This window comes from Schistocerca nitens, chromosome 5 (assembly GCF_023898315.1).
Source record: "Schistocerca nitens isolate TAMUIC-IGC-003100 chromosome 5, iqSchNite1.1, whole genome shotgun sequence".
Classification (NCBI taxonomy): domain Eukaryota; kingdom Metazoa; phylum Arthropoda; class Insecta; order Orthoptera; family Acrididae; genus Schistocerca; species Schistocerca nitens.
In genome coordinates this window covers 505618270-505762448 of record NC_064618.1, presented here as the reverse complement: position 1 = coordinate 505762448, position 144179 = coordinate 505618270, and the positions used below count along the sequence as shown (strand labels likewise).

The 144179-nt window shown below is 43.5% G+C and overlaps 1 protein-coding gene and 1 pseudogene across 1 annotated transcript; one reads left to right on the top strand and one right to left on the bottom strand.

Annotated features, from left to right (window-relative positions):
* Positions 1–46718: 46718 nt before the first annotated feature.
* On the bottom strand, positions 46719–117386 carry LOC126259925 (bromodomain-containing protein 4-like). Its single transcript, XM_049957017.1, has 5 exons — positions 117254–117386; positions 93464–93651; positions 84879–85088; positions 62467–62655; positions 46719–48663 (listed from the first exon to the last, which is right to left on the bottom strand). Exons 2-5 carry the CDS (start codon positions 93641–93643, stop codon positions 48214–48216), a joined length of 1029 nt encoding a protein of 342 aa, XP_049812974.1. The 5' UTR covers positions 93644–93651; positions 117254–117386; the 3' UTR covers positions 46719–48213.
* LOC126261310 (5S ribosomal RNA) lies at positions 85777–85894 on the top strand (annotated as a pseudogene).
* Positions 117387–144179: the final 26793 nt, after the last annotated feature.

Below are 144179 nucleotides of genomic sequence, written 5' to 3'. Positions count from 1 at the left end.
CCATCGTTCTACCATTCCTAGACCGGCAAGGGAACTTGCTGTTCCAACAGGACAATGCACGTCCGCATGTATCCCGTGCCACCCAACGTGCTCTAGAAGGTGTAAGTCAACTACCCTGGCCAGCAACATCTCCGGATCTGTCCCCCATTGAGCATGTTTGGGACTGGATGAAGCGTCGTCTCACGCGGTCTGCACGTCCAGCACGAACGCTGGTCCAACTGAGGCGCCAGGTGGAAATGGCATGGCAAGCCGTTCCACAGGACTACATCCAGCATCTCTACGATCGTCTCCATGGGATAATAGCAGCCTGCATTGCTGCGAAAGGTGGATATACACTGTACTAGTGCCGACATTGTGCATGCTCTGTTGCCTGTGTCTATGTGCCTGTGGTTCTGTCAGTGTGATCATGTGATGTATCTGACCCCAGGAATGTGTCAATAAAGTTTCCCCTTCCTGGGACAATGAATTCACGGTGTTCTTATTTCAATTTCCAGGAGTGTATATACATATTTAAGTTTGGACGGAACCACCAGAGCGCGATTTCTACTTATTTTTATCTGGTTTCTGTTCTAATGGTATAATTGCCGGCCGGCCGGAATGGCCGTGCGGTTCTAGGCGCTACAATCTGGACCAGAGCGACCGCTATGGTCGCAGGTTGGGATGCTGCCTCGGACATGGATGTGTGTGATGTCCTTAGGTTGGTTAGGTTTAAGTAGTTCTAAGTTATAGGTGACTGATGACCTCAGCAGTAAAGTCACATAGTGCTCAGAGCCATTTGAACCATTTTTTTTTATAATTGCCGTCATTCCTTTTCAACTCTACTGGATTGTTTACAACAAATTTCATGAGAGAAAATACGTTCTATAATGCAGTTGTTAAGATTCCTAACTCCTTGTCTACAAGACTACCGAGGGTGAGCGCCACACATCGATATATTATTGTTGTGGCTTGCTTTTGACGACGAAGTCGCTTTTCTTACCCCGTAAGAGAAGTCCACACACACCAAATGGGACAAAGCATAATATGTTGCCGGCCGAAGTGGCCGTGCGGTTAAAGGCGCTGCAGTCTGGAACCGCAGGACCGCTACGGTCGCAGGTTCGAATCCTGCCTCGGGCATGGATGTTTGTGATGTCCTTAGGTTAGTTAGGTTTAACTAGTTCTAAGTTCTAGGGGACTAATGACCTCAGCAGTTGAGTCCCATAGTGCTCAGAGCCATTTGAACCATTTGAACCATAATATGTTAACTGAATGATTTGTCTCTCTACAAGGCTTGCAATAAGACAAAGCGTAAAAATGACTGAACTGAGTGGTTTAGGAAAATATAAAACGTCGTTTTCGCTGTTTAAATACTCATCAGTTGTTACCTCAAAAATTTTGATGATTGTACGTTGCTTGCTAATTCCTGTGCACGTTTTAAATTTATTTAATACACTGAAGAACCAAAGGAACTGGTACACCTGCCTAATATCGTCTAGGGCCCCGCGAGCACGCAGAAGTGCTGGAGGGAATTGATTCCATGACTCCCACATAGCTGTCCATAAATCCTTAAGAGTACGACGGGGTGGAGATCTCTTCTGAACAGCACGTTGCAAGGCATCCCATATATGCTCAATAATGTTCGTGTCTGGGGAGTTTCGTGGTCAGCGGAAGTGTTTAAACTCAGAAGAGTGTTCCTGGAGCCACACTGTAGCAATTCTGGACGTGTTGGGTTGCTGGAATTACCCAAGTCCGTCGGAATGCACAACTGACCTGAATGGATGCATGTGATCAGACAGGATGCTTACGAACGTGTCACCTGTCAAAGTCGTATCTAGATTTATGAGGGTCCCGTACCACTCCAACTCCACACACCCCACATCATTACAGTGTGTCCATCAGCTTGAACAGTTCCGAGCTGACATGCAGCGCCCATGGATTCATGCGGTTGTCTGCATACCCGTAAACGTCCATCCGCTCGATACAACTTGAAACGAGACTCGACCGACCAGGCAACATGTTCCTAGTCAGTGTCGGTGTTGATGGGCCCAGGCGAGGCGTAAAGCTTCGTGCCGTGCAGTCGTCGGGCTTTTGGCTCCGAAGGCCCATATCGGCGATGTTTCGTTGAATAGTTCGCACGCTCACACTTGATGACCCAGCACTGACATCTCCAGCAATTTGTGGAAGGGTTGCATTTCTATCACGTTGAACGGTTCTCTTCAGTCGTCGTTGGTCCCGTTCCTGCAGGATTTTTTGCCGGTCGCAACCGGCCTCTGTGGCCGAACGGTTCTAGGCGCTTCAGTCCGGAACCGCGCTGCTGCTACGGTTGCAGGTTCGAATCCTGCTTCAGGCATGGATTTGTGTTGTGTCCTTAGGTTAGTTAGGTTTAAGTAGTTCTAAGTCTAGGGGACAGATGACCTCAGGTGTTAAGTCCCATAGTGCTTAGAGCCATTTGAATCATTTTCCGGCCGTAGTGATGTCGAGATTTTATGTTTTACCGGATTCCTGATATTCACAGTACATTCGTAAAATAGTTGTACGGGAAAATCCCCACTTTCTCGCTACCTCGGAGATGCTGTGTCCCATCGCTCGTGCGCCGACTACGACACTACGTTAAAACTCACTTAAAACTTGATAACCTGCCGTTGTAGCAGCAGTAACTGATCTAACAATTGCGCTAGACACTTGTTGTCTTATGTAGGCGTTGCCGACCGCAGCGCCGTATTCTGCCTGATTATATATCTCTATATTAAAATACGCGTACCTATACTAATTTCTTTGGCGCTTCAGTGTACATCGTTTGGCGGCTGCCATCCATGTTATAGGTCATGCTACAAGTTCATAATATTCCTCGCTTTTTAAAAATTTCCTTATTTATAGACGCAATCACATTCTTATGACACAGTCATAACCGGTTTCGGCCATGCAATGACCATCTTCAGATTCTAAAGCCGGCATACACTGAACAGAGGTTCATGCGTTGTCAACGCATGGCCAAAACCGGTTATGACTGTGTCATAAGAATGTGATTGCGTCTATAAATAAACAAAAAAAAATTTTACAAAATAATCAATCACTTACTCCATGACAAAATGTCTTTTTTTCCAAACTTTCTCGCTTTCACGGCTACTATAATCGATCATTTATGTTCGCACCTGGAAACTGCAACAAATGGAATCTGTATTCTTAATGCATTGTACTACAATAGCGGATACTCGCTACAAACTAAGGCTGCTCTATTAAATATTAGAGTAGCTTGTACAGAAATGGAGATAATAGAAGTTACTTCAGTAAATAATTCTGAGTCGTCACCAAATGGTAATCAAACCTTTTAAATTTTCTCTCTCAGAAAGTTTCATTGTAATCCCAGGGGGGAATTACTCCCAAGCTGAGTTTCCCTGCTGTAGAACCGTACTCAGCTTAACACTAAGGTGTTTAAATTACCTTATGGGTTATGGACAGATTACAGAAGTGTACTAAATAACGCGCAGAAAGGAGTTGCATCGTCACGAGCAACATCTGTTTTCTCTGGAGGCTACTGTGCTGGAAATATGGCACAGAGGATCTGCTCAGTCGTGGCTGCTGGCGTGTTCTCGTCCGCCCGTGGCAGCGGCTGGCTCGTTTTCTAGCCTCCAGGCCAGGAAACTACGCGACTCTCTACCACTGCGCAGCTCCGTGAAATCGGGGCAGCCCGACTGCTCATTTCGGAGGGAGACGGCAAGCAGCTGACACTGCACCCGCTGCGGAAACTGGGCTATCGCACACAGCGGGAAGACCCGGTCTCGTTTAGAGCTCACGAGGTTATTGCGGGCGCACACCAAGGGCAGCACGAAGGGAAGGAAATGGAGGAGAAGACGGAAGCGTAATAGCAGGGAGGCAGGCGTTCTGTGTAGTGCTGCTGCACGAGGCTTCACGGAGCATTCTCTTCCTCCTGTTTGTCTTTTCACTCCGGCGTTCTCTGTTACACATTCTATTTCTCCTCTTTCTCTTTTCACTCCAGCGACGCCATAAATTGTATTACAATATAAACGTCGTATGGCATTGTTGGCTGTTATAGACAACTCGGTGAATTTCGCCTGACGGAAAAGGTGTCCTTCTTCCGTGCTCATTGGTCCCTTTCCTTGCGGGTGTATGCGAGTCGTGTTGTTTGTGTATTTGTACACGGTGTCCAGGAAATTCTAATAAATAATAGTGAAGCACATTTTAATCACTTTAATGTTAATAAATAATATTTTCAACATGGTCTCCGTGCTGTTCAACGCGCCTTGCAAGATTACGGTGAACGCAATGAAATAGGTGTGAAATGCCGACGATTTTAGCACACTGACTGGTAATTCGTTCTTCCAGGTAGTTTAAGTTTCTAATTTTTGTCGAGTAAACTTTCTCTTTCAGCCTACCCCAGAAAAAGAAATCAAGGGTAGAAAGGTATGGCGAACGTGGGGACCAATCCACATGACCTCTTCTCCCAAACCAGCGAAGAATATTGTCGTTCAACCAATCTCTAACAGCTGCAGCGAAATGGGCAGGGGCTCCATCCTGTTGAAATCAGTCTGGAAGGCCCTCACCCAAACGCTCAATTTGAAGCATCAATTTGTCTCTCAGCATGTTCAGATAAGCCTCACCCATTACACGTTCATCAAAGAAGAAAAGTCCTCGCACATAAGCGTTCCACAAACCACACCACACCATCACCTTCTGGCAGCTATGTGTGGACAGGTTTATATCGGTAGCACAAAGAGAAGTGTGAACCCCCGGCTTGTTGAACATAAGAGAAATTGCCGCCTGGGTCACACGCATAAATCGGCCGTAGTGGAACATGTTTACCAGGAAGGTGATCATGAAATAAAATTCGGCGAGACGAACGTCCTATCAAAAACCTAGCATTATTATGCACGCATGTATAGAGAGGCTATCGATATTGATAAACACCGTAATAATTTTAATAGGAAAGACGAAGGTGTTAAACTGGATAAAATTTGGATGTCAGCGTTGCACCGCAAGCGTGACGATCTATTACTTTCAATCGAGAATGGTGGCATTACCAGAGACAATCTCATAGCCAACGTCACGGGATCGACAGTGGCGCCCTCTGTACTGTCTATATAATCAGCGCTTCCTCGAATTCTCTTCGCAGTTCGCCGCTGTACCTCCGAGGATGTCTCCCGCAGTCGGAGACGAAACGTCAGGGGAGAGTTTTATACTTCGACCACGGCCTACCAGCCCGGAAGTTTTAAGTGAAGATTATTTATTTAATTATTAATATTTATAGATTATGGAATATTAATTAGCATTTATTAGAAATCCCTATGTACATGTAGGTGAGAGTAATGGATGCTTGTACAATGTAGTGTTATGTTCGTGTTGTATGATATCATAGTAGGGAGGGAGTGAATCCCGGTGCCGGCCCATAGCCGATTTCTCTCGAATAGCATCAAGGAGGCCACCGAACTTAACTCCCCCATCCGATAGACGGATCGAGGGAGGGAGGAGGGTGATTATAGTTTAACGTTCCATCGACGGCAAGGACATTAGAGAGGGAACAGAAGCCTAGATTAAGGAAGGATGGCGAAGGACATCGGCCATTCCCTTTTCAAAGGAAGCATCCCGGCATTTACCTGCAGCTATTTGAGGAAATGACGGAAAACCTAAATCTGGATGGTCGGACGGGGATTTGAACCGTCGTCCTCCCGAATGCGAGTCCATTGTGTTAACCAGTGAGCAATCTCGGTCTTTACGGATGGATCAGCATCAAAAGTATCGCATGCCCTCTTTTCATGAGACACTGTCTAAAAGTTACGATTTTGACACAGGACGAAGGCAAAAATATTGGTCATCAGGAACTTGCGTTATCAACCTGTTTTTCCGCTCTTCATTTTCATCGTTACTGTTCTCGGCATTTTGTCTGAGCGTTGATCGTTGAACACTGCACTCAATTTTTTTATTACGGAGGGCAGCCAGCCAGCCCTCTGGACGAACACTCTGAGCTTCGTGCCCACCCCCGGCTACGAAGGTAGGTATAAACTGTGTTAATGCAGGAACAAAATAAAAAAATGGCGAAAAATACGTATTTGAAATGGCTGAGATCATAGAGCTTGACTGACGCAAGTACCCAAATGCAAAACAAAATGTAGAGTAATCTCAGTATTGATCGCAAGGATTTATTAAAAACTAAAAATCATAGGTCAAAATGGTAACCGGTTTAAATTTTGAAAAAATCATCTTCAGACCACGGACACTTACCAGTGGTGTCCTCCGACACTTACCAATTCTCCGCCCTTGTCTCTGCTCACCATCTTGTGAGACATGGTCTGAAGATGATGTTTCATAAAATCGAAACCATTTACCATTTTGACGTGTGATTTTAGTTTTTAATAAATCATTGCGGCAAGGACTGATCAGTAGTTTAATTATATATCGGATCACTGTTAATTTCCAGTAATGTTTTCAAAAGTTATTAAAACGCAGGTTGTCTGACGCACGACCCAAGCACTGTTTTCGGCGTCGAGCGGAAACTGGTAACCCTTTAGGCAGTACGGACGGGCTCAAGTATTAATCAGGGCAATAGTTTACAACGATCCAATTCGAAACAACTACTAGATTCCAGGAGTGTATTAATCATTTAACAGTCTCCACTTAGACCGTGCGGTACACTGAAAATGGCCAAGTACACTATCTGATTAAAAGAATGCTGACAAATATTAGTGCACATTAAATATGGGATGGGTTCAACCTCCAACTTTATGACGGTTTGAACACTGCAGGGGACACTTTCAGTGATGTGTCTAAGTGCTAATGGAGGAATGACAGCCTATTCTCCCTCAATAGCCGAAACCAGAGAAAGTAGTGATGCTGGAAGCTGGAGTCTGCTGCGAAGTGGACGCTCAAACTCATCCCATTTTTGTTCCCTTGGGATTAGTCCATTTCAGGAGTGTTATTGCTTGCAGATATTTGTCTCAAAGATGCTGCTTTGTGAAAACGTGCATTGCCATGCTGATACGAACAATCATCGTTTCCAAACTTGTTCTCTACTGTACGCAGAACACAATGCTGGAAATCTTTTCATATCCTTCCACATATAGAGTTTTCCTAAGCGCAATAAGGGGACAACATCCTATCCACGATAAACACCCCAATAGTGTAACTCAACCTCTTCTGTACTTCACTGCTGGCACTACACATGATGGCTGGTAACGTTCTTCAAGTATTTGCCAAACCAAAACACTTCTATTGGATTGCCATAGGGTGAAGCCTGATTAATCACTCCATTCACTCGTTTCTGTCATCCACTGTCCAGTGGCGTCTATCTTTATACTATCTCAAGCGTCACTAAATTTCGGTTACAAAAGTGGGTAATTTATGAACTGCTGCTCGACCGTTTTACCCCATTCTTTTTAACTCCATACGCAGAGTCATTGTGCTAGCTGGACTGCTGTTAGCATTTTGGGACTCACGAGTGATTCCTTCCGCTGATTTCATACTATTTTTTACAACTACTCTCCACAGTACTCGGCGGTCGCTGTTCTTCAGTACATCTTGGTTTAACTGTGGTTGTTCTTTCCAGTTTCCACTTCACAGTCACATCTTCAGCAGCCGATCTGGACAGCTGTTGAAACGCTGAAATGTCCCTGATGGATTTGTTACCCAGGTGACGTTCAGTGAGTAGTCCACAATGGAAGTCACTAAGCTGTTCTGGTCACCCCTTTCATGTACATCTACATCTTCATGCATACTGCGCAAAACACAGTATGGTGCATGGCGGAGGGTACCTTGCACCACTATTAGTCATTTCCTCTCCTATGCCACTCGCAAATAGGGCGAGGGAAAAAGAACTGTCCAAAAGCCTCTTAAGAGGCCTAATTTTTCGCATCTTATTTTCGTTGTCCTTACGCGAAATGTGCGTTGGCGGCAGTAGAATCGTTCTGCAGCCCATATTCGCTTTCTGGCTTAGTTCCAAACTGGATTTCTTTCTATGTTGAATAGTATAGCAATGGAAAGATAATGTTTTCTGTTGGTGCTCTTGTGGAATTTTCTGAGTTATTTTGGTCTTGGTTCGCATGCTAAGTCCGTGACGCTTCAGAAATCTGTAGCACCAATCAACTCCACCCATAAAATCTGTTAAGTTCCACTGTAGCGCTAGCTTACGAGCGTGTATTTCTATCATGTTGTATTAACTGCAATACCATTTTGACGGTTCCCTTGACTCGATTTCAATATGCCATCTTCTTGTTTTGGCCATTTTGCACTCAGTCCTCTATTTGCACCTTTAGTCCTCCTCATATTTTATTTACTAGCCCGCCACTCGAGAATGGTTTTTACTGTTGGTGGAGGGCCGAAATGCCTCTCGGCTGCTCTGTTTCCACGCTAATCTGCATATGATTATTACTTTCAGTTTGTAGCCCGCATCATATAAATACCTTTTGCTTTTCCCTATTACGAATCTAGCTACTAACAAATATGTTGTACTGTTACCGATAAGATAAATCACTTTCGATTCTAGTTCACTGGCACCATAGACTGCAATGACGCGTCATAGACTAGACAGTGTTATGGGTTTGTGTTGGCGCGTTGGAAGGGAGACAGCGTCAGCAAGCTTGTGAATCCCAGCAACTCATTTTCGTCGCTTCGGTGCACTGCTGCTCTCAGTTGAATCCAATGTTGCCAGATAGAGATGGGTTTCTCGCGGCATCGAACATATGGCCATTTTTAAGGCTGGTGAGAATTTTAAATCAAACACTGGACATTTTTATATTAATTTCAAGTATATAGTTCTTCTCCAGTTGTTTCTTGCACACCTAGCTGAGTTAGGAAGGTTACATCCACAACTGGCTATTGCATCAGAGTTAATATGCACCTTTTACTACAGAAAGGCAACATGTCCACATTTCCTATTTAAAAAAAACTGAAAACAGCCTTTAACGCAATTTATCTCGTGAGAAGTACTTTTAGTTTCTTGATGTATATATACAAGCTTATTATAACCATGTAAAAGTCAAATATGCCGTAATGGAAAGGAGGTGGATAGCTTTGTTGGTTTTAGAGAGGTTCCCCTTTACAGTACACTGGATTTTGAAACTAATTATAAGATTAAGTTACTTGTTTTAAAATAGAACTGAGCAAGTAGACGACCTTTATTGTAACAAACATTGTTCGTTACATATTTCTGAATAATATTCGACATTTTGCATGCTTGCATTACTGAGTTATCTTCATCACGAGATGCTGTTGTTGTCGGCAATGATGTGACTTGAGTTCCAAAATCGCATCGTCTTGAGTGATATAGACCAAACATTTCTTAATGTCATTCACTTTGTTGTTATTTGTGGTCAGTGGAGATATGTAGGCTATCTTTGGAGAGAATTCTAAAGTTTATACAGTTTTTCTCAGCCTAATAAACGTGTCTGTCGTCAAGTCAGCAATATTCATGTTGCACGTACCACTATGCTGATTTTCAGCTGTAAAGGTCATCTCGTGGTGTTCTGAAATGAGGCGACCACTTCCAAAGGGTTCCTTGTCCACCAATTTGACAGTTTGATGTTTTGGTAGCAATGGCTTCGTTTGTGCGCTCTCTACGAAATGTATTATGTCTTACACTTCCACAACGCTCCAAAACCCATCTAAAACGCATTGAAATACTGCATGCAGTTCCAAGTGGCCCTTGTCCAATGTCACGAATCCAATATGGCGAACGTAATAGTGTACAGCAACAACTGGATCCTTGTCCCATTGCAAGGATAAGCATGATACAATAATGAGTTTCAAAGTGACATTGTCCATCAAGGGCGGTATCTTTCATGGGATTTTACTCAGAGGTGAATTCTTTGCCCTTTGCTTTATTGCAATACAGTAATACATATTGTCATGTTGGTAGCATTGCTTTCACAAAAATTTACGACCAAAACATTGGAATTCCAGCGCTCAGGAAGCACGTAATACTTATGTGAGTTATTGGCTCGAGCATGGCCGTGGTACGAGGCAAGTTAGTTATCATAGCAGTGTTTCATGGTGATTTAGTATTCTTTAACATTTAGTTTTTGTGATCTATAATATACACTCCTGGAAATGGAAAAAAGAACACATTGACACCGGTGTGTCAGACCCACCATACTTGCTCCGGACACTGCGAGAGGGCTGTACAAGCAATGATCACACGCACGGCACAGCGGACACACCAGGACCCGCGGTGTTGGCCGTCGAATGGCGCTAGCTGCGCAGCATTTGTGCACCGCCGCCGTCAGTGTCAGCCAGTTTGCCGTGGCATACGGAGCTCCATCGCAGTCTTTAACACTGGTAGCATGCCGCGACAGCGTGGACGTGAACCGTCTGTGCAGTTGACGGACTTTGAGCGAGGGCGTATAGTGGGCATGCGGGAGGCCGGGTGGACGTACCGCCGAATTGCTCAACACGTGGGGCGTGAGGTCTCCACAGTACATCGATGTTGTCGCCAGTGGTCGGCGGAAGGTGCACGTGCCCGTCGACCTGGGACCGGACCGCAGCGACGCACGGATGCACGCCAAGACCGTAGGATCCTACGCAGTGCCGTAGGGGACCGCACCGCCACTTCCCAGCAAATTAGGGACACTGTTGCTCCTGGGGTATCGGCGAGGACCATTCGCAACCGTCTCCATGAAGCTGGGCTACGGTCCCGCACAGCGTTAGGCCGTCTTCCGCTCACGCCCCAACATCGTGCAGCCCGCCTCCAGTGGTGTCGCGACAGGCGTGAATGGAGGGACGAATGGAGACGTGTCGTCTTCAGCGATGAGAGTCGCTTCTGCCTTGGTGCCAATGATGGTCGTATGCGTGTTTGGCGCCGTGCAGGTGAGCGCCACAATCAGGACTGCATACGACCGAGGCACACAGGGCCAACACCCGGCATCATGGTGTGGGGAGCGATCTCCTACACTGGCCGTACACCACTGGTGATCGTCGAGGGGACACTGAATAGTGCACGGTACATCCAAACCGTCATCGAACCCATCGTTCTACCATTCCTAGACCGGCAAGGGAACTTGCTGTTCCAACAGGACAATGCACGTCCGCATGTATCCCGTGCCACCCAACGTACTCTAGAAGGTGTAAGTCAACTACCCTGGCCAGCAAGATCTCCGGATCTGTCCCCCATTGAGCATGTTTGGGACTGGATGAAGCGTCGTCTCACGCGGTCTGCACGTCCAGCACGAACGCTGGTCCAACTGAGGCGCCAGGTGGAAATGGCATGGCAAGCCGTTCCACAGGACTACATCCAGCATCTCTACGATCGTCTCCATGGGAGAATAGCAGCCTGCATTGCTGCGAAAGGTGGATATATACTGTACTAGTGCCGACATTGTGCATGCTCTGTTGCCTGTGTCTATGTGCCTGTGGTTCTGTCAGTGTGATCATGTAATGTATCTGACCCCAGGAATGTGTCAATAAAGTTTCCCCTTCCTGGGACAATGAATTCACGGTGTTCTTATTTCAATTTCCAGGAGTGTACATTAATACTCACAGGTCATCATGGAAGAAACAACACGCAGTGAAATTGAGGTTGGGCGAGAAGGAACCGTGACACCGATTGTTAAAGCAAAGTGCAGAAAGAAACAATGAAATCCAGCGCTGTGGAAGAAAAATGTGCAGAAAAGAACTCTTTACACCTCCAAGTGCCTCCCAAAACCACCAGACTGCCAGCACAAGGATCGGAAGGATCTCCATTGTTCGAAGGTCACTCTTCAAGATGTCCGTAAGTTCCACAACATTTTGTATCCGAGAAAAGTAGATTATAGTTCAATAAAAATAGAGCAGGATAATATCATTTTGAAATATACATTAACCGAGTCTCCTAAACGTCAGAGGAGAACGTAAACAAGTAACAAAAACCTGGCATAAATATTATACTCCCGTAAAAAACATGGTGAAACAAAACAATACCAAATCTGTCAGAAGGCATTTTTTTTTAAAAAAAAAAAACTTTATTTATTAAAATCCAATATGATAAATAATTAACCCACCACCTAAACCATTAGTGGGTCGAACTTAGCTACAATTTTCATTTCAGCAGCATTTACTTTGTTATATTTTACTACTAGTATTGACTACAGAAGGTTAGTTTAATCTACAGGTATCTACATTATCTATAGGTATCTATGTGGAATACTATTAGGCAATCATGCTATCTACTCTACTCTACTTTTCTACTAATATCTACCTCCTGCAGCGTTACAGGTGTGCCAGAATGTATTATAAACCTACTATTTGTGGCCATGCCCACCGAGCTAATCCCAGTGGGCGTGCCCCTGGCACTGGGCTGGCCTTTCAACAATCGCTGCAGGTCTAAGAAAATATTTCCTGTAAAATCTTCTACAATTATGTGATAATTGGTATGAGTCATAATAGGTGTGCTTTAGTCCTAGCCGGTATGGTCACACCCTCCCCCTAATCCTGGATGCGTCGGATCCCGATCGTCATTGACGGTCGGCCAGTACGCACCCTGGCGGAATGGGATGATGCGTTATGTCGGGAAAATTAGGATCCTCTCTACTCAATCTCCCTTCTGTATTCTCTTAGGATCTTGGCGGATACCTCGCTAGCCAGTTTATTAATAATAGTGAAGGTGGTAACGTCCCTAATGAGATGATAGGTGTCTGTATTAGGTAATGAATTTCGTAAGTCCATTGCAACGTCGTCGAAAAGCGGGCACTCGTATACTACATGATCCGGTGTGCCCAGTTCGGCACCACAGTCACACGACGGTGTCGCTCTTTTCCCGAACCGGCAAAGATATGCCGGGTACGGGCCATGCCCAGTGAGGAAGTGCAGCAGTCCCTTACTTGGTTGAAAATGTTTCATTTGTAGTCTTTCCTGAACGTTTGGTAGTAATTGGTGCGTTCTTCTTCCGGTCTCTGCCTCATCCCAAATTTCCTGCCAAAGTTCCATTCCCCTTCTTTTAATTGTAATTTTGTCCCCCACTCTAACCCCCATTATATCCATAGTTTTTTCAATTTTCCCCTTTTTAACCCAATACCATGCAGCCTGCTCCCTGATTTTTACATCAAGGGGGCATAGACCCATGAGTATTAGTAATGCTCCCCCCGGTGTCGTTCTGTATGCCCCCACTGATCGAAGTATCATGTTCCGCTGCACCCTCCGCACAGCCACGGCAGGAACGACCCGCGTGAGCCTGTGGGCCCAGACCCCGGACCCGTAGCCCACGATGGAAACTAAAATGGTATTATGATACAGCTTAATGAGATGAGGTGGAAGATGAAATCGTCTATGGCCAATGTTGATGAGGTTATTTAACACTTCTAATGCCCTATGTGTAGTTGCCTCGATATGTCTGGCAAAACTCCATCTTTCATCTAGTATTACTCCTAAGTATCTAGCTTCCCGACGACGTATGACTGGCGTGCCATCCATCCTAACAGTTGGGTTCCTGACCAATTGGCCCTTTAAGAGTAGATAAGTAGATTTGTTAGGTGCTATTTTTTGTTTAGTTCTTTGGCACCATTGTGAGAGTAGTGTCATAGTTCTCTCTATCTTCGGTTCCAGTTCCTCTCGGCTCCGACCGCCAACCAGCAGGAGGAGGTCATCAGCGTAGGCTATCACCTCTAGCACATCTGCACAACTCTCCAAGGTCTCAAGGAGAGGCTCCATATTGACATCCCAAAAGAGTGGCCCCAGGACAGAGCCCTGTGGACACCCCTTTGTTATCTTCTTGCCCACTCTACCGCTAGGGGATGATAGCCAAACCTCCCTGTCCACGCAATAGCTCCTGAGACACCCATATAGCAGCCCTGGGCACTCTTTCTCTCGCAAGCGAGAGAAAAGCGAAGGCCACCACAGGTTGTCAAAGGCGCCACTGATGTCCACCATGATGCCAACTATGTACTTATGTGTGGACGACCCGCAGACCTCAGCCGCCATGGCGATTGCGTCAGACGCAGAACGCCCCGGCCTAAAGCCAAACTGCCTGCTGCTCATCCCACAAAGCACTCGGTGTGCCATCAGCCTGTCAGCCAGCAGCCTCTCCAGCAGTTTTCCCAGCAGATCCAACAGACAAATAGGTCTGTAGGACTTTACCTCTTTTGGATCCTTATCCTGTCCCTTTTTAATTATTACTACGTTTGCTTGTTTCCAGATGGTAGGAAACTTTTTGAGGCTTAGGGCCTCATTGTAGATTCTGGCTAGAGGTGCTACTAGTTGAGGAGCAAGGTATTGCACCACCTCCGCGATAATGCCGTCTGGTCCTGGGGCCTTTCCTCTCTTAAGTGCTTTAATGTGCTCCGCCACCTCGTTCTCAGAAAAAGGGTACACCAAGGTGTTGTTTTGGTACTCTTCTAGCTGAGCTTGCCTAATTAGGCCTTGTTCTTCTGTGTCCTCATTTTCCATGTCATCCGGAAGTAGGGACCGGAGAAGGACTTCAGCAGTTTCCTGCCACGTCCCTGTCATCCGATTCCCATCCCGGATGGTTGATAGTACCATAGGTGACCTAATTTTTTCTCTGACTATTTTATATGGAATACCCCACGGATCTATAGCCAATTGGCTTTGAACATACTTTTCCCAACTTACAAGCCTAACCCTTTTGAGCTCCTTCTGAAACTCCTCCTTGGCATTCCTATAAATTTCCAGCCATCTCTGTTTTTCTTCCCAGACGACACTACGCTGGTAGTACCTCCTGGCCCTCCTGACCGACTGACGCATCTGCCCTAGTTCAGCTGACCATGGCGCGGGAGAGGCCGCGACAGCCCTCCTCCTGGTTGGCACTGCGGCCTTTACCGCTTTCGTGATGGCACCAACCAACTCTACAGCATGCCTGTCGACGTCTTCGTCACCCTCTGGCCACGTCGGGAGAACAAACTCTCTTGCAAGGCGCTCCCAATCAGTTTTATTATAGTTTAATTGAAATTCCCACCCTATGTCCCAGTGGCATTCCCTATCTGTAATCTCAAATGTTATTAGATTATGGTCACTTGTTGTTACCTGGTCTCTTACTTTCCAGTTATTCAAATGACCAGCAAAATTAGGTGATATTAATGTTACATCTATATTGGTTCCTTCTCCTCCTCCGCCTGTGTAGGTGGGGGGATTCCCGGCTCTGTTTGCGACCAAGTACTGTAAGGACATTATTGTTTCCTCCATCTTCTCCCCTCTGCCATCCCGGGTGCCACTGTACCACAGGGGGGATTTCGCATTGGCATCTGCCACCACCACTATCTTTCTACCTCTTAGTGCTATTGTAATTCTTGATAGTTGATCTAAATATGCCTCGATGTCCTCGCCATATTGATAGTACATATTGACTAAGTGTATGACCCCGACTGGAGTCTGGAGTTCAGTTACGATGCAGTGCTCATTTGAAAAGTGGGCGAGCACTGTGACTCGTATAGCTTTATTTAGTACTATAGTGGTGGCTTTAGGGTCGTTTCCGAATGATATTATTTGCCAATTAACACTGGCGAAAGCTATGTTCCCCGCAAGAGAGTATGGCTCCTGTAGACAGATTACATCGAGACTCATCTCCTCCACTACCCTTCGTAGCTCCTGCATGACTAATCGACTATTATGTGCGTTAAGTTGTCCTATTTCTATCTTAACCGTCATGGGAAATACGTATGTGTGTATTGTTCTGGAAAGGTCTTCCTCCAGTCATAAGCTATCCTTCCATTGGCTATGACAGCCTGTTCGTAGATTTCATCTAGTTTAAATGTCTCATTTCTTCTTTGAAAGACCTTTATAACAAGGTCACGCAGGGCGCCGAAGTCAGTGGGGAGATTCATCGTCTTTAAATGTATCCTATCGACAGCCTCCATGGTCGAGAAGGTGACCTTACGTCCGTACTTGTGTCCCACCCGCACTATATGCCTTAATGCTGTGGTCAGGACAGCCGGCTCCTCCAGACGCGAAAGCTGCAAAGCAAGTTCTAGATTAGGGTAGATCCTGATGGGATCCACCTGTAAACGTTTAACTAACGGTTGGTCCTGGGTAGAGGTAACTACTGTACTACTGATTGTGTTCACTTGTGTGTTTACTAACGGTTGGTCCTGGGTAGAAGTAACTACTGTAGTACTGATTGTGTTGTCTTGAACTGGTATGGCTGTCATTTGGCCTGCTGTTGCAGGACGCCTGACTACAGGTGCCCGATCTTGTGGCAGTTTCGAGTTCCGGGGAAAGGGGAGAGCAGTAGCTTCTCGTTCAAACAAATCCGTCTGGACGGACACATCTACCATGCTTGTTCGTTCTACTTTACTTCCTTTAACGAAGGTTAAGAATTGCTTGAATTTGGCAGCCCTGGCTGCGTCCCTACGCCTCTTCCCCGGAGACTTCCTTTTTGGCATCCTGCTCACGGATACAATTTCAGCCATAATCGATTCTTGAAATAAGTCTCTGCTCCAACATCCTATAAGTTGGGCAATTTCTACCTGAGGCAGTGCAAGTCTTCTTGCCTCTTTTTGTACATGGAATGCAGATACCTGATTTAGTACAATTTTTCCTTATATGATCTTCCGCTCCGCATCTGGAGCAAGCCGGCTTCCTGTCACAGTACTTGTGGATATGATCTAGATCTCCACAATTGTGGCAGCGAGGCACCACCAAGTAATCCCTAACGTTAATAGCGTGAAACCCAACATATATCCTTCCCATAGACGTTAGCTTCTTCCACATAGATCCTGTTACTTCAGCTACATGATGTACAGTTTGCTTGTCCCTAGGTCCTGTCTTGAATTTTAATTTGAAATCATTCTTAAATTGTTCGTCAGTCATTTCATCGAAATTTTGATTCTTAATGGTGTTACACAACTCATTATTATCCATCGTAACCGGCACATCATACAGGATCACGAGTGGATTCCTCTTCTTTGGAGGTTCGCACCTAACCGCCTTACACAAGTTTTGATTATTTAAGATCTTATTTCTATCATCCTCTGTCGCCACGTCCACAATTACTAAATTTTTTGTTGCCTTTACTTTATTTACTTTTATTTTATCCTTAACTGGGTTGACTAAAGTTGTGAAAATTTCTTGGACCTTTTTTGTATCTTGGCCGGGCAGGGGTCTTAAAAAGACCGCCGTGTCCGGCTTTTGTGTCACTTTGGCAATGGTATCTCTAGTTGTCTGAGACTTGGGGGCAGCCTGAGCTACTACACCTGCCCAAGTCCTAGCTGGTTGTCTTCTGAGGGTAAAATTTTCTCGTTGCAACTCCGTCACTCGCCCCTCAAGCCTTGCATGAGCAATGGCCCAGGAGGCAAGTTCATTTTTTATGGCCAAGATGGCAGTCTGACTAATCTTTCCATTCTTAACATTAGACTCCAACAGCTGTGTGATTCTGTTGTGTCTCTCGGTCACACTCTCGTCAATATCCTCCGTTTGCCCCGATGGGTCGGGAGCAGATCAGAAGGCATTTCTGAGCATTTTGAACATATCAAAGAAGAGAGTTCAAAGAGTGTGCCGGATGCATTTTGAAACTGGTGCAAATCCGAAAGAAACTCGCGGTGGTGATCGTCGTTCACAAGCCCATGCTGAGCAAAGGAAATCAGTCAAAAGTTTTATTGAGGCCCTCGTACCTATAGAATCCCATTACTGTCGTAATACCCAGACAAATAAGCAGTATTTGGATAGCACCTTAACAGTAGCAGAACTGCATAAATTGTACAATAGTTCATGTTCTGAAGAAGGCTTGAAAGCTAATTATGAAATTTTCAGGAATATTTTCGTAAAAGAGTATAACATAAGTTTTGAATCACCTGCTGTAGATGACTGTTCGAAATGTTTGCAATATGAGGAAAGATGCAAATCTGATAGAAAGACCAAAGAACTTGAAACTGAGTTTGAGTGTCATAAAAGACGTCCTAACGCGGTTTTTAAACTGCTGAAAAGAGATGAAGAGAATACTATAACGTTTTCCATCGATTGCCAGAAGAACTTGGTACTTACTAAAACACCAGACCGAACTACTTAATATTAGCGAAAATTGTCCTTGTACAATTTTGCAATTTGTGAGGGCACATCAAATGCACTCCTAGACTTTGGAAAACACGTTTATCTATACCTGGACGGAAGCAGATAGCTATAAAGGTCCATGCGAAATAGCCTCAGCTGTTTATCACCGGCTAACTAATACAGAGGTAGGAGGCACTTAAGTAATACGCCTGTTCGCTGATAGTTGCGGCGGGCAAAATAAAAACACAATTATGACTTGTATGCTGATGAAACTGTTGCACGACTCCCTCACCAACATTAGTGAGATACAACTCGTTTTCCCTGTTCCTGGACATTCGTTTATTCCACCGGACAGAGTCTTTGGGCGCATCGAAAAGGAAGTTAAGAAAAAGAGTATGATATCCAGCCCAGAACAGTACTAAAATTTTTTTGAGGAGTATGGGACTGTCCTAAAGATAGGTGGGGACTTCAATGTGTGCAATTTGAAAGCAGCAACGGGAGAAATTCTGAGGAAACCTAACAACTGGCACTTTCAATTCTCCGTAAGCAAGAGATTTATTATCACACGAGGAAAAACACCGAGAGCAGTCATTCTTGTTAGTGGAAAGCCAGGATACAATACAGACGTGGGCATTGCAAGAAAGGTTCTCAAACCAAAGAGAAAGGTAGCAGCGAATAATTCAGAGCAGATAGTAGATGGCATTCCCGTGAAGCAGACAAAAAGAGAAGACATCAAGAAATTACTGCGACTTCATTACCTGCCTTGCTGTTCTACAAAAATGTCAGCTTTGCAGATTGTGAAAAAGATAATGAAGATGCATCAGAGGACGAAAACGAGGGTGGTCGAATGCGAGATGTTGATGGTTCAAATGGCTCTGAGCACTATGGGACTTAACATCTATGGTCATCAGTCCCCTAGAACTTAGAACTACTTAAACCTAACTAACCTAAGGACATCACACAACACCCAGCCATCACGAGGCAGAGAAAATCCCTGACCCCGCCGGGAATCGAACCCGGGAACCCGGGCGTGGGAAGCGAGAACGCTACCGCACGACCACGAGATGCGGGCAGATGTTGATGACTGAGGTGTGTAATGGCGGATATATTTGTTCCTAAACATTAATGTATAACTTTGTTCAGTTTTCTATGAATAAATCAGTTGATATGACATCAAAACAGCGGTTCTATTAAGCCTTAAAATATCTTTTGAATCTCTCAGAACCACAGCCTCCCTTGTCCATTTAATTGTGTTCCAAAATGACCCTTGTCCATTTAATTGTGTTCCAAAATGACCCTTGTCCATAATGCACTACCAGTTCAAGTTATTTTGTTTATTTTACAAATATCCTTTGGGGTCCATGAGCTGTAACTCCACCAAAAAGACTTTAACAGTTAATACTAATCAGTGTACAGAATATTACGTGCACACAATGAACGGTTTGTGATCAGAACGTTTTTTGCTTTTCCCAAAAATTTTCACATCTTGGACAAAAAACCTTTTGGAAATAGACACCAAAAATAATGAGAACACTTTCCAGGCGTCTAGGAACGACTTCACCATAAGAATCATTTGTCAGGCAGATTCTTTTATAGAATGTAGGCCACCAGGAACTGTAGTTGATAAAATAATTCGCCTTCATTTGAACAATGTAAAACTTGTTATGGTTTTTTGAGGAATTGTATATGCGTTCATCAACGTCATCCGCTGTGTGGTATCTTCCTTCCTTCTTCGGCTTTCTTATTATTATCCCGTGGCCCCAACTACGTGTCCCGACCTCGTTCCCTACTTGCAGTAAACGCAAAATTGACGGCGTTTCCAGATCCGTGTTATTGTGCAAACAGGTTTCCTTTTGGCGGTAAACAATACATTGGTCCGCTCAGCCGGCCGGTGTGGCCGAGCGGTTCTAGGTGCCTCAGTGTGGAACCGCGCGACCGCTAAGGTCGCAGGTTCGAATCCTGCCTCGGGCATGGATGTGTGTGATGTCCTTAGGTTAATTAGGTTTAAGTAGTTCTAAGTTGTAGGGAACTGATGACCTCAGATGTTAAGTCCCATAGTGCTCAGAGCCATTTTTGGTCCGCTCAGAACCACAACCACCAAAAAACGGAAATGTACAAATTTCGGACTAGTTGACTTTCTGTAGTAAGCGACTCATATATTCTCCAATTCTCCAACGTGCTCTCTGTTAATACATTTACTGCTATTCCTTCCTGTCTTCCTCGGTATCTACAGGGTGTAAGTAGTCACAGTGCTACATACTCTGATGACCAAAATATTATGACCAACTGCTTAACAGTGTCTTTGAATGCAGTACAGCAGCCATTTTGCGTTGTGTGGGGTCTACGAGTCCTTGGTAGGTGGCACCAGACGTCTGTGCAATTTCCATAAATTACCGGCACGTTTTTTATGGACACGGATCTGGCGCTCGATAGTGTTCCAGGTGTGTTCTTTCAGGTTCGTATCAGGCATATTTGGTGACCAAGACACCAATGTGGGTTCACTGTCTTGCTCCTGAAAACACTATAGTACGATTCTGGCATCGTGGCACAGACAGTTATCCTGGTGGAATATGCCTTTTCCATCGTGGAAGACATCAAGCATGAAGGGGTACAGGTGGTCCGCAGTTAAGTTCATTTAGTTCGCAGCTGTCATGGTAATTTAGATTACTGCAGGTCCTGCGGAATTCCAAGTGGATGTGCCCCCTATCATAATACTGCCACCACATGGCTGCGTTCGTGGCGCGGTGCATGTTTCGAACATACGTTCGCCTTGATAAAGGCATTTCCGGACACGACGATCGATCTGGTGTTACAATAAACGTGATTCATCTGACCAAGCGACACGTTTCCATTGAGATACTGCCCAGTCTTGACGATCCCGCATCATAACTGACGATGTCGTTGCGTCAACATTGGAACACGCAGAAATCTTCTGCTGTGGAGCCCCGTGTTGAACAAAGAGCGCTGAACGGCGTGCTTCAAACACTTTGGCATGCTCCAGCATGCCGTCAGATGTCACAGATTGCTGTCTCTCCTAGTTTACAGAGCGGGCAATCCTGCAATCTCCTCGCTCTGTGACGAAGCATGGACGTTCAACAGCTTGTCGCCTACGCATGGTTTCACCATCCTTCAGCCACTTTCCAAAGATGTTCACTAAAACAGGACACGCCGTTTACGAGATACCCGTCTGCAGCTCGCATCATCGCCAGAATGGTTCCCCATTAATCTCTGCTCCGCTTATATACTTTCTTTACGACGCAATGTCACGTTCCAGTAAGGCCACCAGATGGCATTCAATCTCGCGGTGGTCAGGGATCGTACTGTACTGGCTCATGAGTATATGTCCGAGAAAATCGCTGACCAACTTCAGATGTGTCAATAGCATCTGGTCACAGAACTATATGCAAACAAAATAAGATCTATTTTATCATCAAAACTCTTCGTAATACTATGATACAAGCATTGGTGGTGTGTGCTCTTGTGTGATCTCACATGAAATATACGTAGCCCTTTTCGTCAATTTTTCTCTCAGGAAAAGGTTGCAGTATGTCGTTCACGTACGTATCAGAACCTTTGGATTAGTTGAAGAAGCTCGGTCTGACAATTCAAGTTGCACTAACTGCACATCACACTTCACACTGGGGGGGGGGGGGGCTTTAATGTAACTAATAAGGATTATCAGAACTCCAACGTAGATTGTTCTGCGGGTTCACACTCACTGTTAAATGTAGCCACACATCAGCAGAAAGAAAAAGTAGAATTTCAGTGCCAACCTCTTCTAACACATTATTTTACCATGTTCAAAAATGATTCAAATGGCTCTGAGCACTATGCGACTTAACTTCTGAGGTCATTAGTCCCCTAGAACATAGAACTACTTAAACCTAACTAACCTAAGGACATCACACACATCCATGCCCGAGGCAGGATTCGAACCTGCGACCGTAGCGGTCACACGGCTCCAAACTGAAGCGCCGAGAACTGCACGGCCACACCGGTCGGCGTTACCATGTTACGAGTCTGTGAACTGCTTGTAGTGTATACTTATCTTGTTGATTTCGTACTTCTTTCCACCAATTCAGTGTTAATGGGGTCGCATAATATTAATTGTTACACTGCAGAAGTCCCAGAAGTCAATGTGAAAAACCGATGATATTAGATAATTTCCACCGGCTCATAGTTTCCTTTTCGTGTTCATGTTTATATTGTTCCAGACCATTTGTTCTATGTACAGCTCAAAGAAACTGACTTTACAGATCAAGTACTCGAACTAACTGAAAACCATTGCCGCTCTGCTGCCAACCCCGAGCTCTTAGGCTCACTGCTTATGTAATTTCTTAACAATACAAGTTCTTTGAGAGTACTGTTAAACAAAGTCACATTAACTGAGTTACTTAAACCAGTTGTTTCATGAGAAATTACAGTTACAATTTTGACCATATAAAATGACTGATTATAGCAAATGTGTGTCCTCAGAGTCTTTCGCGACGGCATACATGAATAAAACGTTCTCGGTTTTCCAGCCGCGTCAATTCGAATAAAATCCTCGAGCTTTCGATGAGCACCTCCGCCATCGTCGTCAAGAGTTCACGGACAGTCAGTGAACTCCTGACGACGATGGTGAAGATAGTCATCGAAAGCTCGAGGATTTTATTCGAATTGGCGCGGCTGGAAAACCGAGAACGTTTTATTGTTATAACAAATGTGATTTTTAAAATTGTGTTGCAAATGTAGTGTCGGAATTCTGCTCGATGAACGTGGCTAACAATACTTGATACAAAATAATTAATATTTCGTTAATTACAACAGGAATATTAATGCTAACATATTTTGGAGTACTTTACATAATGCAGAAATAGTTTGAGGTTCAAATTTTACATAATAATCTCGTTTTGACGAAATGATCGAAATAATAGTTTATGACAGAAAGTTCTAGAACTCGTAATTACAGAATTAATTGCAATGAATCTGATTTGAGTTTTTGTGGAAACATAATCGCTTGAGAGTGGACGTAACTTTCAGTGCATCAGTTAGCCTGATATCTACCCAAAACATTAACGTTTTCTGAAATTATCGATTTGATAGTTAATTTCGCATTTAACGACTGAACTGATTTTAACACTACCATTTCTATGTGATTATTGTCTGACAGTTACGCAAAAGAAATGATTAGTTTTTGTGTAAATTTCGTAAAACTGACGATTACAGTAAGATACTTTTCCACTAATTAAAGATTCCTGTTAACTGTATTTAAAGGAGCTGTAGTAGATTAAATGGGTGTGGTTCATTTTATATAGCCCGTGTACAATGTTACTTGATACAATAAAGAGCACGAAAAGTTGTATTTTAACATTTGCTATACTATGAAATGTGTATTGTGTGATACGTAAATGCGTGGTACCGAATACTTCATATAAGGGTCCCCATAGCATGTTCTATCACACTCTCCATCATGCACAGACTGCAGTAGCCAGCTGCAGTACTGACGTCGAGAAATAGTGTTTGAGTTGGCTGATGCGCTACCGTTACTTTGTGATGTTTCAGTTTGAGGTTGTTCACAGCTCTGTGAGAATATGCTATAGGCACACGAGTCTGAGGTCCTAAATGCTGCAGAAGCCAAAGAAAGCGCTTACGTCTTGCGTGACACACTCTGCAGTTACTCCTACTGTCCGGTTAAGATTGCTTGATAGTTGACACTTCACATGTTGGAGCAGATTTCCTCCAATCAGAGCGCTCAACGACTTGCCCGAATCGTTCGCCGTTTCTAGATGCCACACCAGTTGGTCAGTTGACTTGCAATTCCTTACCCAGCTTTCTTTCTTATTGTGTTTAGATCCAGAATCCTGGGTCTGGTCCGTTTAATTCGTATATCATAATAAACACGCTAAAAACACACACACACAAACGATGCTAACTGAAAAGAAATACACACGTTTCATACACAGCACTAAGCAAACACTACTGGATCCTCCGGACCAAGACGCGATTCAGCGCCACATATATAGTTATTATAATCAAAGAGGTCGGATTACATACTGATACGTGATTCCTTATTCGTACCACACTCACACACCATATCTTAAATACCAGCGGGATGGAATCATGGATGGTAGTCACAATTTGTAATTAAGACAGTTTATTGACATTACCACTTTAAAAATATTGACAATTACAAATTACAGACGAGCCACTAGATAAAACTTTGCAAATACGATTAGAAACCCAATGTACTCAGTCTCTAACAAACAATTCGAAATTAAGAGAATAGGCTTACTGACAAACTTGAGAACTTCAAACTCCCATATGGGACTTCCCTCAAAATAGATATAATGAGAACAATTACAGGTAAAGGGTGACTTAATAACACTTGAACACTAGTGCCAAGCTAATATGCCATTACATAACATGACAGAACCACTTAAATAAAAATCTACAACAGAAACACTGATCTTTAAAAAATAAATGTTCACGTGTTAAAGAAATTACTAGAAAAAGCTGCACAAAGAACTCAGCAGATGCTATGCAGTTCATGGTTTAGCCAGTTGCCAGTTCCTAATAATTATGAAAACTAGTTCATATACAAGCAGATTACATACAATATATGCATCTACCAGGTTAACCCGTCTTGACGGAAGGAAGGTAAATACCAAACTTTGGAAGGCGATATGTGAACAGCTCCGGTAGTGTCCAGGTTCTTAAGCACTGCCAGGCCTAGACCTCGGATGACATTTCACTCCCCGCCAAGGCGCTGGCACAATCAAACGTTTCTGTGCGAATCACAAAGACATTCCAATAACTCTGAAACATAGAAACACTCGGCAGAACCTTTGACACACTTACACATGGACAACTGTATTAATAGAGTGCAAGCTTTAAAAAACGGCAACATAAAATCATTTGATTGCAAGAGACACAAAGCACTAGTATAACTTCTGAGAAAATTTTCAAATAACGGCCACCATTTAACTAGGCCAACTGAACTCTTCCACACCGTCTTAAGGTTCGACTATGAAAGTCTCACCATAATAATAATAAAGTTTAATTTCTCTGATTGCGTCGGTGAACAAACACAATCAAGACGACTTTTTCCATATCAGGTACACGATACGAGGGAGCGGGTTCCACAGCTTCACCGCTTTCCTTCAAATTTTGTTCCCAGTGAAGTCACAGAACTTGTATCTCCAAGCTGCCCATGTCAGCAAAACGCCCAACCGATTTCACACCACAACCTGTAACGGTCATCACACTTGTTCGGCAGCCGTTGACACTCGTCTCCCCGCGAATGTCACCAGATCTCGAGGGTTACCCGTCGAAGGCTAACAACCAACCACCTCGCTTCGCCCGCCAACCCGGAAGTAAGACACGCGAAAGCAAAGATAACTTAGCTCAACCACAATCGATCTCAACGATACATGAACAAAATAACATTGGCGCCAGCTCGCCACGGCTCACAGACATAAGCTTCGTATGACGTTGAGTGAAGCCGAATTTTTGGAGGCTGCAATTCGTTGTTGCGATTCGGTTATCAGAGTGATAAATATGACAACCTCACGCCGGATACTGGCGTAGCACAGGGAATAGCGTATAAACCTGCAGTGAAGAAAGCTGTAGTTTAATTTCTAAATGTAATCAAAAGAGTCTGATAATTATTTTTATTTAATTAATAGGTTTAAATGTAATTTTTTTTATTTTTTATTCTTTGCTGCGTCATTTTCATCATCGTTTTGATTGACTTCTTTATTTTCTCTTATTTTTGGTGCTATCCTTCTTTTTTCGAGTTGAATCGCCTGTGTCGTCTGCAATCTGCAAGCAAGCGCCGACCAGGACTGGTTGTCGGTTGGTAACGCACCGGCTTGTGTAAGCAGTGTGAGGATCGTTTCAGGTGACCAATGATTGCGAGAAATTACAGTTTGCTTTTAGCGCTGAAACTGAAAGTCTTGTGTCTTGAGTTTACTCGTAGAGGTTAGCTTTAATGGTCGTGCATAAAGCGATTTATATTTTAGTTCTGTGGGTGATTGTTGACTGCCATTTCGTGGGACACTTCGCACATCAAGGGGTTGTGATTAGATTAGGACGTGAGTTCAAATTCAGGGCTTCAAAACGCGTCGTCTTCTGCAGTTCAGTCTTTGGTCACTTAAAATTAACTGCCAACAGAGCTTCTCGCATTCCCGTCACACCTCGTAGCGGCCAACATTGCCCGACGTTAGACATTAACAGCATTTGTGAAGTGACCCACCTATAACCGAGTGGTAGCTGGCAGCCGATGTGGCAACACTGTAGGGGCAAGTGACAAAAGTCAATTACCAAGTAATTATTTTTGTTATTATATGCTCACCGCCAAACATTCTTGTATACAACAGTTTACCTTATACTTCGCAGTCGAACACATGCCGCTAGTGATAAGATCCAAGTTAAGCTACAAGGATCGCTTCCGGAATGTTTCTACAATGTGATACTACCCACTGCTTAATTTGACACGCGCATGCCGACTAAGTTTCGTTGCAAACGGTTGTGGGAAATGCTACACGTATTAAGAGAAATAAGTTTGTGTTTCAGATCACCATTGCTTTTGAACAGTTCTACATTTATCAGCTTTAACCGTGGTATGGAATCCTGGGAAATCAGAAGTCCCATTTTAAATTGCTAAATATACACTCCTGGAAATGGAAAAAAGAACACATTGACACCGGTGTGTCAGACCCACCATACTTGCTCCGGACACTGCGAGAGGGCTGTACAAGCAATGATCACACGCACGGCACAGCGGACACACCAGGAACCGCGGTGTTGGCCGTCGAATGGCGCTAGTTGCGCAGCATTTGTGCACCGCCGCCGTCAGTGTCAGCCAGTTTGCCGTGGCATACGGAGCTCCATCGCAGTCTTTAACACTGGTAGCATGCCGCGACAGCGTGGACGTGAACCGTATGTGCAGTTGACGGACTTTGAGCGAGGGCTTATAGTGGGCATGCGGGAGGCCGGGTGGACGTACCGCCGAATTGCTCAACACGTGGGGCGTGAGGTCTCCACAGTACATCGATGTTGTCGTCAGTGGTCGGCGGAAGGTGCACGTGCCCGTCGACCTGGGACCGGACCGCAGCGACGCACGGATGCACGCCAAGACCGTAGGATCCTACGCAGTGCCGTAGGGGACCGCACCGCCACTTCCCAGCAAATTAGGGACACTGTTGCTCCTGGGGTATCGGCGAGGACCATTCGCAACCGTCTCCATGAAGCTGGGCTACGATCCCGCACACCGTTAGGCCGTCTTCCGCTCACGCCCAAACATCGTGCAGCCCGCCTCCAGTGGTGTCGCGACAGGCGTGAATGGAGGGACGAATGGAGACGTGTCGTCTTCAGCGATGAGAGTCGCTTCTGCCTTGGTGCCAATGATGGTCGTATGCGTGTTTGGCGCCGTGCAGGTGAGCGCCACAATCAGGACTGCATACGACCGAGGCACACAGGGCCAACACCCGGCATCATGGTGTGGGGAGCGATCTCCTACACTGGCCGTACACCACTGGTGATCGTCGAGGGGACACTGAATAGTGCACGGTACATCCAAACCGTCATCGAACCCATCGTTCTACCATTCCTAGACCGGCAAGGGAACTTGCTGTTCCAACAGGACAATGCACGTCCGCATGTATCCCGTGCCACCCAACGTGCTCTAGAAGGTGTAAGTCAACTACCCTGGCCAGCAAGATCTCCGGATCTGTCCCTCATTGAGCATGTTTGGGACTGGATGAAGCGTCGTCTCACGCGGTCTGCACGTCCAGCACGAACGCTGTTCCAACTGAGGCGCCAGGTGGAAATGGCATGGCAAGCCGTTCCACAGGACTACATCCAGCATCTCTACGATCGTCTCCATGGGAGAATAGCAGCCTGCATTGCTGCGAAAGGTGGATATACACTGTACTAGTGCCGACATTGTGCATGCTCTGTTGCCAGTGTCTATGTGCCTGTGGTTCTGTCAGTGTGATCATGTAATGTATCTGACCCCAGGAATGTGTCAATAAAGTTTCCCCTTCCTGGGACAATGAATTCACGGTGTTCTTATTTCAATTTCCAGGAGTGTATAATGGAGAAAGACAGAAAAAGCAGATTTGGGTTGCATCTGGAGGGACTTTACAGCCTCGTAGCAGTTTTAGTTACCTCAGGAAGATTATTTCACTTCAGTTTCGCGAAGGGAACCAATTTTGAAAGCCATTGCATTTCAGCATGTGGAAGACCACCTATCAGATTTGGGTTTAATTCGTCGGAGAAAGGTTGCCAACGAATCTTCATTTTGAAGTAATGGATAGGCTAGAAATGAGTAGAATGTTTGAGAATACGAGTTTTTATCGTCCCATATAAGTGATAGAGCCACTGTGCCGTCAGGTGTCAGCTGCTCGTTATCTTGTGGTTAGCGTTGCTGAATCTCGATTACGGGGCCTCGGGTTCGAGTCCCAGGCGGGTAGGGGACGTGTGTGTGTGTGTGTGACTATTTCATCATCATCGACGCGCCAGTCACTAAATTTGCCTCAAATAAAAAGACTTGCTCAAGACGGCCGAAGGCACTAGGAGGGGACTTCCGGCCAAGTATGCCAAGCGCACTTGTTTTTGTTTGAATAGGTGTTGGACCAAATAATTTGAACATTGTGTGGATCCCTTTTTTGTTCTCAAGGCAGAGTGAACCCTCTGGAGGATCACCATATACAAGCTCTGATTCGTCTTCAACAGGAACGCGATCTGATTGCACTGTTGAGAAAATACGACCTAGAACAGGAGAAACTCATTAAGCGCAACATACATTGACTAGCCAGAACATTATGACCACCTACCTAATAGCCGGCATATCCACCTTTGGCACGGACAACAGCTGCGACGCGTCGTGGGATGGAAGCAGTGAGGCCTTGGTGGGTCACTGGTGGGAGTTGGCACCACATCTGCACACACAAGTCACCTAATACCCGCAAATTCCGGGGAGGGGGGCGATTATCTCTGACGTCACCGTCTATCACGTCCCAGATATGTTCGATTGTGTTCAGATCTGGCGAGATGGTGGGGCAGCACATCAGTTGGACCTCACCACTGTGTTCTCGAACCACTCCATCACACTCCTGGCCTTGTGGCATTACGCGTTATCTTGTTGAAAAATGCCACTGCCGTCGGGAAACATGATCGAGATAGAGGGATGTATGTGGTGTGCAACCAGTGAAAGGTGGCTACACTGAGCCACAGCGCCAGAGATCGCTAGAGAGCATTGTTCCGCCGCCTCCACTGGCAGTGATTATTGAGATGTCGTAGTGGCAGTGCTTGTCGAGGACTCGTAGTAGTCAGTTCGTGTTCAGATGTGCTAGTAGAGAGTGCTTGCTGAGATGTGATACTGAAAAGTTCTTGTTGAGATGTGGTAATAACGAGTCGGTGTGGAGATATATTGTAATGATTAGAGTGATTTTGGTCAATATATGAAGGTAACGAAACTTGATTTATTTTTCATTATTTCCATGTTTTAAATCATGCGTCATTACAGGTTCAGTCAACAAAGCATCTGGCTTGTGTTCTTGTATTAGAGTGTAATTCTGGTTTTCTTGAGTAATTATGGTATTTCTATTTTCTTTAATTAATTCAGTATAAATGATATTTAAAATTTCTTGTGTTGTTGAAGAAGAACCGTGCCAGATGCGTACGTTGAGTCATACTTCCACACACAGAACAGTTACACTTGTGCTTTGATTTCGTAGGTTTTATAGTTGCTGGGGACTTAATTAATTAATTGTGTTAATGAAAATTTCCATTTCATTCTTTGTTGTTGTTCTAGCAGTCAGATTGCGTAATAATACTAGTCAGGGCCAACCGTTACGAGACTTCGTAACCGAACAGACAGTTACTGAAACAAAAAATTAAAATTATTTGCATTCTATTTTAATTAAGCCCCCATGCACGTGGCGACCGCTGCTTCGGATCGTCCCTTGGAATTCTTCTGATTGTAAAAATAGTAGACAGTAGTATTGTTGTAGTAATTTGTAGTTTAGCAATTGTAGTCTATTTTGCATGTGTAGATTTGGTAATTGTCATTCTTCTAATGGTATTTTTTTTTTGCAAAATTTGATTTCTGTTGTCTTGTCTACGGGTTTGACAATTAGTGCAATTATTTCAATTGTTCGATTAATCGTGTTTGAGGGAAACATTTCGTGTGAATGGTATTGTTGGAGATAAAGTGTCATTGTGTGTAATTTCATATAGTGACGAGTTTTGTATGTTTTGTAAATGATTACGCGGTCGATGAAAAAGGCAAAAATGAAGGACAGTGAGAATGACGAAATTGTTGACATGGCGAACTCGCCAACACAGGACAACAGTATGATGAATAATGGAGTGGAAAACAATTTAATAAGTCGGGAAAATAGTCCGGAACCATTTCAAAATTTTTCTCAATCAGGAAATTCACAGAATACGAGATTAACGATAGAAGAGTCTGAAATAGTATCGAACACAGATAGCTTTACAGCTATGACGAAGGAAACTGGTTTTGCGGGAAATGTTAGGGGCGAAAGGAGTTTCGAATCAGTTACTATGGAGCAGTTGATGAGTGCTATATTAAAAATGGAAACACGGTTTGGATCTGAATTAAAAACACAGAGGGGAACAATGGAATCACTGGGATCACAAATAGGAACAATTAAAACAGAGATGGGAACTTTACGATCTGAATTAAAAACTGATATGGGAACAATGGAAACACAGTTTAGATCTGAATTAAAAAGACAGATGGGGACAATGGAAACACGGTTAGACTCACGAATAGGGACATGTTTCAAAAATATGAAAGATGAATTAAAGAAAGAGATCAGAGAAGAAGTACAACCGATTTTGAATTCTCACAATAATAGATTAATTGCAGTAGAGATTAGACAAAGGGAACAGGATAGAGAACAGGAGGAGAGAGATCGCGTGATAGTACAGAAATTTTCAGAGTTAAATTTACAATGTGCACACGATAAGGAAGAAATATTTGAGAGAATCGAGGAATCCGTACCAAATGACAGAATAAATAATCTAACACATTAATATGAACAGTTAACTACCAAATGTGTCAACACTGAAACCCGAGTCGCGACACTTACGGAAGACGTAAATAAACAGAGAGAAAAAATAGGTGACTTATCGGAAAGAGTTGAGGAAATTTCAGATAAATTGACAAATCTTAGTTTACATGGGGACAGAGATTCGGATGATATAGCTCCATTGCCATTTGCGGAAACTGAAGAGTACCAGAACATAAATAAGCATGTTGAAAATCCGGCAAAATTTAATGAACGCGTTAAAAAGGAATTTGAGGCATTACGAATGCAAGTCAAACAAATCGAAGGCGAAATTGTAGGAAAGGACAGTAGAAGAAATTTAGAATCACAGATAGCAGAGGGGTTTGAAGAAAATAATTTGTTTCATTTACGGGACGCAACAAGAGAGCGCCAGGCGCGCGAACTTGACAATAATCGACATTCAAACTGGGACAGACGCGGTAGGTCTTTGTCGCCACGAGGCGAAAACTTTGACTATAAACACTTCTTGACTGTTCGGAAGATCAAGATATTTCGCAATTCTAAGAATGACATACATACATGTGCATGGTTAGATCAATTTACGTACGCACTTCCGCCAAGTTTGCCACTAAGTCACAAACTGAAATTTATGTGCAGCTATTAAAGTCCTCAGGGGATTCACTATACTAAGTGAATATGTGCCGTAGCGTTCACAGGGCCCCGAGCTGTAGTGGTGCTATTTCTATTTTAGTTTTCTGCACCGCTGCCTACTCTTTCACTATTCTTTGCATCTATAAAAACAATTCTTCTACTATCCATCTACCTAGACAGTAGGTAAAGAATAACCGGATTTGACTGTTTTACCCAAAAGTGGCTTTGGAAATTACCGTTTGGACTTACTGTATCTTCAGCAGCATTCATTCGTAGCTTAAATGAAATTTTACCTGTTTATCTTCGTGACAATATTACTTCATATGTTGACGATATTCTTATTGCTAAACGTTCTTGGAGTGAGCATAACAAAATTTTGGATTCATTATTACGTATTTTTGCACGAGTTGGCATTACAGTGAACTTAGAAAAATCTGAATTTGGTCGATCTCAGGTGAAATTTCTCGGTCACATTATTTCTACACACGGTATTCTTCCTGATCCAGAGAAACTAGACGCTATTCGTAATTATGCTGTTCCTACCACAAAACGTGATGTTTGTAGTTTCCTTTGTGTCTGTAATTTTCTTAGACGCTTTGTTAGATTGGATGATTTGGCCACACCTCGTTTACACATTTCAGTGCATATGCACATTTTGGTCCCAGAAAATGCTTTCATAAATTACGGGAAAATTGCCACTTCAGTAATATGGAAAAACGTATTCGATCTGTTCTTGCCAAATGCAAATTATGTCAAAAGGCTAAGCCGCCAACAATTTCTCACAGAGCACCGTTGTTTCCTATCATTCCAGCGAAATTAAAGGAGATGGCTGCAGTTGATTTGTTCGGTCCAGTGGTTCGATCTACTAATGGTTTTGCGTACATTTTTGTAGCAGTGGAATTGACATCGAAATATGTGTGTTTTACATTTTTACGCAAAGCAACAGCTCGTTCAGTATCTAACGCTTTCATCAAACATTTTCTTAAAGAAGTTGGTCATGTTGATAAGGTTATATCAGATAATGGATCACAGTTTCGCTCTAAAATTTGGCTTCGTACTCTACGGCGTCGTAAGATTAAACCAATTTTTATTTCACTTTTTCACCCTCAATCTAACGCTTCAGAGAGATGGATGAAGGAAATCAATAAATTGTGCCGTCTTTATTGTCATCAGAATCACAGAACGTGGGATCAGTATCTTCATATTTTTCAAAACATTCTGAATGAACTTCCTAATGACTCAACTTCTTTACCGCCTCTATTGATATTAAAAAATAAAGTACCAACAAATCGCATTTCTGAAATCGTTCCTTTTCCGCCCACACGGAAACTGCGGCATTCTGAAGTTGTCAACCTGGCTCTACGAAATATTGCATCTGCGGCTGCTAGAAGAGAGAAATCAGCGAAACGTCCTGGTCGTTTAAAAATCTTGTCAGTTGGTCAAAAGGTATTAATTAAGTCTCACCGTTTGTCTCACAGAGGAAAAGGCTTGTGTCGCAAATTTTTCCTGCTTTATAACGGTCCATATAGAGTTCGCAAAATTATTCATGATAACACTGTTGAAGTAGAAACTCTTAAATCTCGGCGCTCTAAGGGAATACATCATATATCGAACGTAAAAATTTTTGTGGAATGACATATTTTAGAGAAACTAACAGCTACATGTAAACATGCGGAGAGTACAAGGATATCGCGCCGTGTTCCGGCGGCGGCAGATACTCAAAGCAACAGTGAAGTCTGCGCGCCACAAAAGGCAGTCGTTGACCGCAAACAATTACTTCATACGTCACGCGCCTACAGCTGATCGAGCGCACAGTGTGAATGCACTGACAGCCGTAAACAAATACACAGTCTAATTTTTCCGACTAAATTCTGTATAAAGCTATGGTGACTTTATAAATTATGTTATTAACGTTCAGTATTTTTCAGGATACGGTTGTGTAAAATATTTAAGACCTTTAGATAAATTCTGTGCGTGTCCGACGTTAAGACGACTTGCTATTGAGAAAATTTCAGGAAGAATGTAATCTCGAAGAAGAAACTAATAAACTAAAAAGGGTAACTATTAATTGAGTTTATTTTTCAGGTAACATATTTCCACTTAGGTACGTACTTTAGACGTAATTTGCTGCTCCCGATTACGTGATTCATACTTTGTGCTAAATTTCATGTTTTATGAATTTACTTGTGAAGCGACGTGCTTGCGCACATTAACTGATTTTGACGATGATTGATTAATGACCAGGCTTGTTATTTGTATATATTATGCATCGCTTGGCTGCACTGCTTTTTCACTGATGTCATATTTTTCTATTATGTGCCTGCTGTGCTTATTTATTTAAATTATAATTGTCACCTGATTAATTGTGCTGACTGTAGTTAGGTATGTAGGTTACACTTTGTGATTTATCTGCTTGCGCCTTCATGTTTACTTATTAAGATTACATATGAACATTTATTTGCTTATGCTGAATGATGCTAATGACTTGTTTATTACGTAAGATATATGTTTGCTGCTGTGCGTATGGATTGCATATTTACACACTTCTGTTTTGTTGTCATAACTACTCTTTAATTTAGAATATAGAAATGCTGATATAGTGTGTACGAACATAGAGTTTAGGTTACACTGTGGTATTAATTATAGATTGTTCGCTTGGCAGAGCCTCGTTGTAAGAATTGTGCTGCATCCACTTGTTGACATTCTGTTCTCTACTGGTATATTTACTCGCTATTGCATGTTTTGCTTATGCTCAGTGCCTTATATTTTAAGATAAGAAAATGAACTGCTATAATTCGACGAACGACATTAGTACAAGAAACTTCACAGAAGCCACATGAGCTGGAGGTTTTATGGAAGGTGTATAAATTTATGCTAATAGGAAGGAAGCTAACGACATGACATACCAACGCTAGGTTAGACCATTAACAGTTATTACACTGCATTTTTCGTGAGTAATTGAAATAAGAAGTGACACTTGACACAAAAAATACTCCACATGTTTGTTTCTGCCATGATTCTTGAAGTGGTGTACACACTGTGAAATATTATGATCATTAACACTTCGTAATCGTACTTACTTACTGAAAGTTATTCAAACTAAAGGCTGTTAGAGGTCAGGTACGCATTTCTTTTATTTAATGATGAACAAGGAAACCAAAATATATTTTATGATTCATAATGAGTAGAAGATACGGGTCAGGTGGATTACACAGAGGTTGTGTGTGGACACTGTGTCTTCGGATTGCATGAGATGATGAATTGAGGTTTGCACTAGGATTTTGTCTGTACTTGTTCGAGGAGACTGACTAGAGGAAAGAGTTGTTATGGAAGTGAAATGATATTGGTGCTGAGGTTTATATGGATCGACGTATTGAAGAGGTATTATTGAAGTATTAAGATTAAGTGATGATTATTGGAGTTTTCGTGGACAAGAGGTAAGGTAAATGATATTGATGATAAGGTTTATATGTATCGACGTATTGAAGAGGTATTAGTGAAGTATTGAGATTATGCTGATGATTATTGGAGTTTTGGTGGATAAGAGGTAAAGTAAGTGAGGAGCATATTTTTTTTTGTTGGTCCATATGGAACAAGGAGGATGAAGATGGCAGACTAGAACACTCAAGTGGAAGGAAGATTGTCTACACACACACTTTGTCAAATCACAAAGCAGTACATACTTTTTTTTGAGAGAGGAAGGATTTGCATATCTTGGCACACTGACAGTTGTTCAGCAACCGTACATTTTGATCTGGCTTGGCAAACATTGGTCTTGACATGATGACTATGACATTGACTAACTATTATTGACTGTTATACATTGCTGCCACTACTACTTGATACACATGATGAACATAAAATTTTGACAGAATTGCATTTACACAGTTAACACTATTCAATTACACAGTTAACACTATTCAATTACACAGTAGCACTAATGTGGATGAAAGATGAGTGAGTGTTTTTTGTGTATTTTCCTTTCCTATCCCAAATTTGGTACCGACCTATCTCCTAAATATTATTTTACTTGTTTGTTGTGGCTTGCACTGACACCCATAAATATTATAGGTTTACTGGTATTTGTGTATTGTAATAGTTAATAGGACAATTATCTGATATCATTTGTGTGTTTGTTATGATTTGTATGTTTAGTGTAAAAGCATTGTATGTGTATTCAAACTATTGTTCATGCCTGAACTGTCTGATTAGTGATGGTGCTGCACTTTTCAACATGATGTGTGACATTTAGTCATGTTTAATTTCTGCTGATGAACTGTGTGATTAGTGATAGGGAATATTATGAACTGTTATTTGCACTTTTTCTACATGATTGGTGCCACTAGGACATGTTTAATTTCTGCTGATGAACAGTGTGATTAGTGATAGTGAATTTTATGGACTGCGGTCAGCACCTGGTCAACATTACTGGGTGCCACTGATGGACTGCTTCTACCGAAATGGTGTTACTTGTTGATGTCTGCACCTGCTCAACATTGCTGGGTGCCACTGATGGACTGCTTCTACTGAAAAGATGTCACCTGTTGATATCTGCACCTGTTCAACATTGCTGGTGCCACTGATGGAACTGCTTATACTGAAACGGTGTTACTTGTTGATGTCTGCATCTGCTCAACATTGCTGGTGCCACTAATGGAACTGCTTATACTGAAATGGTGTTACTTGTTGGTGTCGGCACCTGCTCAACATTGGTGGGTGCCACTGATGGACTGCTTCTACTGAAAAGATGTCACCTGTTGCTGTGTGCATCTGCTCAACATTGCTGGTGCCACTAATGGAACTGCTTATACTGAAATGGTGTTACTTGTTGGTGTCGGCACCTGCTCAACATTGCTGGGTGCCACTGATGGATTGCTTCTACTGAAAAGATGTCACCTGTTGATGTCTGCAGCTGCTCAACATTGCTGGTGCCACTAATGGAACTGCTTATACTGAAATGGTGTTACTTGTTGGTGTCTGCACCTGCTCAACATTGCTGGGTGCCACTGATGGACTGCTTCTACTGAAAAGATGTCACCTGTTGCTGTGTGCACCTGCTCAACATTACTGGTGCCACTAATGGAACTGCTTATACTGAAATGGTGCTACTTGTTGGTGTCTGCACCTATTGAACATTACTGGGTGCGACTGATGGACTGTTTCTACTAAAAAAAATGTCATTTGTTGGTTTTGCACCTGTTGACCTTTGCTGGGTGCTACTGCTGGAACTGTCAACTGCTTATTCTTGAGCTATGGAAAGCGTTTATGTGAATATCTGTATAAACTGATTTTTTGTGTATTACTGGTTGTGAAAAGTTATGAGACTCTTACCTGCACATATTCGTCATTGCTGACGCTATTGATTGAATTGTTTAACCACATAATACTTGTGTAAACTATTATGTAAAGTCACATGTATGAAAGAATTTGTATTGCTTAATGTATTCTATATAATAGGTTATTGAAAGGTCAGTGCAAAGCCAAAATTTTATCTAGTTATATGATATTTACGTATTAATATTATCTTTTATTTTTGTCTGTATTTTTTTGACGAATTTGCTGGTATTTTCACCACCAATGCTGGCAAAAATACCATCAAATTCTAGCCGTGGAGGAAGGGCATGTGAAAGGTGGCTACACTGAGCCACAGCGCCAGAGATCGCTAGAGAGCATTGTTCCGCCGCCTCCACTGGCAGTGATTATTGAGATGTCGTAGTGGCAGTGCTTGTCGAGGACTCGTAGTAGTCAGTTCGTGTTCAGATGTGCTAGTAGAGAGTGCTTGCTGAGATGTGATACTGAAAAGTTCTTGTTGAGATGTGGTAATAGCGAGTCGGTGTGGAGATATATTGTAATGATTAGAGTGATTTTGGTCAATATATGAAGGTAACGAAACTTGATTTATTTTTCATTATTTCCATGTTTTAAATAATGCGTCATTACAGGTTCAGTCAACAAAGCATCTGGCTTGTGTTCTTGTATTAGAGTGTAATTCTGGTTTTCTTGAGTAATTATGGTATTTCTATTTTCTTTAATTAATTCAGTATAAATGATATTTATAAATTCTTGTGTTGTTGAAGAAGAACCGTGCCAGATGCGTACGTTGAGTCATACTTCCACACACAGAACAGTTACACTTGTGCTTTGATTTCGTAGGTTTTATAGTTGCTGGGGACTTAATTAATTAATTGTGTTAATGAAAATTTCCATTTCATTCTTTGTTGTTGTTCTAGCAGTCAGATTGCGTAATAATACTAGTCAGGGCCAACCGTTACGAGACTTCGTAACCGAACAGACAGTTACTGAAACAAAAAATTAAAATTATTTGCATTCTATATTAATTAAGCCCCCATGCACCAGCATATGATGCTTCTTGGCTGTCATGGTGCCTTGCATGAGCTCCACTCTCCACTGGACCCATAGATGAGCTTGTGAATGTTATCCGGAGCATAATGGAGCCGCCACCAGCTTGCCTCCGTCCCGCAGTACAGGTGTCAAGGAGCCGTTCTCCTGCAAGACGACGGATTCGCGCCTTCCCATCGGCATGATGAAGAAGTTATCGGCATTCATCAAATCATACAACGCTCTGCGACTGAGTGAACGTCTAATGCCGACGGTCACGTGCCCATTTCAGTCATCGTTGCCGGTGTTGTAGTATTAACATTGGCACATGCAAGGGTCGTCGGTTGCGGATGCCCATCGTTAAGAGCGTTCGGTATAGCGAGGAAAGTAATTTAACTTCCCACAGCTAACGAGTGAAGGTCTAGAAATGACAAGCATCTCGTAAATATCTTCAGCGTTGCCATGCATGTTATATTGTTTGTTCTGTTTCGAACAGGTTTCCTCTGCAAGGAAAAAAAACTTGTTAAAGCAATGGATCACTGCCACGAAACGTAAAGGCTTTACACTTACAAGAGGCAATTTTTGTGTGGAAATCATTTCATGGAAGTAGACTGTTTAGTAAGACCTGTTACTTCGAGGGGACATCTCAGACCAGAAGCAGTGGCATCACAGTTTGCGTTTCCAACGCATTTAATGTCCAAGAAAAAACTTCTAGGGCGACAGATCAGAATAAAAACTCACCATTGTAGTGTAGAAACTTGTGGTCATGTTGAACAAGTTAATCACTTGAACTTCTCGACACATAATTCTTGTATTTCTTTTCAGATAAGCGCATTTTCTCATTAGTACTGTGCACGTTTAGTTTCATGTTTGTGCTGCTAGGATTCTATTCTTGTTTCACTTCTCTCAGAGTTGCAAGACATCTAAGGAGTTTGAAAGTCAGTCACAATTAGAACTGGCTGATTAAGCCGTTGAACCGTTCATTTTTAAACCACATGTTGTTCATTGAGAAGAAAAGTCAAGAGTTTACAGGAGATGGGAGGAGAGAAATTATTCGATGAATGACTTTCTAAGTGCTCTTAAACAACAGATGTAACACTGAAGCATGAACGGCAATGAAAAAATAAAGTTCATATTTGATTTTTACAGTGTATTTTTTTGTTATGTAGTTTCAGTATCCTTGTTCATGCTAAATGTTTGCATTAGTCATCATTGTACACAGATAAATTATGGTTTCTCTTGGAACAATACTGTTGATATCTGTTAACTTCCATTAAAAAACCGCTTTAAACTTACTGATTTCATTACAGTTCCACTTTAGTGTACGGGAATTATGTACAGTGAAAGAAGAGAATACAATTTTCATGTCAGGCAATTTTGGCAATTTAATACCGTGTCTATAAACAAAAATCTTAATAAGTTTCCTTTAATTTACGTCTATGGTCACAAACTTTTTTTTAATAGATTACCGGTTTGGGTCTACAATGACCGTCATCAGATCTGTTTTATAAAAACAAAGTCCTAACGTACTGCAGCCATAGTGACATCACCAAATGTTAAATGCAAAATCAGCAACAGCATTCCACTTTAGCGCCCTACTTTAGTTCGCTTGTTGCAGTTTGTAGTGCCTTTGGATTAAGATTACTATTGATTTTACTTACTGAAAACCTAGCATCTATTTTTTTTTAATTGGCTGAAATTTAGCTATTGGTTGTATTTTATTCTTACATTGTTATTTTTGTTTCTTGACTCTAGGCACATTTTTTATGATAAGATAATTTTGGTTTATATTTGTAATAAAATTGTGTTGTTTAGGATAATGTATTTGCTCTCCAAAAACACCCAGCCACTTCTACGCCCAGTGCTGCTGCAAAATTTGCCTTATCACTTCTTCTGTCTGAGGTTGTGTTCGGCCTCCAATGACCTAGTCGTCAACGAGATGTCAGACCGTGTCCTTCCTTTTTCTTACCTTTATTTTCTTTCTGGAGGTGGGAACTGATTCTTAACTAAATCAGATCATAGTGGTTCGGTAATATTTAGTAGTTGACGAGGCCAGGGCCTACCCGTTATTTCATCCCCACGGTCAGCAGACAAATATAGTGTAACGCCGGGAGGAGGAATATTAGCATTACCAAAAATACACTATAAACCACGATGTTGTTGTTGTGGTCTTCAGTCCGAAGACTATTTTGATGCGGCTCTCCATGCTACTCTATCCTGTGCAAGCCTCTATGTTTCCGTGTAACTACTGATGCCTGCAGCCTTCTGAATAGGCTTACTGTATTCATCTCTTGGTCTCCCTCTACGATTTTTATCCCCCACGCTTCCCTCCAGTACTAAATTGGTGATCCCTTGACGCCTCAGAATGTGTCCTACCAAACGATCCTTCCCTCTAGTCAGGTTGTACCACAAATTTCTCTTCTCCACAATGCTATTCAGTACCTCCTCATTAGTTATGTAATCTACCAATCTAATCTTCATCATTCTTCAGTAGCACCACGTTTCGTAAGCTTCTATTCTCTTCTTGTCTAAACTGTTTGTCGTCCATATTTCAGTTCCATACATGGCTACACTCTTTACAAATACTTTCAGGAAGGACTTCCTGATACTTAAATCTATACTCGATGTTAACAAACTTCTCTTCTTCAGAAACGCGTTTCTTTCCATTGCCAGTCTACATTTTATATCCTCTCTCCCTCTTCCATCATCAGTTATTTTGCTTCCCAAATAGCAAAACTCGTTTACTACTTCAATTGTCTAATTTCCTGATCTAATTCCCCCAGCATCACCTGATTTAATTCGACTACATTCCATTATCCTTATTTTGCCTTTGTTGACGTTCGTCTTGTTTTCCTTTCAAGACACTGTTCACTCCGTTCACTGCTCTTACAAGTCCTTTGCTGTGATAGATTTACAATATCATGAGCAAATCTCAAAGTTTTTATTTCTTCTCCATGGACTTTAATTCCTACTCCAAATTTTTCTTTCGTTACCTTTACTGCTTGCTTAATATACAGATCCAATAACATCGGGGATTGGCTACAACCCTGTCTCATCCTCTTCTCAACCAATGCTTCCCTTTTGTGCCCCTCGACACTTATAATTGCCGTCAGGTTCCTGTACAAATTGTAAATAGCCTTTCACTCCCTGTATTTTACCCATTTAGACCTTAAGAATTTGAAAGAGAGTGTTCCAATCAGCATTGTCGAAAGCTTTCTCTAAGTCTATCTTATGCAACAAGTCGCAGGGTCAGTATTGCCTCGCGTGTTCCTACATTTCTCTTGAATCCAAACTGATCTTCCCGGAGGTCGGCTTCTATCAATTTTTCCATCCTTCTATAAGGGATTCGTATTAGTATTTTGCAGCCGTGACTTCATAAACTGATAGTTCGGTAATTTTCACACCTGTCAGCACCTCCTTTCTTTGGAATCGGGATTATTATATTGTTCTTGAAGTCTGAGGGTATTTCGCCTTTCTCATACATCTTGCTACGCTTATTTTCATTCAGTATCGTCAGATGGAATTCATTTACGGATACCTCATCTTTAAGGCAGAAAGACTTCAATCCACAAAAGCGTGCCATGAGAATAATAAATGGGTATGCGGTGCTCACCCTCGATGATCTTGTAGACAACTTCTTAAGAAGTTGGGTATTTTAAGTGCAGCATCATAGTATATCTTACCCTCTCATGAAATTTGTTGTAAGTAGTCCAGCAGAGTTTAGAACGAATGACGACATCGGTAGTTACAACACTACAGAAAAAAGACCTCCATTATTCTTAATTAAAATTCACTGTACCTCCGAACGCGATGAGTAATGGTGCTACCAAGTTCTTTGATCATTTATACAATGATGTTCAATGTTTGACAAACAGCAGAGCTAGGTTTAGAAAGAATCTGAAAGTCCTGTTCTACAGAATAATACTTATTTAGAAACTTTTAACTTATTTAGTGCGAAGGTATTAAATATTTACTTGTGTTATTAAACTAAACTTGTTTGCTGTTATACGATCTCATCTGCAATGGGTCGGCGTATAGCCATATTGAAACACCAATTAAGTTAATATTCTGTAAAATGATTCGTTTTGCGTTATCTTGATATATCATACAAAGTGATCCATGAAATGAATAACTGACTAATTAACTCGGACTAAATTACAGGTGATCAATGATTATTAGTCCATGTTTTAAGATCCTTTAGCACTGAGCTATATCAACATAGCCCCCCCCCCCCCCCGATGAACCATGGACCTTGCCGTTAGTGGGGAGGGGAGGCTAGCGTGCCTCAGCGATACAGATGGCCGCACCGTAGGTGCAACCATAACGGAGGGGTATCTGTTGAGAGGCCAGACAAACGTGTGGTTCCTGAAGAGGGGCAGCAGCCTTTTCAGTAGTTGCAGGGGCAACAGTCTGGATGATTGACTGATCTGGCCTTGTAACACTAACCAAAACAGCCTTGCTGTGCTGGTACTGCGAACGGCTGAAAGCAAGGGGAAACTACAGCCGTAATTTTTCCCGAGGGCATGCAGCTTTACTGTATGGTTAAATGATAATGGCGTCCTCTTGGGTAAAATATTCCGGAGGTAAAATAGTCCTCCATTCGGATCCCCGGGCGGGGACTACTCAAGAGGACGTCGTTATCAGGAGAAAGAAAACTGGCGTTCTACGGATCGAAGCGTGGAATGTCAGATCCCTTAATCGGGCAGGTAGGTTAGAAAATTTAAAAAGGGAAATGGATAGGTTAAAGTTAGATATAGTGGGAATTAGTGAAGTTCGGTGGCAGGAAGAACAAGACTTTTGGTCAGATGAATACAGGGTTATAAATACAAAATCGAATAGAGGTAATGCAGGAGTAGGTTTAATAATGAATAAAAAAATAGGAGTGCGGGTAAGCTACTACAAACAGCATAGTGAATGCATTTTTGTGGCTAAGATAGACACGAAGCCCATGCCTACTACAGTAGTATAAGTTTATATGCCAACTAACTCCGCAGAGGATGAAGAAATTGATGAAATGTATGATGAGATAAAATAAATTATGCAGATCGTGAAGGGAGACCAAAAATTTAATAGCCATGGGTGACTGGAATTCGATAGTAGGAAAAGGAAGAGAAGGAAACATAGTAGGTAATTATGGATTGGGGTTAAGAAATGAAAGAGGAGGCCGTCTGGTAGAATTTTGCACACAGCATAACTTAATCATAGCTAACACTTGGTTCAAGAATCATAAAAGAAGGTTGTATACATGGAAGAATCCTGGAGATACTAGTAGGTATCAGATAGGTTATATAATGGTAAGACAGAGATTTAGGAACCAGGTTTTAAATTGTAAGACATTTCCAGGGGCAGATGTGGACTCTGACCACAATCTATTGGTTATGAACTGTAGATTAAAACTGAAGAAACTGCAAAAAGATGGGAATTTAAGGAGATGGGACCTGGATAAACTGATTAAACCAGAGGTTGTAGAGAGTTTCAGGGAGAGCATAAGGGAATAATTGACAGGAATGGGGGAAAGGAATACAGTAGAAGAAGAATGGGTAGCTCTGAGGGATGAAGTAGTGAAGGCAGCAGAGGATCAAGTACGTAAAAAGACGAGGGCTAGTAGAAATCCTTGGGTAACAGAAGAAATATTGAATTTAATTGATGAAAGGAGAAAATATAAAAATGCAGTAAATGAAACAGGCATAAAGGAATACAAACGTCTCAAAAATAAGATCGACAGGAAGTGCAAAATGGCTAAGCAGGGATGGCTAGAGGACAAATGTAAGGATGTAGAGGCTTATCTCACTAGGGGCAAGATAGACACTGCCTACAGGAAAATTAAAGAGACCTTTGGAGAAAAGAGAGTCACTTGTATGAATATCAAGAGCTCAGATGGAAACCCAGTTCTAAGCAAAGAAGGGAAAGCAGAAACGTGGAAGGAGTATATAGAAGGTCTATACAAGGGCGATGCACTTGGGGACAATATTATAGAAATGGAAGAGGATGTAGATGAAGATGGAATGGGAGGTACGATACTGCGTGAAGAGTTTGACAGAGCACTGAAAGACCTGAGTCGAAACAAGGCTCCGGGAGTAGACAACATTCCATTAGAACTACTAACGGCCTTGGGAGAGCCAGTCCTGACAAAACTCTACCATCTGGTGAGGAAGGTGTATGAGACAGGCGAAATTCCCTCAGACTTCAAGAAGAATATAATAATTCCAATCCCAAAGAAAGCAGGTGTTGACAGATGTGAAACTTACCGAACTATCAGTTTAATAAGTCACAGCTGCAAAATACTAACGCGAATTCTTTACAGACGAATGGAAAAACTGGTAGAAGCCGTCCTCGGGGAAGATCAGTTTGGATTCCGTAGAAATGTTGGAACATGCGAGGCCATACTGACCTTACGACTTACCTTAGAAGAAAGATTAAGGAAAGGCAAACCTACGTTTCTAGCATTTGTAGACTTAGAGAAACCTTTTGACAATGTTGACTGGAATACTCTCTTTCAAATTCTAAAGGTGGCAGGGGTAAAATACTGGGAGCGAAAGGCTATTTATAATTTGTACAGAAACCAGATGGCAGTTATAAGAGCCGAGGGACATGAAAGGGAAGCAGTGGTTGAGAAGGGAGTGAGACAGGGTTGTAGCCTCTCCCCGATGTTATTAAATCTGTATATTGAGCAAGCAGTAATGGAAACAAAAGAAAAATTCGGAGTAGGTATTAAAATCCATGGAGAAGAAATAAAAACTTCGAGGTTCGCCGATGACATTGTAATTCTGTCAGAGACAGCAAAGGACTTGGAAGAGCAGTTGAACGGAATGGATGGTGTCTTGAAGAGAGGATATAAGATGAATATCAACAAAAGCAAAACGAGGATAATGGAATATAGTCGAATTAAGTCGGGTGATGTTGAGGGTATTAGATTAGGAAATGAGACACTTAAAGTAGTAAAGGAATTTTGCTATTTGGGGAGCAAAATAACTGATGATGGTCGAAGTAGAGAGGATATAAAATGTAGACTGGCAGTGGCAAGGAAAGCGTTTCTGAAGAAGAGAAATTTGTTAACATCGAGTATAGATTTAAGTGTCAGGAAGTCATTTCTGAAAGTATTTGTATGGAGTGTAGCCATGTATGGAAGTGAAACAAGGACGGTAAATAGTTTGGACAAGAAGAGAATAGAAGCTTTCGAAATGTGGTGCTACAGAAGAATGCTGAAGATTAGATGGGTAGATCACATAACTAATGAGGAGGTACTGAATAGGATTGGGGAGAAGAGGAGTTTGTGGCACAACTTGACCAGAAGAAGGAATCGGTTGGTAGGACATGTTCTGAGGCATCAAGGGATCACCAATTTAGTATTGGAGGGCAGCGTGGAGGGTAAAAATCGTAGGGGGAGACCAAGAGATGAATACACTAAGCAGATTCAGAAGGATGTAGGTTTCAGTAGGCACTGGGAGATGAAGAAGCTTGCACAGGATAGAGTAGCATGGGGAGATGCATCAAACCAGTCTCAGGATTGAAGACCACAACAACAACAACATGTCAACATTAGCTTCACAAGGGAGTTTCCCTTATGCATTTCCTGTACGACGGTTTTCGTGGGTTATTGAATCCACATAGATCTATGCAGATTAAGTTCAACAATCACTTTGTTGACGGGTAAAAACCTGCTTAATTGTCTACGACCATGTGTTTCAGTAATTTTAAATTTTCTCCCATTACTGTGTCTGGTAGACGAAATTTTGCTTATGACATTGGATAGTGTAATTACAGCTATATCTGTTAGATTTGTGACTGTTGTCACAGACGCGTCGACTTAGCAAACAATCTGCCGTTTATGGAAGTCTGAATTTAGAAATGATGGTGAATCAACACAGAAGCATAACGATCGCATATGTACAGACGTCTCGGAAAACACCCAATGGTGTCAATCACTAGCTTTATAATGAATCAGAAAATGAACTAGGGAAATAATGTGTCGACAGCAGATTGTTCATATCTTTTCTCCAACATATGTTTATTTCCGCTTACATTCGATTCTCTTCCTGTGTACCACACTGTTCTTAAATATTCGTTACCTGTATCTCTCATTCTTTCTTTCTCTTTTGGTAGAATTACAGTTCACTTCCGGATAGTTGCTTAGTATTACTCATGGTCATCGTAATCGTCCTTCTTACCTTATTCTTTTTATACAACTTAATTCAATCTTCTTATTTAACTTACAATGTCCATTCCCTCTCGAAAAGCGGTGTATCCAAAGAAACTTGAACGGTTTAATCTTTTCTGTTTGTTTGTATGAAACTATTGTTTAAGACCTAACAGGTTCTCGTCCTTTAAATGGAATAGATTGCTTCTTGTTGTTTGAAATGGTGGGAGTGTTCCTTGCAGCTACGAAATTCTCCTATGGATATATGGAGTACATGTGCTGTTGTTTGTTAATAGTGCTAAATGTCAGTAACTACGATATCTAATTTTGTAAATTATTTGTCTAGTTCTAATCTTCGTGTCGATTACTGTAACAGTTCAGCTGTGTAATGTAAAAGATACAGTGAACATATTGCACCCTTATCACGCTCCACAATCTGCAATCTTCTAAGAAGCATCATTCCCAAGAATGCCAGTTTCTGTCTAAGCTCACAGGGTAAGTAGGTAGCTCCTCTTCTCTAGAATTTTTCACAATTTTTTACGTTTGTATAGAGTTTTTGGTGAGTTTATCTTGATATTCTGGAAGTTTTTTAGGGCGTTAGGTTAAAGGTATAAATACTATGACTACTTCATCTTCCTCAGGTAAAACAGTTTCTAGTAATCTCCTTTCAAAACTTATAGGCACCATGCTTTTATTTAACTAAAGCACGAGTACATACGTGAACATTCTTAAGAGTAAAATCACAGGGGATAAATTAATGGGGATCACGATGATACAGGTAAGGATTAACGATGAAGTTCTGAGAAATACAAGGGCACACATACATACACACATAGCTTAACTCTAAGTACCAATAAATTAATTTGTACAGTAGATGTTAAACAGCTGTTAACGTTGAAAATGGTGTACCGGAGCGCCCAGGCGACATAATGGGCGGGACTCAGCAGAGCAGAGTAACTTCCTCCAAAACTCATAATGAGAATGGTATGCTGCGTTTTAGTATCTGATGGACTATGTTTCCACCTATTTGTTAACGATTAAAAACAATTGTAGGTGACCTAAGTGAAATTTGCTGGAGAAATGATGGATACCTAAAAATATTTTGCACCAACTATAGATTATTTGGAGGTACTTCTGAAGTGAACCCTTTCCCAAACTGTCGACGTACTGTAATGTACAGTAGATAAGGAAAGAAATACTGAGTTCTTGATTTTGACGCAAACTGTTTGCTTGAAAGTGGTAAACTGAATCATCTATCTATTTTGTTACGAGTGAAAAGTTTTGTTTTGTGAAAAGGGATCGCTAACGTAAATAAATTTCAGTAGGATATCCAAACAAACTTTTTTTTTCAATTCTTAAACACATTTTTTCGGGTAAAGAGTAACGGAAGAGCTCGCATATTCATCCAGTTGGGTCATTGACGAAGGACATCCAGTATGTTCAAAGAAGGGCAGATCGTTTTGTATAATCGCCAAATAGTGGCGAGAGTGTCACGGATATATTAAGCACGTCGGGATGGCAGTCATTAAAGCACAAACATTTTTAGTTCCGACGAAATTTTTTTACGAAGCTACAATCGACAAATTTCTCCTCTGAATGACAAAATATTTTGTTGACTCCCATCTACGTCGTGACAAAATGAAATAAACTGTAGTCCATACAAAAAGGTTTAGGCATGCATTTTCACCCACGTGCTATTCGCGAGTGGAGAAGTAGAGAAATAATATGAAAGCGGCTCCACGCACCCTCTGGGTAACACTTAAGAGGGAGTTGCAGAATAATCGTGCAGATGTAGATATGGCAATTAGAGTATACATAACGAAAATGATAATATTTCCAGGAATGGGTCGTCAGTATTGTTACGTTTAAGGAGGAAGCTGCTCTGCGACTGCATATAAGAGAATCAGTCAAGAGCGAGGGGGGAAGTTTGTAAATTACATAACAAGAGCTGATTGAATGAGTCGACTTGGTATGTGAGATTCGCGAGAACTGCCGCGGTATCTCGGGGGAGAATCGATTGGTTTGGAGAGTTCCGCATGTAACTACATACACGCACAAAGGCATTCCACAGTGTCCGTCGATGCCGACTGCACGGGAAACAGTCTGCCTGCCTTCTCAAGTCCAGTTCGGGACGCGAAGTCGCATCCTGGCTGTGACAGCAGGGCGCTTCTAGCCCTGGCGGAAGGGCAGATCGTCGTATTCGTACTCGTCATCGTGCTGGGGGCCGAAGCCGCCCCTGACGGGTGCTGGGGGCGGGCCCGAGGGCCTGCGCTGCTGCAGCGGGATGTTGACCTCCTCGGGCGAGTGGAAGACCTGGTGAGGGGCCGGCTGGGGGCGGAACTGCGGCACCTGGGGGCGGCCGCGCAGCACGGGGGCGGCGGCCGGGGGTGGCGGGGGCGGCGCGGCAGACCCGCGGATGGGCGCCGGCTGCTGGTGCAGACTCTCCTCCTCGTAGAAATTGTCCGGGTAGTAGCGGTCAGAGTAGCGCAGAGTCACGTTCGGCTTGTTCTGCACCTCCTCCGCGTTGATGGGCCGGTACAGGTAGTCGTTGACGAAGTGGAACTGCGACGACTGCTTGCAGATGGTCTCGCTGCTCGGCGGCATGCAGATCAGGTGCACCTGGGGGCAACGAGAATGCCGTTCAGAGCTGCTATCCAGATTCTACGTGAGAAGTAACAGAGCGTCACAAGCTCTAGTAAGAGATGTAGTGACTTTGAGTGTACGCGATCGACACCTATGATCTGTTTCTTGAACTAATAATTTGCACGACTGTGAGCTAATGCAGAGCCACCTGGCCAAACTTTAGAGTAGTTATTCTTGAGCTATCGTGAAAATCCGTTAGATGAAACTGTAATAGTCTTTAAAGCTAAGTAATCTAATAGGAATCAGAGATAGGGTCACAATACGTCTGTATTTATGCGCACGTATCCGCATTTTCGACGTTTAGTGTAGCGTCTGTATATATTTTTATGATTTCTGCTTATGTCCGCATTTTTTTAGTTTTGGGAATTAAGATATTTTGATTTTTACTTTCATCTCGTCTCGTCAACAATTTATATACTTTTTCTTTCGGTTACTGAATTAAATCATTTGTTATTTGCTTACAGTTCACATGTAACCAGTTTGTTAGTGAAACGGCAAGTATCGATTTATATTGGTTAAAGTCGATATTTCGATCTTTTTAGCTTACAGTTAGCTGTAATATCTACGCTTCTTGGTTGTGTTTGTCTCCCTGCTTCCTGTTTTCACTTAATAATTTATTTTTGTGCGATACATTAATTTTTAGCGAACTAGTGCACTCATCCAGCTGTGTTTGTATAATAATATAGCCATTTCACAACATAAAACTGAGCTAATCATGTTCCAATCGGCAGTACTAAAGGGATTAGTCTGGATCTTGAAAGGAACATGATAGTCAGTGTTTTACAGCAGTCGTACTTTCTTATTCAAAACCAAAAATCATCCCAATCCAGTGCTGATTACCTGGGCTGCGTTACAGACAAGAGAACGGAAATAATACATTTTACAATTTAAAACAAAGAAATATATTCTAGCACACCTATATACATCCGGACTAGAATCGTCCTCATCCTCGTCGAGGATGTCCTCATTTTGCGGTTTTAGAGTATGGTAATCCTACTCCAAGACGAAAGTATTTTTGTTGTATAATTTTGTAAGAACTCATTATAAATGTTACTGTGGCCACGAATTAACAATAAAAAGGACAGGTCCATGGAAATGAACCATTGAGTAAACAAAGCCGCCTGAAATGCTACGGAACTGGCGGTATGCATGGTGCAGTTATTTTTAGACTGGGTATCCATCAGATTGTGTCGATTGCTAAAAAGGAATCAGTATTGTTTTATGATTTATATGTCCACTGTGATCGCTTTCTAAATCTATATCAAGAAGTTAAATAATAACCGTTCAGCCGGCCGGGGTGGTCGAGCGGTTCTAGGCGCTACTGTCTGGAAGCGCGCGACTGCTACGGTTGCAGATTCGAATCCTGCCTCAGGCATGGATGTATCTGATGTCCTTAGGTTAGGTAGGTTTAAGTAGTTCTTCCAGTAACGATCAATTTCTATTAATTTTTGCCACACAGAATTCTTCATATAAAAATCTGTTTTTCCAATTCTTCTTGATTAAACATTGTCCTGTAGCACAAATAAACGGCCGCTCGTAAATTCACAATGCGTTGCTACATTCTGGATGCCACGTCAACAAAGCGCTTACGTCTGTCTTTAATCACTGTCAGCTTGCAACTCTTTCTCTCTGTCTGCACACAAGTGCTTCTCAATCATGCTAGTGCTGAACTCTTAACCAGTCCACATTAGGTATTACTCATTAGGTATTACTTTGTCCCCAACTGGATCAGAATTAACTAGTTCAGTAATTGAATTTTTAACAGGCAATAGGTTTACAACATAGTGAATAGTTGACACGGTGTAAAAAACCATGAACTAATAAAACATTATCGAATCACATATTCCGTAAGTCTACGAAGTCTAAGTCGAATGGGACTGTGTTTGGTCAATAAGGACCAGGCAGGATTCTTTAATTTGTGTTTATTAATGACCAGAATTTCGAGTAATTTTATTTTCTACCTTTAGTTCCTCTATGGAGAACATCACGTTTAGTATAAAATGAAACCGTACTAGACTGGCTGAGCGTGAAAGGAGGTGGAGGCTGAAAGAGAAAGCTTCCACCTTTGCTGAATATGTACTGAAGGAATGTCGTTCATATGATATTAAATGTGAGTCCTCCATAGAGGAACTAAACGCAGAAAATCAACATTACTCGAAATTCTGGTCATTAATAAGCACCAATCCTGATATAGTCCTTATTGACCAAACACAGTTCCATTACTAAACCTTATTAAAATAGCAGCAGGCAGTTCTTATTTCTCTCACCGTTAGATATTAAGCTTGTTATAACTGTTCCACACTCACATTCCACACTCCCTTTCTCCCCTCGCCCCTTCCCTCCTTTTCTCGGCCTTTTCCTCACTTCCATCCATTTGTCCGTATAACATAGTAGTCTGTGCTATTACCCACTTGTACAAAATATTAGGCTTAAACATTCATATTCTTTTAACATTTGAATGCAGCGTAAGAATTATTTACTCAAAGTCTCTTTGGGTACAATATAGTGTAATATAAGATTTATTTGTTCAGAGTCTCCTTGGGTACTACGTAATGCTTCTGTTTTATACCGACATGGACATAAAGTCACATATCTCTGTAGAACGATCTGACGATGGGATAGGAAGTCGAAATCCTGTTCATAACTGACTATTAAATAAATATTATTGTGGAACATTCAAGCTGCGTATTCATGTTTTAATAAATAACTGCTATATTAACAAAACATCATTTCTCTGCAAAATGAAAATTCTGTACAGTAAAAGTGTATCTTGTTTCATATCAGATCGGCACTTCTATGAAATAAAGGCCTCCTTAGACAGTACCACAATAAGCAATTCTCTCGGGTAACCAAACCAACTTGTTAACAATTTGGAAAGCTAGTGTTTCGAATGTAACTGTTTTCAAGGCACTAATACCATCGAATATTCCACATTTACATATAAGATATCCTAACTATTTCAACTTCAAAAACTCTCTGGATCCTTCCAACACAGTTGCTTTCCCTATTATCTCACATACCTTCTGACTGAATAATTTACGAATTTTTTTATTTTCACATATAAGGCGTATCAATCGTCACACAAGCTGGAAATATTGAAATATTCTGTATTATTTCGTGACAATAAAAGAACATAAAATCTGAATTCAAGGATGAACGGTTATAATGGTTCAAATGGCTCTGAGCACCATGGGACGTAACTTCTGAGGTCATCAGTTCCCTAGAACTTTATGCTCAGTGACTGGAGGTGGAGATCCTCACACTCGGCAGTTCTGCGTGTTCACCTCACCGTCAGAAAAAAATGAGCTTCGTCTGTCCATAGGATGGTCAAGGGCCAGCCCTCGCCAACTTCAATCCTTGCGAGAAAGTGGAGAGCGAAGTCAACACGACGTTGTGCGCCCTGTGGTGCAAGCTGCTGTGCGATATGGTACTTGTACGGATATCGTTTGAGAATGGTTCGAAGCACCTTGCGTACCGTGGACCACGGGATGTTCAACTGTCGCGACACAGAACGCACACTACCTGACGATTGGGAATCGGGCGCAGCATTGTCTGCCACAGCAACAGCAATTTCATCAATCACGTGTGGTGCAACCGGTCGTCGACCTCTTCCCGGAACGACGCCCAGTTCTCTAGTTGATTCGAACTTCTTCATCATGCTCCGCACAACAGGTGGAGAGAGAGGACCCTTCCGTAATCTTTTCAGCCGGTGATATTCTCGAAATGCAGCTGCAGCCTTAGTGTTGTTTTGATAATAGAGCTTCATCAATAATGCCCTGCTCATGTTGACACGTCAACAAGCGCACTGTGTCAGTTCAGGTGTGTGAGATTATGACTCACGATGACTGAACACACCACGTGTTGGCCATAGTTGGAACTGGACGGTACCACTGTGACGAATATGCTCTCCAAACTCTGGACATTATTGCTACCAAGTTTGGTACTCGTACGGTAATTAGTTTCCATGTTATAACATGTTAAATAGGGAAAGTTTAATTAGAACCACCCTGTACCGGAGGTTGCTGATTGTGTTACAAGGTGAAATGCTGATGGTACCACAAACACCCTCTGGCACGCGCCAGAAGTTGGCTTGCTGAGTGTAGATGTGGAAGCTGAAGTTGATGTAGATATGAAAAAGTACTGGCGATACTGGGCGCCCCTGTTTTCATAATTCGGTAGTTATTTCGAGAGAGAGGATTGTTGTATTTCTTGCAGCGCTCCTGTGTGCACGCCAGCTTCATACGCCGACAGATCTCCGTAGCGAGTTTCTGGGAAAACCTAAACGAGGTCGGAAGTGGAGTTGGCGGCAACGCGTCAGAGCGGTGCGCCTGCGAAATATGCACACGACAGCGCGCGGCTCGGCCGGCTTATCTGCCAAAGCCAAGGGCTGCCTGCCCCTGCACAGGATGGCCGCTTCCGGCCAGGGAAATGTCGCGTCCCGCCCCGCGCCGCATCGCATTCTCTGCGCCGGCGATTATGGAAATCGCCACGTCAGGACGCAGGTAGCTCGTTTCGCAAGAGCCGCCCTCGATACCGGCTGTTGGAACAGTAGTGACGGGAGAACTGTAAGACTGCCCGCTACTTAATTTCCATACAGGTTACGGCTTCGCTTGCAGGGCCATATTATTTTGCAGAGGCTACACGGTTTAAAATGGGGAAGTAATTGATATCTTTCCTCTGTACTGCGTAAAAGTCCTAAACGTACACTGATCAGCCAGGACGTTACGAACACCCACCTAATAGCTGGTATGTCCATCTTTGGTACGGGTAACAGCAGCGACGCTTCATTGCACGGAAGCAGTGTCCTTGATAGGTTTCGGGAGGGTGTTGCATCACATCTACACACACAGGTGACCTAAGCCCCATAAATTCCGGGGAGGGAGCGATGAGCGCTGACGCCAAATTGAAGCACATTCCATATGCTTTCAGTTGGGTTCAGATCTGGCAAGTTGGGGAGTCAGCACATCAATTGGAATTCGCCACTGTGTTCCTCGAATCACTCCATCCCATTCCTGGCCTTGTGGCACGGTTCATTATCCTGTTGGAAAACGACACTGCCGTCGGGAAAATGCTCGTCATGATGTGCTGTACATGGTCTGCAACCAGTGTACGATACTCCTTGGCGTCAGAGTGCCCTGCACGAAATTCATTGGACCCATCGATGGCCATGTGAATGTTCCCCAGTGTGTAATGGAGCTGCTGCTAGCATGTCTCCATCCCATAGTACAGATATCAAGGAGTTGTTCTCCTGGAAGACGACATATTCCCACACTTCCATCAGTGTCATAAAGAAGGTATCAGGACTCTCTGCCATTGCATCAACGTCTAGTGCTGATGGTCACGTGCCCATTTCCGTCGTAGTTGCCAATGTCGTAGTATTCACATTGGCACACGCATTGATTGTCGGCTGTGGAGACCCATCGTCAGTAGGGTTCGGTGCACTTTGTGTTCAGATACATTTGTACTCTGCTCAGCATTAAAGCCTGATGTTAGTTCCGCCACAGTTCGCTGCCTGTCCTGTTTTACCAGTCTACCCAGCCTACAACATCCAACATCTGAAATAAGGGGTGGCCGCCCAAGCCTAAGACGTCTGGACGTGGTTTCACCTTAGTTTTGCCACGTGTCGAAGACACTCACCACAGCACTCCACGAACACCCGACAAGTAGTGCAGTTTCCAAAATGCTCGTGCCGAGCCTCTGCGCCATCACAATCTGCCCTCGGTCGAACGCAGATAGATCGCGCGCCTTCCCCATCCCACACACGGACAGCACGCTCACTGATACAACATGCACCGTGTTTGTGCCTGAGCAGCAGTAATTCCTCGCCAGGTGACGCTGCTATTGCCTGTAGGGGCTTATATCGATAGTACTTCGGTGATAATAATTTTCTGGCTGATCAGCGTACATCTGTACTTTGACGGATACTAGCGTCCAAACCTCGATTCAGAGAATGTTTTCCGTGATTGGAGTCTCGTGTGAACTATTCAGGAGCTATGCGAAGGCGAAATAGCGCTAGTATTTTCTTAAATTGACAAAGTTGCTACAGAGGTATTCTAACTAGAAATTCCTCCAGTATTTTCGTACCGTTAGGTCCAGATAGCACAGTACGATCATCTCCACGGACGTCTGCAAGGAGGGAAAAGTGGTGGTGTGGGGGGGGGGGGGGGGTCAGGATAGCGTACTTGCTCTGTCCATCCCTCTCCTACCCCCTCCCCCAGCCCTCCGGCCACCACGCCCATCGACTCTGGGGTACAGAGCGTGACATTACTGCCACATATGCTAAGCTATATTGTTTCATTTTTTGTCACTGTTTCGTGGTTATTTTATTGAGAGTATTGGATACGTGGCGCTGCGAGGACGGCTTTGCGTTTTCTGAATCACACTCCTGGTGTGGTCTCAGAATTCTATTGTTGGCAGAAGGCAGTCACTGAACTTCATTACAAAAGGCAAGCCACCCCAGGGAGAAGGGCAGTTTTCATGGATATGAGGGTGTGGCTTCCTTCCTGCTTTTGTGGGGAGAGCTGTTGCCTGGCCTAGGTCAGTGCGACGGATGCCTTGCCACCACTGCCATCCCCAAAGAACAATTGAATTGGACATCTTTTCGTTTTCTGCGTGAACATGGAAGCTCGAGACGCTGTGGCACCGTCCGGCCAGCGTGAGAAACACACTTGCTTTCGCTCCTGACTTTAAGCCACCCAATCGAATTAAGTCGGGCCACGTCTGTGCTTGGCGCGAAGAGGCCGACCAATCAAGGAGACACTGCTCTAGGTCAGTACCAAACTTGTGTGTGTTAATATGCGTTTTGTACTTCAAGAGTGAGAATTTTCTGTTTCGTTCCCCTGTACTTTGAAGAAATAAGCAATATACTGGTTTGACACATTGGCAACAGCACTAACCTGTCGCCCATGTACAGTTTTTTGAAGATGGACAACGACGTTTCGTGGTAGTTGGTATCCCAGCCAGTGTCTGGTGCTGATGGGCACACACTTTGCTGATTTTAGGGAAGTGTAAGTTTCACAGTCTGCAGTAGCGCGATCTGTACTCCAAGCAGCTCACTTCTTACTTGTTCTGGCACCAACTTGCCCATTTCATTATAATTTGTGGTTTTGACTCGTTAACATTGAAATCGTGACCTGGCCTAATAAAGATAACTTGTTATGTTTTCTCCACACAGTCTTCCATAAAATTTGGTACCTTCCCACAGTGTTAGTGTCATTTTTGCGTGAACTCAATTCAAATTTTTAGAAAACTTGCTCTCTGTTAGCTACTTGTGTATTGGTCCAACATTTAGAGGAAATAATGTCCGTTATACTCAAACTGAATTTCAATTACAAGTTCCTTTAAGTGTCCTACAACTTTTCCATTGTTAGGTGGCCCATTAATAATAAATGTAACTTGTTGCACACCTAAGCTCTTGGTATTCAGTGGAGGTAACGAGTATTACTCATCTTGTTTCATTATAAGTCTGTTTATTGATTGGGAACAGAGCTGTGTCGACTTCCCCCTAGGATAATAAGTTTGCTCTATGTTGTTTTATGATTATTTGATTAATAACCTTGCAGTATTCATACGAAAGAACCAATCCCATGAACCATGGATCTTGCCGTTGGTGGGGAGGCTTGCGTGCCTCAGCGATACAGATAGCCGTACCGTAGGTGCAACCACAACGGAAGGGTATCTGTTGAGAGGTCAGACAAATGTGCGGTTCCTGAAGATGGGCAGCAGCCTTTTCAGCAGTTGCAGGGGCAACAATCTGTATGACTGACTGATCTGGCCTTGTAACACTAACCAAAACGGAGTTGCTGTACTGGTACTGCGAACGGCTGAAAGCAGGGGGAAACTACAGCTTTACTGTATGGTTAAATGATGATGGCGTCCTCTTGGGTAAAATATTCCGGAGGTAAAATAGTCCCCCATTCGGATCTCCGGGTGGGGATTACTCAGGAGGACGTCGTTATCAGGAGAAAGAAAACTGGTGTTCTATGGATCGGAGCGTGGAATGTCAGATCCCTTAATCGGGCAGGTAGGCCAGAAAATTTAAAAAGGGAAATGGATAGGTTAAAGTTAGATATAGTGGGAATTAATGAAGTTCGGTGGCAGGAGGAACAAGACTTCTGGTCAGGTGAATATAGGGTTATAAATACAAAATCAAATAGGGGTAATGCAGGAGTAGGTTTAACAATGAATAAAAATAGGAGTGCGGGTAAGCTACTACAAACAGCATAATTAACGCATTATTATGGCCAAGATAGATACGAAGCCCACGCCTACCACAGTAGTACAAGTTTATATGCCAACTATCTCCGCTAATGACGAAGAGATCGATGAAATGTATGATGAGATAAAAGAAATTCTTCAGATAGTGAAGGGAGATGAAAATTTAATAGTCATGGGTGACTGGAATTCGAGAGTAGGAAAAGGAAGAGAAGGAAACATAGTAGGTGAATATCGAATGGGGGTAAGAAATGAAAGAAGAAGCCGCCTGGTAGAATTTTGTACAGAGCATAATTTAATCATAGCTAACACTTGGTTCAAGAATCATGAAAGAAGGTTGTATGCATGGACGAGGCCTGGAGATACTGGAAGGTTTCAGACAGATTATATAATGGTAAGACAGAGATTTAGGAACAAGGTTTTAAATTGTAAGACATTTCCAGGGGCAGATGTGGACTCTGACCACAATCTGTTGGTTATGAATTGTAGATTAAAACTGAAGAAACTGCAAAAAGGTGGGAATTTAAGGAGATGGGACCTGGATAAACCGACAGAACCAGGGGTTGTAGAGAGTTTCAGGGAGAGCATTGGGGAACGATTGACAAGATTCGGGGAAAGAAATACAGTAGAAGAAGAATGGGTAGCTCTGAGGGATGAAGTAGTGAAGGCAGCAGAGGATCAAGTAGGTTAAAAGACGAGGGCTAGTAGAAATGCTTGGGTGACAGAAGATATATTGATCGACAAACTGTCTCCCAGAGAACCGTGCATCTTGAATCACGACAAATAGCGTGATAAAACAAAGGTACTCCGCACAAGAATATGCAAGAGCGAGCTGCACACCCCGTGCTGCGTTCTAAGGGCTCTGTTTGGAGTGGCTCAATCAGTAGCCGGGCCTACTGCCGCTTGTTGGATAAACTTTCTAACAAACTTTCTACCGTCTGATCGAAAAACTTGTGCGGCATAAAACGGAAACGAAAGCAGGGGACAGTCATGCAGCAACTTTCGTTCGGAATTAACCGGACGGTCCCCGCGGTGTCGCCTCGCACTCACTTTCACGGGAACCAGAGCGTGCAGTCCCACCTGTCGCGACTCGGGACTCGATTGCGTAAGGGCCTCTCGTCGACCACAGACGTGACCCAAGTTAGGCTTCCACAATTTGTTCGCAGTGACAAGCTATTTAAATTACGAACAAGTCCGACAGTATCATTTGAGAAAGACGTGGTGTAAAACGATATATCAGCGTTTCGACCAGTGTCGTAAGTTTCTTTCGTCAGAGGCTATGTATAAGCGAAACGTTGGTACTTCATTTTATACCATGACGTGGTCTACAAACCAGAAGTATTTTTATGGAAATTGAGGAATACTATCAATTAGATATATTGCAAATACCGGGTGATCAAAAAGTCAGTATAATTTTGAAAACTTAATAAACCACGGAATAATGTAAATAGGTAAAAATTGACCCATATGCTTTGCATGACATGGAGTTTTATTAGAACAAAAAAAAAAAAAACAATGTTCACAAAATGTCCGACAGATGGCGCTGGACAGCAAAACTACTACTGTGACGGGTGAGAGATACGCCGATATGTTACAGAATCGCATCATCTCCAGCCTGGCTGATAAACACCCGCTGGAACGTACGATGTTTATGCAGGATGGCGCTCCACTCCGTATTGCTAGATAGGTGAAAGATCTCTTGCGCGCGTCGTTTGGTGATGATCGTGTGCTCAGCCGCCACTTTCGTCATGCTTGGCCTCCCAGGTCCCCAGACCTCTGTCCGTGCGATTATTGGCTTTGAGGTTACCTGAAGTCGCAAGTGTATCGTGATCGACCGACATCTCTAGGGATGCTGAAAGACAACATACGACGCCAATGCCTCACCATAACTCCGGACATGCTTTACAGTGCTGTTCACGTTATTCCTCGACTACAGCTATTGTTGAGGAATGATGGTGGACATATTGAGCACTTCCTGTAAAGAACATCATCTTTGTTTTGTCTCACTTTGTTATGCTAATTATTGCTATTCTGATCAGATGAAGCGCCATCTGTCCGACATTTTTTGAACGTTTGTATTTTTTGGTTCTAATAAAACCCCATGTCATTCCAAGAATGTGTGTCGGTTTGTATCTCTCTATCTACATTATTCCGTGATTTATTCAGTTTTCAAATTTATACTGACTTTTTGATCACCCGGTATATGGAATATATGGTGAACGCTAAAAGAATGAACAAAATACCATGCCATGTGTTAAGATACAGGAAATGATTTCCGTGATGTAGAGGCAGCCGTAGAAACCAAAACGATTCACATACGTTCAACAAATAATTGAGGGCGCTGGTTGTCCTACTCTGAGATGAAGACGTCGCACAAACTGAAGAAGTTTGTTTTTGGCGTGTGCTTATCTGTGGCAAGCTGTAAAGATTAGCTGTCGTCCTTTGTGAACACAGCTGACATCTTTACAGTAACTATTTTGCTTAAAAACGCAAAATATGTAGAAAATCTTCACCTTTAGATTTCAATGTGCAGAAAATTAAAGGCCACTGTCTGCGAAGGAATATAGCTCCTTGTTTTTAAGCTCTCAGTGGTGGTTGCAGTTCTTATGGAGCTACATGTTAAATTCGGTGACAGTATTGCATATAAATCAGAAAAATTTCTTGTTCACTACCGTGCAGCAGCAGAATGTACCGACAGCAACAAATTCAATCCCAAATTGAACAGGTGAAGTTTTGGCTTCAGAAGAGCAGATCCCACCAACCTAAAGGCCTTTCTTCCTTTTCCTTTCCTTGGAAAATTATCGATATTACTGTTTACCAAGCGTAATTGAGCAGAAGAAAATACTTGTGTCAATTCGGTATCAACCGTAGGGGGTTACTATAATGTATTTCTGCCATTGAAAAGTTTATGAGATTTCTTTTAGCTGTAATAGCATATGCAGGGGTGGCCAAAAATGTGGAAACAGTACAAACACAACACGTTACCATGCCTGATACGGTGTTAGAAAAACGTTGGCCTTCAAAGCAGCTTCCAGTTGTCTCGGAATGGGTACATATAGGTCTCGTGTGATTTTCAACGGAATCTCAATCATTTCTTCCGGCAAAAGAAGCGCGAGTTCAGGTAACGACGATGGAGATGAATACTTATGTCGCAGCCTTCTCTCAAAAATAGACCATAAAGACTCAATAACACTGAGATCTGGTGAATAACGTGGCCAGGGGCGATGCGACAATTCATCCCCATGTTGACAAGACTGGGCATCGATAACGTGACCTGCGTGAACAGAGGCCCCGTCGTCTTGGAACACAACATCACAATTGGGGAACAAATATTGTAACATGGGATGGACTTGATTAGCCAAATCGGTCACGTAGTCCTTGGCAGTTATGCGACGCTGCAGGGTAAGCATGGGGCCCATGAAATACCGCCATATGGCTGTCGAAATAATCACCGAACCTCGCCATGTTTCACTCTTGGGACGTAAACTCGGCCAGAAGTTGGAAACATTGTGAAACAAGACTCATCCGACCAAGCGACATTCTTCCATTACTGCACAGTGTAGGTTTTATGACTTCGGCACAACGTTTTCTTCTTACGTTCATTTACTTGACTGGAATTTCGACTCGTCCTGTAGTTCCCAGCTTAAGGAGCTCCCCTCGTGTTGTTTTGGTGTTGACAGGGTCCCTGAATGAGACACGCAGTTCTACAGTGAGTTTTGCAGCTGTCGTCCTCTTTATTTTTGGTCAGGTTCCTCTTCAGTAACCGCCTATCACAACAGCTCAGCACACACTTTTGCCCGTGTGAAATGTGTGTGAAATATTATGGGACTTAACTGCTAAGGTCATCAGTCCCTAAGCTTACACACTACTTAACCTAAATTATCCTAAGGATAAACACACACACCCATTCCCGAGGGAGGACTCGAACCTCCGCCGGGAGCAGCCGCACAGCCCATGACTGCAGCGCCTTGCCGGCCGAAGTGGCCGTGCGGTTAAAGGCGCTGCAGTCTGGAACCGCAAGACCGCTACGGTCGCAGGTTCGAATCCTGCCTCGGGCATGGATGTTTGTGATGTCCTTAGGTTAGTTAGGTTTAACTAGTTCTAAGTTCTAGGGGACTAATGACCTCAGCAGTTGAGTCCCATAGTGCTCAGAGCCATTTTTTGCAGCGCCTTAGACCGCTCGGCTAATCCCGCGCGGCTACTTTTGCCCGTGTTGTGACTTAGCGAAAGATGGTCTTCCACTCACCCTATATGTGGAATAAATCTTCGATATGTTGCCTGTTGAAACACCAAATACTTCGGCTCCTTTGGTTACGGAACACCCACCATAAGAGCACCGACAATTCGCCCACGTTCGAATTCATTTTTGCGGCGACGTAATGCACCCTAGCTACACGAAAGACTGTTCTGACCACAACTGATATGTTGACTGAATTGTACAGGTGACGTTCGTGGTCAAATACAGCAGCGCCGTTTGCAGGCTTAGCTAGCATCTACATTTGTGTTCAACCATGTATTTCTCGCTGTTTTATATTATTTTATTTACACGTCAAGTTCCGTATGACCAAATTGAGGAGCAAATCTCCAAGGTCATGGAACATGTCAGTACCTGAAATTACAACATTGAAATAATAACAGATAATAATAAAATGTTTATGAACCCGAAAAATATCAATCCATAAGTTTCAGTAAACGCATTCAACAATATAACTTACGAATCAGTTTAATTTTTCAAGGAATTCGTCAACAGAATAGAAGGAGTGACCCATGAGGAAATTATTCAGTTTCGATTTGAACGCACTAAGATTTTTGAATTCTTGAAAATGGATGCAACAGTATACTCCATACCTTTCTGCACAAGAGTTAAGGAAGTCCGATCCAAATGCAGGTTGGATTTCTGCCGAGTATTATCTAAGTAAAAGCTGCTTATTCTCGGGAATAAGCAAATATTGTTAACAAGAAACAACAGCTTCCACATTTTTATCTAACCTCTGTATATATGTACATAGGAAGGCAACTTTGCAAAAAAAAGTTCAATGAAAGCGGAGGAAGTCGTGACAGAGAAACTGGGAGACCTATATACAGTTTCATACACGTTACGGATCAAACAAATGGGTCGAAATTTTATGCTCTACCATTAATAAAAGTTCGATAAATTATAGACTAGGGGATAATTTTGACAGAAAATGCGAATAACGATCTACATGGAATTTTCAAGCCTAGTATCCAAACACAACTGTGCACTCCAGATAGACATAACCAGAAAAAAGTTCTGGGTAAACAGATAATAAACTTTACAGCTTTTATGAACAAGTTTTTGAGAACTGATTTCCCAGTTAAAGATGCCTATACCGGATGCAGATGAAACGTTTGGTGAGAGAGGAGAGTCTTATCAGTAATGATGTCCGAGATCGGCCACACATTTGAAAGCGCTGTCGTTTTCGATAAAAAAAGGATCTGTTACCAAACTGTACACTCTCTTATAAAACTAATTAACTGAAGAAACCCGTTCGCTTTCCTTGAAAGCACATGATGGGGCAGAGACGAAGCCTTGTAGTGCGTTACCTGGTGGAAGAGGAAGCCCTCGGGGCAGATCCAGGAGTGTCGCGCGTTGTCCTGGCAGTAGTGGAAGACCTCGCAGTTGAGCCCCTCGTCGGCGTAGTAGCCGGTCTTCTTGTTGTTGCAGTCGAACTTGGACTGCGGCAGCAGCAGGCTCAGTCTGTCGGGCTTCTCCTCCTCCAGCTCCTCCTCATCCTGCGAACAACCCGACAGTAAGCGTACACTCTATATTGTAGACAAGCAAGGGAACATACCGAAAGAGTGGGCAGCGTGGCGTGTACACCTAGTGTGATAGCAGTCAAAATGACATCGTCTTAGGGTGCTAGTGTTTTAACAAAAATAATCTACAAAACCACTGACGTAACTAAACTACTTATCTTAGAGGATAGATCAATGAAAGGCAAACCTACGTTCATAACGTTTGTAGACTTAGAGAAAGCTTTTTACAGTGTTAACTGGAATACTCTCTTCGAAATTCTGAAGGTAGCAAGGGTAAAATATAGGGAGAAAAAGACTATTTAAAACTGGTACAGAAAGAAGACGGCAGTTGTAAGAGTCGAGGGGCATGAAAGGGAAGCAGTGACTGAGAAGGGAATGAGACAAGGTTGCAGATTATCCCCGAAGTTATTCAATCTGTACATTGAGCATGCAGAAACGGAATCCAAAGGAAATTTGAAGTGGGAGTTAAAGTTCAGGGAGAAGAAATAAAAACTTTGAAGTTTGCGCATGATATTGTAATTCTGTCAGGGATAGCAAAGGAGTTGGAAGACCAGTTGAATGGAATGGACAGTGTCTTGGAAGGAGGACGTAACATGAACACCAACAAATGTAAAATAGGTATAATGAAAAGTAGTCGAGTTCACTCAGGTGGTGCTGAGGGAATTAGATTAGGATACGAGGCTCTTAAATCAGCAAATGAGTTTTGCTATTTGGGCAGCAAAAAGCTGATAATGACCGAAATAGAGAGGATATAAAATGGAGACTCGCAATGACAAGAAAAGAGTTTCCGAAGAAGAGAAGTTTTTTGACATTTAATGCAGACTTAAATGTTAGGAAGTCGTTTCTGAAAGTATTTGTATGGGGGGGTGGGGGGGTGGGGGGTGGAGGGGGAGGTGGCCATGTACGGAAGTGAAACATGGACGATAAACAGTTTAGACAAGAAGAGAATAGAAACTTGTGAAATGTGGTGGGTAGATGACGTCACTAATGAGGAGGTAGTGAACAGAACTGGGGAGGCAAGAAATTTATGGCGCAATCAGACTAGGAGAAGAGACTGGTTGATAGGACACATTTTGAGACATCCAGGGACTACCAATTTTCTACTGGAGGGAAATGTGGGGGTGGGGGGGGCGGTAAAAATCGTAGAGGGAGATCAAGATATGAATATATTAATCAAATTCAGATGGAACTGAGTTGTAGTAGTTATTCGGAGATGAAAACGCTTGCATATGATAGAGTAGCATGGAGAACAGCATCAAACCAGTCTTCGGTCTGAAGCCCACAACAACTACTAAACTAGGTACTGACTAAACAATATAGGCTGGTTCATAAAGTGTCACATATTCCTACAGGAAGTTGTGTTGGTCAACAGTAGAAGAAAAGTTACTGTAATGATATGTCCGGTTACCAATACATGCCGAGATATGAGCCAATCTATCATTTCTTCCCCATCTATGTGTTACTTAGAGCAGACAGTATAGGTAGTGCTGCATGAGACTTCTACGCATACCGAAACATCTTTCAGCTCTTCTTCGCAGTGAATCACGCACTTTTTTCAAACACACCTGGCTCCAAATTGATTGCATCACACGCTCCTGCAATGTCTGCACATTGGCCACGGGTTTGGAATACACCTTTGCTTCTAAATGTCCTCATAGCAAGAAATCCAACGGATTCGGGTCCGGTGAATGGAGAGGCATGCTACCAGACCTTCTCGAGCAATCTATCTCCAGTGAAACGTTGCGGTGAGGTACTGTCGCAGGATCGGTACGAAATGTGCCGCTGCCCCGTCGTGCATGAAGCACAGTCGCTATCTTTCTGCGAGGTTAACGTTCTCCAGTAGCGCTGGTTACTCATCGCGCAGAAATGGCTGATACACAGCACCTATTAATCTGTTTGATAAAGTGTATGATCCTATGAGTCTGTCACCGGCAATTGCTCCCCATCCATTGACACTAAAGCGAGCTTGATGCCTCACCTCCATTATAGCTCGAGGATTTGTATCTGGACATACATGCGTATTGTGGTTATTTACTACGCTGTATCTTGTGAATCCTGTCTCACCTGAAGGTATACATCAGTCAGCACTAGTAGAACGGCTCTTATCTTAACAGGAATTGGTTTCTGGACATACAGTGTGATTCACTAAGATTTGCAAATATTTTAATATGTTATTCTACAAGTAAAGCTAAAGGAAAAAGTTCATATAAACATAGGTCCGCAAATATCTGGTTACAGAGTTACAGCTAATAAAGCTACTAAAAGTTTTTGCCTGAAATTTACCAACTTCACTAATATGAAGCCATCGCAAAACTGTACGAGGTTAAAGTAAGATTTCCATTATTTTGTTGTTATTGATCTGGTGAATCTAATAAAACATGTCCCAGACGTGTATCTACAGTAGTTTTCCAGAACATCCAGAGAAGCAAAAACGTAATTTCGTAAAATTTTTAATTTATTAACTAATTGGCCTTATTTGTTTTTTAAATTCCAGACAACTGCACAAAGTTTTCAACATACATGTTGAAAATACTTTTTCAATCGCGTAGTAAGTGGAACTCTTCGAGCAAGCGTGGCATTTCTTCTTGAAGGAATTGTAAGAAGAATGACAACTGATAAATAAACGATAATGATAGACACGCTTAATACGAGGGAGAGTTGATAAATTGTACTGCGATAGAGACATCAGAGCCGCACTTAACAATCTGAAATTTATTTTCCTTTTCAAGATACTCCCCTTGTGAGCTTAAACACATATCTCATTGTTGGAAAGGCGATAAAAGCCACAGTGTGGAATTATTCTGGCTGCGTTCGCATCTAACGATTGACCTCTCAGCACAAGTTCGTTTGGTTCCTTACATTGCTGCAACCCACAAGACCGATGTGTTCTGCGGGTAGCTAAATATCCATAGATGAGGGAAACTATCAGTATAACCAGGGCGGCCAGGACCTTCCTTGTTTATGACTTTTTCGTGTTCTTTACTGAATTCTTGTATCCAGTTGAACAATAATTTCCGTAAAATACACTTCTAACAATATACAGGACGTATTTCGCTATGGACGTGATCTGCGGACAATCCCTCGGCTCACAAAAATAACGTTGTTCTAGTCGGGTACAAATTCATAGCACACCTGCCATCTTGGTCTGGGTGCAAGTCATCAAGCGTTTGCAGTGTGATACTTGTATCGGCTCTCTCCCACGCTACATGTGCTGTCACCTTCTAGATACGCACAGGCAGGACATTTAAAACAATGTGTGGTATCCTGACCTTTGCGACTTATTTATCCTCGTAACTGGAGTACCAACATGTGAAATGAAAACTATCTCCACTTAAAAGTCAAACATGCTCGTTAGCTACATAGGTCCAGGACATCTCCCTAGCGCCACTACAAACAAAAATTGTATTTTCGTATTTTATAGGCGGATAGTACCGCATTTCATCTTCTAGACACCGTTAGTTTCGTCTGCAGAACATTCAGAACAATGGAAGGAAATTATTTGGCTAATAATATCGCTAGATGAGACACCACTGGAACATTCATGAGATAAAATCGGAAACTCAAAATCTACTCCCTACAGTCAATCATGAACCAATGGACATGTATGGCACGACATGGAACATTACGTCCTGAGACTTGCGCCGACCGATTAAGTGCATCACATGCCAAGATGCTTCATATCCATGAGAAACAGGTGACGTTACACGTTATTATTCTGTAAATTTTGGATCTCCAGTGAACAAGTTATACGACTGAACCTCCGCTGCACATTTTAAAATTACCTATACGAAATTTTTTTTGTGTGTGACTTGAGATGACAACAGACATCTACTTGACTGAGGGTAATTGAACAGAAAGAGGCTGAGTGTTCGAAATACAACAATTATCGCAGCACAACAGTAAAAACGTTTGGTTTAATCGTCAGTTCAACGTCAGTAAAATGCGAGGATTAATAATGCAACAATTCGTTCGATGCTAAGTTAAGGTCCCGGGGAGTTCACTGACTACATGTAGACTAGAAACATCAAAAATACTGTAAATCAGTCCATCAGTGGGTGACAAGATGGTAAGATATTAAAAACAATTAATTATGACAAGAGACTGATTCATCGGTTGAAAATCGTAATATAGATCAGCATAGATATATCACAAATCAAATAAAACAAGAAACTACGAAGATATCGTCAGCAGCCAGTAACAACTGGGCGCATGTTGTATGGAATGTTCTCTACGAATCAGTTTACAGTACCACCTCCTAAAATGTTTACTATTCCTCCTGAAGCAGCCTGGGTCAGTAACAAGATCGAAGTTCAAAAAACCGCCTGACTATACGAAGGGGGCCTTGGTTGGTATTCGAGGGAAACAATGTAATGTGTTCTGGTGCAGTGAGTGAGTATGGATGTCGTTCCGAAAGGAAGAGGGCTTCGCGACTTTTATCAAGAGGCAAAGGGAAAGGATAGAGCCGGAGATCGTGCCGGTACTCGCTGAATGGCTTCTGTGGGGCAAGGAGCAAGAAAGGCCCGGAAGACGTGCTTTCAAGAGCAGCGCTTTTAGAGTGTCTCTCATTGTGCTGGCGGGAAAAAAGCCTCAGAGCTGTTACTTGTACGGAGGCCTTTGTTCCTGGCACAAACAAAGCGGCAGAGCGGCCGTGCCTCGAGTCTTGCGCCTGACCGAGGGCAAGGCTATCTGCGCTAACCCGTATCACACCGGAGAACAATGCCTGAGTCAGTCGCGCTCACTTCTCGGAAAGTGCGACGCGAACTGTTACATACCGACACGTGCTTTACCTGCGAAAGCGTAAAACAGTAGCGTCCTCTCGCTTATACTGCGTATTTCACGCACGACGCGACTTCAGCATATGCTGCGGTCCGCTCCTCCGACTCGATTTTAGCCGAACTACTCGTAGATGAGTCAGCGGTGGCCTTCGAGAGAAGTCCAAGAAAACTGTTGGGACCATTTAACGCTTCAGACTCTTGTTTCAGTAACAGCTGTTCGTGTGACCATCTCGGCTATTTCCACTTAGAGCGATAAGGAAGGACTTCACCATCATGAACAGACATTCGACCAGGAAAAGTAGAAAGCTACACTTGGAGCGGTGTCGCACGATAGTCTAAGGACGTTTCAGTGCCAGACTCGATATCATATTTGGTACTGATGCGAGTAACTAGAGTTATATCGATATCATGATAATAATGGAACAAAACTATCGATTCAAGCTGCATGGCTAGATACTGATTCCTTATACGAGGCCGGGCGGAGTGGCCGAGTGGTTCTAGGCGCTACAGTTTGGAACCGCGCGACCGCTACGGTCGCAGGTTCGAATCCTGCCTCGGGCATGGATGTGTGTGATGTCCTTAGGTTAGTTAGGTTTAAGTAGTTCTAAATTCTAGGGAACTGATGACCTCAGAAGTTAAGTCTCATTGTGCTCAGAGCCATTTGAACCATTTTAACCTTATACGAGGGGCATCGATAAGTAATGCACCCCAGTTATTTTCCTCCACAAACGTCCGTTGAAAAAAAGTGGAACTTGTTATAAGACATCGTGGAATATACCCGCTATAGCCTCTATAGTTTCATGAAGTTCCGACAGGCGACGGCGCTTCACAAAGCGTTCAAAATTGCTTATGTAATGGAGATGCGTTCCAGGCAGACAACAGTCATCGCAGCGCAACAGTAAAAACTTTTGGTTTAATCGCCGGTTCAAATTTGAATGATTTCGACAGTAAAAAACCACTACATTGGCTAACTACCTTCCTTCGTTGACTATTGCAAGAGTTAAAAGTATCAATGCAGTGAATGAATTAATAATGCAACAATTAGCTCGATACTAAGCTAAGATAAGGTCCCTGGGAGCTGACTGTCCATAATCAGACTAAAAACATAAAAAGTGCTGTAAATCAGTCCATCGATGGGTGACAGTGTGGTGTGATATTGAAAAGTCACAGTGAAGAACAGAGTGATTCATTAGTTGAAAATTGTAAAATAGATCAATACAGATACACAGCAAATCAGATAAAACAAGGAATGTTCTGAGACATAGACAACCACTTCTTGGCTGAGATATGTTTCCAAAAAGGATGGTCGAAAGAAATTAACATGAATTAGAACAATTGAAAACCACGAAGGAAATGGCTTACAACTATTTAAGAGCATCGCACACACTTTCCAAATGTGACCAAATAATGTAAGGCCCAAAACTACCAAGAGATCGCCAATAGAGGTTGAGTCTTCACGTAATATACTAAAAAAAAAGACAGATACATGTGGCATAACGACAGAGACTTTACTCTGTGAGGTGTTTCGTAACAGCGGAAACGAGCACTTTAGTAATCTTCCTCGGACGCTAAGGTAATCATTAAAGTGGGGTCGTAACAATTCAAGCCTGTAGCAACACAGCGGAAGTCGCAACCGTAATCTGAAAGTCACAGCGTGATAACAGAGTCACAAAAAAGAACTGACAGATAAATGTTGATTAGCACTACCGCATAAAACACGTTTTACGTCACTGTCTAGGGAGGGAGCCTCTGCCTTGAGTCGCCGTAAATGATGTTCCAGACCGCACCGCCACATGGACAGCTCATCGCAGCGAGAATTTTACGCCTTAGGTTTGTGTAATCGCAGCTTGAAAATACCTCTTCTGGCTTCGTATAATCGTTAGGCTAAATGTATGTATGATCCTGACAGCACACATAGCAAAAGATAGAGTAAACTGCGAATAGTTCATCACTATATTGCATGCTATAAAGGGGTCTGGGGAGTAGATAAGAACAGTGGACTAATATTATACCGTGCCTTAATAGGTCCAGCTACGGAATAAACACGTCGTTTTCTTTTCTTTTCTTTAGAGAGAGAGAGAGAGAGAGAGAGAGAGAGAGAGAGAGAGAGTGCAAGCAGTATTGAAATGTCAGCTGTAATACAGAACTTGGGAGCGACATGAATAATAAAACATGCTGTTGAGGTAGATATTTCTGTTAAAACTCTTTATAAGCATGAAGACCGCCGGCCGAAGTGGCCGTGCGGTTAAAGGCGCTGCAGTCTGGAACCGCAAGACCGCTACGGTCGCAGGTTCGAATCCTGCCTCGGGCATGGATGGTTGTGATGTCCTTAGGTTAGTTAGGTTTAACTAGTTCTAAGTTCTAGGGGACTAATGACCTCAGCAGTTGAGTCCCATAGTGCTCAGAGCCATTTGAACCATTTGACCCATGAAGACCACAACTCCAGCTTAAATGGTTTCCCATCCAATATTTACTCATCATGATAATCATCATCATCCCGTTCCAAGGATTAGGTGCTGTAGTCACCTGTTCTGGTTGCCATCATCCATCTACCTCTTGGAAGGTTTCCTTGTTCCCTCTTTCCAGTCGGCAGATAGTTCATTAATATTTTTGGCAATCTCTTCTCTATCATTCTATCAATATGATTCTTCCATTTCATTCTGTAGTCTTCTCTCTTGTCATTAACTGTAAAGTCTGATCTTATTATTTCATTCCTTATCTCATCCATTTTATTACAGCCCTTTAAACATGTAATGAACTTGATTTCTGCTGGCTGCACAGTTTTTTTGTTATTCCTTGATTTGGAGCCACATGCAAGAGTAGGTACACCCATAAATTTATAGAATTTCGTTTGTGTTATTCCAGTTGTTCTACATACAGCTTGAAATTTATTAACCTTCTTCTCCCTACGCTCCTCGGAGTATGCCACCTCATCATCATCATTTAGTATTTGGCAGTGAAATGAATAGAAAGTCGCTAATGATTATCTAATCCGAAAGAAGCACGCGTGGGAGAAAAGAGGAAAAAGTAATAAATTCTTTGAACTTAAAAAACTAAACAGTCATTCAGTAACAAAATGCCCCCCCCCCCCCACACACACACATAAAAGCTTGTACCACTTCTGCCCCCCCCTCTCCTTTTTCCTATACAACCACCTCCCCCCCCCCCCACCGCCAACTCCTTTTCCACACCCTTACAAGTTCCAGCATTACTTATTATTTCAAGTTAACCATCAACCTCTCATCCCAGACATCATATGCCAAGATCAAGGAGCAAGAAATTAGCTGTCATAATACTCTCAATACCAATAATCTTAAATGTAACTGAAATATAATGTATAAAATCTAGTTTTATATACCTGTTAAATTGCACAGCTAATTTATAAGTAAACATTTTACTAGTTTAAGCTAATTTACATTTATTTTCTATGTAATAAAGACAAATCTCTTGTCAGTGTGTGTGATGACAAATAATGCCTCTGGTCAACTTGAAATCTTTGATACTGTAGTTATATTGCAATCTTTGGCTTGTTTATAATGTGTAAAACCTGTATTCGTATCTGTGGCTAAGTGTGTTCAGCGATGTTTACGAAAAACGAGATATATGTTTCCAACAGTGCCTCATAAAAGTAATATACATCTAGTGAAAGTTTTAACTTGTGAAATTGTGAAAAACAAGACACAATGGTTTCAAAAATACGTCCTAAAAGAGATATATATACCTGCAAAAAGATTTATTTGTAAGTAACACCTCAAAACGTAAATTAAACTGTAAATATTTCATGTAACTGTACCACATGTAGTGTTTATTTGCTCTTATACGTTAAACATAAATTATGCTGTAAATATTTCGTGTTACTGTACCACATGTAGCGATTATTTGTTCTCGTTTCTGTCTAGCCACAGATACTCAACCACCCACACAATGGGTACAAAAAAGCACTAAATGTATACACCATCTGATGATGAGTTGCTAGGCAGCTCGAAACCGGTCATGGTTAAATAAAATACATCTACATGAATGGCGACTGGTTGCAGTAATTTCCGAAAACCTGTTCACACCACAGTCGCAGTGCTCCACATCCACAATGGATAAAAGTCTTAGTAATAAATTGTGTTTTGCTGAAGGGAGAAACTCGTGAAATATTTACTGCTCAAACAAGGACGGACACAAGTAGTGAGTTCCCCTAAGATCGAAATCCAATTCAAGAACGTGTAAATAGTTACCATCGTATATCAGGAGCATTGTATTCCATTTCGGCAGTGACTACGCCAGCAATGTCATGATTCTCTCTGGAGCTGTATTTGACGGGTAAACATAGCGCTATTGCGTAGTTGGCACTTACAACGCTTCGCTCACCAGGGCAGTCGAAAGCGTATTCAAACAGGGCAGCGGGCAAAGTGGCACAGCGCGCGCATGCGCACTGCGGCTGTCGGCCTGCGTAAACGACAGCGAAGGGCAAACAGAAGACTCGCGTGTTTACCCTGGCCGGTGCACTCTCGTGAGCGAACGCTGCTGTACCGCGGAGCCGCGCCGAAACCTGACTACCTGGCACGAACAGGAACAAGAGACAGGCTTTATTCGGGACTGCCAAGGTCTAGGGCACACACTGTGACATGCCGAGAGAGAAATACAGAAGCACTTTTACTTTTGGAATATTTAAACGATTCTGACAGACGTAGTGGCGTCCGTCTCGCCTTTATTGCACAGGAACTATCTCCGTGGAGATCCGCTTAAGAAAAACAAATCGTCAACCATTCACCTGAAATTGATTTGTTACGCATATTCTCTTAAACCATTAATTAGAAATACATGTCACTGCATTCTAGCTGAAAATCTTCTAGCTGTGGAAAGATAATGTAGGCATTGTCTCCAACGTAACGTTGGTATCGCTAATATTACATAACGATTTGAGACAATGATAAGAGGTTTCCGTTAAATGATGGAACGCGAAGGAGAAAGTAACTTGCTACATTTTTAATCATCGTAATGTCTGTCGGGTAACGAGACTGAAGTAATTGTGTGTTTTTTCTTTTTTCAAGAGTAAAATCGAAGGGAATATCTGATGCACTCTCTTAAGCAGAGAGAGAAGTATGCAGTTAGGATATGGAGAAAGATTATTACCTCTAGAGGGAAATATTCTTAATGACAGGCACTGCTTTACTTCTACCACTACCTTCATCCTACTTTCCAAATATCACAGAAGTTCCCCTGCATACCTTGCGGAACTAGTGATCTTGGCAGAAACGATATTGCGGATAAATGGCTTAGCCACAGCCTTAGAGATTGTTTCCAGAATGAATTTTCCATTATGCAGATAAATGTGCGCTCTGCTGAAACTTCACTGAGAAAGTATGATACCCCTCCTCCCGAAACATGGGGGAGTGCTGTCCGTACTACATGGAAGAATCAGCTACAAAATATTTATTACTAGGAATCAATATTGTGCTCTTTATTTGATTTAGGCCAGAGTGTATTAGCGGCTGCATGTCCTCTTGTCTTTGTTTCCTTACGTTGCTGTCCAACTATTATTTGAATAAATTGGCTGTAATGTCCTTTAATTTTAGAATGTATTGTTTACTGAAGATTCTTCTTCTTTTTTATTTCTGATACTTTTCGATCATTGTAGTTTACTAGGAACTCCATGTCAGGACTCCGGAACGCACAAGCAGCAACGCCAAAATGCAGGCGACACACAAGACTCTTAAACATCGCAAGTTGCGTAACTTACAGGGGTTTGTAACAAATACATCGCTGATTTTATGTATTCTCCGCGAATACGTGATATAATTCTACTACAGTCATGCCTCTCAACATGTAAAACTATTGACAAGATAGCGTTAGCATATAACATCCGTCAATAGCAAGGTAATAAAGACGGCGCTCAAGAACGCGCTGGAGAAGAATAAAAACGGAAACGGACCGTGTCCATTTCAAGGGTACTACCCCACACTTTCCTTCAGCGGCTTAGGGACACCGCGGGATACCTTAAATTGGTTGTTCAGTTTGAAACACCAGCGTGCCGAATGGGAGTCCAGAGTCAAGCTCTGCGCCACATCGCTCGGTCTCTCAAACGAAGTACTGCCTCTCATTTATCTTTAGCGAGTGAAACTGTACTGATGTTACAGTAGGGCAGTGTCTGTATTTTACTGTGTCTATGTAGATCGATGCAACGTTCTTTCGGACATGCATGCAAGCAATCTGACGAGCATAACAATGTCTCTTCCTTTTCGGGAATCGTACCATCTGTATGCCAGCACTAAGGGACGTCGACACACAGACATATGGAAGTTTTGTCTGGCCATGAGTAGAGTACTGGTAGCAAAAGCGGGTAAGGCGACCTCTCCTGTAAATCAGGATATCCAGGTTCGAGTCCCGACCCGGCACAAATTTTCATATGTTACTAGTAAATCGTATAGCCGTTGTACAATCGTATTTCCAGTGTGCGAGTGTATTTCATAATAAACTGATGGTCATCACTAATTTGACCACAACGTCTTTGGCGACAGACTCGTGGATCAGAATGTTCTTTATGTAAATCTCTTTGAAGCCGAATAAAAATTTCGATTTTTTTACTGTTATCTTAAGGTTAGTAGTCAAGGAGCGAATGATTAAGGCGAATGCAGGTTAAACTACCCCGAAAGTCCGAAGTCCGCTTCCAATTGGTCAGTACATGTCATCAAAACGTGACTCGGAAGGCAGGAACCCCAGAAACGGGAGCTACAATGGCATTTCGAATTACATAAGATTACATCACACATGTTTGGATGAGAAGAATGGAGCACACTTCTCTGTAGTGTTTCTGAATCAAGAATATTCATCTATGCACTATTGAGTTCGTAGCACACATTACTGTTAAACTTCCTAACTCAGAGTCTAGATTCCATTGGTAGCTTGATGAATCTGCCTAATATGAAGTGTGGTCCAAGATCCACTTCTGCTTAAACAAAATATTTTTATTGATGATTCAGTGTTCGTCCATACACGTCAGGCAGTTATAAAGTTTTAGTTTTCACCTCAGCAAACAGCTTTACGTGACTGATTGTATGTATGTTTGCAGATACATATCTACAGTCCTGGTACGCATTGAAACAACTGGACCGTAACACGCCACCAGAGTAACCAAAGCAAACTGGCGCAGCTCACTGGTAAAGTGGAATACCCTGCGGTAATTAACTTTCTGACTCTTAAGGGTACAGCGCTGCAACAGTCTATATTGTGTTGCTAGAAGCGTGTGATAACAATGCACTATAATACGAGATAGTGCTTTGGTGGTGCAGAGGGTGCCTGTGTGGACAAACAAGTCTGAAGAGGAAGAAAAAAGTGGCGGACCATCACTCTGTGAAGAACAGGAAATCTCAAGGGAAGTGGAACCCATGGTGCTCGAAGACCAGGGTATCATAATCGATGCGATTGTGGGAAAAGTGAAAATCAGACATGGATCAGTTTTCAGAATCTGATATCAGATAGCTTTTGGATAGGAAAAAATTTCACTTGCCAACTTTCTCGTGCGAATACGAAAATATTTTCATAACTCCCTCCTTCAAAGGGGGAAATGGCCATCGTAACATGATGGGTGTTCAGAAGAAAGGTTCGAAACAAACTGTGGGTATAACTGAGGTCTTTATTCAGAAGTAATCACCAGAGGCCCGAGCGCAGCTATCCCAATTTTCGCGAGCCGAAGGATTCCATCTTTCAAGAATTCCTTGGCTATGACGGGAACCAGTCCTTCACTGTGTCCCTCAGTTCGTCGTCCCAGTTGAAGCGCTTCCCTTTGAAGTTTTTTTTAGCGGACTGCACACACGGAAGTCGTAGGGCGACATGCCTGGGATGTAGGGCGGATGCTCAAGATGCCCACACTTGCACTTGGCCATCACACTTTGTGTGACCTTCGAGGCATGTGGAGGCATGTTGTTATGGAGAAGAATCACTCCGTCCGTGAGGAACTCAGGCCATTTGCTCCTGATAGAGTTGCGTAGGCTACGGTATGTCTCTCAGTGCACGTCACTGTTAATGGTTTTCCGTGATGGTTGTCGAGATAAAGCATAGCGGGAAGCTGCCCAAGGGGGCATTGAAAGGTGAATTGTCGACGAGTCCTATCGCTATCACCAGGTTTCCTGGTCCCAACTTTACTTGTTCGAAGCGATAGGCAAAACTTCATTGTTGTCGAGGTAGCACAGATATGAGGAGGATTGTGATTTAAATACATGTACGGGAAGTAGAATCCGCATCCGTAGCGGTGTGGTCATCGTAGCTGTCTGACATGTGCAGGACTTCCCGGTGCTGCCAGGGGTTTTTCCTTGGTGGGACGACTGTAATGGGATGCACTTTGATTCGTAATGCCAGTTGAAGAGCTACTTGAGTGAGGACGAGCGGCTCCAAGGTGCGCTAAATCGACAACGGCTGGAAGAGCGGTGTGCTCACCAGACGCTGACTCCATACCGCACCAGCTTGATGCCATGTGGCAAAGAACGGCACGGCGGTCGGTCGGACCGACTGACCCGGCCAGAGCATAGGAGCTTACGGGAAGTAGAAAGGCAACAATATAAATGAATTAATAAATATAGATCACAGTGAGGTGGGAAAATGATCTTACCGGGATTACAAGAACAGCCACTCAGTTCAGCATATCCTCTGGGATAATTAAAACATTTAGAGGTAAGTATAGTGCAGTCTTCATTGCACCGGCGGCTTGTTGGGAAACGCTGTCAAGTTTCGCAACGAGCCAGCTGTTAATGCTAGTCTGCGAGGCCCAATGCATTTTCACGCGCTGTTAGCAACGGCCTCCGCTCTGTGCAGCTTTCACGCGAGCCGCTGTACACACTGCTGTCAATCTAACTGTGAGAGAAACCAGTGTAAATACCGGCGAGGGCAGTCACCCTTCTCTTCACGTTGAGTTTCTCGACTGTTATTCACCAGGAAATAAGGTAAATAAGCATGTAGTGTATGTTCGAAAGAACAGTGCAGATGCACATGAAGCTCGAATTCTTAAGGGGGACCGGCGAGATGCCGCGAGTAATGAGGTTTATGAGCAGGGGCACCAAGTCAGTAGTGTGTGGTGTAAGTTGAGGACTTGGGTCTGACGGGAGGCGTGCTGATGGCAGTCTGTGCGGGGGTGGTCACCACTGTGCCTGAACGGCGAAGTGGTCAACACAACTGCTGAGTAAACAGAAGACCTGTATTAGAAACCTGGTCTGGCACAAATTTTCAACTTGCGCCATTGACATAAATCAGTGCCCACTGACAGCTAATGTCTTTAATTCCTTCATGTCTTGAATATTAGAGTAGCTGTATAGATATTATAATTAGATTTTCCTCCAGACATTTGAGGCATCTTTATCTACGATAATGGTGGAATCTGAGGAAAAGGGGAGGGCATTGGACTTGGGGAGACCGTGAAGCAATGTTAGCCATAGTCTTGTGGTCGTGTAATGGTTAGCAGTCCTGCCTCGTAAGCAAGGAGGCCCACGTTCCAGTTCCAGCCGTGGCACAAATTTTAACTCATTTCTTCGGATTCCATCATTATCGCAGAATGACTTTGTTTAGCGCTGGAGAAAGATCCATTCACTGCGTAATTTATCACTCGTGAAACATCTGTTTTCATTTGCTAGTTTCGCCAAAGGTGCGTTCTAACCTTTCTAGGACAGGTGGATAAAATTTCGAATAGATGTCAATGCGCCCTCTGGCAAATCAATTCGTCGCAAACGTCCAGTATTTCCGGCACCGCATTCCTGCAGAATGTTGTAGTATCTGGCATCTTTTGTGGCAGATTTTCGAACGGAAATGTCTGGATGTGATGTATTGTACGTCCAAACATACTATGAAACGAATATTCATTGCTATTTACACATATTACATAAATGCTAATGTAGCTAAACAACGTGAAATAGTAAAATGTAACATACCACATTTTTGTGTCATTTCAACTACTTGTTTCTTAGAAAGGAATTGTACCTTTATCAACGTGAGTTCCATTAAAAATGGCAAGTAATAAGTCAATATGTGTATTGGGAAACATTCTTTATGGCTGGAGCACTGCATTTTACTTGAATGAAATACACGGGAATGACTTACGTAGTGGCGCAGAATGATACAAAAATTAAGGCAACAGATAAATCACGAAATGAAGAGATACGTAAACAATAGTGGATAAAGCAGGTCCTACCAGAAGGACTAACAGATTATACGGACATTTACTCAGTCATCCAGGTATAGGTAACTTAGTAGTGGAATGGGCAGCAAGAGAGAAAACTCTGTAGGTGGAGGAAAAACCAGAACGAGTTATGGAGGGTTTCGAGCGGGATTGCTACCACACTTTGCGTACTTTCACTTAATACCGCCCCATTGCATAATCTCCTTGAGCAATACTGCTGAGATCAAAAGATTATTTGCGCTTCATAAGCGACCAGTAAGAATATTACAAAAGTTGCTAAACAAACATTTTGCACAAGCCTGTTCAGAGATCTTAGGTTTCTTAGACGTATGTATCATTACATACACTTCGTATGGGCGTTTATGGATAATAATGGGAATGCGTTTAGGGTGAATTTTGAAGCTGACAAGCGCCATACTAGAAAGTTTCAATGAGGTTAATCGTTCCTCTCTACGTCTATGAATAAAGTTCCGTATTCTCTTGCAAACGTCTTTAACAGACTGTCAGCGCACACTATGAAATTTTGCAGGTTACCTACAACTTGTACAGAAACTAGTCTGGAGCTGTAAGTGTCGAAGGACATGAAAGGGAGGCAGGAACTGAGAAAGCAATTAGACAGGGTATAGCCTACTTTCCTGTATTATTCAAACTGTTGAGAAAGCAATGAAGGACATTACGAGGAAATTTGGAAAGGGGAATGCAGTTCAGGGAGACGAAATACCAATGTTGAAGTTCACCGAAGGCATTGTATCTCTCTTGGAGACAGCAACGGAGTTGGACAATGATTGGAATGGATAGTGTACTAGGTCCTATGGTGAACATAAATTAAAACAAAGTAAGGGTAATGTTTTGAAGTCGAAGTAACAGGTGATGTTGAGGGAATAGGATTAGGAAACGAGACACTGAAAGTAGCAGACATGTTTTGCATTTTAGACAGCAAAATAACTGACGACGGCAGTTGTAAAGAAGATATAAATGGCAAGAAAAGCTTTCCTGAGATCGAGATATACACTACTGTGCAAGACATAAGGACGATGTAGATAAAGTAACATAACATGTTAACAAAGAGGAAATGAATGAAAATGGGGAGTGCGTTGCCACAGGTCTCCCAATCGTGAGCAGAAAGACACGTCTCATGGTGTGAGGTCACGTGACTATAGCACCAAATGGGGCTGGACGTGCAACACGAGGTAGTCGAAGGAACAGGAAAAGCGATGTGCGTCATCAGTGACCATTTACGGTGTACTGTAGTGGTATTTTTCTTTACTACATGTCCAGGAGACAGCATCTGGATGACTTAAGACTGGAAAGAATAATCGGGAAACTGGAAGAAGGACGAAGTGTGCCGAATGTTGCGAGTTTGGTGTTGCTCACAACACTGTTTCACGTGCATGGGGAGAGTAGCGAACTACGGTCACTGCGGCCGGAAACACAGGAGCTATTCGATCACGGTCAGTTTCAGCAACAATGATCGCTACATTGTGCAGTAGGGAACAGGAGAGGCATGCCAAACAGCGGTTTGCAGTTACATTCAACAGGACCGCAAGACGCGGAATATCACGCTCCACTGTAGCACGGCGACTGCATGGGGTGGCGTCTTTGCCCGACGTCTGGTACTTGTGTTCCGTTGACGCCTGCTCATCAGCGACACCGTTTGTGATGGTGCCAATAACATAGGGACTGGACGAACGAGAAGCCGGATCGCGTGCTCTTCTCGGATGAGACTATATTAAGTCTGAATAATGATTCTGGAGATACCGCCTTATGGAGAGAGGCGGGAACACATAACGAATCCAGTAACATTGTGGAACACGATCGTTTTGCTGGCGCAGGTGTTGTGGTGTGGGGAGGCATAACGTTGCATGAGCGTACTGATCAACATATCTGTGAACACGGTACACTGAGCGGGCAACGTTATTGTACTCTACCCCTTTGTGCATTCGGCTCTGATTTGATTTTTATGGATGACAGTACGCAACCGTATCGACTTGCGCAGCTGGAGGAGCTCCCAGAACGTGAGATTATTCGCGGATGGTGTCATCTGCCCGTTTCACAAACTTAAATTCTGCCTAGCACGTTTGGAATGCTTGCGAAGACATTTTGAAGCACGCCCACATACACCAGCGACCGTCCAGCAGTAGTCAACTGCGCTCGAGGAGGAATGGAACTCCTTACCACAAGAACTCCTTACCAACCTTCTGAACAGGACGGAAACACGCTGGAGAGCGTGCATTGCCGTCCGTGGTGACCACATACTCTATTAAGAACCACGTCCCGCCTTTTGTAACGTCCAGGAGATCATCGTAAATTGTGCATGACTGCAGTGTAATTTGGGAAATATGGTTCAAATGGCTCTGAGCACTATGGGACTCAACTGCTGAGGTCATTAGCACCCTAGAACTTAGAACTAGTTAAACCTAACTAACCTAAGGACATCACAAACATCCATGCCCGAGGCAGGATTCGAACCTGCGACCGTAGCGGTCTTGCGGTTCCAGACTGCAGCGCCTTTAACCGCACGGCCACTTCGGCCGGCTGTAATTTGGGAAAGACTTCCAATAGACAAGATAGCATAAACTAGTCTTTACTTTTGACAACCGGTTTCCGGAATACTATCATCTTCAATTCCTGAACAAAATTCTGTGTACAAAACGTGTTCCGTTGTGAGTTAGTATCTCATGCCACATTGTCATCAAGGTGGATAAAGTACAGCACGTTATAAACAGGTCTGTCAAAAATAAAGCCCTTTACAGTTAACAAGCACCTTGTGCACAAGGACATGTTCGCATACGTAGCACTAATCGAGGCTTGGTAGCTCTTATACATACGATATACTGAAAAATGCACATTTGTACATGTGTTTACGTTTGCGTGACGTGTTACATACATCGTGGATCCATCTTGGAAAAAGTATACTGTGGTGTCACCGCAAGGCACCACACTGGCTAGGTTGTAGGCTTCAAATTGGCCGCGGTCCGTCAGTACACATGGGACCCGCGAGTCGCCACTGTCGACGCTAGCAGACCGAGCGCCGTCACTCGGCTGGTCTTACGGACAAGCTAGCGTACTGGCCAGTTCTACAGTCGACTTTAATAGGAATGGTTCACTTGTTTTAGCTTCAGAGATAATTTGCAGAGACGCTAGTGAGCATAGCCTTCAGCTAAGTCAGTAGCTACGACCTAGCCAGGCGCCACACCAGTTTATGCATTGACAATTGATCTATATGTGTGAAGCAATCAGAATTGTAAAGAAGTATTCGCAGTTCATTCTCTAACTGCACATGTAAATATTATTGTACAAAGTCAAGATCGACCTTCAGCGCTGATGCTGAATTAAAGCTAAGCATTTAATTGTATTCCTGTCTGCTACTTTCTAATCACCTAAGATGTTCCAGATACATCCCGTCAAGTATAGTTCATCGATCCTCACGCCAGCCTACGTGATCAACGCGTGCAATTAATGGCCGCACCTCCTGATCAGACTAAGAGTCAAATTGCGTGACTCAGCCGGGTCACCCTTTTTCCGTGAGGCCCATATTTCCGCCTCTTACATAACATATACGGTGCAACTTTGAGGATCAGAAGATGCCAGTTACAACTGTCGAAACCTGTAGTCAACAATAAAGAGTAATTTACATATGATATCTTGGCTATTGAAAGTTTTTCCCGAGTAAAACATAGTTTGCTCCTTCAATTCAGTGTACTTATTGTCTTTGAATAAAAATATCATTTCTTTTCATCTCACTGCATGTATTTTACTGTTACTTTCTATACTCTACTGTACCATACTGTAGCGGTTCTTTCTATGTATGATCCAAGTGCCATCGATCACTGAAAAGTTACTTTCGTCATTAAGTTATGCACACGAGTGTTAGAAAGTATTTTCTGAAAGTGTTGGTCTGGAGTGCGGTCGTGTATGGAACTGAAACGTGGGCAATGGACAGTACATTAAGAAGAGAATAGAAGAATACGAAGTTTGATGTCAGAAGAGGATGTTGAAGATGGCATGAGTAGAACTAGTAAGTAAAGAAAAGTTACGGGATCGGAGTGCGAAGAAAAGAGCTTTATGGTAAGAAGTTAATATAAACGTGGGTTAAGTTAATGGGAGACACCATGGAGGATCTAGGAATCGTCAAATTGGTAGCAGAGGGAAATGTGGAACAAGGTGATGGCATGCGGGAACAAATTGAGGTTGGGGTAGTAGTAAAGTTGCGCCCTACGAAAACTACGGTTCGGTAGTTTTGTTACAATACACAAATGACATAGTAAATGATACAATTACGGGTAGGATTGAAAGAAGCTTAACTGAATATGTGAGGGAGAAACTGGGAGCGAACGACTTCTCTTCGTTTTTTGTTTGTATGTTTTACATGTAATTAGAACAGAACATCTTTCAGTGTTAGTCCATTGTACATTTTATAGCCTTAAGAAATATAAATTGCATTTTGTAAGCAATAAAAATTATATGATCACGTAACTTCTGCGGTTTTTTGTGACCAAAGCAGTTAATTTTGATGCAAGTACAAAAATGGTTCAAGTGGCTTTAAGCAATATGGGACTTAACATCTGAGGTCATCAGTCCCCTAGACGTAGAAGTACTTAAACCTAACTAACCTAAGGACACCACACACATCCATGCCCGAGGCAGGATTCGAATCTGCGAAGCGCTGAAGCGCCTGGAACCGCTCGGCCACAGCGGCCAGCGATGAAAGTACAGTTTACGTGTGCAAATATAAAAAAAATCTATGTTATTAAAATATTGTATCTATATAATATAATTATATTTTATTCAACTGGACATTCTTCTTAATGATCAAAGAAAAAGTTTCCTGTTCTTATTGATAAGCGTGAAAGTTGTTTATGAGTAACAGAAACAAGTTATAAAGATCGACAAAGTATTGAAGCGGTATTTGATATGTTCTTGTTTTAAGTTTTTTTCAGGAAATTGAGTTTTCTAGCGTCATATGATAATCTGTATTGCTTTTTATTTTTACTGTGACATCCCTTTGTTTCATGTTACAAATCAACAATTTTTGAATAAAATCTCAATTAAAGATGGAAAATTTCAATTTTGCTAAATATACTGTTTATTTTTAAGTAACAGACAGGAGGATAACTACGTTCTGTAGGTTTCGCGCTCTTTATGTACCGTCATTCAATTTCGAGACAGTTCATTGCTCCCCAGTTTCCAGGGGAAGCTTGTAAGACATGAATCGTATACATAAACAGAGCGATCGAAATGAGGTAACGCCTGATAGGTATGCAACAGACTTAATTTACAGGTAATGCTGTTACGATCTTTACTGACCAACGCCACCAGGAAAACTACCGTAGTCTGCGCTTACTTATGACAGTCTACGGTAGCCTACTGTAGCTTTACAACTCTACGTAGTACTTAGGCAAGTATGAAACGTCTGGTATAAGGCAGAGTGCAACACTGTTTGAAGCAAATCTTCGGTTTTGTGAGAGCAACAACAACAACAACTACGAACTTAACGGAAGTAGTGTGCAGTTGCTGTTTTTGGCTGTAATGAATACGTTGACTCATTGCACATTTGAAGCCTCCACTTCGTTATGAGCTTTAAGGAATACAACGTGCGAATGAATGAAGTTAGCAAGTGTGTGGAGATGGAAACAGTAGGCCAGACAGGTAGAGGAAGAGCACAGCTCCAGCCCAGCGTGTGGGATGGAACTACTGGTTGTAACGGCTCCATGTAAGCCGCTACATGGCTCGACCCCACAACTAAACACACCTGAGTGCCCTTCCGACACTCAGGGAAGAGCCTGATGATAATTAGTAAGATAGGGTTATTTAAATATAGACGATCATTTTAATATTAGATATGGTAATTGTCTGCAAAGAGTGAATGCGAACGTATGATGAGGTATGCGTGAGATGTCGGCTGTGGGTGTGCTATAGGCATAGTGGAAGTGTAGCCAACCTCGAATCTAGTAGAGCGCGACTGCACTGGACCAGAGAGGCATAAGCTCCACGCGCGTCATTAGCGCTCGTTAGGTTGGCAAATAACCGTGTGCGGTATCTCTGAGTCCTTGCGGCCACGATGTGTGGACCCGGACGAGGGAGACGGTATCGGGGTTGTTTCTGGGAAGACCTGGGTGAGTAAGCACGCTCTGCTCTATTGCTCCGATAGTTAGCGAAGATTCAGAATTCCATGTTCACTTTGAACTTGGAAGCAGCTTCCCTGCTGAGGAAAGCCACTATGGTATTTCCTAGAATCATCTCGGTTAGGAGAGATAGGGAGATGATTTCTTTTGCCAAGTAATTTCATGGGAATTGTGTTCACTGCACTTGGGAGTGAACAGGCGCTCATTGCCGAGTAATACTCAGAATTGCTCAATTTGCATTTCAGTGTGAGTGTGAAGTATATATGCAAAGTGTATGTTATTTAAATGTGTTTATTGACTACTGATTGTGAAGAGATTGGTAACACGTGGTCCGCAGACCCCGTGCATTTCTTGGTGAGAAGCTTCAGCTCGACGTAATCACATTTCGTGATCGAGCTGGATCTTCTACGTAAATTCACGCGTGTGATTTAATTGCTCCTTCATAATATTCAGTAAAACTCGCGGAGTTACTTAAACGTGAAGACGAGACTTGCCCGAATTAAAGTTACAGTTGGAACCATGTGCTCTCTCCCAATGTTGTCCCATTTGGTGTATGGGAACCTTCCCCTTTTATCTGTTAGATAAAATAATAGAGTGAATGTTAGTGTGTGTTTGTGTGGCTAAATGATGATAGAAATGTGCAGGCGGCAATCATTGTCGATTCACGGCACATGTTAGCTGGATGTTTAACTAAGTTTACTTAGATATTATACTATTCGTATCACGCCAGCATTCCGTGATAAGTGAGAGGGAATATTTGAGATGGCAATGTTCATGGAATAAATGTGATTGTGTTATTATATAAATATGTTACAGTGACTTCTCCCAGCCACACCATATTCCCTTATCATTTCACAGAATATTTGGTATGCGTATTTCAGTTAATCACCTGTCTATGTCCCACTCATGGGCATATTTCATTTAATAAACTCTGTAAGGTGGTATTAAAACTTCATTATAATAATATTCTAATTCTAACTTGATCAAAACCACCGAATAAAACTTTAGTTTGAGTATTGATGCTTGTTGCTGCAAATGGCCGCCGGCGTCTTCTATAGTACAGGTGCCATTTATAAAATTGAGGATGCCTGCCGAGGGTGCGGAAAGCAAGTATCATGCATAGTGTGCGTGCAGTCGGCGTGTTACCAGAGGCTGTCCCTTTCCGGGCGGCGGCGGCGGCCCCGGCCTGCGCACGGCGTTGGGCGACTGCGGCTGCGGCCTCTGTATGGAATAGTCGCGCTGCGAGTCCTGCGGGGGCGGCGACGGCGGACGGCGGTACACCGGCTGCGGCGTCGGCGTCACGATGTTGCGGCTCAGCTCGTCCTCCTCGTCCACCGGCGCCGCTTGCCGGAACGCCTGCACAGCGGCGGCAACAGCCGCGGTCATCTGACGGTCTCATCGTTCGCCTCTCGGCAATGAGACACATTCATTACGTATGTTTTTACACCCGGAGCAAGCGGCACCTACGTCCCAGTCTTACAAGGGAACCTTTCGTATCAGATGTCTTACATATTCTCCATAAGGTTTGAAGGTCAGCGTGCGGACATCACTGTCCTAACATAAATCAGTTTTTTGAAAAACTCGAAAAAATCGACTTTGAAAGTTGGAGGATTACCAAACGCTGGTAAGTGCAAAACAATCATAGTGGGCGGTATCGTAAAAGTCTTATAATCGTAAGGTGTTTGTTTCGAACACTGCTAGCAGAAATTTTTTAAAAACTTTCTATTTGAATTACATATTTATTAACAAATGGAAATGTTGGTTGACAAATACCGAGTGACATTTTTGAAATATAAACAACATATATTACTTTTAATTGCAGGTCATATGAAGTTAAATTGAATTTTGATCCAAACAAGCGAAGTGCCTTATTGTTAAATAAAAGAGATATACATCATTAATACTATTCAACCTCTGGAAATAGAAAAAAGTATTAAATTTTCTATTTATTTTTTGTATTGTTGCACTAAATTATAACTTGTGAATAGTCGCATATTCATCTGATTAGTGATTATAAATAAAAAGATGTTATTTTTATTAAAACGGCAACGGCTTTGCCGCAGTGGCTACACCGGTTCCCGTGAGATCACCGAAGTTAAGCGCTGTCGGGCGTGGTCGGCACTTGGATGGGTGACCATCCTGGCCGCCATGAGCTGTTGCCATTTTTCGGGTTGCACTCAGCCTCGTGATGCCAGTTGAGGAGCTACTCGACCGAATAGTAGCGGCTCCGGTCAAAGAAAACCATCATAACGACCGGGAGAGCGGTGTGTTGACCACACGCCCCTCCTATCCGCATCCTTATCTGAGGATGACACGGCGGTCGGATGATCCCGATGGGCCACTTGTGGCCTGAAGACGGAGTGCTTTTTTGCTTTTTATTTTTATTAAAACATGCGATTTAATATTTGTAAATAAATGTCCAATTTTGACCTAGAATTGAGCTTCAAGTCCTATGAAAAAAATAGAACTCCGACCGAACAGGCTCCGGAAGGTCCACCGGGTCCGACCGACCGCCGTGTCGTCCTTAAACTATAGGCAACACTAGATACGTATACAGAGGGTCATGTGGTCAGCACACTGCTCTCACGACCTTATTTAGTTTTCGTGACCGCAACCGCTGCGTCTCAGTCAAGTAGGTCCTCGATTGGTCACGTAAGTGATGATTGCACTTCACTTGCCAACAGCGCTCGGCAGATGCGAACGGTCACCCGTCCAAATGCTGGCCAAGCCCGAAAGCGCTTAACCCCGGTGACTTTATGGAAACCGGCGTTACCACTACGGCAAGACCGTTGGCACTTCAAATCCTCTGAGTATGAAGGAAATCTGACACGGTCAACCCCTAAGGCCACCTCGTTAGTGAAGAGCCTTAAATCTTATTTTCGAAAAAAACACTTTTCAGAGATTACATTTACAATATATATGTTCACAAATTACTTCACTATATGTGTACAAGGGTATTTACAAACATTTAATTATCGCATAAAAAACGTAATTAAGTTTTTGGTTGTTTGCAGGTACATGCCTGCAATGTTGGTACACACCGTCAAGGCGCTGCACTACCAGATTACATCCACCCCCGGTAGCTGAATGGTCAGCAAGACGGAATGTCAATCCTAAGGGCCCGGGTTCGATTCCCGGCTAGGTCGGAGGTTTCCTCCGCTCAGGGAGTGGGTGTTGTGTTGTCCTACTCATCATCATTTCACCTCCATCGACGCCCAAGTCGCCGAAATGGCGTCAAATCGAAAGACTTGCACCTGGCCATCCATCTACCAGACGGGAGGCCACAGTCACACGACATTTATTTATTTATCATACTACGTCTTTAGAGGAACCGGGTCAAGTTGGCGCAGGCCATTGAGGAGGTCTAGTATCGGGAGCAGTGGAAATGTCGCCCTCTTGACAGGCCAATCTACAACGCTGAAGAAGTCATCTAAAGGTGACAATTAAAACTTGTCGACTGCCCTTCCTACTTATATAATTGTCCTTTTGCACGGGGTGTCCCAACAGGAATGGTCAATATCCTGGGAAATGACAGCAACGATCATTCGAAGGAAAAACTTCTTGTAAAAAAAGGGCTCTAAAATGCATGCCTTAAAAGCTACGAGCAATTTTTCAACCTCGATACTGTGAAGCAAATCTCTTCTGCTGCAAGCTCTTTGCCTTCCGCAGTTTGAGAAGAGAAAGTATGAACCAAAACAAGAAAAAAAGTCTAGTGAACGTGTGCTTTGAGGAGGATACGTTAAGAGCTATCAACAATGATTCAATAGAAGAGATGTGCTTCAGAGTAGCGAACATGAAAACTGTTTATGTTTACTGGACTTTTTTCTTGTTCTGGTCTATACTACCACGTTTCATAACATGGAAAGCAAAGAACTTGTACTAAACGAGATTTTTTCGCAGTAGTGAAGGTGAATAAGTGCTCATGGCTTTTAAGATATGTATTTTAGAGCCCTTGTTTACTAGAATGTTTTCCTGGTACGTATTGCACAGTAGTCAGTCGCAGTGTACCTGTTCATTACGCTGAGCAGATGTCAGAGTTTTCATTAGCCGTCCGCGAATACACTATCTGATCTATAGTATCCGGACGTCCATATGTAATGCGGGATTGACCACTAGATGTCGGACCAGTTAGTATGCAAGTAAAAGTAAGCAGGGATTATTGTACTGTCAGTAGAGAACCAGTAAGAGCAGAATAGCTCGGTCAGGAGAGCTCCGTGACTTCGGAAGTGGAATGTCATTGGATGTCACCTGAGTAACAAATCCATCAGGGACATTTCGACCCTTCTAAAGCTGCCGAAGTCGACTGTTGGTGATGTGACTGTGAAGTGAAAACACGAAGAAACAACCACAATTAAACCAAGGCCGCGTGGAGTGGTCACGGAGTTTGACGCGTCATGTCACGGACTGCGCGACCCCTCACGCCGGAGGTTCGAGTCCTCCCTCAGCCATGGGTGTGTGTTTTGTTCTTAGCGTAAGTTAATTTAGGTTAGTTTAAGAAGTGTGTAGGTCTAGGGACCGATGATATCAGCAGTTTGGTCCCTTAGTAATTCACACACATTTGAACATTTGCCGGCCTGTGTGGCCGTGCGGTTCTAGCCGCTTCAGTCTGAAACCGCGTGACCGCTACGGTCGCAGGTTCGAATCCTGCCTCGGGCGTGGATGTGTGTGATGTCCTTAGGTTAGTTAGGTTTAAGTAGTTCTATGTTCTAGGGGACTGATGACCTCAGATGTTTTGTCCCATAGTGCTTAGAGCTATTTTTTGGAGGAAACCCTAGTGAGATCCAAAGTGCTGCTTGGAACTCAGCTAGCGCAATGACTGTGCGAACGGAGTCAAGAAGAATGGGGTACATTGGTACAGCAGCTCCTCATAAGCTACACATTTCTGTAGTCACTGCTAAGCGACATTTGAGGTAGCGTAGAGAGCGACGCGACTGGACAGTGGATTACTGGAAACGAGTGATTTGGAGTGGTGAATCACGGAATAACCTGTGCCAACTCCATGGAACGGTCTTGATTTGGTAAATTCTTTAAGAATTATACCTGCCATTATGTTTAGTGCCAACAGTGAAGTACGGAGGACGTGGTCTAATGGTATGGAGGAGTTTCTCAAGGTCAGAGTGTGTTCCCCTTATTGCGCTTAAGAAAACGCGAGTTGCGTAATGCTATGAACACATTTTACAGCATTATGTACTGCGTAGAATAGAGGAACAGTTCGGACGATCAAAGATTGTTTGTATCAGCAAGATAATGAACGTTGTCATAAAGCACCATCTATCTGTTAGGCAAGCTTTGTGGACAATAACATTTCTGGACAGTAACGTATATGGACATGGACTGACTTTCCCAGAAGCCCCACCTGAACCCACCTTTGGTATGAGTTAGAACCTCGACTTTGCCCCAAACCACGGCGCACACCTTCTGTGGTTCAGCTCTTGAGGAAGAATGGTCTGGCATTCCTTCACAGACATTCGGACACTTAACTGAAATTGTCCCCAGCTGAGTTGAAGTCATCGTAAAGGCGAAAGGTGGAAAAATGTCCACTAGTAGGTGTCCAGAAAGTTTTGATTGGATAATGTAGTTCTGTTGCACAACGCTTCACATACAAGGTAATGGTGCTTTGGGATGTCGGTTGTCATCATTTCGTTTTGTGTGGGGTTGTAAATATTTTCAGATCTACACATTTATGTGCTGTGTAATATATTAGAGCTATTTGGAAGATATAGTTAATTCTTTAGTTACAGAATTTTATGACGCGCAGAACTACCAGGTGGTTACAATTAAAATGCCCTGTAATTATAGTATGGCATCCAAACTTGATAAATATTCTAATGCATTGATGTGAAACCGATTTACGTTGAAAAAAATTCCAGTTTGGCCACCAGGTGCAAGTCTGGCACTGTGGATACAATAAAGATGTATAGAAATGTTTCCATATGTGATGGATGAGGAATGGGACGTGGGCAGAAAAGGTCAAACGAGTGAGAAAGAAATACTGTTGATTTTGTTATTAAACGACGCTTGTACAATTTGTTCAGTAGGAGCAACGGAGACCTAGCCGAGATGCCTGATTTGCACCTGGTGACCAAAATTGTAACTAATTTTTTTTCAGCGTAAATTGTTTCCACATTAGCATGTCTAATGCACATCTACCAAACTTCCTGGCAGATTAAAACTGTTTGCCGGACCGAGACTCGAACTCGGGACCTTTGCCTTTCGCGGGAAAGTGCTCTACCATCTGAGCTACTCAAGCGCGACTCACGCCCCGTCCTCACAACTTTACTTCTGCCAGTACCTCGTCTCCTACGTTTCAAACTTTACAGAAGCTATCCTGCGAACCTTGCGGAACTAGCACTCTGCAGAGTGAAAATCTCATTCTGGCACATCTACCAAGTTTCACTGCCATACGATAATTACAGCCCATACTGAAACTTCGTGAGCAGCTGCACTTTAGCTATAGTATGCAAAGTGTGGATGGTTGAGCCATAGTTCGTCGGTCGTACACCATCTTATAACTCGGAGAGGAAGAAGGCGTTCTACAACGGAACATGGGATCTTTGCAAATTAACTGAGTTTCTGTAATGTCTTAACACTGTTTTGAAAAAGGAAATTTATATTAGTTTTCAAAACGTATTTAATTTGTAAATGGTTTTTGATAGTACTTGTACTTAATTTGAACTCGCTTAATGGTGATTGTTGTGTAATATACAATGTAACTGATAGACCATTAAATGTAGAGTGTAAGAGGTATACGTGCAGAAACTTTTATACGTGGTAGCTTAATACGTACACACATCAGTGTGCTGGTTGTTTTTTCTCTGGACTGAACAGTCTTCCCACAAACACATCACTTACTTTACTACCTGGTATTTTCTGCGTGATCGTAACTGCACTACTAAGTGGAGTAGGTCTTTCATTACAGGCTAACCATTCTGCGTCCACATGTCGACACTTCCTGACATGCTGTCCAGACGAAAATAAGCATTAAGGGGGGTAGGACGTCAAACGGGCCGACTTGGAGCAGGAGAGTCACCACAGAACATTTTAATTTCTAATGCCTATACATTTACAAATAAATTCATAAAACTTTGTCACCATGACCAGGAAGGATTGAGGACTCACACTCATCGCAGTGGAAGTTCAAAAACCTAGGAAAATACCTTTTTTTACATGTGAAATTTCATCATTTTTTCACTTATTACTGGCTACATTTGTTGCTATAGGTACACTTTTCTTCCTAAGTAAGAGAGATTCTTCGATGAATTTTTCGTAGCATACAAACAGTAGTTACAGGTGTATGAAACTCTAGAATTTTCCAAATCCATTAAAAAACTGTGGAAAAATTGAGATAATTAACTATAAAACATGAGTTTTTTCTAAACATGAAGTTTAAAATGTAACAGTTCATTCATTTTTTCATAAATTAAATAACTTCCAGAGTTTCATACACCTGTAACTATGGTTTGTAGGCTGTGCAAAAGTCATCGAAGAATCTATCTTACTAAGGAAGAAAAGTGTACCTATAGCAAAAAATGCAGCCAGTAATAAGTGAAAAAATGATGAAATTTCACATGTAAAAAAAAGTGTTTTGTTACGTTTTTGAGCTTCCACTGCTATGAGTATGAATCCTGAATCCTTCCTGGTCATGTTGTTAAAGTTTTATGAATTTATTTGTAAAAGTATAGACAGTGGAAATTAAAATGTCCTGTGGTGCTTCTCCTGCTCCAAGTCGGCCCGTTTGACGTCCTACCCCCGTTATTAGCTTGCTCTTGCCACAAGCACTTAGAAGTGCTAGCCAAGCTAAAACATACTATTCCTAACAGCTATAATTATTAGTCTGCAAATAAAGTAAATACTCAGAATGAGATTTTCACTCTGCAGCGGAGTGTGCGCTGATATGAAACTTCCTGGCAGATTAAAACTGTGTGCCCGACCGAGACTCGAACTCGGGACCTTTGCCTTTCGCGGGCAAGTGCTCTACCACTGAGCTACCGAAGCACGACTCACGACCGGTACTCACAGCTTTACTTCTGCCAGTACCTCGTCTCCTACCTTCCAAACTTTACAGAAGCTCGGAAGGTAGGAGACGAGGTACTGGCAGAAGTAAAGCTGTGAGTACCGGTCGTGAGTCGTGCTTCGGTAGCTCAGTGGTAGAGCACTTGCCCGCGAAAGGCAAAGGTCCCGAGTTCGAGTCTCGGTCGGGCACACAGTTTTAATCTGCCAGGAAGTTTCATATCAGCGCACACTCCGCTGCAGAGTGAAAATCTCATTCTGGAAACATCCCCCAGGCTGTGGCTAAGCCATGTCTCCGCAATATCCTTTCTTTCAGGAGTGCTAGTTCTGCAAGGTTCGCAGGAGAGCTTCTGTAAAGTTTGGAAGGTAGGAGACGAGGTACTGGCAGAAGTAAAGCTGTGAGTACCGGTCGTGAGTCGTGCTTCGGTAGCTCAGTGGTAGAGCACTTGCCCGCGAAAGGCAAAGGTCCCGAGTTCGAGTCTCGGTCGGGCACACAGTTTTAATCTGCCAGGAAGTTTCATATCAGCGCACACTCCGCTGCAGAGTGAAAATCTCATTCTGGAAACATCCCCCAGGCTGTGGCTAAGCCATGTCTCCGCAATATCCTTTCTTTCAGGAGTGCTAGTTCTGCAAGGTTCGCAGGAGAGCTTCTGTAAAGTTTGGAAGGTAGGAGACGAGGTACTGGCAGAAGTAAAGCTGTGAGTACCGGTCGTGAGTCGTGCTTCGGTAGCTCAGTGGTAGAGCACTTGCCCGCGAAAGGCAAAGGTCCCGAGTTCGAGTCTCGGTCGGGCACACAGTTTTAATCTGCCAGGAAGTTTCAAAGTAAATACTAATGGAATGTTGTTCAGTACACTAACCCCAGTCACCAATAAATGTATCTGCAATTATACTCATTATACCCTGAACTCGCATTCGGGAGGACCACGTTTCATACTCACTTCTGGCCATCCTGATTTAGGTTTTCCGTGATTTCCCTAAATCGCTTCAACCAAATGCCAGGATGGTTCTTTTGAAATGGCACGGCCGACTTCCTTCCCATGCTTCCCTAATCCGTTGGAACGATGGCCTAGCTGTTTGGTCCCTTCAACCAACCAATCAACCGACTCTTTACACCCTTGTAGTACGGACAACATTTTCTCTAGTGCAGCATTTTCAAATTTCCACAGGATATTTGTTCATAGTTACACGACCGTGGTGTACGGTGGAACATTTTTTAACTTTTGGAAAAGACTTACTTTTCAGAGCAGTTTTTGTAATTTCAGAAAAATAGACTGCAGTGCATAAAAAGTGAATGCCATTATTTCAAAAAGAAATAATAAAATATAATAGCCTCTATTACAGGGCCTTCTAGAGGCGAAAGTGCGAGAAGTGTTCCAAGGTACAGCACTCTCCTGTACAATGAAGGGGAGTGAGTAATGTTGGCGATATTTATGCCATTGTATTGCTGACTTGTAAAGGAAAGGACGAAGTCGTTAACAGACTGGGGACTGGGAAGGAAATGGATAGTGTTCTTTCAAAGCAAACGTCTTGGCATTCGCCACTGGCGTTTAAGGTAATCGCTCACTTCCTAAATCTGGCTGGCCACACGAGGATTTGAACCGCCGTCCTCCTGAAAGAGTGCAGCGCACTAACCACTGCACCCCCTCCATCTGTGCAAACTTGTACATGGGTGAGTGTCTTGTGGTTTACGTGTAGTTACGGGCAGGGGCAGGGTGCGGTACCTGTGGCGGCGGGAAGCGCAGCTGCTGCGGCAGCGGCACCCCCTTGGGTATCTGCGTGACGCCACGGGGCGCGAACGTCTGCCGCTTGCCTCGCTCCTCCTCCAGTTCCTCGTCGAACTCCTCGCCCACCTGTGCGCGCGCGAACGCCGCCAGCGCCACCACCAGCAGGAGCACCCTCATCCTCGTGCCTGTAACACACACACACCGCCTTCTTGTAGCACACGCGTGTGGTATCTGGTCGCCTGCGTCCTAGGTTACCCGCCGAGCAGTGGTGCTTGCAGTGCTGCCTATGCAGCAGGCGAAACTCTCACATGGGCGAGGAAGACACTGCCTTAAAGCAGGGCTTCCCAAACTTTTTCCTCTGACAGAACACTTTGAGAATTCTGGTACTTTGGTGGAATACATTAATTATTTTCAGGATCAATAAAAAAAAATGAGAAACATGTTTTATTTCGTGATTACTTCAGCTTTAAAAGATAACTAATAACGAGAAACCATAATAAAATTTAAAAAACAATTAGTTAGGTCAAAAAATGGGAATCACCCATGTTTTTAATAGGTTTCATGGAGCATTTATTCACTTTACGCGGAGCACCAGTGTTCCCCTAAACTTAGTTTGCCAAACCTTGCCCTAGAGAATCACAGTAACTTTCTTGTGAACAATTTTTTTTTAAATTTTGTTTTTCAGCCGAAGATAACTCACGTTGTGTCATTACACGTTCCGACATGTTAGCAAGTCACCAGATGTTCTTTTTAAAAAGAAATAAAGTAGTAATCTACTAAATTACAAAATCAAAGTAGCTGCTAGGATAAGTAGAGTTGAATAGGCCATGACTGGCGCCTACAAAGTAATCATATCTGAGCTCTGAGTGTTGAAACTGAAGGCAAAAGCTGACTACGCAATACCTTAAGGTATTGCTTCACATAACGAGATGCGACGCCTTCTTGAAAAATGTTGATAATCCAGTTGTCGAATAAATAGGGAATGGGTAACAAATATTGGGTATGTAATATGTTATTTTCTCTCCCATCTGCACGAACATTAGGTTGAAAATAAAAAAAAACTTAGGTACATTCTTATAAAAAGAAAATATTCCTTGTTCTATATATGTTAAGATGAACAGTTCAGTATCAGACAGCAGAGACCGCCATAATAAATGTTTAGTGTGAATAATTTCAGGTGTAACTGTAGGGTAAACTGTCTTGGCCTTCCATTATTTACGCAATTTAAGAAACCAGTGTCGCATGAGGAACTGAGTTTTAATTTCTTCGTCAGTCTTTCGGTAATGTGGCTCGCTATGAGTCGAACAAGAAAGTTTTGTTAACCCAAAGCGCACACACAAACACGCACACATATACACACACACACACACACACACACACACACACACACACACACACACACACGAGCGCGCGCGTGCGCTTGCAAATACAGAAAGTTCCCGATTATCCTCGATAATGCAGACGCGAAACACCACGGACATCGGTAAACACCTGTAACCGAAAACACATATTATGTTTTTCCTTGAAATTGTTATTTAATGCACTTACAAAAACATGGCACATGACACATTTCAAAACCCACTGCTTTACTGAGGCGTTACTCGCCAGTAACTGAAAACTTATCATACAAAAACTGAATCCAACTCTCAGCGGAGAGCTTTGCAATTTTCTCTCACGAGAGATCTGTTATTCTTATTTTCACGTTGTCCCAAGACTTACAAGACTTGCAGTGGCAATATTTTTCAGGGATGTTCGACGGTGGAATTGCTGTCCGCATCATCTTTCTGCGATAAAGAACGAGGGACATGCATGAGGCAATTTTTACCGTTGTTGTGAATTCCAGTCCCAAGACTAGTTTAATGCAACTCTCCATGTTAGTGCAGGCCTCTCCAGCTCTGCATACTACAGCAACCTACATATATTTGGATCTGCTTCCTATATTCAAACAGGGTGCTACTGACAATTCTTCGACAGAAAGGTGATGTTTTTCGGCAGGACAATGCACACCCCCATACGACTGCTGTAACGCAACTGTCCTGACCAAGAAGATCACCAGATTTCTCGACAACTGAACGCATGTGAGAGGTGATGAAGAAGAAACTTACTAGTTCTCCTGAGTCTGTAAGAATCATTGCCGAACTGAAAGTAAAGCTCAGGTTGCCCGAGGCAGTTTGTCGGAGGATGTCATTCGGAATCCTTATGGCTATTTGCATGCGAGAATACACACTTGCTTCACTGCCAGAGGGGGGTACTGTGTATTAATGCGATTGTTTGGGCAATGTTTACTGTGGCACGTGTTTTTCATTTGGTATGAATTTGTTATCGTACACTCCTACTGCGACGAACTATCTGGCGCAGCATATGTCAACAAAATGGTCCTGCACTCTTGTCCTTGAAGGTGTTGCATTTTTTTCGGGAGAATGTGTGTTTCGCGACGCTGTGGCTGCCTGGTGTGTGGTGCTGCCAAGTCTGTTGCTGTGTACCACGTCTGGCGGAGAAGCAGCATTTACGCTCACTCGAACTTATCAGAGCTTTGACTGCCAGGACGGGTGTAAGTATTTTGTGTGTACAGGTACAGGAGAGGATCGGACCAGGCATGAGACCCCTCCCCGCTCAGAAATGGAAATGCAGCAGCTCTAGCCTGCGCCTGCTGCTGGGCAGGGCTGCCGGCTTCCGCCTCGCAGTGAAAGCTGCCGCCGCCGGCTCGGCCCTAATTCTGCCATTACCCGCCTTACGCAACAGCGCCGCCGTATGCCTGCAGGGGGGGCCCTGCCGATGAAGCCGTAGATCGGGTCGGCGATATCGGCCACCCTGCTCCACATCTGCCGCGTCACAGCGCCGTTGAGAAATAGCGGGAAGCGATCAAGCAGCTACTAATCACTGCCGCCCCGTGAATATGCAGGCGGGTTGTCAGGCGCGGATGGAAAGCAGAATCTCTCTCCGTCCAACAACAGCCTCTAACCTGTGTTGTAAAATCTGTCCTTCCTGAATCTGTGCTCGTGACAAACCTTCTTTATGCTCTGATAAATCTGTAGCATTTATTTATTGCCCATTAGATTTATATCCTTCAGCTGTTGCAGTGAACACTACTGACATTTAACATTTATAGCAAGATCACTGGACAAAAAATTGGTGACGCACCCCGGAGTCATGACGCTAAAACCGTATAACACCGACTGTAACCTTGATAATGGCATCAGTTCGACGAGGAAGAGAGACCGAAAGTTTCTTGAGGTAAGCTACATGCAATTAAAACCGCACATTGAGAATTAGATCCCGAAGAGATACCAAATCGCACAGACTTTCCATTAGCTAATTTCAAATAGTAATCATAAACACCACTTTAGGGACTAGCCTCAGGCCTGTTCCCGACTGGCCGAATGCTGCCTTCAAGGCAGTACGAGGAGCGCTCCATGATCTTCGAACATGTGATCAGCAAGTCCCCAATCCCTTCAGCTGTTATTGCTAGCAGATCAATCCTGGCGATGCCTCCGCTTCTTTATTGAAGCAGCTCCTCAGATGGTCTCATAAGGACTGAGTGGACCCTGTTCCAGACCTCCCTACCGCAGAAACATCCGAGGAGATACCGGGAATCGATCCTGGGTCCTCCATGCCACAGGCATCGACGCTAATGTAGCGTAATTAATCTTCGGAAATACATTTGCGTAGGTCACATATTTAAGTGATTAATATTGCAAGATTAGAGGTAAGTGGAGATAAGTCATAGCAAATGTGGAATGCTGGTACATTAACGACCAGTGTAACCGACAGAATGTTGAATGCAAACACGCAAACGTGCATGCATTGTGTTGTAATGGTGTCGAATGTCAGTTTTTGGGATGGAGCTCCATGTATGTCGCACTTGGTCGGAATTGTCGTCGTCTAATGATGAGCCATTATTGAAACGTCCCCTTTGAACAATTATACAAGACTGTGCTTAAACTGACACACAATATTTTTAGCGCAACGCAATCTGACTTTCAAAAATCCCTACAAAAGAATGGCCCTGACTAACATTAACCTACACCTTTCACAAATCACTTACCTCACAAAAATCTTCGTTACTCGAACTACTGCAATACAGCGAGCGCCACTACTGCCAGCTAAATAAAAGATTCAAAGTACGGAAGGCACTAACTACTGATAGGCATAGTTAGCAAATGAAAGATTTTAATAGAGGACAAACAATGTATTTACCTTAATAGTGTTGAAAAATCATAATATGCATAGCAGTTCATGACATCCAGTCTTACAAATTTCCAAACTCCGCCATTTCTCTTCCCACATCCACCACTGCTGGCGGCTCACCTCCAACTGCGCAACGCTACGCGCTGTTAACATCCACCTGCCCAACACTACAATGGCAGACAACAATGCAAACTAGCCACAGACTGCACACAGCACAGCCAGTGACTTTCATACAGAGCGCTACGTGGCGTTACCAATAAGAAAACCTAAACAGCCTACTTACATTATGTGTTCGATTGGAAACAGATCTGGTGATAGAGCAGTCCAAGGCAACATGCCGACACTGTAGATTATGTCGGGCTACAATATCGGTATTTGGGCGAGCGTTATTCTGTCGGAAATCACCTCCTGGAGTGCTGTTTATGAATGGCAACAAGCCGCGCGTGGTATCCGTGCGGTGTAGGGCGCCTTGCACGGTTCGCGCGGCTCCCTTCCGTCGAAGGTTCGAGTCCTCCCTAGGGCATGGCTGTGTGTGTTGTCTGTAGCGTAAGTTAGTTTAAGTAGTGTGTAAACCTAGGGACCGATGACCTCAGCAATTTGGTCCCATTGAACTTACCACAAATTTGCAGTCAGGATGCGTGGGATGAGCACGAGAGTGCTCCTGCTGTCATACGAAATCGCCCTACAGACCATAACTCCAGGTGTAGGTCCAATTTGTCCAGCAAGGAGACAGGTTGTTTGCAAGTCCTCAACTGGCTTCCTACACACGGCCTTCATTGGGACTGAGGCATAAGCAGCTATCATCAGAAAACACAACAGACCACCAACCTGCTCTCCAGTGAGCTGTTGCTTGACGCCACTGAAGTTGGAAATGGTGGTGGTTTGAGGTCAGTGGAATGTACGCCACATGGCGCCTGGCTTGGAGCTGCGTCACTGTGGTGCCAACTGCCGCTGAAATTACTGCTGCAGATGCGGTACGACGTGCCAGAGCCATACGCCAGAGACGATCGTCTTCCCTCTCAGTAGTGCCACTCGGCCGTCCGGAGTCCGATCTCCTTGTGACAGTACATTCCAGTGGATACCGCTGCCAGCAGTCACGTGCAGTGGCTACATTCCTGCCAAGTCTTCCTTCAATATCGCCGAAGTAACATCCACCTTCTCGTAGCTCTATTACACGACATCATTCAAACTCATTAAGGTGTTGGATGGCGTCTTTGTCGTCTTAAAGGTATTATTGACTAACATCAACCCACCATGTCCAATCTGTAAAGTAGCTAACGCTCACGACATCTACAGCGTGTATTTAAAGTAAAACTGATTTGCATCTTGGAAATTTAAATAGACGTCATGGTTCAGATGTAGAAACACCTCTAACAACTTCCGTTTATGTCGCACAACTCCTTCTTGGTGTTGCGATTTTTGTTCCGGTAGTGAAATACCATTTTATATGGGAGTAAGATCGCATGATTTTACGGGCCAGTCGAGGTGCGGCGGGGGATGTGAGTGTTCGGAAAACCAGAGCGTGTGCTGGCACCACTGTGAACACAGCTGTTGTCATCTTGGAAGACGGGGGTGTCAACAGCCTGCTCGTCATGAGAGGTAATGCCTGAAATGTGGTGTTCTCAGCATACTGTTGACTGTGGGCGTTTTCACATGAATCACCTGTGTAGAAACGACAGCAGCGTCAATGCAGTGCTCTTTTGTACCTCGCGTACACAATACTACCGCCATCTGTATATGTGCTTATCGCTATTCCGTGACACTTGTCATCTCAGTGTATGTGCCGTTATGAGCAATGGCCATCGGGGAGGTACCCGACTCCAGATGTCAGTTACATGCAGTTCACTGTGCAATATTCGCAAGGAAAGTGGTCCAGGTAATTCACTCACGTCGGCAGTTCCTACAGGGTTTGAAACTATCACTGACAACGCGCAACGCTTGTCTCTGGTCCTTGTTGATCAGGATTCCTTTGCCATCACTGCTGTTTCGCCGTGTTACATGGCGGCGAATGATGCACCATTCCTTTTAGACACATTGGACAGTCTGTGTTGATACACCAACAAATCGGGCAACTTCATTTACGGTGTGATCACTGGCACGTGCAAACACAACGTGCGATTCTGTCACGTCTCCATCTGGAGCCGTCTTACTGCGCTGATGCCACAAATGCGACTGCCAAAAACCACTGCAATGATATTACTGACGGTAGCGGTGGATGGTCACGTGACTACCTCGTACCAATCCTACACCTTCTACAGCGCTCCAAATCGACCAGTGTGCTCTTCTCAGTCTAATGACGGATATTTTGTCTGGTCAGCTTATAGCCTTCACATAATTTCGACATCTATACTTAGGAGATTAAAACGTTATTACGAGGCGTTTTTTTATGTAAGTACCATTTGAAATTAAAAAAAAGACTTGCTAAGATATCTCAATAATTTTATTTTTACATGAAAGCCTGTACCTTAATCTGCGCACTGACGCCATTACAGTCTGATTCTTCCTTGTTTACGTCGTGTACTGAGTGTTTAAGATGCCTCCGATAATCGTGAGTCCCGCCTACTGTGAAGTACGGGTTGTTATAAGATTTCTTAGTGCTAAAGGCCTAAAAGCGATCGATATTCATCGTGAGATCTGTGCAGTTTACGGAGAAAGCATTATGAGTGATGGCATGGTAAGAAAGTTGGTGAAAGGATTTGAAGATGGTCGCACAAATGTGCGCGATGAACAACGGAGTTGGCGTCCTTCGGTCGTTAATGAAAGTTTGGCTCAGGAAGTGGACAATAAGGTAGGAGAAAACAGACGCTTTATGATTTCCTCCTTGCGGAATGGTTTTCCTAACGTTTCTCGTAGTGTTTTGTATGGCACTGTGACCGAGCACTTGAATTACCGAAAATTGTGCGCACGTTGGGTACGGAAAATGTTGACGGATGTGCACAAAACCAAACGTTTAGACAGTGCATTGACTTTTCTTGAGCGCTACCACAACGACGGTGATGATTTCTTAAACCAAACTGTTACGGGCGATGAAACATGGGTGGCCTACGTCACACCAGAATCAAAGCAACAGTCCATGGAAGTTGAGCAAGGACATCGCTTTGCTGCAAGACAATGCCCGTCCGCATGTGACGAATCAGACCAAAGATCTCATCACATATTTTCGATTGGAAACTCTAGATCATCCTCCGTACAGCCCCGATCTTGCGCCCAGTGATTACCATCTGTTCCTGCACTTGAAGAAACACCTGGGCGGTCAGCTTCTTTAAGACGATGACGAAATCAAAACAGTGGTGATGCAGTGGTTAACAAGTCAGGCGGCAGACTTCTATGAGGAGGGTATTCAAAAACTGGTACAACGTTATGACAAGTGCCTCAATATTGACGGAAATTATGTAGAAAAGTAGATTAAGGTACAGGCTTTCATGTAAAAATAAAATTATTGAGATATCTTAGCACGTCTTTTTTTAATTTCAAAACGGTACTTACTTAAAAAACATGGCACGTATAAAGGACCTCCTGATAGAATGTGTGTGCTATCGATACTTCTCGTAAACCTATCAACGTCAATAGTTTGTTTCGTAACAAAACAGCTACATCGAGTAATACAGAGGACGAAGATGTATGGAAGCAAACTGCTGAAAATCTTAAGGTGCATCGAGAGTTGTAATGCAAAAAAGAATAATAATGTGAAGAGAAAGTACGTGCCACATTTGTGGACTATGACGTAGTACCAGAAACGAATTAAATGGAAGGTGAGTGATGTGTACAACAACAACAGCAACAGTGAGGTAGACTCTTCTAACGCTTGACCGTGACGCTCTGCTATCGATAAAGCAACGCCTCTCTCGGCGGCTGTACATGGACTGTTGACGGAGCACACCTGCTCAGCCAGGCATCGAACCAGAGAGCAGCTGGTGTGCTGTCGTAGCAGCGCTTTCGCCGCCGTCACTTTCGCCGCTGCGGCTGGCCGGCCACTGACCGCCAGCAAGTGGGACGCCGTGGGGGCGGAGAGACCGGCGAAACCCGGCGCAACCTGCGGCAGGAATGCTGCGTCATTTTCGCGCTGTTCTCTCACTTAGCAGTACCTGTCATGATTACAAGCACGGCCCATCACAAAAGGAAGCTACTTGTGTCATAGTAAATAATGCACCATTTAACTCGCATTCCTAGTCGAGATCGCTTACTCAAACCAAGGCGCTCCACACGGTGATCGTAGAAGCTATCATTAGTAAGATGTAGTCGAAAGGAGAGTGGCCTCTGGATTGGAGCCAGGTTTAAAACCTGCTTATTCAGCTCACTTTCCTTTTAGTTAGCAATCCAAAGTGAATTATCAAGAAGGACCGGAGGGATAACAGCCGAATTGATATGGAAGGTAACACTTTGTACAAAGATCATATGATTGGACATACAGCCCCATGAGAAATGAGGAAGATGATGGAGTCAGTATTGAGTATTGCCTCCATCGCTGGCTATAACCGCTGCTACAAGCCTCGACATTGAATAAAGGAGGCTCTGGATACGTTGCTGGGGTGTAGCAGCTCATACTGCTTCCACATATTGTCAAAGGTGATATGGTGTAGCAGCGAGTGGTGTATAGCGGGCAGTCACCGACCAGATGTTTTCGATAGGCGAGAGATTAGGAGAACAGGTAGGCCAAGGCAGCACTGCAATACGATGAGCGACGAAGAAGACTCGAACATTCCTAGTACGTGTGGTCGCGCATTATCCAGCTGCAATGTGGCCATCGGAAAGCTGCGAAGTATGGGGGGACAAGAGGCTCCAGCACTTCATAGATGTAACACTGGCTGGTTAGTGTACTGTCAATGCGTACTAGGGGGGTACGTGAGTGGAATCCAGTACCACGCCAAATCACAATAGGGGTGGATAACCAGTTTGGCGGTGCATACTCAGGGTACCCTCCGCCACACACCGTCAGGTGGCTTGCGGAGTATGGATGTAGATGTAGATAAGGCAAAAGTTCAACGGTCTCTCATAACGGTGTTTTAAGACTCTAATCCGACCATTGTGGTTGGTTGGTTGGTTTTGGGGAAGGAGACCAGACAGCGTGGTCATCGGTCTCATCGGATTAGGGAAGGATGGGGAAGGAAGTCGGCCGTGCCCTTTCAGAGGAACCATCCCGGCATTTGCCTGGAGTGATTTAGGGAAATCACGGAAAACCTAAATCAGGATGGCCGGACGCGGGATTGAACCGTCGTCCTCTCGAATGCGAGTCCAGTGCCTAACCACTGCGGACCATTGTGGTGGTGCAGGCAGAATCGGGATTCGTCGGTAAAAGTAATGTCGTTTCATTTGGTTGTCCATATCCGTCTTTGTTCGCACCGCTGCCTGTGACGTTGACTCAGTGGTAAACGCAATAATGGACGCCTTACAGACAGTCCACACTGCTCCAAACGACGTCCAATGGTAAGCGCGGACATTGCTTGTTGCGAAACAGACCGAATAGGTTCATAATATGGCCGGGCTATCCATCACTGCCACACGCACAACAAGCCTGTCATCACACGAGGTGGGTGCAATCGGTCGCGTCGGTCCGTCGTTCCCTCCTGCATCCAGCGATTGCAGATCCTCATCACAGTTGCTTGGTTCCGTCCTACACGATCACCGATTTCTCTGAAGGTTAATATACAAGCCCTGAAGGCAACTATTCTTCCTCATTAGAACTCCGAAACGCCCTCCAAAGATGCTCGCTGTCTTCTACGAGCCGTACTGAATCTGCTTACACAATAGAACCGCACGAAAAAACAATTCCGTCCGTTTCCCTTTATATTAAGCTTGCAAGTGGCACTACTGGCGCCCGTGATGCGTGCCTTTGTTGAAATGCTGATCATGTGCCTCCACGTTGCCGCAAACGCACGCTGCACATTTCACCTGATCTGGATGCTTCCTTCAGGGTGTTGCATTTTGGGTGACCAGCAGTGTATATTTATTCCGAAAAGCGGTTTATATTTATTTGATACAATTTATTCCGAAATTCGTTATTGTACGGAGCATTTCAAAATGAATACACCAATTACGAACGGCTACCGATATTTAATCCATTATAGAGAATGTTAAGGAAGGTCAAAATTTTTATGAGTGAGCAAGCGCAGTAAATCGGAAGCCGGTGCCTGCACAGTGAGGCATAAGTGAAAAGTTCCGTGTCATAAGTGGATCCCGTAGAGAAGGTATTCTGCGTGTTAGAATTGTGAACTTGGTGTGATTCAATGGATTACATCTTTCAGCAGGATGGAGCTCCACCCACACTGGGGTGTGGAGTTTCGTTCATTATTAAACGAACATCTTCCATACAATTGAATCGGTCGTACTGGACATGGCGATACTGTGGTCTTGGCCACCTCGAGCTCTGAACATGACACCCATTGGGTTGTGCGAAGGACCTTGTTTGTGAATGTGCCTCCTTTGCAAAAAACGATTCCAGAACTAAAAACGCGCTCACGTCGGTGACTCCACATACGCTTCATAAAGTGTGGATACAATGGATTATTACCTATGTGTTGTCCGTGTGACATAGGGGGGTCCGTAAAAAAACACATGTAATGAAGGCAAAAAAAGAAACTTTCTTTTACATTATCTGTTATTTTTATCGATCTGTCGCTACGCATTAACTGGTTTCAGTCGTTTTTAATCACGATGTTCCTTTTGGATTGCCTTACGTAGTCAGAGACCGAAAATGACAAGCGAGAAATATCGTTTATAACATTTTATCTGTCGTCCGTTAAGTCAGTACGCCTAGTTTGCGACTTATTCCGTTTTAAAGCAACACTATTCATATGAAGCGAGGTCGCTTTTCCTTTAACTAGGCCGCATTTATTAGCCAAAGGGCTCAGCTGTTTTCGGCCATTATCAATTAATAATCAGGTGATCGTGGAAGACTTCTTGTGTAATAAATTCTATCTACGTAAAGGAAAAACCACACCTGCCCGAGTAGACGAGCGCATAAGCACACCGGTTTCGGGATTCCGGAAGACGTGGAAGATTGTTGGAAGTCACCAAACGCTCCGTTTTAATTAAAAGCTCGTTTTTCATGCATTACATGTTTTTGACGTCATATCTCCTGAACTATGTGTCGTAAAATTATGTAATCTTTGAAGAACAGTTAGTGGTACATGTGGATACTGTCTGCAAAATGTATTGCAAGTGGAGTTAACAGTAAACAAGTAATACACTGGTGTGCCAAACTTAAGCCGAAAGTAACTTTCGCGTGATGTGTCACTGCCAAGTAACGTTGCTCAATAAAACCTGGACCATACGTAGAAAGAACTGCAGTACAATACAGAAGGTAACTGGCAGAAATGTGTAATGAAACGAACAGAAATGACATTTTATTGGAAGACAATAATACACTGAAATCAGCGCGATTTGTTATGGTCCCTTGGACATGACAGAAGTCGGGGAGGGACATGGTTCTTAATAGGATGTGTGATTACCACAGACGGCAACACATGCTCTGCAACCCACTCCCACGATGGACACAAGGTTGATGAGGACCCCTGTGGTAAGCCGTTCCATTCTTCCACCAGCGAAGTTGACAACTACTTGGTGGTCATTGCTATGTATGGAGATGCTGCGATACGTATTTCCAACCTATGGTACACGTGATCTATGGGATTTAAATCGAGATAACAGGCAGGCCAGTTCATGCGCTGAAATTCTCTCGTTTCAAGACCTCCTCTACCTACGGTGTTCGGCGCGATCGCACATTGTCATCCATAAAAGTGAAGTCAGGGCCGAATGCATCCCTGAAAAGACACACATGTTGAAGGAGCACAATCTCACAATAACATTGACTGGTGAGTGGGCCGTGTTAAAAGTTATGGAGGTCAGAACACCCACGCAACATTGTGCCTCCCCACATGTGGTCCACTCAATCGATCGTGTTCGATAATGCTGGGCGTACGCTCACATGGGGAGAGGTGCGACCCGTAATACACTCAGGGACACTGTAATGAACAAACTATGGAAGCATTTTAATTTTTTAAAATTCAGTCCATAATTACAACGAGATGACGAAAGTCATGGGGTACCTTCTAATGTCGAGTCGGCCTTCCTTTTGCCTGGCGTAGTGCAGGTGCTCGACGTAACATGGACTCAGCGAGTCACTGGAAGTCCCCTGTAGAAATACTGAGGCACGCTGTCTCTGTCGTCGCCCATAACTGCGAAAGTGTTACCTGTGCAGGCTTTTGTGCACAAACTAACCTCTAGATTACGTCCCATCAATGTTCGATGGGGTTCATGTTTGGCAATCTGGATGCCCAAATCATCCGCACGAATTGTCCAGAATGTTCTTCAAACCACTCACGAACAGTTATGGCCCAGTGATATGACATCGTTGTTTGGGAACATGAAGTCCATGAATGGGCTGCAAATGTTCTCCAAGTGGCCGAGAATAACCATCTCTGGTCAATGATCGCTTCAGTTGGACCAGAGGACCCAGTCCGTTCCATGTCAGCACAACCTACACCATTATGGGCCCATCATCAGCTTGTACAGTGTCTTGTTGACCACTTGTGTGCACGGCTTCGTGCGATCTTCGCTCCACTCGAATCCTACCATCAACCAACTGAAATCAGGACTCATATGATCAGGCCACGATTTTCCAGTCGTCTAAGAGTCCAACGGAAGTGACCGCGAGTCCAGACGAGGTGCTGCAGACGATTTCGTGCTATTAGCAAAGGAACTCGCGTCGGTCGTCTGCTGCCATAGCCGATTAAGGCCGAATTTCGTCGCACTGAGCTAACGGATACGTTCGTCGTACGTCCCACATTGATTTCAGCGGCTATTTCACGCAGTGTTGCTTGTGTGTTGACAGTGACAACTCTATACAAACGCCGCTGCTCTCGGTCGTTAAGTGAAGTCCGTCAGCCACTGCGTTGTCCGTGGTAAGTGGTAATGCCTGAAATTTGGTATTCTCCGCACACACTTGGCACTGTGGATCCCGGAACACTGAATTAGCTAACAATTTCCGCAATGAAATGTCCCTAGCGTCTAGCTCCAATTACCATTTCGCGTTCAAAATTTTTTAATTTTATCTCGTGCGTCCATAATCACCTTTCCCTGTGAATCATATGAGTGCAACTAACATCGCCGCCAATACACAGCCCTTTCATACCTCGTGTAAGCGATAGTATCGTCATCTGTATATGTGCATACAGCTATCCTATGACTAATGTGCATCAAGCTATCCCATGACTTCTGTCACCTCAGTGTGTATGAAATACTGAAAATCAAATTTTTGTAGTCCCTGGAAGCGGTTAGAGGGCAGCCAGCAACTGGGACCGTGGACCATGAACCAGGTTAGCAGTTTAGTAATATAGACACTGATGTATGTGTACAACTTTATCGTGATTAGTACATACAAACGCTTACAGAGATCGTGGTTCAGCTAGCGGATCACCTTAAGTGCAGCGCTGGCGGCGGCGCGTTCACTTTCGGGAGGGCGGTGAGTTACAGCGGCTGCTGGGGAATGTAGGCCGGAGAAAAAAACCGACGTGGGGTGTGAAAGTGCGGCTCTTGTCGGCTGCCGTATGGCGCGCCAGGAAAGTGCCGCCTCTCGGGCACAGCCTTGCCTTGTCTCTCTGCTCCCAGCAGCCGCTCTGGCCTTCGGTTTCCCTCTGCGTGACAAAGCACACAGCTGCCGCGGGCCCGGCAGCGGAACCAATCGAATGGCACGGTTTCAGCCATCCCTCGACAAGTGAACGGCCACTTAACTTTCCACCTCGATTTAATTGCAGACGTAGACGCCCGCTATGTAAGACTCAAGTGCTGTATATTCACATGTGCGCCTTTATGTAGTTCTGTAGGGATATAGGTACAATTTGATGTGTCACACCAATAAACATTCTATATACTTGTATCCTCAATAACTGACCTTCCGTTTTCAGTGCTTCAATAACTGCAGAGTTACAGAGTAGCACGTTCTGCTGCTTTTGTTAACATGGGTACTGGAATATCTAAAAATGATACGGGATCTGGAACATGTGTTGATTTCGTTTACACTGTCCGACCAAAAGTATCTGAAAACCTATAGTGGATATTAGTATGTATCCACCCTTCCCATTTAGGACGACCTGGAGTCTGCTGGGGACACTTTCAATGAAGCGTCTGAATGTCCGTACAGGAATGACAGCCCATTCTTCCTCAGGAGCAGAAATCAGAGAAGGTAAGTAATCTTGGACGCCGGGATCTGGAGCGAAGTCGACGTTCTAATTCATCCAAACTGTGCTGCATTGGGTCCATGTTCAGTTTCAGGAAAAGCCAGTCCAATTCTGGAAGTTATTGTACACATACCATTTTCTCACAGATGCTTTTCTGACAGGGTGCTGACCCAGTCATCGTCTCTGAAATGTTCCTCTACTGTAGGCAGTACGAGGTGCATTCAAGTTCTAAGGCCTCCGATTTTTTTTCTAATTAACTACTCACCCGAAATCGATGAAACTGGCGTTACTTCTCGACGTAATCATCCTGCAGACGTACACATTTTTCACAACGCTGGCGCCACGATTCCACGGCAGCGGCGAAGGCTTCTTTAGGAGTCTGTTTTGACCACTGGAAAATCGCTGAGGCAATAGCAGCACGGCTGGTGAATGTGCGGCCGCGGAGAGTGTTATCACGAAGAAACTGTTGCGTAACGTTAGCTCGATATGCGGGTGCGTGGTCTTGGTGAAACAGCACACACGCAGCCCTTCCCGGACGTTTTTGTTGCAGTGCAGGAAGGAATTTGTTCTTCAAAACATTTTCGTAGGATGCACCTGTTACTGTAGTGCGCTTTGGAACGCAACGGGTAAGGATTACACCCTCGCTGTCCCAGAACATGGACACCATCATTTTTTCAGCACTGGCGGTTACCCGAAATTTTTTTGGTGGCGGTGAATCTGTATGCTTCCATTGAGCTGACTGGCGCTTTGTTTCTGGATTGAAAAATGGCATCCACGTCTCATCCATTATCACAACCGACGAAAAGAAAGTCCCATTTGTGCTGTCATTGCGCGTCAACATTGCTTGGCAATATGCCACAAGGGCAGCCATGTGGTCGTCCGTCAGCATTCATGGCACCCACCTGGATGACACTTTTCGCATTTTCAAGTCGTCATGCAGGATTGTGTGCACAGAACCCACAGAAATGCCAACTCTGGAAGCGATCTGTTCAACATTCACTTTCTCGATCATGTCGTCAGACCGGCTTGTGCGAGTCCGAGGTTGTTTCGGTTTGTTGTCACACGATGTTCTGCCTTCATTAAACTGTCGCACCCACGAACGCACTTTCGACACATCCATAACTCCATCACCACATGTCTCCTTCAACTGTCGATGAATTTCAATTGGTTTCACACCACGCAAATTCAGAAAATGAATGATTGCACGCTGTTCAAGTAAGGAAAACGTCGCCATTTTAAGTATTTAAAACAGTTCTCATTCTCGCCGCTGGCGGTAAAATTCCATCTGCCGTACGGTGCTGCCATCTCTGGGACGTATTGACAATGAACGCGGCCTCATTTTAAAATAATGCGCATGTTTCTATCTCTTTCCAGTCCGGAGAAAAAAAATCGGAGGCCTTAGAACTTGAATGCACCTCGTACACAATGCTGTAAAATGTGTTCATATCCTTCCGTATTTAGCGTTTTCTTAAGTGCAATAATGTGACAACGTCCTTACCAGGGGAAACAGCACCTCCTCCATACTTCACTGTTAGCACTACCCATTATAGCCAGTAATGTTCTTGAGTAACTCCCAAAACCCAAACCTTTCCTTCGGATTGCCACAAAGTGCAGCGTGATTCGTCACTCCAAATCACTTGTTTCCAGTCATCCAGTCTCCAGTGGCGCCGCTCTTCACCTCCAGCGTGACTACAGAAATGTGCGGCGTATGAGGTCATGCTCGTCCATTGCACCTCATTCTTTATAACTCCCTACGCACAGTCATTGTGCTAGATGGACTGCAGGTAGAACTTAGAAACTCAAAAATCATCCCTTCCGATGGTTTCATGCGATTTCTTACAACCACCGTCGGCAATATTCGACGGTCGCTATCCGTCAGTAGATGAGGTGTGCCCTTTCTTGGCTTAGCTGTAGATGTTCCTTCTCGTTTTCACTTCACAATCACATCACCAACAGGCGGTTTCGGCCCCTTTAGCGTGGTTAAAGTATCCACCATGGATTTGTTACTCAGTTGACATGCAATGACTAGCCCCACGTTAGAAGTCACTGAATTCTCGTGGCCGACCCATTATGCAGTTACTGTTTGTTTACTGACAATACTTTACCCCCGTCTCCTTTTGTACTGGGGCGTACGTCTCTTGTTACATCTAGTGGTCAATTCCATATTACCTAGGGGTGTCGAGATACTTTTGATTAGATAATGATATACCAGAAATACCCTGCCACGGGTGAGCACACAATAGAAACAGTTGCACTAGGAGAAGTATCGTGCACTGATTACAAAAAATGGCTCTGAGCACTATGGGGCTTAACATCTATGGTCATCAGTCCCCTAGAAGTGAGAAGTACTTAAACCTAAGTAACCTAAGGACGTCACACAACACCCAGTCATCACGAGGCAGAGAAAATCCCTGACCCCGCCGGGAATCGAACCCGGGAACCTGGGCGCGGGAAGCGAGCACTGATTACAACTGTCATTGCATCCTACCTGGCAGCTGATCAGTCAACGCACAGTCTGTGACTGTCCATATAACTTTGCACGTGTACGTGTGTCGTTCCTGTCTGTCTCTACGCGACATCACGACCCTAACGGGTCAACATTTCTCCGACAGTAATCCAAAGCTATAGGATTCAGATCCGAGAGATGCATAGGTAACTCTGTTCACACGATGAACTGTCTCTCCAGTCTTTTTGCATCTCCGTCTTTGCACAATGCCTTTCCAGTATGATGTAGCTCTCTGTGCGGTTATGTCCTTGCACTTATCATGATGTCCATCCAGACTATCGGTCAATGGTCGTCACAAGTGCCCCGTTCCGGTGTGTTTCCTCCGTGGCAAAGTGTTCCTCATTTGTTCCATATGAGCTGGTATCCAGAATCGTTTTCTACACCGAGCTGTGGTGGAGTCGGCGAAAGAAAATCTCTGACAGCTGCCAACTTCCAACTGGGAAGCACAAACGACTGCAGCGAAAACGATTGTCCTCTATAGAGGTGCAGTAACAATGAGGCGTTGCCACAGAGACGTGTATAAAATCGCGATACGCGATTGGTTGAGGTAGACGCACGAAGCAGCAACGACAAGCCCACTGCACTTGTCAGGGATATTCTTTCGACGAGCCTATCATCGAATTTATTTGCCGTGTGTAGAGCTCATTGCTACTGATTGTGTTCACAACTCAACAGATCACTGTAGTTGGCTTTGGTGGTGAATCAGAATGAGCGGGAGGAACAGCAGCGGTTTCCAGGCATACATACTGTATTTATGGGGAAATACGAGTGCTTGAAATACTAGCTAGAGATGAAACCAGTTTCAGAGTAGTAGAAAACCTGTTCGTTTCCACCAATCGCACTATAGTTGACTGCTTTCTCTTTCAGCAGTCTCCTGGGTTTGCTACTCGTAGACTAACTGCATCAGGTTTTTCCTGATATGAGAGCATCAGTAATCCTTTTGCATGAAGTACTGAATCGGAATCTCTCAACTAGTAGAGATATAAAAAATATATTGCTATAAAGCAGCGACAGATGCAAAAATACAAAAATATTACTACGCTGTGTAGCCAAAAAAGGAAATGCTTTGAGGCGTACGAAAAAAAAACGTTGATTCGAATGATGACTGGCGAGGAACGCCGTTCTCTTCTACACGTTGGCCAACAAAGACGAATAGTAGCTTCCTGAACTCAATGTTGGTGTAATGTCATTGTTGCAGAACTTTTCCTCGTGGGATATCTTAATCGATTTTTCCAGTCATCCAAAAAGTGACGCCGACCAGAAAGTCTATGCTGCTCCTGTGAGTGGGCTCCTTACAGGAAATTGCTTATCTGGAGAAACTAATCAGTATTTCACAATTAGTTCGACTTCTGCTGTTTATGGGAAATTTTTCAAAGAATTGCTGTATATTTCTTCACGTATGTGGATCGTTATCTTTGGAAAATGACAAACACTTATCCGTTACGGTGTGACATGGTATGGTCGATAGTATAACTGAACATGATGGACTAGGCTGGACTGTGTTGAGATCTGGGCTTCGTTTTAGGTATGTGGCACTCCTGTTTTAGCTCATCGCTCGGCTATAGCTTTTGTTTCATTAACACTAAAATGATCATGTTGACAGATCCAACTAGTAGACGCAGCTTGAATGTTGAAGAAGTGCTCATTATTACCTGATTGGCTTCAACGTTCCTATCTAGAGATCAAAATAAGTCGAGAAAAAACATGCCCTCAAGATAATATCTCCTCCACCAAAGGTCATGTTCTCCACCAGGTTTGGCATTATTCATGTCCACACATGACGACTTTACAGCTACCCCGTGTAGTTTGATTCCTCACTTCACATAATTCACTTTCATTGTTTCAAAGTGAAATTCGGCATGTTTTTCAGCTCTGGAATTCGAAATAAAGGTTAACGTCCATGATATTTAGTTTCTTACTGGAGGTAACCAAAGGAATCTAAATACGTCCACAGAAAAAGGCATCACTTCTAGATGCAAATCTGAACTCTGGAGCCATAGTTTCTAACGAAGGCTGCCGATTAGACTTCACTACGACAATGACAGCCTCGATACATAATTTGTTTAGCGTCCCACGTTTATGTCGTGATTAAGCTATTGTGATCACTCGGTATATCGGCATTGGAGTGAGCCAAATAACACGAAAAAAGAGAACATACGTTTTTTTTATTTACATGCTCGGGATTCACTAATTGCACATTGCAACTATTGTGGCTGTAGGTTATGTTCCTGACTTTACGATTGGGGATTGGCCTCCAGGTGATAACTGTAGGCTCTGCGCTGCTATTACGATGGTACCGTTATGCTCGCGTTAATAACAGCACATCTGTCTGTGAGAAGCTCAGGTTCGTTAGCAAATCACAGGTCTCCTCCGCGCTACGCTTGTTTCGCTTACGCAAGCAACGCTACGCTGGCTGCTGCAAGCGCACGACTTTTCGTGACCCGGAGCGCTATTCGCGATGAAGCGGATCTCATATCCGGACCGGCGGCCTCGGAAATTAACGCAAAGTTTTCCTGACTCTAGCCGCGGCATCGACTCTTGCCCACGACTGTCATTGGAGGCAATTCTGATTGCCTGTCGTAATCCTGTCGCTCCACTGCACACTCACTCCTCATGCTACGCGTTTAAACTGCTGGAATTTCCGTGTGCTGTTTGATTGCTCCTGTATCTGAAGTTAGCGACATTGTGTGTTGTAAAACAACGTGCGAGACTCCCGTTCTTGTCATAATAAGCAGTCGACTTTACTGTGTTACCCAAACAGTTACACAAACACGGACGAGACCTCTCCTTTAGCTGGGATGCATTGCCCCAGAAATGAATTTAAATTAGTTCTAATCTCCCGATTGCAGTAAAGGTCTTAGCTATCCCTCTGTTGTAATGCAAATGCCAGCAATGGGAAAACCCCTTCCAAATAATTCCCAATTCCGAGCCTCTCCGCTCAATTCTCAACTCGCTGGGCATTGGTCAGAAAAAATTTGAGCTGTGCAATGGCTCCGACGTCGCATGGCTCTTCGAGGTTGAGAATGATGAGTATATGTGTAATACAATTCATCTACGTAGCCATTGATGCTCACGCACAGCACCACAACCTCGCTCGGACTGGACATAGTACAGTCTAGTGCTGGTCGCAGAAAAAAATATCACTGGAATTTGGCATGGGGAAGTGAGAGATCGGCGTATAGTTATTGGCTCCTACACTGTAAGCAATTTCGGTTTAAGTGACAAAAACTCATCGCAGTGTCTCTTGGAGTGAAGGCATATGACATTTCTTATGCAGATTCGTATGGAGCCATCACACCCAGAGGCCATACACAAGAACAGGCCACGCACGCTCCATCACTGGGTTCAACTTCTTTGTTGTTGTAATTTCAAACGTACACAACACCACCATACCAGCAATGAACCACGAAACACTAGTCGTAATCATCCGCACGATACACACACTTTACATTTAATGGTATTCAGATAGCGAATCTTGTTAAAATAACTTCACACATGCAGTATATAAATACAGAAAACTCTTTCCAAATAATGAAATGCGGGTTGTTACTGTCGGTATTTAGACCAGTTAAAACATGTAGTTTGAGAGAGTCTGGTCTATAATTATGGTATTCATTATTCACCGACGTTTCCTCCCCATCTGAGGGCTACTTCTTCACAGATGACTCGGCAGCTGCGATAGTGACCGGTTCGTCACTGAAGATATATCCCGCAGCTGGGCATGGAACATCAATGAATTGTTTCTTATATCGATCGCTGCTTCTCATCCCGGAAGTTTTAGCTGAAGTCTCTTCAAATGCTAAACCCTTTTCTTGGAATGCGAATTCTGTGGAAACAGTAAATTGTTAAATAGTCACCTGATAGCCGGCCGCTGTGGCCGAGCGGTTCTAGACTCTTCAGTGTGGAACCGTGCGACTGCTACGGTCGCAGGTTCGAATCCTGCCTCGGGCATGGATGTGTGTGATGTCCTTAGGTTAGTTAGGTTTAAGTAGTTCTAAGTTCTAGAGGACTAATGACCTCAGATGTTAAGTCCCACAGTGCTTCGAGCAATTTTGATTTTGTCACCTGATATTCAGAAAACAGAAAATCAATTGTTTTGTGTATCAAACACTTTAAGAAACCGATCAGTGAAGCCAATGTCAACGTGTGGAATTAGAATAGAAACAACTCTGCATTGAAAAAATTCTGACATCGAATATTGTTAAAAATCTTCCTAACCGACAGCGGAGAAACTCGGACTTTCTCTCTTTAAGGTCCGTTTTTAGCGGTATTCGCCGTGGATTGTCTGAGGAAAAGAAACAAAACCTCCGCTCTCACTGACCTTAATTCCTGCAATACCTCATTTCTTGTTGTTTGCAGTGGTGGCATGACTATTGGAGAAGTTTATCACTGACAATTTCGGTGGAGTCTTAGTAACTTTCATGTGCAGGGCGTTTCTCGTCTTCCTCCAAACTTCTTTTTACACGCTTGTGGAAGCAGCGGACTTGAGGGCTAAAACTGTGTCCTAGACAGACGAATAACATGCTGATTATCCGCACCACATATAAAAATACTTTGTGACACTTTGAGCAAGGGCACGGTGGAATTTCAAGGGAGTAACGACCCTCGCAGAGCTGGTATTAAGTAGTCGCCTAGAGTGGTGTTAGTGCAAAAAGAGAAGTCTACATTTGACAAACAGAGTCGAGATTTGGAACACGACTTCGCATTTAGACAGTAGTGGAGCATTAAACGTGCGTACCATGTTGTTCAGCGCCAGTTTATTTAGTACGATGAAGTCTAATTCAAGCAGAAGTCTGTCATCAATAAGCGATTTTATATTCACATGCATGCGCGCGCAGGCAGATATTCTTTCGTCCAGATGCATTATGATGGCTCACTTTCAGAATATGGTCACAAGAACGCTGGCGCAGAAGTGGAGGTAATGGAGGTGAATTTCGAACACTAGTTCACCTCCTAAAGGGACATGTGTGTTAAAACACCTTTGTCAAGGCGTGGCTTTCAAATCGCAAGATGCTGGTTCAAATCCGATGATGGTAGATATTTTCGATCGCGGCAGGAGAGCTGCTAGAAGTTGAGAACTGTCGACGGCGCATATCAAATCGTACACGAATGTCTCCCGCGACATTTCTATCCGGTTAGCAGTCTGTTACGGGGTGAAGGCAGGTGAGACAGTTCGTAATGATCAGTACGTTGTGTGAGTACGTAATGACGTTATACTGTGAAACCGAGTTTTGTTTTTCCGAAAGAAAAATGGCTCTGAGCACTATGGGACTCAACTGCTGAGGTCATTAGTCCCCTAGAACTTAGAACTAGTTAAACCTAACTAACCTAAGGACATCACAAACATCCATGCCCGAGGCAGGATTCGAACCTGCGACCGTAGCGGTCTTGCGGTTCCAGACTGCAGCGCCTTTAACCGCACGGCCACTTCAGCCGACTTTTCCGAAAGAGACTTACGTTCTTTCATCAGGCTCATAATCGTTTTCACGACTTTAATTCCAGGCACAGAATGAGTGATGTGGCAGAGAGATTATACATCGTACCCATATTCAGGAAGAGTAGGCTTCAAATTCTCGTGCAGTCAGTCAGAGTTTGATTTCATGTGGATTCCACAAATGACTTCAGAAGAATGTCGGCAGTGTCCTCTCTATGAGCCCACAACTAATTCCTTCCCACAAAACTGTCCATTTGAGCTAGAAATCCGTCTCTAGATACATCTAAATTTATGTGACGTTGAACCTCAATATCTTTTCATTGATGCGGACACGGAAAATTGCACTCAAACCATCACCATTACAGTCATCTGCGCTATACTGTTACAGATCCACACGCGGGATAAAGGAAACTGCATACTATCATGTGAAGAACGTTGCTGCGGCGGAAGCTTACGGAGCACAATGCCGATTAGTTGAGTTACTTAGTGTACTTACGATACCATCCTGCCGCCAGAAAAATATGTAGTATTCATGGAAAAGTTTAACGTCTCATAAATGATTTCGCTAGATGTACACATTCAAATGCAATAAAACGTGTGTTGCGGAAGAAACTGGTAAATGGGATGATGATAATATAAGCTGCACCGGCTGTTTATTCAGATTAAACTTGTTCCTAGGGGAAGTCTCTATCAGGGACGTGGTAGTACACTGGATTCGCATTCGGACGGCGCTTAAAATCTCGATCGGGCAACAAAGTTTAGATTTTCTGTGATGGTGCTTCTGAACATCCTTGCCTCAATCTCTGCTGGCATCGACATCGTTGACGGGACGTTAAACTTAATTTTCCTTCCTTCTTCCTTTTGTAGCCATGAAAGTACTTGGTGACCACCGCGAAAATCCTCTGATAAACCGCGTAGCTGTTTGAAATTGCACAGAATCTACGTTTCCCTCCTCCCTTCGGTTAAGGTATTAGGTTTGTAATCGGGGGGGGGGGGGGGTTGGGACTGAAATTTTCGAGTGGCCATCCTTATTCACGTTTACCACCACTTCCATGAAATCTCTTTCGGGTGGTCCCTTCCTAAATATCGCAAGATTAATGGTGTGCTTTCGTATGTAGAGACAAGTTGTTGATTCCACGTCATGCACAATATTTCGACGAACGACGCAGTTTTCTTGAAGTGCAGCGAGCTGTTACTCTTATCGAGTCTAATCATACAGGTAGGGGTCTAGACGGTGGGTCGCATTACACAGTTCGCAGCACTTGAAGAAGACCACTGGGTCGGTCGTCGAACACCCCAAAGCACACAGTCAATCACGCAGAGATAACCAGACCAGATGGCAGCTAATTTCCTCTCCTATCTTTGTCCAAATAGGCTAGTGCTCTACCTCGAATGGCCTCGGTGTCTACGGGACATTGAATCCTTAGCTTCCAGCTTTACCTTCTGGCTGACGGAGGAAGAGTTTGGCAGAGAGAGGGACTCACCTGCAGAAGAGCGCGGTACTGTAGCGAGGTGTTGCGGGCCGTGCGGCGACGGACGGGGCAGAGCGGCGGTGTCGGGAGAAACTCCGCGGGCCGCCCGCGCCGCGTCTTATATACCCGCGGTAGGCGGCGCGCCGCCCCACGAAGACTGCAGCCGCCGCAGCGCCGCCACGGGCAGGCGAGAGCAGCGCCGCGCCAGTCCCCAGTCCACCAGGCCTCTGTCCTGCCGAGCGCTCGTCTTCATTAACAGCTCTCGCCACTGAGTGCATTTCAGCTGCAGCAATAAGACACTAATGAGGGCTGCTCAACACAATATCAGGTTGCACATCAACGTACGTACTCCACAAGCTGCCAGACTGCGCATAACGGAGGGTGTGTACCTTCTACATCTACATTTACACTCCTCAAGCCACCCAACGGTGTGTGGCGGAGAGTACTTTACATGCTACTGTCATTACCTCCGTTTCCTGTTCCACTCGCGTATGGTTCGCGGGAAGAACGACTGCCGGAAAGTCTCCGTGCGCGCTCGAATCTCTCTAATTTTACATTTGTGATTTCCTCGTGAGATATAAGCAGGGGGAAGCAATATATTCGATACTGCATCCAGAAACGCACCCTCTCGAAACCTGGACAGCAACCTACACCGCGATGCACATCGCCTCTCTTGCAGAGTCTGCCACTTGAGTTTGCTAAACATCTCCGTAACCCTATCACGTTTACCAAATAAGCCTGTGACGAAACGGGCCGTTCTTCTTTGGATATTCTCTATCTCCTCTGTCAACCAGACCTGCTACGGATCCCACACTGATGAGCAAAACTCAAGTATAGGTCGTACGAGTGTTTTTTAAGCCACCTCTTTTGTTGATGGACTACATTTTCTAAGGAGTCTCCCAATGAATCTCAACCTGGCACCCGCCTTACCAACAATTAATTTTATATGATCATTCCACTTCAAATCGTTCCGTACGCATACTCCCAGATATTTTACAGAAGTAACTGCTACCAGAGTTTGTTCTGCTATCATACAATCATACAATTAAGGGCTCCTTATTTCTATGTCCTGGCAATACATTACATTTGTCTATGTTAAGGGTCAGTTGCCACTTCCTGCACCAAGTGCCTATCCTCTGCAGATCTTCCTGCATTTCACTGTAATTTTCTAATGCTGCAACTTCTCTGTATACTACAGCATCAACCGCGAAAAGCCGCATGGAACTTCCAACACTATCTACTAGGTCATTTATATGTATTGTGAAAAGCAATGGTCCCATAACACTCCCCTGTGGCACGACAGAGGTTACTTTAACGTCTGTAGACGTCTCTCCATTGAGAACAACATGCTGTGTTCTGTTTGCAAAAAACTCTTCAATCCAGCCACACAGCTAGTCTGATATTCCGTAGGCTCTTACTTTGTTTATCAGGTGACAGTGCGGAACTGTATCGAACGCTTTCCGGAAGTCAAGGAAAATGGCATCTACCCGGCAGCCTGTATCTAATATTTTCTGGGCCTCATGAACAAATGAAGCGAGTTGGGTCTCACACGATCGCTGTTTCCGGAATCCATGTTGATTCCTACAGAGTAGGTTCTGGGTTTCCAGAAATGAGATGATACGCGAGCAAAAAACATGTTCTAAAATTCTACAACAGATCGATGTCAGAGATTTAGGCCTATAGTTTTGCGCATCTGCTCGACGATCCTTTTTGAAAACTGGTACTACCTCTGCTCTTTTCCAATCATTTGGAACCTTCCGTTCTTCTAGAGACTTGAGGTACACGGCACTAATAGCCAGTCCACTCGCAAATGGAGCGAGGAGAAAACTACTTACTCTGTCTGCCTTCGTACGACTCCTAATTTCTCTTATCTTGTCTTCGGGGTCCTTACGCAAAATATACGTTGTCAGTGGCAGAATCGTTCTGCAATCAACCACATAAATTTTCACAGCAGTGTTTCGTACAAAGAACGTCGTGTTTCTTGCAGGGACTCCAATTTAAGCTCACGAAGCATCTCCGAAATACTAGCGTCTTGATCCAGGTAACAAATCTAGCAGCACGCCTATGAATTGTTTCGATGTCTTGCTGTAAGCAGACCTTATGAGATCACAACAGCGCAGATGTACTCAAGAATGTGTCCCGCCTTGTTCTTCGCGTGTCTTCTCTGTATATGAGCACACATTTCCCTAGAATTCTCCCAATAGACTGAAGTCGAGCAATCTAAGTTAATGCGGGTGAATACGAAGAACAAACATGTAATGTTCGGATGCAGTATTACTGGTGTCCTGCTTGACACAGTCAAGTCGTTTAAATATCTGCGCGTAACGTTGCAAAGCGATATGAGGTGGAACGAGCATGTGAGAACTGTGATAGGGAAGGCAAATTGTAAGTAGGCTGTTTAGGTTTTTATGTTGGTAACGCCACGTAGTGCTTTGTATGAAAATCACTGACTGTGCTGTGTGCAGTCTGTGGCTGGTTTGCATTGTTGGAATATTTGCTATTATAGTGTTGGCCAGGTGGATGTGAACAGCGCATAGCGTTGCGCAGTTGGGGGTGAGCCGCCAGCAGTAGTGGATGTGGGGAGAGAGGCGGCAGAGTTTTGAGAGCTGCGATCTGGACGTGTGACCGTCAGAAAAAGGAAATTTGTAAGACTGGATGTCATGAACTGATATATATATATAATGACTTTTGAACACTATTAAGGTAAATACATCTTTTGTTCTCCTTCAATACCTTTCATTTGATAACTATGCCTATCAGTAGTTAGTGCCTTCAGTAGTTAGAATCTTTTATTTAGCTGGCAGTATTGGCGCTCGCAGTATTGCAGTAGTTTGAGTAACGAAGATTTTTGTGAGGTAAGTGATTCATGAAAGGTATAGGTTGTTGTTAGACAGGGCCATTCTTTTGTAGGGCTTATTGAAAGTCAGATTGCGTTGCGCTAAAAAAAAAATTGTGTCACTTCAGTGTTGATCAGAATAAGTAACGAGAGAAATGACTGAGTACGTTCAGTTTTGCTCAGCTGTTTGAAAATCAAATAACGTAGAGGTTTTCCAGAACTGTCATTTATAAATTTTTCTAAGGTGACGTTTCAAAATGGTCGACTTCGGTTTATTGGCAGAATTTTAGGAAAGAGTGATTCACCTGTAAAGGAGATCGCATGTAGGACACTGGTCCGACCAATTCTTGAGTACTGCTCGAGTGTTTCGGATCCGTACCAGTTCGGATTGAAGCAAGACATCGAAGGTATTCAAATACAGGCTGCTAGATTTGTTACCGGCAGGTTAGAATAACACGTAAGTGTTACGGAGGCGCTTCAGGAACTCAAATGGGAATCCCTGTAGGGACGAAGAAACACTATTGATAAAATTTATAGAAGTGGCATTTCAAGCTGACTGCCGAACGATTGTACTGCCACCAATATATATTGTGCGTAAGACCACGAGGATAAGACACGGAGGCGTACAGACTGTCGTTTTCTTCTCGCTCTGTTTGCGAGTGGAACAGGAGGGGAAATGAATATTAGTTGTACCATACCGTGGCTTGCGGAGTGTCTGTGTAGATGTAGATGTAGATTCGTCTTCCGTACTACCGACTCCGCGTGATGGTTCCAATCCATATCGCTCTGCAGTGTTACACTTAGATATTTAATCGACGTCACTGTGCCAAGCAGCATACCACTAATACTGCATTCGAACATTACATGACTGTTTTTCCTACTCATCTGTATCAACTTAAATTTTTCTACATTTAGAGCAAACTGCCATTCATCACACCAAGTAGAAATTGTGTGTAACTCATCCTCTAACATCCTACAGTCACCCACCGACAAAACCTTTTCGTATACACCGTTGTCATCATCAAATAGCCCATGATTGCTGCTCTCTCTGTCCGTCACATCATTTATGTATGTAAAGAACAAGAACGGTCTTATCACACTACACTACCCTGGGGCTCTCCTGACGATACCCTTATCCCTAATGAACACTGGGCGTCCAGGACAACGTACTGGATTCTGTTACCTAAGATGTCTTTGAGCCACTCATATGTCTGGAACCTAGTTCGTATGCTCGAATCTGCAGTGGGGCACTGTGTCAAACGCCTTCCGGAAACCTAGGAATATACAATCTGCCTGTTGCCCTTCATCCATTATTTGAAAAGTTTCATATGAGAAAATGGCAAGCTGGGATCCACACGAGCTGTGCTTTCTAACTTAGTGCTGATTTATGGACAGAGGTTTGTCTGTCTCAAGAAAATTTGTTGTATTCGAACTTAGAATATGTTCAAGAACACTGTATCAAACCGATGTTGAGGGGTTTTGTCAGTAGTTTTACAGATATGTTCATTTACCTTTCTTATACACAGCAGTCACCTGCGATTTTCTCAGTCACTTGAGACTTTGCGCTGGGCTAGAGGTTCGCGATAAATGCTAGCTAAATGAAGGACCTTTGCCGAAGACTACTCTGTAAAATTTAATTGGGATATCATCCGGACCAGGCGACGTATTCACTCCAGAGGTGCATATTTCATTCTTCTCCACACCGAAGCGTGGGTGCCATCCTCCTTATAAGGTGCAGGATTACCAATTTTTGGGGTGGGGATGGCTGGGGAGATGAGGATGTCCCAGTCTTAGTCTTCAGACTGCTTTGATGTATCCCATCAGGACTTCCTCCTCGTATCAGAGTAGCACTTACACTTTCGCGTCCTCAAATGTTACTTGGATTCCGAATCATCAGTTTAACAAGTTATGATTGCAAACAGTGACTCCAATAATTTGCTGAAGATTGATCTCATATACCACTCAGAAGGCTGAGTTTCAGGAGACCCCAGCCTACTCTGAGATGAGCACCTGTTGGACACAAACTTCAACACCAATCTATCCACCACTGCGCAGTGGCGGACAGATTGGAGCGCCGATAATTTGACGATTCACTGCCTCAATTCCGACCCCGTACAACAACTTTCTGGATTCGAAGATCCCCGCCGACAATGGGTAAGCTCTTAACAGGATCCGTGCATCACATGGGATTTGCAAGGACCTTCTGTACAAATGAGGCAAAAGCTCAAATCCTCAATGTGACGGTGGTGCTCTGCGCCAGAAAACGGATCATGTAAGTGGCTGTAGCATCAGAGCATACCGAGAATCAAAAACAGATCTATGTGAACTGAACGACACTGCAGTTTCCAGGCTGAAAGGCTTAGACAATAATATTTAGCGATTATGATTGCTGTCCATTTCCCTTAATCCACTGTCAATGTTTCTAGTGTGAATTTAAGGTTCATTTTGTTATTCTTTTTAATACTTATTGTTCATTTTGACGTACACGTACTCTTTCTTGTTGGTTTTATTGTTCATTCAGCTGCTCACCTTACTGTTCACTTTACAGTTTCTTTTTATTAGCAAATTTTACAACTTAGTTTTACTGGTAGTTTCACAGATCATTGCACTGCACATTGTGCTGTTCATTTTACTGTATATTTATAGCTAATGGGCAAAAACTCTGATGTACTTGTTTTCCCAGCTCCTAACGTGACGTAATTTTAATTCTCAGTGTACCATATAAGTCGAAGTGTTTATACTGAACGATATGCAAATAAAAAATACAGAAGATTGGAAAAACTGCTAGTAGTTGTGTTCAGTGAAGGTCACTTTGTGTTCAGGAGAAATCTAGGAACAGGCGAGGCAATAATGACGCAACAACTTGTATTCGAAGGTGGACTAAAGAAAGAAAAACCTACGCTTGTATCATTTGTAGATTTTGAATGTTGACAGCAATCTTCGGAATTCTGAAGGAACAGGTATAAAATACAGGAGTGAAAGGTTATCTAGAACTAGAATGAAAACCAAACGGTATTTATTAGTCGAAGATATGAGAGCGAAGCAGTAGTTGGGGATGGATTAAGACACGAAGCCCTGAACCCATGTTGTCAACAAGGCATTGAGCAAGCTGGTGGTGACTCCATAATGGTATGGGCTTTGTTTACGTGGAACGGACTGGGTCCTCCGATCCAACTGAACTGGATCCTCTGATCCAAATGAACTGGAAATGGCTATGTTCGGCTACTTGGAGACTATTCGCAGCCATTCATGGATTTCATGTCCACCCCGATAGCTGAGTGGTCAGCGTGACTGATTGCTGTCCTACGGGCCAGGGTTCGATTCCCGGCTGGGTCGGGTATTTTCTCCGCTCAGGGACTGGGTGTTGTGTTGTCTTCATCATCATTTCCTCCCCATCCGGCGATCAGGTCGCCCAATGTGCGTCGAATGTAATAAGAGCTCCTCCAAGGCGGACGGACCTGCCCTGCAAGGGGCCTCCAGGCCAATGACGCCAAACACTCATTTACGTGGATTTCATGATCCCTAACAAAGAGGAAATTTCGGTGAACGACAGTGCGCCATGTAACGGGACCACAATTGTTCAAGATTGGTTTCAAGAACATTCTGGACGGTTCGAGCGGATGATTTGGCCATCTAGATCCCGCTACATGAAATCCATCGAATATTTATGAGACATAATCGAGACGTCTGTTCGTGCACAAACTACTGCAGCGGCAACAATTTCGCAGTTTTGGGCGACTATAGAGGCAGCGTGGCTCATTATTTCTGCAGGGGGCTTATTGAGTCCATGCCACGTCGAGTTGTTGCACTATGCTGGGCAAAATGAGGTCCGCTGCAATGTTAGGAGGTATGCCAGTGTAACTGTGTCTCACTGTCACTGTGGATAGCAACAAACGGGTAGTGCAGGGAAACTAAGGCGAAAAGGCAGAATGAAAAGCGTGACGAAATCGAAAAGAAATGATTGTCGCAAGGACTGATTCAACATATACAAAAGTCAAAAGAAACTTAGGTGAAATGTAAAGCAAGGATGGTAACATTAAGAGTATAATGGGAATTCTGTTAAATGTGGAGGAGAAAGCGGATAGGTGGAAAGAGTACACATAAGGCCGCTAGAGAGGGAAGACTTGTCTGATGACGTTGTGGAAGAAGAAACGGTAGTCAGTATAGAAAAAATAGGGGATCCAGTATTAGAAACAGAATTTAAAAGAGATTTGGCACATGTAAGATCAAATAAGGTAGAAGGGACAGATAACATTCTATAAGAATTTCTAAAATCATTGGGGGATGTGGCAACAAAACAACTATTCACGTTGGTGTGTAGAATGTACTTTTGGAAAAGTGTCATCCACACCGATTCCGAAGACTGCAAGAGCTGACAAGTGCGAGAATTATCGCATAATCAGTTTAATAGCTCATGCAACCAAGTTGCTGACAAGAGTAATATACAGAAGCATGGAAAAGAGAATTGAAGTGTTAGACAACGATCAGTTTGCCTTTAGGAAAGGTGAAGGCACCAGAGAGGCAGTTCTAACGTTACGGTTGATAATGGAAGCAAGAATAAAAAAATGAAGACACTTTCATAGAATTTGTCGATTTGGAAAAAGCGTTCGACAGTGTCAAATGGTGCAACATGTTGGAAATTCCGAGGAAAATAGGAGTAAGCTACAGGGACAGACGGGTAATATACAACGGGTACAGCAGCTCTCCCCCTCAAAAAACGTTTAACAACTTTCTGGTCCTCTCCCATAGGTCTATCTGTATGATGATTTCCGTGAGATGTGTGCTATGCATAGCAAGTTCAGAGAGTTTGGCACAATCCAAATTAGACACTAAGTCCTAGCCATACAGGAGAAATAATTCCTGACATAAATACATTTGATTAAGTCCGCTCAGCACTCTGTTGGCAAAAACTAGCGTCTGACAAATCCTCAAAACATCTCAGCGTGTACCCCGGGCATAAGTTGTAGTTGGTGGTACACCAAGAAAAAATCTCATAATAACGTCTGCAGTGCATTGTATTACCACGCATAACATAAAATTCATAACTGTCCCTCATGCCGCAGATATAAAGTCACCTCTCATGCCACAAAACAAACCGCTACACCCTTCAAAACTTGAATACAAGTGAAAGAAACTGACGAATTCCCACAGAAAAATTCCCCATCTCACGACAAAATACTTGTTCACACAACATATGGACATTAGTCAAAAGAACCGAATATAAAGAACCTTAAAAAAACTGAAAATAGGGGAACGATACATTTCATTTAATTAGCTCAAACGTTGCTTCCTTGACGCTCCTGCAAGGGACCAAACACATGTTTCATCCATATTCGCCGGTAGTTCTCTCTGACCGCAGCTGCCCTTCATTGTCTAAAATGTATATAAAACCGGCATTATACTCGTCCAACGATGGATTAATGATCCGTGAAACTTCGAGACAGTGTAATGTGGGCATACAGATGTAAGAGAGGAATTTCCTCAGTGCGAAAAAGTGCTCGTCATCAAAATCGTGTCTGTTGACGGGCACAGACCTTGATGCCGCACATGATTTTCTGGCCATGGCCCTGTCTTGTTTTGACATATTTGCATCATTAGGCTTCGAACTCTCACAAATATGCCTCTTATTATAGACGGTTTGGCCACTCCCTTCTAGGAGCGTTTATGGCGCTGCACCTCATAGTCACTTAATCTCTCTCCTCAACTTCTCTAGATCTCGTTTTGATGAGGTAAACCCTCTCAGTTTCTGAGATCTGAACTGGTTCCGTGACTTCAGAAAGAGTTCGGTTCTCCATATCCTGCACCTGTTCTGATAGCGAGATGTTAATTTCCTCTAGAGTCCGCGTTCTTTGAGATATTGAGTTATTAGTTTCCCTTATTTTCTTCAAATGCGATTCTGCGTGGTCCAACTTGGACATGCTGTTCTCTGCTGTTTTCGTACCCTTGTATAGCTTTTCCACAACTGATTTCAAATGGGAATCGACATTTTGTGTAGTTCTGTTGTCTCTTTCCTAAGCTGCTTTCTGTCCTCCCGCCCTTCTTTTCTATATGCTTTGGCCTTCCTATCTATTTCCTGCATTAGTTTCCTATCTGCTTCTGCTTTCCGGTGTCTGTCCTGTGGTACTTTTCTATCTGCTTTGGGCCTCTCTAGCAATTGTTTGCTCGAGAACGAAAAGTTTTCCATGATTCCGAAATTCGAGTTGCTCTGTGCCACGGTCGACTCCATTTCGCAAACCACACTAGTTTCGGTGCGGTCTCCTGGACTAGTCAGCGCAATTGCTACTGATGACTCCCCCTCATAAAATTCCGACAAGACTTCCCTCAGCTCCACAGAATCCTCCTGGTTGGAAGACTTTCCCAGTCTCTCTAGATCGTGCACATTGTTAAAAAATGAAATAAAAAGATCTACCACACAGCAAACAATCGCTATCACAAATCTGCAAATCAATGACACCTAGCACAAAAAAGATCACACGTAGAAAGAAATTTTCACATACAATTTCAATTTACCTCAACTGAACCCCAAAATGCACTCACAAAAAGAAATAAATTACAAATAAGACACTGTACGGCACGTGCTACACTAGTATATGCTGTAATTGTGGAATAATGCGCAAGTACATACAAAGCGGGACAAAAATATGGTTGCTACAACTTTTTTCACCCCAAGACGTGCTTCACTGTGCCGTTATAACTGCAAAATACCAAAGGAAACCGAAAGTAAGGTCCTGGGTAAGGGTCGACATGAAATTTGTGGGTCGTTGTTTACTGCAACGTCGTTAGCGGTAATATAATGAAATAACACAAAGCCAAGCTATAACCAAAGGGGAAGTCAAAACACCTCTCTCTGGGTAGTAACCAAATCCGTAAACATACAAGATGAGCGAGTGCAATGGTAGTTCCCTTCTCTGAAATTGTAAACAACTGATTGTTGAGATTGGCTGCTGTGCGCAACAAAAACACTGTCACAGTAACAACAGCTTATATTTGTTATTTGTGGGTAGCCTAACCAGGGAAAAGTAAAACCGTAAGGGATCTTGAACTCTAAGTAACAAACGAGATAACAGGTATTTATTTGCTCTCAATGACAGACATGATTCACATTACATTAAGAGAGATCAAAGTTCTCCAAAACCACAAATGAAATTACAAAATGACAGTAACACTGTGGGGAGATACTAAATTACATGGGAGACTGTATGCAGAAAACAAAACATCTCATCTCAGCAGATTGCGAAATCAAAGTTAATAACACAAAAAGAGACCACAAATTATAACCAATCAAGCAACACAAAATGTGTGGCAAAGTAAGAAAGAAATGAGCTCAGAATATGAATTGCACTACCGCAACTGCGACGCTCGCGTTTCTCCAAAGTCAGCTAGCGGGCATCAGTCAACACCAGACAGTGGCCGGGAGACGAATCGACCAGAATCCTAGATCAGAAACCTCGACTGCTAACTCGAATAGCTCAGTGCTATTGCCCACGTGATTTATGAGAATATTGCTTATTTTACGATAAAACAAGGAACGCAGTAGAAACGTCCTATTCTTGGTATACGAAACGCACTCTTTCAAACAGGAGATTGGCGAAGGCCTGGAACAGTGTCTCCTCAATGGGTTGGCCATTTTGCGCCAGGCACAGTGGCAGAGGAAACTTATCTGATTGTACACGCCAGAATTTTGGAGCGAAATCTACCGTCTTTCCCACATTATATATTGTTCTTTGAGCTTCGCACGGAAAAGACAAAAATATTATGTTCTATTATATCACAGCCTAACACATACAGACGCGACACTCACTGCTGTAAAATTTGTTACCGTCTGACAGTCGGTGCGAGACTAGCGCCCCAAGCGGCGAGAAAGCAGCCGTAAAATTACAGTTTGTTTTTAATTATTTTTCCAGTTAATTAATGAAATAGTTATCACATTTTTGCGTTCCATGTATTAGTAAATTATCGAGACACGTGAACGATCATGAAATAAATGTAAAAACAGCCGAATCATCCTGATTCAGTGACATAAACTACAACTTAATGATGAAGAAATACTTTCGAATATCTGCATAACTGCAGCTTACTCCGCTGAAGACAAGAGAACGTAAACACATATTTCATACATGAGAGGAATTTATTTATTTTGTTGTCTATTCTTATTATGACGGCACTTTCCTTGACACCTGACAACTTTGGAGAGAACCTAATATTTCACACAGTCTTACAGTTCACTCGACTTTCTAATACATTAACATTTTTGTAAATGTAATTACTTTTTCTTCAGAGGTGAATGTGTTGAAGATCCTTCCGTTTGCGGCTCAGATGCACCAACAATTGTGGCATTTATTTGCTCCGATTTGGGAAACAATGGTGCTGATTTTTTTCTTTTATTATCATGTTTGTGTGGATTTTCCTTCGCCTACAGTTGTAGTAGCTTCTGTGCTACTCTGAATAATATAGGTATTGCATTCCATGGACGTTTCCTATGTTCCACATTCGCTGATTTCAATGAAGTGTAATGAAGAAAACACGTTTTGAGTAGATACACGACGCCTTTCTGCAGGTCTTCATCTGTTTACTATCAGTTTATTTGTTCTTAAAGAACACGACATTCTCTAGTAAATGTCTGTAGCGTAAAAGAAAATCATAATTAAACTGTTCTGTAATGTGTGTGATGTCCTTAGGTTAGTTAGGTTTAAGTAGTTCTAAGTTCTAGGGGACTGATGACCACAGATGTTAAGTCCCATAGTGCTCAGAGCCATTTGAACCATTTTTTCTGTAATGTTGCGGTTCACGCCTCCTAGAGTCGTCCCTAAAAAGACAAATGTGGTGTCTTCTTCTTGTTCTTCCTGTAATTTATTGCGCTACAAATGCTACCATTTGTAAAAATATTCTACAGGCCACTACAAACAATTTCGATTCGCTTTCGCTTTTATAAGATCTCGCCGAACTCAATACTATAATTTCCTGGCCGCTTGGCGCGCTGCAATAGCAGTGGGTAACAAATCAGAGACGGAGTGTCGTAACTGTCAAGTTAGACTGTGATTATACTTTGGAGTTGGTAGTGGCGGCACGGCGTCCTGTGCACTGAGTGGGGAGGGGGGGGGGGGGGGGCGCCGGCTCCTCCAACAAAAGTATGGAGCAGGCCCTGGCCGAAATTCTGCGAAAACTGTCCAACTCCCCTGGGATGCTCGTCCCTTCTAAAGAGATTCAGTGAGCACAGTCTGCCTTCAAACAGGAACTTGAGACTAGAGCAGGAGCGCACCTTCCCAACGAGAATGACGCGAAGCTTTGCTCCCAGGCACACATGTCCAGTACTGACAATAAAATAACCACAAAACAGTGGCAGAAAAATGAAGCAAAATCGCATGGTAATATGTGTCAGTCATGTCACAACACATAGGGGTCATGTGCTGCAGATCGCCATGTTAAACAGTGTGCACTGGACGTTATGTTTCGAAATACAACGGCGTTGTACTCTGTCGTGAGATCGTCAGATCATCGCTAATCCTATTGTAAGGAGCAGGGTGTCTGTTATTTCACATTAAGTGAAGAACCATGTGAGTCCACTATCTCGTTGCCTACGCGTGGTGCTACCATGCTTCAACCAATTTCCATAGGTGCTCTCAGCAGTAGAATGCGAACTGCCAACAACCGAGATGCTCGTTCACAGGCGCCAGGCCATTTGTTCTGTCCGTGTCCAATTCGCTTATGTCAGTGGATTTCCTCATTTGCAGCTCCTGTCGTCGCTGGAACCATTCTCCATTCCTGTGTTCCGCTTTCATACATTTCTTATCCGTTCACGTAGCAGTAACGCTAGGCGGCATTCATTCTCGCGGTGAAACGTGGTCGTAATGTTTTGGCTCAGCAATGTTTATAGGAAGCTTCAGCTAAGTTTCCGTACTGTTCTCTGTTATTCAATATTTGGCACCAGGTTTTCGGATTGTATTAGGCGATTTTCGTCAAGTTTATCTCTATTTAGATTTAGGAACATTTCTTTTAGGCTACCGCGTGAGTCTAACAAGTCTGTGTGCAGATGAGATTATAACGCATTGTTGCGTGGAACTGCTATGTCTTCTAGAATGAGATTTTCACTCTGCAGCGGAGTGTGCGCTGATATGAACAATGGAGTTCGAGTCTCGGTCGGGCACACAGTTTTAATCTGCCAGGAAGTTTGCTATGTCTTCTGTTTAGACAGTACAGCATCCCTTGCCGTCCGTAATATTCTTCCCTTGCTAAATCAACATCTGTATACATGCTCTGCGAAGAACTCTGAGTGAGTGAAACATAGTGGTCAGTGTTGTACTACTAATTAGAGTTTCTTATTGTTCGAATCGCCCGTCGAACTCGGGATTCAAATCAGAGACAACCCCATAATCAACAAGGTAATGAAGGCTCAAAAATAAGAGCATTTTGGATCACGAACGTTATTTTATTCGTTCGTTTGTCACCCAACGCCGCACAAAGATTCATAAGCAAAGAACAATGCCCTGTGCCCCACGACGTACCACTAAAACTTCTCAAGGTGCAGTTCTGGATAGCATGTCTGTTCCAGACGCGGATGGCCGACCAAAATTTTGCATTCCAGTTCTCTCATGCTTATCCACATATCAACCGAATCATCACAACTTTTTTGACTACACGGCACTGCAACTCACAATGGAGTATTACGAACTTGAACAGTTCTAACACTGCTTCTCCTTGGAACACTGATGTTCAACGACATGGTTTTGCTACTATTTCAACAACTGAATATTATTTGTCCCTCTATTGCGTACCTATCATCGAGCGCCAGAGTACATGTGAAAAAAGGGAAGAAAAACATTCGAAAATAAATGAAATGGAAATACATGTAGGAGAAAAAGAGACGACCACCATGAAAGAATTATCCGAAAACGATGGAAGTCAGTATATGGGATTACATGTACAGACAAGTGTACATGTACAGAAAAATTGGATTATTTGTTGAAGAGAAAGAGCTGCGCAAATGGAGCGGGTCAGTAATGGTTTGGTCCACCTCTGGTCTTTATGCAAGCAGTCATTCTGCTTGGGACTGATTGAGAGTTGTTGGATGTCCTCCTGAGGGCTATAGTGCCACACTGAGTCCGACAGGCGTGTTAGAGCTGAAGAAGTCCTGGTCGGAGGAGGGTCCTGTCCATAATGCTCCAAATGTTCTCAGTTGGGGAGAGATCTGGCGACCTTGCTGGCCACCGTAGGGTTTGGTAAGCACGAAGAAAAGTAGTAGAATCTCACGCTGTGTGCGGGCGGGGATTACCTTTCTGAGCTGTATTCCTAGGATGGTTTGCCATGAAGGGAACAAAACGGGACGTAGAATATCGTCGACGTATCTCTGTGCTGTAAGGGTGCCGCGCATGTCAACCAAACGGGTCCTGTTATGAAATGAAATGGCAACCCAGACAATTACTCCAGATTGTCGGGCCGTACGGCGGGCAGCAGGTAGGTTGGTACTCCACTGCTGTCCCAGGTGTCTCCAGTCACGTCTTCGGCCTCGAATCACATTGAATGGAGTAGAATTGTCTTCAGTGGTGAGTCCTGCTTCGAAATGAGCCCCCTAGACCAGCGAAGACTTGTCTGGAGACGCTCCAGACAGTTGTGGGATACCAACTAGATTGTCGCACGTCATACGGCCCGACAGCCAGGAGTGACGTTCTGGGCTGCCATTTCATTTCATAGCAAGTCCCGTTTGGTTGTCATTTGCGACACCCTTACAGCACAGCGGTACGTCGACTCTATTCTACGCCCCGTTTGGTTTCCCTCCCTGGAAAGCCATCCCAGGCCTACATCTCAGCAAGATAACGTCCGCTCGTGCACGGCGAGAGAATCTACCGCTTATCTTCGTGCTTACCGAGACCAAAGTTGGCGAGCAAGGTCGCCAAATCTCTCCGCAACTGAGAACGTTTGGATCATTATGGTCAGGGACCTCCAACCATGTCGGGATTTTGACGATCTAACGCGACAATTGAACCGAACTTAGTACGACGTCGCTCAAGAGAACATCACTACCAAGCCTAATAACTGCTTTGATAAGGGGCAGAGGTGACCCACTCGTTACTGAGTTGCCCAATTTGTGAAGCTCTTTCTCCTGCATAAATCATCCAGTATTTCGAAACTCGCAACCATTTGCTTCTCTGTACATCTACAACTAATATGTCTGTTTCCGTATCCGGATAGTTCCTTCGTGGCGCAAAGTCTTTTTTGTGTTAGAAAGTTTTGCATGTAAAAGTACATGGCTCTTGCAACATAAAAGTGCCAAAAGCGCATTTACAGTTATCTGACAAAATCCAGTTTTGAAAAATGAATATGAATATAAATTGTTATTGTTTAACATTATCTTCAGTAGGTTACCCTCCATTCAGAGGCTGTTGCACCCAGCGACCGTTATTTGGATTTGTAAATAATAGATTTCAGCTGTCAGTCGTCCGTTAGAAAAAAAAATGGTTCAAATGGCTCTGAGCACTATGCGACTTAACTTCTGAGGTCATCAGTCGCCTAGAACTTAGAACTAATCAAACCTAACTAACCAAAGGACATCACACACATCCATGTCCGAGGCAGGATTCGAACCTGCGACCGTAGCGGTCGCTCGGCTCCAGACTGCAGCGCCTAGAACCGCACGGCCACTCCAGCCGGCCCGTCCGTTGGAATTCTTATTGGCAGATCTGGATTTCAGCTAGAAACTAGCCATTGTCAATGCACTATCCTCTTTTTTTTTGTCGATGCATTTCAGGCCAGACCAACAGGCATTACATGCACTGACCAAAAAAAAAAAAAAAAGGATAGTGCATTGAGAATGGCTAGTTTCTAGCTGAAATCTAGATCTGCCAATAAAAATTCCAAAGGACGACTGATAGCTGAAATCTATTATTTACAAATTATCTTCAGTTCTAGTATCCAGTACAACATAGACACTGTTTTGGGATAGCTGAGGTTTCTTCCTCGCTCTGTTGTTAGCTAGGGCACGGCTCTGTAGTGGTCGCCGACACGTGAGCTTCTTCGCTGGGCCGTCACGCCGCTGGCAGAAAGCAGCAGCAGCAGCTTTCACTGGACTGGCAGCGCGCGCTGGGCCGGCACCAAGGCCGCGCAGGGAGGATGTACGAGCGGTGTAGCTGCCTGGCCGCCCGCCGCCTCTGCAGTCCGGCTGAGCGCAGCGCGCTGGCGGTCAATGCCACAAGCCCGTGCCGCCCCGTCCGAGCTGGCAGGTCCCTCTCTCTACCCGCCACTGGTCCATCACCTGAGTGTGGACCCTGTGTGGACTGTAACATTTCCTGAGTGGAAACTCGAACCAAACTCAATTCAATGTCTAGACAAACTGATTTGCAGATCTTTAACCGATCTTCTTCCTCTCTTTTTTTACGAGGGCCTTTCAATTAATAATGCAAAACTTATATTTCTGAAAGCTTCTTGGTTCTATTCTGGATTCCAGTACACTATATTATTCCCCACAAACCCTTACTTTTCAACATAATCTTCGGCCAATGCGACGGCGTTCCGCCACCTTACTGGTTACTGGGCGAGCCTGTATGACCGTACGGTACGACTCTACTGGTAGATGTCGGAGCCAACGTCCTGCTGCATCAATAACCTTCTCATCATCCACACATCCACATACTGCTTCCTGTGGAATGTGTCCTTCATAGTGCCAAACAGATGGAAACACTGTTCTACAAAAAATAACTTTTTTTCTATTTCTGATAAAAAATATTGTGATCCTAGTTGTATTTTGAGTGCTGAATTGAAAACTGTTTTTGGTTTTATTCTGTCAGGGATAGTTTATGAGTAATCGCAATTTTATTTCTCTTTTCAGTTTCTGATATAGTGCAGCAAACGTGAGGTGAAATTCGACAAACAAATGCACATCTTTATGATGTTATAAGTTCATCACATTAATGAAGGGTGGGATCTAACATATAACACAGTAACCTATGTGTATACACTTTGAAGCATTTATTTGACATGAGAAATTGCAGAAAATTGACAAACAACTGCCTTGTAATGCACATCACTTTTTCCTCTTGTATTGTGAATCTTTCTTCTCTCGAATGATATTCCAGCAATAATCTGCTAACATAGAAGTTACCCACTTCCCTTCATAGCGCCTTTCTATGGTAGAAATGTCTTTATGGAATCTTTCCCCATGTTCATCCGATACGTCACTACAACTCTCTGTGAAGTAGTCCAGATGAGAGTCCATCATATGTACCTTCAAAGACATATTGCACCCCAAATCCTGATATGCTTTGATCATATCCTTCACAATTGCTTTGTAGTTAGTAGCTCTTTTTCTTCCAAGGAAGTTTTCCGACACCATCTTGAAACAGTCCCATACGGTTTTTTCTTTATCAGTTAAACATGCTTCAAAATTTGCATCTTTCTGCAGCTCCCTGATTTGTGAGCCCACAGATACACCTTCCTTTATTTTTGCAGCTGAAAGACGGGAGAATTTGGTAGCTAGATATGCAAACCCACAGCCTGTTGGATTCATGGCCTTCACGAATTGTTTCATCAGGCCAAGTTTGATGTGAAGCGGTGGAAGTAGTATATATTCAGGAGCTACCAGACTTTCGCCAACTTTCCATCTCCGCCTAGGCCATTTCTTTTTCACGAAGTGAGAATTTCGGTCTCGACTATCCCACTCGCAAAGAAAACAGGCATACTTTGTGTAGCCTTGTTGCATTTCCAGTACCATAGCAATTACCTTGAAATCTGCACATATTTTCCATTTGTGTTCATTGTATTTTAATGAATTTAGCATCCTTTGTACGAATTCGTAATTCTCTTTTGTCAAACTAGCGTAAGCTACTGGAACAGAGGGTATTTTATTTCCGTTATGGAGCAAAACACCCTTCAGACTTGTTTTCGATGCATCTATGAAAAGTCTTCACTCCTGTGAAATATAAGTGAAGTTCAGCACTTTCATCAGGCCAGCAACATCATTGCAAAATGTCAGTGCTTCGTCAGTTGAAAAATAAGAAATAAAGGCATGTTCTCTGTGCCTGAACACACTGATTTTAGTACTTTGGTGCAGTAGATTATACTCTTGTAATCTTGAACCAAGCAGCTGCGCCTTTTGTTTACTTAGCCCTAGATCACGTACTAAATCATTTAAATCTGCCTGTGTTAACAAATGTGGCGATGACTCACTTGTGCAGTGATATAAAGAATCATCATCTGTGATTTCTTCAGTACTACTTATTTCACTGTCACTCGGAATTTGATCTTGAGCTCTTGAAGGTACTGGAAGGTTGTCCGAATGCCGCACTGGCATTCTCGCTGAAGGCAGATCTGGGTAAACAATGTGCCTCTTCGACTTTTTGTTTGTAAAACCCTGAATTTTTGTTAGACAGAAATAACAATCAGTAACATGATCCTTAGGCTCCCTCCACACCATGGGAACAGCAAACATCGCCACATTCTCTTTACCTTGCCACCACTGAATTAGTTTGCAGTAGCATGTAGCACAACAGAAATGTGGTGCCCATTCTTTATCTTGGTCTCCACCTATACTCCAAAGTAATGTTTGTATGCTTTCTTTATGACTGAAGAAATTTTCTTCCTATTTCTGGCAAAAGTGAACTTCCCACAGATGTAGCAGAAGTTGTCCGGCTTATATCGACATCCACGACGACGTGGCATTTCTGCAAATTTAATAATACCGCTTTGGTAATACACCTGTATTAACTTAATAGTAGGGAACTAGAGGAACGCTGATGTGTAAAAACAAGCAGCCGTTTTACCTTCAGCACCAGGCTCAATCAGTTTACACACAGGAATTAAAAAATTCATCCGTGCTCGGAAATACGACAGACAGTTACTTGTCAGCCAAAACACCCACTCGTTAAGACTGACACATACTGCGGCTAACACCACTGTTGTAAACTCGATGCACCTGCCCCTAGGAGGCGTGAAGCTTTACTGCCGAGGCAGCGACCGGCTGTCGCCGTTCGAGTTAATGAGATGTTTCAGGTGGTCTTAATGACATAGGTGTGGCGGGGGTAACCTAATGATGTCTGATTCTTCCCAACTGCTGTTGCACAAGAAATTATCACGTTCTATCACTATTGGATGCGGCAACATACCCGTATTTCTCCAAAACATCTCTGTGTTTGCCATGAATTGTGAAAATATATATATATATATATATATATATATATATATATATATATATATATATATATATATATATTACATAAAAAGTATCCCTGACAACGATTTTTTGTTTACATATTTGAATTTCCCACGGTAAAATGGTCTAGAAGCACATACTTTAATATCAGAAATAGAACCCATGTCGAACAGTGAAATCGGAATGTGTGAGGCACGAGCTGTGGAGTGGGTGAGGAATAACGGCACAAAGAAGTTTTGTGAGCTCTTTTTTGTACTTTAAACATTGCAGCACAGTTAGAAATCGTGATAATCGAATATATAAGAAACTATCAGCCTCGATTGCGGTAATGAAACCAACCTTTACCTAGGTTTCAGCCCAAATAATTGAGCCTTCTTCAGAAGATATACCTGAATCTATAATTTCTCTAAGAGGGCATGTCCAGAAATAAAACTAAAACATCCTGAATAGGCGTAGTTACATTTTAAAAATGTGATACATAAGTACTAAGTCAACACCAAGACATAACTTACGCTCTCGCGTGCGCCTCGTCTCCATGGACGCCGTGCGGTGGGCCCCGGGAGCTCAAGTGAGGGTGAATCAAACATAGGCCGAAATTTTTGTTTTGCGGGCCTTTTTATGAACGGTGAGCGGCACGATATCTGCTCCTTATTGGTTTCGTTTTCACTCATTGTTCTCCACACCGTTTCTTTAGTCAGATTCGCAATATCGGAGGAAGAGGTACGGTCAACTGTTACGCAATGCAATGCACAATAGCGTAAAACCGTTACAAGTTTTAAAAAGACTTACAGTACAGTTCTAGGACAACAACCTGGGAAAGACTCAAGTCTACGCATGACACAAACAGTTTTTGCGAGGACGAGAAACAGTTGAAAATGCAGCTAACCAATGTCGCCCGAGGACCAGCATGATTGAGGAGAATATTCGCATTGTTACATCTACATCTATATTTATACTCCGCAAGCCACCCAACGGTGTGTGGCGGAGGGTACTTTACATGCCACTGTCATTATCTCCCTTTCCTGTTCCAGTCGCGTATGGGTCGCGGGAAGAACGACTGCCGGAAAGCCTCTGTGCGCGCTCGAATCTCTCTAATTTTACATTCGTGATCTCCTCGGGAGGTATAACTAGGGGGAAGCAATATATTCGATACCTCATCCAGAAACTAACCCTCTCGAAACCTGGACAGCAAGATACACAGCGATGCAGAGCGCCTCTCTTGCAGAGTCTGCCACTTGAGTGTATTAAACATCTCCGTAACGCTAACACGCTCACCAAATAACCCTGTGAAGTAACGCGCCGCTATTCTTTGGATCTTCTCTATCTCCTCTGTCACCCCGGCCTGGTACGGATCCCACACTGATGAGCAGTACTCAAGTATAGGTCGAACGAGTGTTTTGTAAGCCACCTCCTTTGTTGATGGACTACATTTTCTAAGGACTCTCCCAATGAATCGCAACCTGGCACCCGCCTTACCAACAATTAATTTTATATGATCATTCCACTTCAAATCGTTCCGTACGCATACTCCCAGATATTTTACAGAAGTAACTGCTACCAGTGTTTGTTCTGCTATCATATAATCATACAATAAAGGATCCTTCGTTCCACGTACGCGCAATACATTACTTTTGTTTATGTTAAGGGTCAGTTGCCGCTCCCTGCACCAAGTTCCTACCCGCGGCAGATCTTCCTGCATCTCGCTACAATTTTCTAATGCTACAACTTCTCTGTACACTACAGCATCATCCGCGAAAAGGCGCATGGAACTTCCGACACTCTCTACTAGGTCATTTATATACACTCCTGGAAATGGAAAAAAGAACACATTGACACCGGTGTGTCAGACCCACCATACTTGCTCCGGACACTGCGAGAGGGCTGTACAAGCAATGATCACACGCACGGCACAGCGGACACACCAGGAACCGCGGTGTTGGCCGTCAAATGGCGCTAGCTGCGCAGCATTTGTGCACCGCCGCCGTCAGTGTCAGCCAGTTTGCCGTGGCATACGGAGCTCCATCGCAGTCTTTAACACTGGTAGCATGCCGCGACAGCGTGGACGTGAACCGTATGTGCAGTTGACGGACTTTGAGCGAGGGCGTATAGTGGGCATGCGGGAGGCCGGGTGGACGTACCGCCGAATTGCTCAACACGTGGGGCGTGAGGTCTCCACAGTACATCGATGTTGTCGCCAGTGGTCGGCCGAAGGTGCACGTGCCCGTCGACCTGGGACCGGACCGCAGCGACGCACGGATGCACGCCAAGACCGTAGGATCCTACGCAGTGCCGTAGGGGACCGCACCGCCACTTCCCAGCAAATTAGGGACACTGTTGCTCCTGGGGTATCGGCGAGGACCATTCGCAACCGTCTCCATGAAGCTGGGCTACGGTCCCGCACACCGTTAGGCCGTCTTCCGCTCACGCCCCAACATCGTGCAGCCCGCCTCCAGTGGTGTCGCGACAGGCGTGAATGGAGGGACGAATGGAGACGTGTCGTCTTCAGCGATGAGAGTCGCTTCTGCCTTGATGCCAATGATGGTCGTATGCGTGTTTGGCGCCGTGCAGGTGAGCGCCACAATCAGGACTGCATACGACCGAGGCACACAGGGCCAACACCCGGCATCATGGTGTGGGGAGCGATCTCCTACACTGGCCGTACACCACTGGTGATCGTCGAGGGGACACTGAATAGTGCACGGTACATCCAAACCGTCATCGAACCCATCGTTCTACCATTCCTAGACCGGCAAGGGAACTTGCTGTTCCAACAGGACAATGCACGTCCGCATGTATCCCGTGCCACCCAACGTGCTCTAGAAGGTGTAAGTCAACTACCCTGGCCAGCAAGATCTCCGGATCTGTCCCCCATTGAGCATGTTTGGGACTGGATGAAGCGTCGTCTCACGCGGTCTGCACGTCCAGCACGAACGCTGGTCCAACTGAGGCGCCAGGTGGAAATGGCATGGCAAGCCGTTCCACAGGACTACATCCAGCATCTCTACGATCGTCTCCATGGGAGAATAGCAGCCTGCATTGCTGCGAAAGGTGGATATACACTGTACTAGTGCCGACATTGTGCATGCTCTGTTGCCTGTGTCTATGTGCCTGTGGTTCTGTCAGTGTGATCATGTGATGTATCTGACCCCAGGAATGTGTCAATAAAGTTTCCCCTTCCTGGGACAATGAATTCACGGTGTTCTTATTTCAATTTCCAGGAGTGTATATTGTGAAAAGCAATGGTCCCATAACACTCCCTTGTGGCATGTCGTAGGTTACTTTAAAGTCTGTAGACGTCTCTCCATTGAGAACAACATGCAGCGTTCTGTTTGCTAAAAACTCTTCAATCCAGCCACACAGCTAGTCTGATATTCCGTAGGCTCTTACTTTGTTTATCAGGCGACAGTGCGGAACTGTATCGAATGCCTTCCGGAAGTCAAGGAAAATGGCATCTACCTGGGAGCTTGTATCTAATAATTTCTGGGTCTCATGAACAAGTAAAGCGAGTTGGGTCTCACACGATCGCTGTTTCCGGAATCCATGTTGATTCCTACAGAGTAGATTCTGGGCTTCCAGAAATGAGATGATACGCGAGCAAAAAACATGTTCTAAAATTATACAACAGATAGATGTCAGAGATATAGGCCTATAGTTGCGCGCATCTGCTCGACGACCCTTCTTGAAAACCAGGTTATTCAAGACGATCGCCCAATGACAGTTGCTGAAATTGCTACTGAGGTTGCTACAAACTACGGTTGTGCTCAGCCGTTCATTACTGACAACGTTGGATATCGGAAAGTGTCTCCTCACGCAGAGCACAAATTTCGTGGTCTCGAGGTGTACAAACAGCTACTTACAAGCTACCAAACTTCAGGGGAACATTTTCTGCACCAGATTGTGACCGTCGATGAAACATGGGTGCACCATTACCCCCCCCCCCCCCGGAATAGAAAAAAGCAGCACGGAATGGCGAAAAAGCACCTGTCAAAGCCAAAACCGTATCTCCACTGGGAAGGTTCTTGCAACAGTCTTTTCCTTGATTTTAAAGGAATTTTACTCGTCGATCTCCTCCACTAACATCGTGCTATGTACGCTGCATACTATTGCCAACTTTTATACCAAGAAAAAAATTCTTATCGTCAGAAAAGGAGAAAAGGCACACATTTTCAATCCGGTATGTGATTGTGCTTCATGATGCTCGACTTCACACAGCTGCCCGAACTCAACAAAAAATCACGAAGTTTCTCAACCACACAAGAACATCCTTCCTATAGTCCGGACTTGTCGTCCAGTGATTTTCATTTGTTTGGATCACTAAAGAAAGCAGTCTGAGGACACATATTTGACGACGATGGCGCTGTCGAAGTGTTCGTGTGCAGCTGGCTGCTGTTACAGTCACGTAAATTTTACGAAACTGGACAGGAAACTTCCTGTCTGCTGGGAAAAATGTGTCTCTAGTTCAGGAGAATATATAGAGGAACAAGTTCGTGAGTATGAATTTCTCCGAAGCTTACATAAAATTATAAAAAAATGCGGATTATATTCGATTCACTCTTGTATACGAAAACGCAGTTGCTTCAGACATTCTAAGGATGAATAGGATCGTGATTTGGTCTGATTTTCGTGAAACAGACGCTGTGTGCCCGCAGGCACACGCTGCCCCATTTGATCGCCTACAGCCTCCTATATATCCACCCCATGGTTAGGACACTGCGCAGGCCAGTCCATTACAGGGATGTTATTGTCGTGTAACCACTCCGCCACAGGCCGTGCTTTGTGAACAGATGCTCGATCGTGTTGAAAGATGCAAGCGCCATTCCCGAATTGCTCTTCAACAGTGGGAAGCAAGAAGGTGCCTAAAACATCAATGTAGGCCTGTGCTGTGATAGTGCCACGCAAAACAACAAGGGGTCGAGCCCCCTCCATGAAAAACACGACCACACCGCAACACCACCACCTCCGAATTTTGCTGTTGGCACTACACACGCTGGCAGATGACGTTCACCGTGCATTCGCCATACCCACACCCTGCCGTCGGATCGCCACATTGTGTACCGTGATTTGTCACTCCACGCAACGTTTTTCCACTGTTCAATCGTCCAATGTTTACGCTCCTTCCACCAGGCGAGGCGTCATTTGGCATTCACCGGCGTGACTGTGGCTTTTGAGCAGCCGCTCGACCATGAAATCCAAGTTTTCTCACCTCCTCCATAACTGTCATAGTACTTGCAGTAGATCCTGCTGGAGTTTGGAATTCTTGTGTGATGGTCTGGATAGATATCTCCCTATAACACATTACGACCCTATTCAACTGTCGGCGGTCTCTGGTAGTCAACAGACGAGGTCGGGCTGTATGCTTTTGGGCTGTATGTGTTCCTTCACGTTTCCACTTCACTATCACATCAGAAACAGTGGACCTAGGGACGTTTAGGAGTGTGGAAATCTCGCGCACAGACGTATGACAAAAGTGACACCCAACCACATGACCATGTTCGAAGTCCGTGAGTTCCCCGGCGCGCCCCATTCTGCTCTCTCACGATGTCTAATGACTACTGAGGTCATTGGCAGTAGGTGGCAGCACAATGTACCTAATATGAAAAACGTATGTTTTTTGGGGTGTCCGGATACTTTTGATCACATAGTGTACGTGTCCCATCAGTCACGAAAGGGTTATCGGTACATGAGATGTACTACTAAAGGGGAGATTAGGAATGAACCCGTCACTTAGACGGTTGTCGGACCTGCCTACACACAATACTCGTCAATAATTATAAGAATTTGCTCCGAGTCTGGCAAACCTTGTCACGCAAGCCAGCGCTATATACGTTACTCTTCGAGCAGTTCGGCTGTTGACTGCACAGCACGATAAGTAATGGGACAATACACATTCCTTCAGTATGAGATATCTACAACAAAGGACCGTATAATGACATGATTCTAAATGTACATGGTTGGGTTACTACTAAAAAGGAAGATCTTTTATCGGTGTCTCTCTGTCCATCTTCTCTCATTAGGCCTGAGTTTTCAGTGAATCGAAATAAGTCTATATTTGCATCATCAGTGCAACAATGTTACAGTTAAGTGTTTCTCCAATGCCTACATAAGATGAGTAACAGGTGGGTTTCTAACGATTCAATAACGACAGTTTATTAACTCCTAGAAGTCAAAGAAGGTTTTCGGCAGACTGGCAGAGAAGATTTCTGCTTTACCAAACACTATGGTCAGATTAATTTGATATCAAAATGTATTTAAGATCGATGCTGGATGTGGGGACGTAATCGTGGCCAAATGAGTGCAGTTTCGGGAGATAAAATTAAAGAAATCAGACACATCTGTAAACGAGATCGTATCACAAAGAATAAGTAGGTAAATCACAGGATTTCCTAAAGCATACATATCATGTCATAAACATAAAAACACGTAATAAATTTTTACTCAAAAAGATATGCTAATTTTCCTCCCACAGATCCTACGTGAAATGGTATTTGAAGATGAGGAATATGCTATAAATTTGAAACATATTCGTATTTGAAAGTTAATGACAGGTATGTCACAGATATGTACATGTACACACACTGAAGTACGTAAAATAATTCTTAGGTTATTGCAGCCACTCATCAACAGAGAGGAAACAGCTTACCACAGTTATTTACACGGGTCACACTGCAGCTCTGAAGACGGCCAGAGGTCAGATTTTACGAAACACTTAAATAATTTGATATTATTATTAATGGAGCAGAGAAGATAGCAGGGATAAAATACAGCTAGTGAAAGGCTGTTTGCCGGCCGGGGTGGCCGAGCGGTTCTAGGCGCTACAGTCTGGAACCGTGCGACCGCTACGGTCGCAGGTTCGAATCCTGCCTGAGGCATGGATGTGTGTGATGTCCTTAGGTTAGTTAGGTTTTAAGTAGTTCTAAGTTCTAGGGGACTGATGACCTCATAATTTACTCCCATAGTGCTCAGAGCCATTTTTTTTTGAAAGGCTATTTACAACTTGTACAGAAACCAGACGGCAGTTATAAGAGTCGAGGGACATGAAAGGGAAGTAGTGGTTGAAAAGGGAGTCAGACGGGGTTGTAGCGTATCCCCGATTTTACTCAATCAGTACGTTGAGCAAGTAGTAAAGGAAATTTTTGAGAACATGTCTGTCTGGAGTACAGCGGTTTATTTATTATTTCAAATTGAATATAAACAGCCACAACGACAATAAACTCTTTTTATTTTTTTATATAACTTCAATAGTGCCTACCTTAATTCCGGTGTTTATAATACATTATGTAAAGATTGCGACAAACAGGACACTGGCCAGAGAGGTAGCATTTTCGTTGCTCGTTATAAGGAACATGCTTCAGGTACGTCTCGTAATAAATCAGTATTCGGCCAACACTTCACACATCACAATCACTCAAAAGGATCTATAACGAATAACTTAAAATTCCTTCACAATGCACCTAGAAGAGATAGAAATGTATGGTCACTGTAAAAATAAACCCTCATCAATACTCAACGAGCAACTAAACTTCAGAGAAAAATATTTCTACGATCTTTTTGAAGACTTGTTATAGAATGTTACTGTTCTTTCGTTCCTCTTTTATTGTTTTTCTTTTTATGGAATGTCTTATTGATTAACTTTGTGCACGTTATTCTAAACTCTTCAGCGCTCAGGCTTTTATACTTTTTACTCAGGACTGCCTTAACAGATCCAGTTTTTCGTCTGTGCCTCACTTCATGATGATTGTGCCCTAGGCTAACTTTAGAACGCTATCTTTCCTCAGTTCATACTTATTTCTCTTTTATTTCTCCAAATAACGAATGTAATTTCATCCTTAATGATATTTTCGTGACTGTAAACACCTACAGTCACAGTATCATTTCACTTTTGACTATGTAGATGGGTCCATGATGCATTACATCGTAGTGTTGTAATCTATATTTCTGCACATCGGACGTTTTGTACGCCTGTT

Bases quoted from the DNA above. Each gene is read 5' to 3' on its own strand.
- LOC126259925 (XM_049957017.1), bottom strand. From the start codon at position 93,643: ATGAGGGTGCTCCTGCTGGTGGTGGCGCTGGCGGCGTTCGCGCGCGCA. The intron at 85,089-93,463 runs GTACCGCACCCT...GCCGCTGTGCAG, and splicing joins TGCGCTTCCCGCCGCCACAG to GCGTTCCGGCAAGCGGCGCC. The intron at 48,664-62,466 runs GTAACGCACTAC...CGTTGCCCCCAG, and splicing joins AGGGCTTCCTCTTCCACCAG to GTGCACCTGATCTGCATGCC.